The sequence below is a fragment of the Lemur catta genome, chromosome 3 (assembly GCF_020740605.2).
Source record: "Lemur catta isolate mLemCat1 chromosome 3, mLemCat1.pri, whole genome shotgun sequence".
In the NCBI taxonomy this organism is placed as follows: Eukaryota; Metazoa; Chordata; class Mammalia; order Primates; family Lemuridae; genus Lemur; species Lemur catta.
The window spans coordinates 120,638,953-120,770,608 of NC_059130.1; the positions used below are offsets into that span (position 1 = coordinate 120,638,953).

The window sequence follows — 131,656 nt, forward strand, 5'->3', positions numbered from 1 at the left end:
GTTGAACTTGGATGTGGAGGAAGTCCAGCTTCCCCTGCAGAGGGAAACCAAGCCAGCAAATGTGGGTGGGGTCCCAGAGCTGCTGGCCTGCCTGGGTTATGTGATGGGCTTCGGTGGCAGAAGCCTAGGACCTGGGGACAGAGAGGGCAGCCCCAGGGGGTCCAGACGGCACCTTCTGCCCAGAATAGCAGCCTCTGGTGCAAGTCTTTATTTATGCCAGCTGCATGAAAATGCTGCCCAACTAGTCCCCAGGGACTCTTTCTTGGCCAAAGCCCCAACTCCCAGCATGATGGGAAGTGATGTCACACTGCACACACGAGCTTGCTCCTCTGGGGTTGCTCACAGTTGTGAGACAGTTTGGAGACAGATACCTCTCACTGTCCTGGACCCCAAACTTCCGCTGGAAGGACCTCTGTCCTGTCCCCATGCTTAGGCTGAGTGTCTGTACCTTGGAGGCTGCCCTTGGAGACTGCATTGCACTGGGAGGGGAGAGAGGTTGGAGACGGGGAGGAGGAGGAGATGGCAGAGGCAGTGGGGCCTGCAGACCCTGCTCCCTGCTGACATCATCAGTTCTGGGGGCCTGTGCAGGTCTGTGGCTGCTCCAGAACTGACACCAAGGCCCCTTGCTCAGTTTGGGACAGGCACAGCACTGCGGCTGCCAGTTTCCCTGCCAAGGACGCGGGGAGAGGCGGCTCTCCAGGAGACGGCCTGCACCCTCCAGGCAGAGCCAACTGCGTCTCCTCCAGGGACTGGGGCATAAAGAAGAGGTGAGGGCTACTAGAACTGGCCATGGATGCTGGTGGTGCTCAGCTGGCAAGGTGGGAGCATCCAGATGCCGGAAGAGAGGGAGTAGAAGGGAGACAGGTGGGGGACTGCAGAGAAAGGCTCCAAGGTGCTGGCAGGATCCTGGAGCTCCAGCAGCAGGTCCTAACCCGTGGCACTTTGCTTTTCACCTAATGCAGAGTCAGCAGTCTCCTCTGCTCTTCTCCGTCTGTGCAGATCTGATGAAGAATCAGATCCTATTTTTCTTTTAATGCATTTAAACTTTCACCCCGGCCACCCAAGACAGATGCTCCAGTCAAAAGCAGAAGATCCTTAGAAATCATCTGGTCCAAGCTCCCCAGCTCAGAGGGGAGGACGGTGAGACCCAAGAGTAACCGACTTTCCCAAGGACACAGGAGGCCCAGGGCAGACCTGGGATTCCCTGGGACATGTGGGACGAGGATGAGATCATCACGCTGGACCCACCAGGAGTCCTGACTCAAGTGAAATGGGACAAGGTAAGGAAATTGGGGACCAGGAGGCGACACAGACCTGGGGTCCTAAGAACCATAGGCAAATCTAACCAGACGTCAGGCAGTGCCGCTCCGGGAACTGAACGCTGCCTTTGAGCTGGTTGACAGCACCTCTGATTTACAACTCTCACTGGGCAAAGTGCCAGGGGGAGAAAACGTTAGGCTTCTTTTGTTGTTCGTCCTCTTTCCTGTTCTGGAAAATCAAGGGGGCGCTTGAGCCTGGCGGCGCCCCGCCAGGTTATCCATGCAGTAATTCAGGCTCTGTCCAGCAGAGGGCTCCCGAGGACACGGGAAGGAAACCCAGCGGCTCGCTACTGGGCAAGGTGGTTTGCGGGATGGGGTTTTTAGTTTAATTTGGTCTCATGCGTTCGTTCGTGTAGGAAAGTTTTTCAGGATTTTGTTTCAACCAACAGAAACAAAGTTTACTTAGAAATTCCTCTGCCCTTCAGCATCTGAGTCATCTCCTAGGTCATCCCAAATCCATTTTGCAATACAGAGATGTGTGCTGAGAATTTTGTTGTTGGTTCTCATCGTTCCGCGTAGGTCTGATTAGCCATTTGTACATCTCTTATCTGAGAAGATGTAGCAGTATTCCCAGGGAGGGCTGACCGTCTTTAAATAGGGTGGCAAAGGACAGGTGGGGACAGCCTCCCAGCAATGATGAACTCAGCATTCCGGTCCAGTCTCAAGGTCTTTCTTTCGGCCATCCTTGCGTTTCAGGTCAGCCCTCGTGCCCACCTCTTGCCTGGGGATTGCTGTGGGATGACAGTGCAAACCCAGACAGGAGTCCCCGTGAGTCAGCCTCTGTGTTTGATCTCATCCTTTCCCTGCCAGCCTCTCCCGTGATGATCCATCTTTCTGTCCTTGCTTGCGGGTTTCTGTTTAGAGTCTGCACGCACTTGGGCGATGAGGTCCCTCTTTCCTTGCCAGTGGATCCACTTGTTCAGTGTATACTAATGACCTTCAGCTACTCAGAGATGAATTACTGTGATTAGGCAGAAGACAGCTCATTTTCTTATATCAGGAGATTACCTCTCTTCTGTGTGATAAAATATAGATCGCACCGGATCATACACAGCGGTAACGTCTTAGTTCTCCCGTGTAAGGCGATATAAGAGTGTTCTGTAAGTGTCCGTGTGCAGCACGTGCTGGCCAGTATAGATGCTCAGCACAGGAGAGTCACCAGAAACCTCGTGAAGATTTAGGTGGTGGTTCGGTTAACTTGACAGGGTTGGAGAAAGACAGCCAAGAAATTTGACCAGGGCCATCTCAAATAGAACCAAGAGGCAAACATAGGTTTTTTCTTTTTTTTCTTTTTTTTGATCCTTTTAAGTTATATCTCCCAAAGAATTCTTGATAGTAACTTCTTAATAATTCAGTTCAATACAGCAAGAATGTATTGAGAATGCCCTTAAGAATTAGAGCTGAAAGTATGTACAAAAAGTATAAGGTATACCTGCCTTTAAAAATCAACAGCGTTTCACTATAGGGTGGCAAACACTGAATTATAGGGGCCACTTCTCAGTGACAGAGTTGATGGTTCAGCTGCTGTCTTTTCCTCCTTCCTCTTTGATCCAAGCTCTGGTCAAGAATGAAACTCAGACCTTTTGCCAGTATGTTTGATCACTGGAGTTTAGAAGCACTGCCAGCCGTCCCGCCCAATCCTGATGCTCAGATTCCTTTTTCAGGTCTTGTGTCAATACCTGTCACTTGCTTTCTGGGGGCATCTTGCTTCAGGGTCTGTCTGCTGGAGGTGCGGCATTTGATTGACCTTGGCTTTGTGTTCAAAAAGGCTTTCAGATTTTTTTATATCCTTACTAGTAAACAGCACAATTTTATTGTATTTGGGATGTGTGTGTGTGTGTGTGTGTGTGTGAGAGAGAGAGAGAGCATTCTGTTTTTAAATTTTAAATGTTTCAGTCATGCATTTTTCTAACCCTGTTTTGACATGTCTTTCTTTCATAAAATCCCAGGTCCCCTAAAACATGGTGGTAGCCTTGATATCTCATGTCCTCAAAAAGACGCTGCCTTGCCACACGCAAGGCATCGCCCCTCTGTGGCCTGAAGGTCACCTTGCCCTGCAGCACAAATGTTGCAAATAGTCCATTCAAGGTCTCAGAGATACCAGGCTTCCTTTTGTGTAATAAATGTGTTTATTTCACAACAGGGAGAGGATCAGGCATAAGTAGTGGTTTTTTGGGTTTTTGTTGTTTTTTTAAAGTAGAATGCAAACTTGGCTCTTCCTCAGAACAGGAGGGCTGAGACAGGGCTGGCTCGGGATGAGACTGTGAGACGGGCTCAGCTTGTCTTTGATGCTCCCCTGCTGCCCTCGCCCTCCCGCCTCCCAGGCTACCCCGCAGGCTCAGAGGGGCCCCAGGTCTCAGCCTGGTGTCCCGAGAGCCATGTGTGGGTTGTGTCTGATCATCTCTCTCCCCTACCTTACACGAGCGCAAAGCCTGCTGAGGATCTCAGCACACATGTGCCTCCGCAAAGACTCACGGTCTCGAGGGCCTTCTCTGGGACTGTTTCTACCAGGGAGAGAAGGCTGGGGGGCACCTTGAGCAGCCCCCCCCCCCAGGTGCCCCGCAAGCTGCCCTGCCATGCACTTGGCCCTGGAATCGGTTTAGTTTTCATGATCACTTGGCCTCTTTGCCTGTTTAGGTCCCCGGAGGCCAGAAGTGGCTGCTCTCGCAAGACTTTCCTTCAAGGCAAGTGGGAGAGACGCAGCTCCAGCCAGGAAGCCCTGTGAGTGCCTTTTATCTCTCACAGCCAGGAATCCGGGTGCTTTCAACACGCAGTTCTGAGGGCCCTGCTAGCGTTCTCCCTATTTATAGCCAGGCAAGGGTGATGCTGAGCGCACGGCTTACTACAATGAAAGGGGCGAAGTCTGCAGACACACAGCTTTGCAGCATCCATCAGAAGGACGGGGGACTCGGTGCCAGTGAGGCTGGGTGGAGAAGGGGTTCCGCTAAGGACGATAACCGACATCACGCATGAGTCACCCCCACGGTCCCAGTGTTGGAAGTATTTATTTATTCTAGGATCCGAGCGCCTTTCTTTCTGGTTCTTTCTTTTGATCTCTGCTATCCTCTAAAGTAGGTTTACTTGACTTGGGCAGCCCCTCCTGTCCAGTACCGTGTTTCTTTGACACGAGCTCTGTTTGGCGAGGGCCCCACCGGTCCCCAGAGTTTCCACAGCATTCTCCACCCCAGGTGTGGAGCCCAGGTCTGGAATTCTACTCCACACACCCTTCGGTGAATGACCCTCTCTTCTGTAGAACAATCGAGGCTTCCTACTGGCATGGAATTCCTTTTCTTTTTTCCCCCCTGATTAATCAATAGAATAATATAGTTATCTGCATGAGCAATAAAGTGCTTATGTTAGTATTTTCTGAATTAGGAGAGAATTGTTACTTTTCCCCATGGCCCTTTGGCTATAAGAAAGGAGCACCTCCATAGTTAGTACCACCCCTTCTGACGCCCCAGGGGACCAGGCCGGAAACTCGCTCCTTACAGCCTCCTGGATCCCTTCCTGTTGCTGCTGATGGTGGTGGTGACTAATGATGGGGGACGGGATGCTGGCCCCTGGTGCCCTAATCTGTTTGGTTCCTGTGGCCTCAGGGAGGGGGAGAGGAACTTCTCGGAAAGAGCCAGATGTGCGGGAACCAGAAGCCAAGATCGTAGCCACAGAGGGAGGAGGGCCAGGCTTCTGAACCCATGGGGGCTCTGCAGGCCTGCATGGCTGTGTCTTTTCTGAGTGTCACACGTTTGTTCTGCTATCGTCAGGGCTCGGCTTCCCCTGTGTGGCTGCTCTTCGGGTCCACTTTTTTGTCTCTTTACAGTGTGGCTCTGCCCGGCAGACGCTGCCTGCACCCACCTGTGCTCGGCCCCTACCTGTGGCCTGGCTCAGACGCACTGCAGCCCATCGGGACCCGCACAGCTACGGCCCCACAGCTGATGGCTTCGTTCCCTCAGTATGTCACATCAGCTCAGATCCTTTTGTGCCAGGTCACATCACAGATCCCTGGCAAGCCTACGCAATGGCTGTTTCTGGACAGGCACAGGTACCTCCAGACAGGTGCCAATGCTGGCCCGATAAGATGGGATGGGGGAAGATCACATGCCACACAAGTAGAGGTCCCCTTTCAATAGGAAAAAGCGAGTTTCCTTAGAAGGAACCAGGGGCTTGGCAGGCACTGAAACTATCACACAAAGCCTACGCTCGCTTTGAGCTTATGATATGGACGGAACATTTGTTGGGTGCTGACTCAAGCTGGGGATTCGGCTCAGTGCAGAGAACCCTTCAGGTGGAAGGAGCAGATGAGCAAAGGCACGAGGTTGGTCAGCCAATGCCCATTTGTCCCTTTCAACAAATGTTTCTGCAGCACTTACTGGGTGCTGGACTATTGCAGATTCTGAGACACAGCAGTGAACAAAACTAAGTCCTGTCTGCCGGAGGTTTGCGTTGTAGTGGTTGTTGGAGACAGACCATAAAGCAACACCCAGAAAGATAGAATGTCGAATGGTAAATACGTGGACAGACAATAAAGCAAGTAAGGGGGGTGGGAGTGATCTGGGAAGGCCTTGTCAGTCAGGAGGTATTCGGACAGAGAACAGGAGGAAAGAAGGAACAGCAAGTGCAAAGGCCCTGAGTTAGAACCACAAGTAGTAAGAAGTGAAGTCAAGAATTAGTTGGAGGCCAGTTCATTTGAGCTTTTTAGACCACAGAAGGGACTTTGGCTTTGGCTTTGAGTGAGATAAGGAGCCACTGGAGGGTTTTGAGCAAAGGACTCATGTGATCTGACTTCATTCTAAATACGTTACTCCTGGATGCTGTGTTGAGAATGGACTTTGGGGAGCAAGTGAAACCAGTTAGGAGGCTATGACAGTCATCAAAGCAGGAGAACATAGTGGCTTGGACAAGAACAGGAGCAATGAATGTGATGAGAAAAAGCAGAGAAGCATTTGAATCCCAAGTATATTTTGCAGAGGGAGCCAGCAGGCTTTGCTGATGGATTGGACTTGGGGGAAGTCAGGAGTCAAGGATGGCTGCAAGGTTTTTGGCCAGAGCACTAGAAGGACGGAGCTGCCATCTATGGAGATGGGGAAGACTTCAGGGGAGCAGTCCGGGTAGGCAGGGTGCAATCAAGGCTTTAGTTTGGACATTCCCATGACACATCCGTGAGACTTGGAACTGGCAGTTAGCTCTTGGGACAGTCATGGCTGCAATATTCACTGGGGAGTCGTCAGTGTACAGATGTTACTGAAAGCCATGAGGCTGGATGAAATAACCAGGGAGGGTGTGTAGGTAGAGAAGGGGCCCACGGACCAAGCCCTGGGGTCCCCCAACATAAAGGGGGTGCTAGGAGAAGGAAGCAGCAGAGGAGACTGAAAGGGAGTGGCTGGTGAAGTAGGGAGAACCAAGACGGAGCAGTATCATACTGAAGGAAGAGTAAAAAGAGTTGCGGAGATCCGGGGGGGGCCAACCATGTCCCTTCTATTAATACCATAAATTCATCAGCCTCAGGGTCCAGGAACCTGTCGTCTGTCTCTAATGTCGTCTGTCTCTCTCTCAGAGAGAGGCCTCCAGGCCCCTGGACCATGGGGCCAGGCCAGCCTAGTTCTGGTCTCTTGTGAGCTGCCAGCCTTCAGCACTGGCTGCCCGGCACAAGTGACCCAGCAGTCCTTTGGAATAGTTTGCTAAGACTCAGTCACTCTATTGCTTTTCAAACTTCATCCTTGTGCTCATATTCAGACCGCCGCATTATAATCAGAGCATACTGGCTAGCTTTCTTTTGAAAGGCCTTCAGCCTTCAGCTTGTTCAATTCGGTGACCAAAGAAAAGTCTCCATGCCATGTTGCATTTGTTTGGGGTTCCCAGACCCCTAGAGTGGATTGTCATGGAGACTCCTACCTATACCTGCTATGCTTCATGGAATGAACAGTGTCTCCACAAGATCCTTACAGTAAGCAGAGCAGGTGGGGACTGGTGACCTGGGGCTCTTTCTCGTGAGGCCCCTCAATGTAACCAGTGACAGAGAGCCCACGTGGGATGCAGCCCAGGTTTGAAACTTTCTGAGGCTCTCGCTTAATTCAGGGAAATCTTTAAAGCTGTGTTGTCCAATACAGTAGCCACTAGCCATGTGGGCTAATACAGCAAGGAACTGAATTTTAAAATGTTCATTCATTCAGATAGTCACATGTGGCTAGTGCCTACCCTATCGAACAGCAACTGGCAGCCCTGCGGTGTTGGTGCTTTCAGAGTTCTTTGTGGGGTGGGAGCCTTGGAAAGGGAAAATGTCCTTTCCACAATCCTTAGGACTGGAGCTTGGAGTCACGGTCAGTTTGGACATTAAGAAAGGAAACTAGCCTATTTCCACTTTAGGCCGGAGAAATGGGATGGACCAGCCATATGTGTTTATGGAAGCATGCAGGCAGCACACAGACCCGGGCACATCTCACTTCTCTGGGCTTGAGGTCAGGAAGTTTTCGTCCATTATGATATAAATGGAGGAGTTTCCCCCTGCACCTGCTGCCTTTGTCAAATGGTGCCCTGCACGAGTGGAGGGGTTAACCGCCCTGTCTTTGGGGCCCAGCCAAGGTCCAAATCCCAGGTCTATTGCTTACAAGCTGTATGACCTTAGACAAGGACATGGGGCTCAGTTTATCATCTGTGTAATGGGCATGATACTGGGGATTTTAGAGAGATGTGGGGGGATCAAATGAGAAAGTTTGTAACACACTTAACAGTGCATGACATATACAATAAGGACTTGATAAATGGTGGCTAAATAATATATATGTATATGTACTAAATATCTATCCCTGTCTATTGACTGATCAATAGATATCTCCTAAGAATAAGTTGATCTCTCTCTTTTCTCAGTGAGGAAAAAGGTTGATTGGATGCATAAGCCAAAGTGCAATTTAGGACCTGGAAAATAAACATAACCTTAAAGCCACATTTAGTTAAAGTGTCCAGTCAGCAAAGCAATGAGTAAACTCTTAAAAATAATTCTCCACTTTGTATGGTATTTTGACTTCTTATATTTATTTGCTGCCCGTAATCTGATAGCAATTTCTTTACCAACCTGACAAGTCAAGTCGGGCTTCCTTACTCAGAGATGGGGCCTTGAAAATCATGCTTGCTGACTGCAAGGGCCCTGTGACTACCAGGTGGGCTCTCTGGAGCATGCCCCACATGACGTGTGTACACACACACAATGCACGCACACACGTGTGTGGACACACACACGCTGGCCTGTCCATCACCCCACCGAGCAATTCTCTAGTGTTAGGGAGCAATGAAGAAATCTTTTCCCTGAAGACCCCTTTCTTCTGCACGGTCCTGTCTGCAGGGGCCTCTTGACTATGTGTCCCTGTGGCTGCCACAGCCCCTAGCAGAGATCGACTGTAACCGTAGGACACCTGACTTTCTTGTGTACCCACTACTGAGACTAGAGCTTCTAAGTTAGGGGAATTAGTGACTTTGGGGCAACCAGCCAGGTTCGTGTATGTCTGGCCAGTGAGGAAGAATGAATGGCGGCTCACTGTGTTGTGTTCCTCACTGACAAGTGCATAGAGCAATCACTTTTCTTTTAACAGACAAAAAACTTGCAGACCATCAATGTTGCCATTTTAAAGTGTACAATTCAGTAGGTTTTAGCATATTCACAAAGTTGTACAATCATCACTATTATCTAATTCCAAAATATTTTCATCCTTCTTTTAAAATTCTCATTTTGGACAAGACAGATCCATAGGCCCCCTGGAGATCAGGACTGCCTGGGTTCCTTGCCCGGCTCTCCTGTTGGCTGGAGCTGGATCCTTCCCAAGAACTTATTTATTTATGAGACAGAGTCTCGCTCTGTTGCCCTGGCTGGAGTGCAGTGGTATCATCATAGCTCACAACAGCCTCAAACTCCTGGGCTCCAGTGATCCTCCTGCCTGAGCCTCCCCAGTAGCTGGGACTATAGGCGTGTACCATGTCACCTGGCTAATTTTTCTATTTTTAGTAGAGATGAGGTCTTGCTCTTTCTCAGGCTGGTCTCAAACTCCTGAGCTCAAGCGATCCTCCCTCCTCAGCCTCCCAGAGTGCTGGGATCAGAGGCCTGTGTCACTGCAGCTCAACCCCAAAGCACTTTATTGAGCTCATTTTTTCTCATTGGAGGCAAAAAGATAATCTCAGACAGGGAGGCTGAGCAGGCAGCCACCACCAACCCTGCACCTCTGTGGTTAAACTCAAGACTCAAAGGCTTCCTGGGGGACTGTTTTTCAGCAGTGTCTGGGGATGTGGTGTGCTGCTCCGGGGGCCATAGTTGGAGCTTGTCTGTGTTCTCTCTGAGGTCAGCTTTCTCCAAAGCCCTCGTTTGCCCTGGCTTGTAAGTTAGAGGTGTCAGCTGGAGGTGTGCGCACCTCGGGTGCTGGGTGGATTCTAGAGGAAATACAGATGGGCTCGGTGTCCTCACACCTGGGGCTGCTGGGGAAGGTGAGACAGAGTTTGGCAGATAGACCGGCCTTTGTGAAACAGTCCTTGTTTACACAAAAACACTTAAAGAAAAAAAAAAAAGGCCTAGACTTGGTGTGGCCTCTCTGGATGGAAAAGCGGACAAGAATTGGTTACTTTAGTTCCCTAGTTGGCAGAGTGTGTTGTCTCCGAAACATATTCATTCCACTGTCAGCTGCCTGGGTCAAGGCATTTTGATGGCTCTGACAGGAAAGCAAGAGAAAAAAAAAAGCCAATGAGGGCAGGGGCACTGGACAGGAATGCTCCCAGGCCTCTGCCCACATGGAGCAGAGAACCATGTGGGCCTCCTCCAGGCCTGGGACCCAGTGGGTGCTCCACAGAGATTCTTTAGGTCAGCAGCTGAATGAATGTCAGGGCCTGCCGTGTGCAAGCACCCTGTCTAATACAGTCCTTATAATCACCCCGGGGGTGTTGGTACTTTGACTCGTTCCACAATATTTATTGCATCCATACTACAAGCCTGATGCCGTCTGTATATATAAGGCATAAGGACACAAGCTCAGAGTGGCTAAGCAAGTGCTAAGTTGTGACAAGACGGCAGGTGCTTAAGGAGTGAGGGCTTGGAGGTCCTGGTTCCACCCCACTCTCCTCCCCGTGGTGGTGGCCCAGTTTTGCCTCTCAGGTCCTTGACTTCCTCACTGTAAAAGGGGCAGCACTAGCACCTACCTAAAGGACAGGGGGAGGGTAGGACATGCCTAGCACACGTCAGCTGTGGTGACGATTGCTGCCTGGGACCATATTTGTCTGACCACAAAAGCTGGCCCTTCCCTGCCAGGTACGGCCTCCAGGCCCATCAGCCTGAGGCTTTGAGGACCTAGGGAGGCTTCTTCACCCCACTGCTGCGTGGTGATGGCCACCCTGGGGTGAGGGTGGGCCTGACCTGCAGCCCCCACCTGCACCTGGGCGTTCTCATCTGCTGGCCGGCTCACTCCTTGTCTAGGACTGTTCTAGAATCCTGGAGGAGTCTAGGAAACATGGGCTCCACACAGACTCATCCCCGTGAGCCTGAGCTTCCTCATCTGTGGAATGGGGCAGCACCGGCTTCCCTGTGTCTCCCTGAAGAACCGTTTCTCCCGGTGCAGGAGGAAGGAGCCTCCTGCTGTCACCCCAGGGAGCTGTTGCCTCCGGAGGCCAAGGAGACCGTCACCCTGCAGTTTTGTGCTTACGGAGATCTCTGCACTGCGTGGAGCCCTGCAAACTGTGCGTGTGAGTCTGCGAGGAGGGCGCTTCTGATGAAGTCGTTTCTGTCCTGTGACAACCTCAAGGGCAGAAACACTTGCAAAAGGAGGCACACGAGTGACCTCTTCATACCTGGGCACAGTGGGCTCAGGGGATGGCTGGTCCCGGGTCCTGTCTGGGTCGCGCTTGGTGGGACCTATAATGGTTGAGGACAGGGTGATGGGCAAGAGGGTCCCGGGTGGGGAGCCCCTTGCCCATAGCGGAGGGGGTGTCTTTGGGGCTGCCCTGCACGTGCCAGCCCCTCAGCCTGTCTCTCCGCAAGCACAGGGCCACAGTGGAAACGGTGACGAATGGGACTCGCGCGCCTGGAGGGCCCTGCGGGCCCGCATCCGAGTTTGCATCTCCAAGACCTTTAAGGTGGGTGCGGGGTCTGCAACTCGGCCCCTGCGCTGAGCCAAGCCCTGCTCTGCGCTTGGTCCCCCGCCCGCCGCACCCGACTCCCGAGCGCCTTGCGCGGGCCGTGTCCCAACCCCACTCCCCCTCCAGCCCCTCCGCCCCCCACCCGGGACCCGCTTGCCGAGCAGAGCTGAGCCCCGCGCCCCGGACGCGCCGAGCCCTGTCACCCCTGCGGCCCGCGGCGCCGGAACTTGGGGGCGCGGTGAGTGGGGGCGGGGCGCCCGGCCGGCGGGCGGTGGCCGCGGCCCGGTGCCCGTTCCTGGCTCTAGAAGTCGTTTCCTATCTTCTTGCATTCGGGGCTGGGTGGGATCTCGGAGCTCTCCGGGCTGGCAATGTCGCAGAGACGACAGGTCCAAGCCAGGAACGTCCCCCACATGCGCGCCCGGGACGTGGGTTTCTCCTTCCCTCTTCCCCGGGAGAGGCCCGCGGGCTGCCATCGCGGCGAGCGTCCCGTGGTTTCTGTTTGCTTTTTTACAGGCCCCCGCGGCCCCACCCGGGCTTCGGTCCCACCTCGAAGGGCCAAGGAGTCCCCGGAAGGGCAGCGATGGCCGGGGAGCCCGGACGTTGGCTCCGAGAGGCGCGCCCCGGACGCGGCGGCGGCGTAGGCGAGGGGCGCTGCGCGAAGTCCGCGCTCTCCTTGGGAAGCGCCGACCGAGGAGGGCGGCGGCGGTGGAGGGGCTCCGGCCCGGACCCCGCGCCCGGTGGGACTGGCCCCCGGGCTGACCGCACCCCGCCTTCCCACGGTGCGCCCCGCCGCAGCGCCGCAGGCCGCGGCCGGCTCGGGGACCCCGGCCACCGACGGACCGCGCGCCCGCAGCGCTCCGCCCGGATCCCGCGCAGGCTGGCGCGGCCCTCACCCGCCCGCCTTTTCCCACCTGGTCCCCCCGCCTTTTTTTCCCCAGGTGGAGCAGATGCCGCCGCCCCGTCGGCCTGGGGCGAGCCCAGCTTCCCGGATTCCGGGCTGGAGAGTCGCGCCTGCGGCCCCGGGGCCGGGCGGTGCGGGCAGGAGGAGCACCCGGCAGTGGGCTCTGCCTGGGCTTGCCTGGGCTTGTTCAGAGCCGGCTGCTTGCCTCGGTGACCGCGCAGATCCGGGGCATTTGCAGATTTTGCGGGACTCTTGCAGCCAAGCCCCGGGGCAGGAGGGGCCTGGAAGCCGGCGCGACCTGCTCGCCCCGTCCAAGGGTGAGCTCAGGTAAACTCTCCTGTTTCTCAGTCTGGGTGAAAGTTTCTGAAGGAGGAGGCGGGGTCTAGACTAGCCATGATACTTTAATAATAATGACAATAATAATGAAAACCCTGTTCAATTGTGTAGCCTACATGTCACAAGGGGAAGAATTTCCAAGAAGCAACAAAATGCTCTTTGATTTCATAATCTCTAGAGAGAAAGGATTCCTTCTTTTTGGGTTGTGCTCGCCCAGTGCTTGCTTTCTTCCCTGCTGTCCGTCGTGGGCCCGGGGAGGGCCCGCTGGGCTAAGAGTGGAAGGTGGGGACTCTGGCTTTGCTGCGCTGCGTGCCAAGGTGCGATGGGAGCAAATGCCCAAGCTCCCAGGTGCCTGTCCTCACCTGGAGAGCGGTGGCATGGATACTAGGCACCCAAGGTGGTGGCAAAGGCTCTCATGAGATGTGAAAAGTGCTTCAGTCACTAAAGTGGTGTTATATGGGGTCAAGTTTTCTGTAGACTTTTGTTCTAAAAGAGAGGAACGGGAGAGGGGGGTTCAGTCTTCCTGTCGCCAAGGTGACCATGGGCGTCCCCTGGTGGCCAGTCAGGAAGGAGACTGCCAGGGCCGTGGTCCTTGGAGTTCCCAGGTCCTGTCCTAGAGCAGGCGGCAATGCCAGGAGGCCCCCTCTCCCACCCATGTTAGATGCACATGGTTGGTATCACAGATAGACACGTGCTCCAGCGCCCTCCCTATTTCTGTGTCAGGTGGGGCACGGGAGCAAGGCTCTGGAGAAAGACCCAGGGCCTGCACCCTCCTGATACATCCCGGCTGGGTTCCAAATCCCTGTGGAACTCTTTAGCAGATGCCAAAAGTCACGTCACGGGGGCAAGATGGCCCACTGTACGTTGTGTGGGGCCAGTTCCGCCTCTGCCCCTAATTCTGAGAAAACTTTGGGACAAATGGCCACTCCCCTGAGCCTCTGTGTCCTGTGTGAGCCACAGTGTGTGCTGTGCAGTGATGGCCAGGGTGGGTGGGCTGAAGAAGAGGGGAGGCGTCTGCACTTGCCAACACTCCCCTTGAAGGTCTGTCCAGGAGCAGAGAGAGCTGCTGTGGGCAGCGTCATTGGTACTTTGGTCTTGAGGACCCCCTGACTGTCAGGCTTGGCAGCCACAGGACTACACTTTTGCTCCCCACCTAAGCCCTGGACGAATGTTGAAAATCAATAATGCTAAACCTAGACAGGCCCCCTGGTCCTTCTCACCGTGGCATCCAGGCGGAGATTCCCATTGATCCTGTGACCTGATTGCCCTGGACTAGCGGGTGTGGGAGGACGCAGGGATGAACAGCATGCTGCCCCTAGCTATAGGACACACACCTCTGGCTGGAGGAGGTCAGATACATGCATGAGAAAATAACCAGCAGGACTCATTCACTCACTCACCAAATGTTTACTGAGTCCTTGCCGTGTGCAGTGACTCACTGAGGAGAAACCTGAATGAGGATGCGGGGGAGGCTTTTCAGGCTGTAGGGTCAGTAAGTGCAAAGGCCCTGTGTGTGGTGCACTTGAGAAATCAGCAGAAAGCCGGTGGGACTGGAGGTGAACTTACATGACATGCAGTAACGATATCAGATGAAAACAAGGAAGTTTTCTTGTCTAGCCCTGAAGTTTGCCCCTTTTTTGGCAGAACCTTTTTTCCCATAGAGCACAAATCAGTACTGCAGCTACAACTGTCTCAGTGTTTGACATATTTGTGAGAACCGACTGTTCAGTGCAGGTTCTGGGAGGTAGTGCCAAGCAGGTGGTTGATGTACCTGGTACAGATAATTTTTCTCCCTTCATAAGGCACCTCAGGACCCCACCTGGGCCCCAGCATTCCAGTGGGGACATGGATTTCAAGTTAAGGACCTGCCTTCCAGCTCCACCTCTGACTAGTTGTGTGTATTTGGAAACAGGACTTAACTTCCTGGCCTTGGGCTTATGTTAGGACATACTTCATGGAGTCATGGTATAAAATAATTAGATAATGTGCATTACTGCAGAGCCAAATGCTGTGGCAGTTATTAGGTAACATCAGTGATAAAGCACTTTGCTTTCACAGATATCTTTTTCCTCTGGAAAAAAAAAAAAGAATGCTTTCATAGATATTTAATACTTTCAATAAATCAGAAGAGCCTTCCTCTACACTGATATAATCTAGTGAGGTTTGGGGAGGTTTCTGTTGTTTGATTTTTGCATTGCAAATATTCCTCTCTTTCCCCTTCCTAAAAATTGGTACTTTCGTTTTTTTTTTTTTAATTAACTCATATTGCAAATGTTTAAGTGGAGTTGATGCAAAAAGGAAAAACAAGGGTCTACAAAGGGGTCTGTTTTGACTGAAGCATGACATTGTCTGAGTATACACCCCGCTGTGGGTTGCGGCACCTGGGGCGGGGAGATGGTGCCTGGGGAGTGCTTGGGGGAAGCTCCCACTCCCAGAGCCCTCAGCCCTCCAGGCTCACCCTCAGGCCCCACCCTGACCTCTGTGGCACCCAGGTGGCTCTTACTCGGCACTGTCATTTGACACTGGTCTCCTCCCTTCCTGGGAATGGCGCTAACTCACCCCGCCCAACCTTCCCTCCTCTCTCGGCCCGGATTCCCAAAGCCGCCTCTGGACAGAGGGAGGAGGGCTCCTCTTCTCGCCAGATCAGCCGCAGTGGGTGCACTCAGCTCCTTCTGAGGAGAGGGCTCAGTGGATGGGACAGGGGCAGAGGCAAGGGGGTCTACCGGAGGAGAAGGCACTGGCCTGATGGTCCAGGAGGGTCCGTATTAGAGGAGGGGCGTCAGTTGTCTTGTTGAACCGAAGTGATTCCTACTCTGGCGTTAGACATCCTCTGAGGCTGTCACATCATCTCAAAGTGAAATTAATTACAATGGACTTGGAAATGGATAGGACTACTGTGGCTATCACCCCCTGTTATTATGAAACCCACCAGTGAGGGGGTGAAGCAAGTTTAAGATTCTGGGCCACGTGGTTGACCACTGATCAGATAGTCCCTCCTGCAGGATCACAAGGAGGGGGTGGCGAGCTATCAACCCAAACCCCAAAGCGAATATAGAGCCCTCACCTCCTATCTTGAGAGACAGAGATGGTTCTTGATGATTTGCTGAGATGCAGCTGCTTGGGGGCTGTGGAGAATTTATCGCACCTGGGTACCACCCCCCTCTCCCTGCCCTGGACGCCCACCTCTGTAGTCCAGGGAGGGATGTAGAGGCACCCTGCCAGGGTTGGGGGACAGTTGGGGTAGCCTGTTAGGGAGAAGATGGGATAGGCCCAAAATAATACATTCGGCCCTCCATATCCTTAGGTTTCCCATCTACAGATTTAACCAACTGCAGGTGGAAAATATTCAAGGAAAAAAAAAAGAAATAGCAATATGACAATAAAAAATAATCCAAATAAAAAACCAATACAGCGTAACAACTATTTACATAGCGTTTACGTTGTATTGGGTTTTATAAGTAATCTAGAGGAGATTTAAAGATACAGGAGGATGTGCGTAGGTTATATGCAAACGCTCCACCGCTGTATTAAAGGGACTTGAGCATCCTCTGGTTTTGGTTTCTATGGGGGGTCCTGGAACCAGTCCCCCTTGGATGCCGGGAGATGACTGTATTGCACACCAGGTATAATCTGTGTTTGGTCCCTTCCCTTTTGGTCTTGGGCATAGCACCCCTGCCCACTGCCCAGCAGCTCTGAGCCTGCACTGTGGGGGCTCACAGCTCTCCAGAAACCCCTACTTTGACACCCACCAAGGGCTGTCCTATCCTCTCAAAAGCCATTTAACCCCAAAATACTTCTGAACTTCTGTTCCCTTAAAGCCACTCATAAGCCACGTCATTCTACACTGAATTTTTTAAAAATTAAATTAAATTTTTTTTTAGAGACAGTCTCACTCTGTCGCCCAGGCTGGAGTGCAGTGGCACAATCGTAGCTCACTATAACGTTGAACTCCTGGGCTCAAGCGATCCTCCTGCCTCGGCCTCCCACAGTGCTGGGATGACGGGAGTCCACCACCACACCTGGCCTCCATGCTGAATTTTTAAAAAAATAGCAAACACTTCCCCTGCCTCTCTCATTCTCTCCCCTTCACCAAAGATCACACCTCTTCCAAATGCTTCCAGAAAAGCGTGCTTTGACTGTGTGTACTTAGTGGTAATTATGTTCATTTATGTGAATTATTTCCATTTAAGCCTAATTACTATACTTGAGGCTAACACTTGTGCTTGTCCTTAAATATGTGTCAAATTAACTTTGTTAGAAATTGTATTTAAGGCAGTGGAGAAATATAAAGGACATTGTCTGGAAGTGAGACTGTCCTTGTTTTACCCCTCATTTCCTCAGTGACGCACAGCCAGAATTTAACATCTCCAAACCTGTTTTCTTATCTGAGAATAAGTCATTTCTGTCCTGCCTACCTCCCAGACTCACTAGGCAGATCCCACGAGACAGTTCACTTATTCCCAAATACTCCCTGATCCGCCCATCTCATGTTCCGGGCTCTGTGCTCCAGGTAGGATAGTGAGGCAGCCTGTCGCCACCCTCATGGTCTCTACGGTCTGGTCAGGGCACAGAGGTAAATAAGTGATGCGTAAATGGCCAACGTTCGTTGAGCTCTGGCAGTGTGCCAGGCACCATGCTAAGCACTTTACAAATGGTCCCTTATTTAATCCTTATAACAATGCTCGAAGGGGGCTGCTATTGTTCCCATCTTTGCATATGAGGAAACTGAGGCTGGGCGGGGTTACGTTGTTCTGCACAAGTGTGGTCATGGCAGAGCCCAGCTTGAATGCGTGGTATTATGACTGGAGCCTGCCTGCAGTCATGATCCTTCTGCCACTGTCAAGATGCAGGGTGACAGGCACTGGGGAGGGGAACTGAAATGGGTGTGACAGTACCTTGAGAACCACAGACCACGTAATTGTCAGAAGCCGTCGTTGTCGTCTTCATCATCGTCATCATCATTCCGTTAGCTATCTACTGCTACATAAGAGATGACCATAAACTCTGTGGCTTAGAAAACACACATTTACGAGCTCACAGTTTCTGTGAGTCAGGAGTCTGGGCACAGCTTAGCTGGGTCCTGTGCATGGCTGTCATCAGGGTCTCAGCCAGGGCCAAGGTCTCATCTGGTGGCTTAACTGGAGGAGGGTCCTATTCCAAGCTCACTCCATTGTTGGTGGAATTCATCTCTTTGCGGTTGGATGACTGAGGTCCGTGCCTTCTTACTGGCCACTGGCTGGGAGCTGCTCTTGGCTCCTAGAGGCCATCCACAGACCTTTGCCATGTAGTCCCCTCCCTGGGCTCTCTCAGGGCATGGCAGCTTCTTCAAAGCCAGCCATGGAGAACATCTCCAGCATGAGTCTTCCAGCAAGAGAGGGAGTCTTTTATAAGGTCACATGATTGTGGAGTGACACCTGCCACCTGTGCCGTATTCTGTTGGCTAGAAGCCAATCACGTGTACTCAAGGAGGGGCTCACACAAGAAGGTTTCTTGTCCTGTTAAAAGCTTACAAGAAAATTAGGCCACCAGCAGCATTTCTGACATTTTCCCTGAAAACCCCCAACCCCCGCCAGATGGCAAGGACTTGCCTTCCAGGGAGTTAATATAGTCATGGTTGTCTCTGTGGCCAAATGGTCCCAGGGAGTTTACAAAGGAGAAACTGAGCCTGGGAGAGACAGCGTCAGCAGTGAAGGAACCGAGAGCTCAGTGAAGAATTTAGGCATTTAATCAAAACTTTAAAATTCATCCGTTTATTTATTTATTCCTGGGTTCATTTATTCATGTGTTCACATGTCCGGCACACTTTGGCAAGCTCCTTCTGTCTTGTGTGCTCAACACTGTGATGGGTGTTGACACAAACATAGCCACGTCCCCGCCACGTCCAGGGCAGAGTTAACAGAGAGGAGAGGGCGGGACACCCTCTGCCTGGGACGTCATGGGTGGCTTCACTCCCTATGGACAGGGGGACCACCCTGGAGTTCACTGCGGGGACAAGCAGGCAAAGGGAACAGTGTGTAGGAGTGCAGAGGCGGGAGGGGCAGGCATGGGAGGCAGCCCCAAGGGGCTGAAGAGTGCCGTGGGGTCGGGTGGGGTCAGAGGTTCCCCACCGCAGTAGGAAAATCGAAGGGAGCAGAGTGTCGCCTCTTGTGGGTGGTTTGTCTTTTGGGCACAGGATCCCTCTGGATGGGACCCTCTTAAAGCCAGGCGGACAGATTCCTGGGAAACCCTGGGTGTTTTAGACAGCTGAAGATTCATCCCTGTGTGCACCAGAACTTTTCAGTTGTGTCCTTTTGGTTGGAAATCTTTCTAGAGTGTAACTCATGCTTCCCTTGCTTCTTAAAACAAAATAAACACACTTTTACCTTTTCCTGCTGAGCTAGGCAATCGCGTTGAACATGCCTTGCATGGCTGTATGGAGTAACAGCCAGAAGGCCCTGGCCTCAGAACACAGGGCTTTTTCTAAGTGTTGGCAAGTATGCTTTATAGTATTTCTACTTCTTCCCTTGTTCTCTACCTCTCACTTGTCTCTTTTTGGTCTTGTCAGTGAATCTGATTTCAGGAAACCTGAAATTACTATGGGATTAGAAACCCCCATTCCTGTTAGCATTGTGTGCAAAGTACGAGTTAATACAGTGGATTTCTAGGGCAAGCTTGCCCCCACCCAGTGTCAGAAGAAGGGAGGAGTGTCATTTGCAAACAAAGCATTGCTTTGACTCATTGCTTTCATTTAATGTTAGTTGTGTTATTTCCTTGATATTGAACTTCAGCTAACTGTAAAATTGGTAGGAGGGGAGTGTGTTTATCCAAGGAGAGTACTGATTAACAGAGTATGAGAATATTAACAGGACACTGCATCGAGGGTATCGATATGTTCTAAGGAAGGGCAGGAACTTGGGCACAGGAGTTTCGGCTGCTCAGGGGCCTTTTTCTTACCCAGATTCCTGGTCCCCCCACCCAATCCCTGTTGCAGTGGTTTAATGAGTTCATTCATGACTCTGGGAGTGTAATAGTTTCCTGTGGCTGCTATAACAAATGACCACAAACTGGGTGGCTTAAAACAACAGGAATTTGTTCTCTCACTGTTCAGAAGTCTGAACTCCAGCAGGGCACTATTCCTTCTGGAGGCTGCAGGGAAGAATCCTTCCTGGTCTCTTTTTAGCGTCTGTGGCTATCCCGGCGTTCCTGGCAGCATCGCTCCAGTCTCTGCTCCGTCTTCTGGTGGCTTCTCAGTGCATCTGTGCCTTCTCTTCTCTCTGTCTCAAATCTCCTTCTGACAAATCTCCACTTGTCACTGGATTTAGGGACCACCCAGATAATCCAAGATGATCTCATTTCAAGATCTTAATCAGCTCTTCAAAGACCCACATTCAAATGTTGCATTCAAATATCTGTCGGGTCTTTTTCAGCTTAATGCAGTGAGTATGACACAGCTAAAGGGTTAGGAACTGTGCCTGACGCGTAGTGGGGCCACAGCGGATGTTGCTGCTGTTGCTGTTGCTGTGTTACTACTCACACTTTCATTCATTCGCCAAGTATCCAGGTATCTTCCCTGGCCCACTGTCATCCTGGGCGCCACAGGGCCCTCCTCCACAAGAGGGCAATGCCCCGTGTTTCTGGATGTCTGAGGTCTGCCCCAAGCCCTGGCACTCAGTTAAGTGAACTCCCTGGCTGTGAGGCTGCAAACCTGCCCACACTTACTGTATTGTTACTTTGGGGTGCGGCATTCCTAGTCCAAGCAACCAACTTGCAGATCAACTTATGAAAAGTCCAAATCACTGTTAACTTACAAATTAGGTGTATTCAAAGACAGTGTAAAATGGAAGCATGATTTCTTACCTTTACAGTGTTTAAAACACTTTCCATCTGCTGCCTCACCTGTGCTGTCCACCCTGATGTCCACCATGTACCTGAGGCAGGTCGTTCAGCTAAGGAGGGATTTGAACTTGGAGTCCACTGGCTCTGAGTAGAGGCTAGCCAGCAGGCCTGCCTGCCTCCTTTCCCCCTCCTCTCCTGCCGCTCGCCCAGCAGCCCTTGATTGGCATCTGCTGTGTCCTGTGCACCACGCCAGGTGTTAGGAGTAGAAGCAGGAAGCTTACACTCAGTTCCTGAGGACGGGCACCTGTGTGATGCTTGGGGCAGCGTGGGGTGTAAGGAGCCTCCCCCAGGAGAGGAGGGCAGACTGAGGCCCGAGGACGGGTAAGAGCTGGCTGGTGAAGCTGGAGGGAGGGTGCTCAGGGCAGAGAGACTGGTCCGCGGAAGATGCAGGGGACAGAAGTCGGCATCATCAGTGTGAGCAGAGGGCCCTGGGCTGTGAGCTCAGGGACAGCTCCCTTCTGCTGCCCCCTCCACCCAGTCTCCCTCAATGAGCTGGTTTGTGCTGAAATTTAAAAATTAGAGCTTTATTCTTTTGGCTTAGGCCAGACAGAAGATTTATTCCACACGCAAATGCGAAATCCTCCCAAAGGGGATGAGTCTCCCACTATGTTTCAGGGTATCTGGCATTCACCTGGGGACAGGTTTCACTCAGTGAACCAGGGGTCAGGCAAGGTCTGAGGACACTGAATACTTGGAAGCATAGGTGGGAAGTGAGTCACCAGTGTGTGGGGACAGGAACAGGAGGGACAACACTTGGTGGTGCACAAACGTCCCTCGGGCCAGCCTGGGGCTGTCCCACCGCAGTGGGATGTTGGGTGCTGAGCTCTCCCCTTTGGGTGGCAGAGCAGGTTTCCCCCAGGGACTTCCTGCCCGCGAATCCGTGTCTGCAGGGCTCCTGTGTCTCCTCCCTTCTCTTCCCTCCTGCATCCAGATCACCTGTCAACCCCCAGATCTGGCCACCTTTGCAGAGCGCCGGGGACCCCAAACGCGGGCTCCAGGGAGCTGCTGTCCTCTCCTGTGACCCAGAGGGGCAGCATTTCCCTGGCAGCAAAGTGACTTCTCTGTCCTGCTAGCCCACTGGGAATATTGCTTTCGTTTGCCTTTGTACCCGTATGTTCTTAAGCTAAAGACACACACAGCTGAGATTATTATCTTGAATATTATCAACCTACCCATCTTCCTTTACAGCATTATTTACAATGCATACTGTATCGCTAAAATGTCATGTTCAAACGCTGCATTTCGTGCTTTACCATGGTGTCATCGGGAAGTGGACGCCCTTGAGAACGAGAGAGCGTGGGAGTCGCCCCAGGGCTGCCCAACTCCAGCACTGGCTCTGGGTGTCAGAGTCCCTCTTGCAGGACAGGGGGACCTGGGAAGGTGGAAGATCTTGGGGACGCCTGTGTGAGGGACTCATGCTGCTGTGGACAGAGCCAGAGGAGGGGAGTCCCACACTGTCAGGATGAGAGGGGTGAGGAGCTGAAGCAGCACCTGAGGCCGGAGGTGGAGGTGGCGGTTCCAAGTGGCGGTTCTGAAGGTCGGAGCGGGCCGTGATGGAGCTGGGCGCGGGCAGCTGGCGGAGGCTGTGCTGGGGGAACTGAGGGCAGGCTGGACGGCGAGAGGGCTGCAAGCGGAAAGGTGCCAGGTGGGCACAGCATTTTAGCCGTGTGTGACTTTCCACCTCGCCACCCACCTCAGAGGCAGGTGATGGATCCAGAACCTTGTGTTGATCTTAACAGCTTTGTGTGTGCCGGTGCGACAGCATCTGAGCTGCTGGGAGCAGTTTCTGTTCCGTCCTGGAGTGGCTCAGCTCCTGCCTGCCTGGCGGTTCACGTCCTGCCTTTCTTTGCCTGAGCTTCACAGGGGGCTCCAGGTCCCGCTTTCCCGGGGTTTGCTGGATGCGCCTCTCTCCTGCTGAAAGGTCTTAGGCTGTGGGGGCGGCAGTGGTGGCGATGTCAGGTGGGCAGCTGCCCCCAACCCGGGCCTGGGCCATGGGCTCACTGTTCTCATTTCCTAGCTGAGCTGGAGGCGGGTGCCCACCTAGCGCAGGGAACTGTCTCTTGTCACCTCTGTCCTCTGGCCCTTTCAGAGTCTTATCTGGGGGCAGCTTTCTGGGGTCTGTGGCCAGGAACAGCAGCAGGTAGATTCTCAGCCCAGACTCCAGCGGGGGCTCCCCAGGCAGGTGAGGCTCTATTTCCCAGCAAAGTGGGTGTGGCTACGAGATATTCTGCCCTTAGTCCCACTTTTTTCTAATGTTCTTTTAGGATTATAAAATAAGTAATAATATTCATAAAAAGTCAAACAATTCAGATGTCGGTGAAGTTAATGAGCTGAGCCTATTTCTGTCCTGCCTCTCTCCTGCCTCCCAAGTCCCCAGAGAAGTGGCTGTCGGCCCCAGTGGCGTGTCCCTCCCGTCCACCCACCTCTTAGGGATGGTTTCCGTTGACTGCTTGCTGAGCTTTGTGGCAGCCCAGAAAAAACACCAGGGACTGTGATATGCTGCCTCTATTTCTGGAGCCTCAGTCTCTGAGGGACACGTTGATGCCGTTCCAGTCCAGACCCTCCACTGCAGGGGCCTGCCACGGAGCAGCCGGAGCGGCTCACCCCAGGTTCCCCAGGCAGGCTGCCGCCAGCTCTGCCCAGCTCTGGCTCTGCGGCTCGCCAGGCTGGAGTGGCTCCAAGGGTCCTGTTCCTCACCACGCCCCCCGGCTTGTCTCCGCAGGTCCGGGGAATGGGGGGTCCAGCTCGGGGATCTCGGTCAGTCTCCACTTCCCTCCGTGCACTGCCTGCATCTAAAGTGAAGGTGGACACGTGGCTCTCCCTCCTCCCCTACCCCTGCATCGAGGACGGGTGGCTTCTGAGTGTTCCTCTGGTCTGGCAAGTCGGGAAAGCAGAAAGATTGCCTTAAACAGCATTGCCTTATTTATTCAGGTGAGAGAAAGAGTGTGAAAGTTCACGGTCACCTGTAAAGCACCTGCCACATGTGAGGTCGTCTGTTACGATGATTGTGAGGACTGTCGTTGCTCTCTTTCCTGTAGCTTCATAGCTTTGCTGTGGGATCTTCAGAGCTGCAACAGCAGGGGGAGGTTCTGAGGCTCTAGAACCCTCGGCAAGGGGCCAGTGGGGCGGCCAGGCAGCTCGCCCAAGCTGGGGTCTGTGCCTGGAGGCCCCTCCGAGCTGCCGACACTGTCAAGCCTGGTTGCCGCAGGGAGGAGCTGCCACCACCGGCGGCCCTCCAGGCTGAGGGTCATGTCGGTGACTAAAGGGGACTATTTGCCCAGGACTTGCAAAGAAGAGAGAGACACTTTTCAGTGCATTAGAGGAGTTGCTGAATCACAGTGCTACCGACATTTGGGGCCAGATAATTATTTGCTGTGGGGGCTGCCCAGGGCACAGCAGGGTGTGTAGCAGCATCCCTGGCTTCTGCCCTCGAGATGCCAGTAGCACTCCCTGCCCCCCAATTGGTGACAACTGAAAATGTTCCCAGACATTGCCAGATGTTGCTTGGGGGACAAAATTGTCCCCCGTCGAGAAGTGCAGGGTTAGAGGCTTCAGACATGGAGTTTCTGTGACCACGGCTGTGTCCTCGTCACTGCCTCTCACTTGGGTGCGTTTCCTTTGTTCCTTGTCCAAGAGGCTGACTTCACCGGGCTCATTTGTTTGTTGACTCATCCAGTCTAACCGCAGGCAGCCTTCCTACTTTGGGGGATCCCAAATGACTTATCATGGGACTTGGTATGTAAATTTCAAAGACTTTTTTCTTTTTACTAAATTGGAGGCAGAAATCCTCAACTTCGTTTTTAGCACCGCTTTGGTAAATACATCCCTGAAGTGTTTAAGGGCATGCTGAGCTCCCGCTGACAGTCTGATGGTGAACACCTTTGCCGTTCAGTTCTCCGAAATTGCCAAACATTTCCCTCTTACTCACTTGGGTCCCAGCCCAGTGACGAGCAGATGATCTAAGGGCCAGGGTGGTCTGAGTTGGCCAGTGCTTGGGGGATTTTCTTAAGGCCTTTGACCCGGGAGACTGGCGGGGGAGGAAGGCAAAGGCTGGGCTGTTTGTGCACAAGGAGTCAGGTCCCAGAATGTTCCCGCCAGGTCCCTGCCCTGGGTCCCACGCCTCTGCTGTGCATCAGGACCCTGGAGCAAGGCCTGCGTGTTTGCCAGTGACTCTTAGGGCAACAGAGCAAGTGTGGCTTTGACAGGGGGCTTCGCAAAGCCCAATGTTGTGCTCAGGGACAGACACAGCCCTGAGGTCCCAGGTGAAGACCTGCATGGCCACACCCGGCAGCAGGCAGCCTTCTCCTCCCCCCACCTTGGTGAGCAGGGCTCTCACCTGGGAGGCAGGGCTCTGCCTGAATTCCATCTCAGGTCCTCTCTTGGGCTCCTTGCCCTGCCTCTCTGCCTCCTTAGGAAAATGGGTTCTGGTTTCCTAGCAAGCACTTTGTATCTTAGCATCCCCCTTGCACTGGAAAACCGGGGTTATCAAAAGACCTGTGTGCCCCAGCTCTCGTCTTGGGCCCTCACTGTTTCTGTTCTGCAGTTAAGGCTTGGCTCAACTGGCCAGCTCAGAAGCACATGATTGAACTTGAGCAGTGGTTGGGACTTGTGCATTGGACACCCAGCCTGCCCCATCCCAGGCCCGGAGTCTGTGACCTCACACCCAGGCAGTGCTGTGGGCTCAGTTGCTTGGTATTGACTTGTGCCTGACAAGCACTGGGAGCCGGCAGTGAAAGGCAAGAGAAGCTAAATCTGGCTGCTAAGGGCCTTTGTTCCTGGGTGGCAGGAAAATAGCCAGCGATGCTGTTAGACCCGATGCCACCAGCCCCACCAGCTGTGCCCTCAGCACCCTGGTTAATACATCAAGCCAAGTCCTCCTCTTCCAAACCAGACAGTACCCCAAGTGCTTGGTGACCCTTATTGGCAGGTAGGGACACGAGGGATGGGTGGGCCTGCGTGTGCTCAGAGCAGAGTTCGGGAGGCGCCTGCAGCAGCTGGAACTGTCTCTTTCCTCTCCGGGTCTGTTCTCCCTGCATTTACCTGCCCCGGGCCTTGGCAGAGCTCCGAGTCTTCCGGATTCCAGCGTCCGTGGTAGCCAGTCTATCGACTGCAGGAGTAAAGCCGTTTTCCTGAAATAGCAACCCAGGAGAAAGAGCAACCCTGGAATTTGACCCGACGATCACTGTGCACAGCCTGGCCCAGGCTCCGGGCCCCACCCAGCCTCACCTCTGTGGCCATCACGGAAGGACTGTCAGTTGGGTGTGGGGGCCGGGATTTTTCCTCTCCCTACTCCCTACTCCCTCTTCCCTTTGTTCTTTCTCTCCACCAGCTTTAGGGTTAGAATTCAAATGACAGAGGAGAGACGTTCCAGTGCCTGGTCAGCTGGGCACAGGTCTCACGTGGGAGGGGAGAAGGGGAACCGTGCCAGGCCCAGAGGCAGCGCGAACCCAACAGGCCAGACAGGTGGAGCCAGCCCCCGCGGCTGACAGCCAGTCAGCCCAGGGTCCTCCTCCAACCCACAAAGCAAGTAACCTGCCCTTCTCTTTTTTCTGCTGGTTTAGTTCACTGACAACTTTAGGAAACATTTACAACTTGAGACAGAGAGGCCTTTGGGATGGGTGGGTTCAAGAATTTGTCTGGAGAGGGATTTGTTGTGTTTGTGTGTAGGAGATTTGGCCTTGGCATTAGAAAAGCATTTCTGGTTTTCAAGTCCTCGATGCTGGAAAGCAGGTTTCGTATGGAGCTTGGATGCTTGACGGCAAACTGGGGAGGCAAAGCCCAGAAACCACGAGCGTTGGTGTAACTGCACGTGGAAGGCTTCGCCGTGGCTGAGTGGGCTGTTTTCCTTTCCTTCTTAAGGAGGGTTGGGGTGGAAAGGGGTGGGCTGGGGGCTGCCTCTGCTCAACAGCAGGACTTGACCCTGTCGGGGAAACTCCCCCAGTTCCTATCCAGAGAAAACGGCAGGTGCTGCGCTCCCTCCAAAAATCAAATTCATGCTGCAGCCCCTCACTGGGGCTGGCTCTGACTTTGAATTGTTGGAAGTTTTGAAATCGCCTCTCCTATTAAGAAGACTAGACTTGGGAAACTTAGTCTCCTGCTTTCTCACCCCGACTGTGTCTTGGCCAGGGACTCTTACTTTAGGCAGATTTTTGGGGAGATTTGTGGCCTGAGGGCAGGAGGGGAAGGAGCACAGGTCTGTTTCAATGAAGAACAAGCCCAGGACACCCCACCTGGTTTTGTCCTGCTTGGCATCTCTGCAGACATATCTACCGTCTCTGCCAGTGCACCCTGTCCCGCCTGCTGCCGTCCTGGGGCACTGCCCAGATGCTTTAGTGGGGAGGGGCCCCGGTGATGTGAAAGGCTCAGAGCAGATGTACGATTGTCTGAAACTCCCCTTGTGTGTCACGCTCTGCAGGGAGAGGACAGGGAAACAGTTTCTGCTGTTAGCGAACGCTTTGTAACAGTTGTTGTTTATTAAGTGATTTGCTTTTTTATGTATTCCAAGGTAATCATTGATGTCACAATTGCTGAGATTATGGGATATATCAGTTACGATTCCTTCAGCTGCAAATAAGAGAAATTCTCACTCAAAGTGACTTAATCAGCACATTAAAGATTTTATAAAAGGAGTCCAGAGGTTGGGTAGCTTTGGCTAGGTTACTACTTCCTGTGGCTCAGTAATGCCATGGAGTTTGGTTCTGTTTCTGCTCTGCCGTCCTCATCCTCCTCACCCCAGGGCTTCGTCTCCTGCCAGCTCCCCTCCCATCCGGCTCTTCCTGGGGTCTCTGGTTATGAGCAGGGAAACCCTTCCCAAAGGCCCCGGCTGACTTTCCCGTGCTCCTCATTGGCCAGAATTGTGTCTCATGCCTGGCCCCAAGCCAATCAGTGGCGAGGGAAGGGGTTACCATGATGGGCTGTGGGAGGCACGTGGCTGGGGAGGGAGGGCACCTGAACCAAATCAGGGTCTGTGAGCAGGAAGAAAGGGGGTGTGGATTTGGAGCAGGTGACCCACAGCATCTGCTATATTGGAAAATTTAAATTTATTCCGATTTCTAACTGACTTGAAGGTAATACAGTAACTCTTGCTCCTCAAATACATGGGGCTTTTTTGTTTGTTGTTGTTTATTTTTTTATAAAACCCCCAATGCAAGGGTAGTTTTAGGCTCTGAACCTTTCACTGCCCAGGGAGACCCCTCTTCCCAGTAAGCATCTGGGCTACTGGTTTTCGGGCATTTGAGCTTTTCTTCTTTTTTTGATGAACCTGCTGCCTCTCAGAGTTGGCTGCTTGAGGCTCCATCCCTAAGAACTAGAAAAGAAGAAATAGAGTCCTAAATATCAATATTAATAATAGGAGGTGTGATATTGAACGAGTCTCTAGCTGCAGCCCCAAAGTTCACCCAGGGACTCTGCGGGTACTGGCTGGGGACAGGTGCTCGCACACGTCACCTACTAGCGACTGCTGGAGTTTTCTCTTTTCTCCTGGGCAGGCACCACGGGCTCCTACAACGGGGGAAACGAGGGTGGTCCCCCTCCCTCCAATGGGGAAAGCTCTTCCAGCGGACACAGACCTGTCCGTCATTTTTGAGACTCAAAACTTCCAAGTCTGTCTTTTTGGGTCCCGTCCCCGAGATGGCCACTCCTCTCTCCGCCCTGGCTCCAACCCAGAGTCAGCTGCAGAGGCCCCTCAGCCACCGTCACCTTCCTGCCGCCAGGCCAGGCTTTCTGGGTGGGACCCACGCAGGGGCAGAAAAATTCCTTCAGGCTTTCGATGTCATCGTGAGGCACAAGAGGACTCGTGGCTGGTGTTAAACATCTGCAGATTCCTTCCAAAGCCTGGCAGGGGAGTGTGAGGCAAAACTGTGACTTGTCCTTGGTACTGTCCTTCGTCCCCCAGGCCCCATACTTCGGTAGGGCTTGTTCTCGTGGTTCCGAGGGGATTAGATGAAACGGCTGAATTTCCCGGCAGACAGCGGAGGGCTTTGGTGTCTGGATACTTTTAAATGAAGGGATTACAGCCCAGCCTTACCCAGCTTCTTTCATGAGGTTGGCTTTTCTTCCCAAGCCCATCAACGGTGGCCCTACCTTAGCTGTGCCGGCCTTTGACCTATTAGAGGACATTAAAGCAATCTCCTGATTCGCACGTAGGCTTGTTGTGTTTGGATCAGGGGGACGTCCGAGTTTTGGTTTTCTCATGCAGACTGCCACAGGCTGTACCTTTCAGGAGCTCTGGCCTTTTCCACAGCTTCTGCGAGTGCAGCACAAGCTCGGCCTGACAATTAGACCAAAGGCCTTTCTGGGAAGGGGACACATATTTAAACCGCTGTCCTCGGGTTGTGACTTTCCAGGAAAGTCTGACTTGGCTAAAGACTGCTGAGTTGGAGTATTTTGTATTTTGTGGAACACAGTCAAATTTCATGCATTGACTATTCGCCCTGGACTAAAATCCTAGCCGTCCCTCTCTTAACTGAGAAGCTTGTCCCCAGAGTCCAAACCTGTAATCTCTGGCTAGAAAAATTGTCCCCAGAGTCTAGGCCTCCTCTCTCTGGCTAGAAAGATTGTCCCCAGAGTCCAGGCCTCCTCTCTCTGACTGAGAAGATTGTCCCCAGAGTCCAGGCCTCCTCTCTCTGACTGGGAAGATTGTCCCTGAAGTCCAGGCCTGTGGTCTCTAATCAGGAAGACTGTCCCCACGGTTGGCACCTCCTCTTTCTGACTGGGAGGATTTTCTTCATCTGAGGGCCTTGGACTCAGGAGGAGGAGGAAGGACCCCTTCCTGACCACAGTGCCCAGGAGGCAGCCTTCGTGGGCAGACACCTTCACCCAAATGGTTGCCTTGATTCAGAAAACGGGGATCTGTTTGGGAATCCGGCTGCTTGGCTGTAGAAGGTGCATGTGGTTTCCCCAGGCTCCCATCTTACTCTCCAGAACTGTCTTTCCCTCTAACCCTGCCTTCGAGCCTGAGGACTTGGCAGCCACCCTTCACTGCGTTGTGTTTGCTTAAGGCCTCGCTGGGGCTTAGAAGGTGCCTGTCCCTGAGAGACACCCGACCTCTCCAGCAGCGGGGCCACATTCCTGCCTCCCACACCCCAATCCCTGGCTGGGCTGATTCTGTGCTCACAAAGTCCAAGTGGCCACGGTCACTTTATTTGCACTTAGCTATCTGTTTCTGGGAGTCTGGGGTCCCCCACCCCATCCAGTCTTGGCTGGGAGTCGAGGGAGGGCAACTTTATTTGAGCTCCTGCTTATTCTTGTGCTTGTTTGAGGCCACAGTTACTGCAGAATGTGCCTTTGGGCCTGTCCCAGACCTGCCGCATCAGAACCTCTCGGTGTGGAGTTGGGAATCTGCATTGTCAACACACTGCCCAGGTGATTCTCACCTACGGTAAAGCTGAGAACCGCTGCTCTGAGCTCATAAACCTGCTCTGTTGCCCCTCTCTGCTGGGGTGAGCTCACCCGATCAGCTGACCTATGCGCAAAGCCCAGGTTTCCCTGCGGAAGAGGAAATGCCCCTCTGGACCACACCATCGGCTCTGCCGAGAGTTCCTGGCCTGCCCTGTAGCTGTCACGCCGGCCTGGCCGGCCCCACAGTCACGTCAGCCAGTCCGTGAAATAAGGGTCTTGATCTCTGTCTCCTGGTCCCGATTCTCTGGCAGAACCGGGACTGATCCACTCTCTGAATGGTGCCAGGGACAGGGGAAGAGTCGGTGCTAATTTATGGCTTCCCTTTCATGGGGACATGTTGACTTTTAAACTACTGTCCTTTTCTAACTTTTTCTCTTGCAGGGAAGTGCTTTTTTTAATTTTCTCCTCCTTGTCAGCTAGTGGCGGCCAGCCCTGTTGGGTTCTGCTGCTGGTCTCAGCTTTCCCCTCCGTCCTTTCTTCCCTCCCCCAATTTCCTTCTCATCAGCAGGTCCTAGGGAGGGCAGGAGAGGCCTGCCCGCTGTGTGCCCTCCGATGCCATCGACAGGCCGGCTGTGAGTGTTTCTTTGGCAGTGTCTTAGCTGGTTGTTGTGAGAAATGTCAAGGAAGCAATCAGCAAGTATACTGCCCTAGAAGTGCTGCACGCTGTGGGGCCCGCCGGGAAGAAGAGGCCAGAGATGCCCGGACTGGTGAGAGAGGGCAAGACGCCGGAAGCTCTTCTGCGCCGGGGAGGGTGAGGGCGGCTGGGAAGTGAGCTCTGGGCTCCTGGAGCAGCCTGCCCATGGGCGTGGGCGGCAGACGCACCGGGGCTGCCGTGTGGGCAGTGCTGGTGGGGGAAGTTTGCTTGTCAGGAGAATAGCAGCCCGCATTACGCATACACGAAGGCCTGGCCTAAGCATTCTACATGTATTCTGTCATGAGCAAGCCTCTGCTTTTATTACTGTCTAACAGAGAAGGAAGCAGAAGTACAAAGAGAAAAAGTAGCTCAGGATGCAGAAAGGCAGCCAGGTTTTGAACCCAAGCAGTCGGGCTCAAGAATCTGTGTTCCTGAGAGGTGGGCCTAGGGCTGCCTGCAGACCTGCTTTGCGGAGTGACTTGAAAATGAACACACTCCCCCTCTCCCCGTGAGATAGATTTCAAATGCAGCCGTACAAAGTGCCTGCATGGGCTTTGAGAGATGTGTCTGCCTTGGGGAGACTTTTCCTTTTCAGCTGAAGCCAGACCCAGGATGTTGTCGTCAGTGAGATGTCAGTGGCATTTTCTGCTCCAGTGGCTGATGAGAAAGGTGGCTCCAAGGGAGCTCAGCTGAGAAGAGTTAAGTTCTGCAGGTCTCACCAGCTCTACCTACAGATGCCGACTCTGGGTCCAGTGAACTGGGAGGCCAGCTGGACTGGTTGCCATGGCAACTGGAGCTGGACCCAAGCCACCAGAGGTTGTAGAGGGACCATGAGGCACAGCCCTGGCCTCCAGTAAGTCTGAGATAGCCTGTAGGTGGGCCCTGTGTTGGACAGAGCACTAAACCAGCCGCTGGTCCGTGCCTTTGCCCTGCTGGTGTGCGCATGCCCTCTGACACCGAGCAGTGGGCCTTCCAGTCTCTCTTCCGCTGATTCTGCCCATTATTCTCCAGTCTAAAGCACTTACAGAAATTTGTCCAAGCCTAAGAAGTGAAGCAGAATGTCAGTGGCTTACTCCTCGGACCCCATTGACTAAGATGAGCCTCCAGGGTCCATGTGGCACCAAAGGTGGGGGCCTCGGGAACCTCTGACACAGGCCAAGGACAGCACCTGCTGTGACTCCCAGCCTCAGTATGCCCCGTTCCCTCCCAGCCACTGCCCAGGGCACCTCCCTTGCTCCTGCCCACCTGGCAGGACCCACCTTCTGCCCCGTCTTGCCTATCACGGTGCTTCCTGTTCCCATTCTGACCACTCTGAAAGTTAGAGGCCCTGTGGGGAGGTTTTCTGGGATTCGGAGTCTAACCTGGGCCTTGATACACTCCAGGTGATGGGTCCCTCCTTGGATCTAAGCCAGTCCTCCTTTTTTTTTTTTTTTTTTTTTTTTTAAGGACAGAGTCTCACTCCATCGCAGGTAGAATGCAGTGACATCATCATAGCTCACAGCCTCAAACTCCTGGACTAAAGCAATCCTCCTGTCTCAGCCTCCCGAGTAGCTGGAACTACAGGTGTGAGCCACCATGCCCAGCTAATTTTTCTATTTTTGGTAGAGACAGGTCTCACTCTTGCTCAGGATGGCCTTGAATTCCTGGGCTCAAGCGATGCTCCCGCCTCAGCCTCCCAGAGTGCTAGGATTACAGGCGTGGGCCACCGCGCCTCTTCCTCCCTTTCTCTTAATGCTGGAGAATAAAGCGGACAGCCCCAGGCTCTCCAGCAAATCCCACCCTGTGGGAATTTCCTCAGATAGATTTGCTTCAGAGAGGGTCCCTTTGTAATGCACATTGGCTTGGCAGTGCCCAGTGCCCACTTGGCCACACACTCCCCTCAGCTGCCCAGCCCCATGGAGCCAGGCGTGGGCTGAAGTGGGGCCGGTGAAATGCCAGGAATGCCAGCCGCAGCAGCAGGCCGACACTGAGATTCCTCTCGGGAGTTTTGACCGAGGCAGCACTAAGGATTGCTCCGAGCTGAAGTCTTTACATTTTTGCCAGTTTTAGGCAAAGTAAAGAATGTCTCTGTCTTCCCCCAACCAGCAATTGATTCAGGATCCTGAACTTTGTGCTCTTACTAGCCTATTAATTTGAGTTCAGGTAAATCCTTTACAAGTAACCTCTTATCATCTAGCTTTGCTTTTATTTTTTATTTATTTATTTATTTGTTTGTTTGTTTGTTTGTTTTGAGGCAGAGTCTCACCCTGTTGCCCAGGCTAGAGTGCCGTGGCATCAGCCTAGCTCACAGCAACCTCAAACTCCTGGGCTCAAGTTATCTTCCTGCCTCAGCCTCCTGAGTAGCTGGGACTACAGGCATGCACCACCATGCCCGGCTAATATTTTCTATATATATTTTCAGTTGTCCATATAATTTCTTTCTATTTTTTTAGTAGAGATGGGGTCTCACTCTTGCTCAGGCTGGTCTCAAACTCCTGAGCTCAAACAATCCACCCGCCTCGGCCTCCCAGAGTGCTAGGATTACAGGCGTGGGCCACCGTGCCCGGCCTAGCTTTGCTTTTAATTATGCCAACATAAAAACTAGAAAAATTGTCCTTCTCAGAGAGAGTTCACCTGTAGAAGTTCCAGGATAATAAGGAAGGAAACAGAGATAGCAGACAGCCTTTGCCTTAGATAAAACTGATGTCTTCGTGGTCATTTAATTTACTTCTACAGTCTTCAGAGCAGCTGGGCTCTATTCTGTCATCCTTATTTCTGACAGTAGAAGAAGAAATGTACTTGGATATATATCTAGCTCTTTATCTTTCTAAAAATTCTAGAAGACATGGGCAGTGGTGGCTCCAAGGGAGTGATTTTAGAATGAATTGGGACCAAGAGGGGCTGTTTCACACACACACACACACACACACACACACACACGACATGAATTTGGGAGGCGTTCAACGTACAGTAAGTTGAGGGTATGCAGACCTATGGCTGAATGCATTTCTGCTTTGGGGTATGTACCGGTAGATTCTAGTCAGTAGTTGGAGGATTGTAAAGAGAGGTTGAGAATTTCATGGTTGGACTCGAGTTTGGAGGCAGGTGGAATTAGATGCAAATTTTATGTTTTGGGGAAAAGTATTTGATCTTGGCTTTGAGACAAAATGAGGTTTAAAAATATAATTGATTAAAATATGTATGCATATATATTTAATATGCTCTGTGGATTGTACCAATATCAGTTTCATGGTTTTGATGTTGTTGTGTAGTTATACAAGGTGTTACCACTGGGGAGAATGGGGCAAAGGGGACACAGAATCTCTGTACATTTTGTTTTGCCATTTCCTGTAAATCTATGATTATTTTAAAATAAAAAATTAAAGCATACATATTTACATTTGATTAAATGCAGTGTGATATCCTGGATTGGATCCTGGAACAAAAAAAGGACATGAGTAGAAAAACTGGTACAATCCAAAGAAGTCTTCAGTTAGAAGTAATATCCCAATGTTAATTGCTTAGTTCTGACAAATGTATGGGGTTATGTAAGATGTGAACATCAGAGGAAACCGGGTGAAGGGTATGAGAGAACTCCCTGTACTATCCTTTGCAGCTTTTCTGTAAATCTAAAATTATTCCAAAATAAAAATTCTATTAAAACATAAGTATATATATACACACACATATACGTATGTATTTATATTTGAACACATCTAGGCACCCAGTACCCTTAAAGAGTACACTTTCTTCAAAGGATGCCTCTGGGATGGGTGAATAATTAAGGGCCCTTTTGACAAATGAGCTGCAGGATCAGGTTGCTCCCTAATTTGGCCGTGGGGTCAGAGAGGATCCTACAGGACTCTTATAACCCAACAGGAGCCTTGATCACACATCAGGGAGAGTTAATTGCATTAAAATACAGTCCCATTTCCCAGGTCAGAAACTGAGGCACAGATGAGAACTGATATAATTATATTTTGATTTCCTAGAATATTTAAAACCAAATACTTTTGTTTCCTAAGCATGTGCTTACAAATGTACGAAATAATCTATAAACTGTAGCTGTTATACATTTAAAAAAGGGAAATGACCTTTGCCCTTCTTTTCTGGGCTCTCTTCAGGATCAGTGGTTAAAATTGGTGGGTGGTGTGGGGAATCCAGTCAAAATGAAACTATATTAATTCTGCCCCTACTCTGTGCGTTGCACTGGCATGGTGCTACCAGGGACACCCAAGGACTAATGAGCATTGGGTATTTTTGCTGCCCAGCATCCATTCCGTTCCTACTAGTACCTGCCTGGTATTTGGGGGGAACCAGTTCCCCCTGCCAGATATGGTCCAGCACTTCCCACCAAGATGCCTGCCCTCCCCTGGTCAAGACCAGCTGTGACCCCAACTTCCTGATGCAACGTGAGGCATCATGAGCTCGGGGCACAGCGGAAACATGCTCACAGCTCACTAGCCCCATCAAGAGTCTTAAAAGTGGGATCCTGTCCCTCTGACCACATGAGTCCCCCAGGGTCCCTCGTCTCTGTCCTTGTCTTAGCATCCTCCAGTATCCTAAGAGCTGCCTTATCTTTCCATTAGACATCTTTTGCTTGGGTTCTCCAGAGTCCATTCTGTTGTGTGAAATTCACAATATCTAACTGATGATACACCTCCTGTGTAGAGGAGGAGGAGGAGGAGGAGGAATGGACTCCCACTCTTCATCCCATGTGTCCCTCCATCATCCCCCAAGGCTGGACATTACCTGGGGCCCCTTTGACAAGCCCATTCCTCCTCCTTTGTTGGAACTGAAAATGTCAAAGTAAATGACCAAATATGAAGGCCCTTGTACTCTTTAGCCAAGAAGTGCTTTGTGTACCTGAAGTATTTCTGTAGCGGTTGTTCAGGCTGGAACCTCTCCCCTCCCCAGGATTCTTGATGTCACATCATTGCAAAATGAAGCATCCTGTCCTAGTCTAATTTCATAACTAAAATTGAAATCACAGATGATCCTGTCTCGAAATTAGTAACTTTGAGGAGTTGTCTTCCCTATTTGAAGTCACTCTTGCAACATGGACTCCAATTATGAGGAGATGAGAGGAAGCTGTTAACACAGGAACCGCATAGAAAGAATCTCACTGTGTCATGATCTAGAAGTTTCCACAAGGCTCAGGTCAGACGGGCCAGGCAGCTGATTAGAGGCCCCTGTGATGACTGAGTGGCTCCTGGTGGCGTCACTGGATACCCGCTGGCCTGCCTGCTCCTCTCTGCAGTTCCCCAACAGAGGAGCCAGCCTCATGGGTGTGACCTAAACAGTCACACGGGCCCAGTGCTTAGAAGGGTCCACATCTGGGCAGTCGCTGAGTTGAAATGTGTAAGGATTTTTGGACAAGAGCCCCGTGAACTGTGTAGGCATCTCCGCCTAGCCGCGTTCCACAGGGCTTCAGGCTGCAGGAGGCACAGGACTCTGCCGTTGCATCAAAACTCATAACCCGCCATGGGATCAGGACGCGGTGCCCACTCCCCAAGAGGGTCAGGTGGGTGGGCTGGGTGAGATCAGAATCTTTCCCTGAACCAAACTCAGGGCTGCCCGGGGACACACACAGATAGAGAACCCCAGGTCTTATGTGTGGGCTGCCCCTGGCACCGGTCAGAAACTGTTACCGGCAGGTCTGCACGATCCAGGAAGGAACTTTTTTGATCTGTTAGGAACCAGGCCACCCACACATCACCACCTGAGCTCCACCTCCACCCCCTGCCCCCCAACCCTGCCCTCTGTCCGTGGAAAAATTGTCTTCCATGAAATTTAGGAAAGGGGGGAAGGTGCACACAGCAGGAGGTGAGCCGCAAGGGACCAAAGCTCCATCTGTATTTACAGCCGCTCCCCATCACTCACGTCACTGCCTGAGCTCCGCCTCCCCCCTTCCATCCATGGAAAAATTGTCTTCCATGAGACCTGTACCTGGTGCCAGAAAGGTTGGGGACCGGTGGTAAACAGCAGAAACGTTCTGTCTCACAGTTCTGGAGGCTTGAAGTCCAAGATCAAGGTGTCAGCAGAGTTGGTTCCTTCTGAGGGCTGTGGGGAGAATGTGTTCCAGGACTCTGTCCTCGGCTGGGACATGCGTCCTCTTCTCCCCATACCCTGTGTGGCCGTCCCTCTGTTCTTAGCTGTGTCCAAGTTTCCTCTTCCTGCAAGGACACCAGTCCTGTTGGATTAGGGCATACCCCAGTGACCTCATTTTAACTTAGTTGCCTCTTAAAGACCCTATCTGCAAATACAGTCACATCCTGGGGTACTGTGCGTTAGGGTCTCAACATATGACTTAGGGCGGGAGATACAATTCAGCTCCTAACAGGGGCTTTTCTGGACCCTTCAAAACCAAGTTTTAATAGCTTAGCAACGTCACTCCAGTCTGAAACGCAAAGTCGTCAACCCCAGGGCCCACCCTCCATCCACAGGAAGAGGTCACGTTGTGAGTCTGGGCCGCCAGCAGAGCGTGGCTGTGGGTGGTTGCTCAAGGGCGTGAGGCGGCCGGAGTTGCCTAACACTGGCCTTCAGATGGCCACCGGAAGCGACAGCCCGGAGGACGGGAGTCAGCTGTTTCCCGGCTCCCGCGGGGCCTGCGCGGGAGGAAATGAGCTCGAGCCGGATTCTGGTCTGACTCAGGCTGGTGGCCCGCGCTAGCGCCAGGTGTCCGGGAGGCAGGGGCCAGGCCGCGACAGGGGCTCCCAAACGGCCGGGGGTCTGCGAGCCTTACCACTCCGACTCCCGTCTGGGGCAGGGCCCGGGCACCTGCGCCTTAGCGCCCCAGGCAGGGTGGACGTGAAACAAGATTGGTCATGGGGCCATCGTCCCTGCAGCCAGCTGATGGCTCCCTGGGGGTTCGTGTACTTTTGTACGTGTTTGAAATTTTTCATAACAAAAAGTTAAAAAAAGAAAGAAGGAAGGAAACGAAAGGAAGAGAAAAGCTCCCGGGAGATTCTGATGCCAGCTTCAGCTGGGACAGACGGGAGGAGGCGGCCCGACCCCGCCCCGGGTCCGCGGACGTGGGGGGAGCAGCGCCTCCTAGTGGCGAGGCGGCGGCACTGCCGGCATGAACCGGCAGTCGCCCGCAGTCGGTGCGACTCTGGGGCCAGGACTGTGTGTGTCCCCGGGTTGACCGGGTTGACCGTGCAGCGGGAGCCACGCGAGCCCTCCGAGCAGGCTCTTAAGCTTGGTCATGCCACCGCCCCCTCTGCCGTCTAGCGAAGCTCTCGGGATAAAGGCATTAATTAAAGTACACGGGATTACAAAGCTAACCAACGATAATGAAATGCAGTTATCGAAATACTTGATAAAACTGCATTTGGTGTAGAGTACTGCGTTGCCTCTTGCTAGCACATTAAATAAGCTCCAGTAGCAGCTGGTCTTCCCAACAACTGTAATTTAAAAAGTAGTGATGAGAACATTTGCAGAACTCCGCAACAACTCCAATGTAATATAAAAATATCTGTGATTTCTGTTGTTAACAGGATCACAGGTACTGCTAAAATAAAAAACAAAAACTTCTCGTGATGTGTTGCCTCCATTCATAAATAAAGGAAATGCTTGATTCCTATGAGAAGTCAGTGAAAACAAAGATGTGCCTGGTGGCCTTCCCGGTGGCTGGGCCATAGGCTAAGAAGCTGCCTTTGAAAGGCATGGAGGCCTTTCTCTGCTGTCTGGCTGCTCTGAATTCCATTAGCCATTCCTCAAGTATTTATTGAGGGCCTACTGTGTGCAGCAGACACCAAGCAAAACATAGACCAGGTCCCTGCCCTTATCAAGCACACACTTTACGGAGACAGATGACAGAGGAACAGTACACAGAAGAGATTCTATAAGCTCAACACTTAGGTAAGAGGTTTCTATTAAATATATTATGTAATATGTAACAATGTTTTGTGCATAATTGATATATAATTCTTATTGAAATTTTTATATTAATCCCATTTACTTTTTTTTTTTTGAGACAAGGTCTCACTCTGTGAGTTCTCACTCTAGAGTTCAGTGGGGTCATCAGAGCTCACTGCAACCTCAAATTCCTGGGCTCAAGCGATCCTCCTGCCTCAGCCTCCCAAGTAGCTGGAACTACAGGCATCCACCACCACGCCCAAATAATTCTTGTATTTTTTTGTAGAGATGGGGGCAAGGGTTTTGCTATATTATTCAGGCTGCTCTTGAACTCCTGGCCTCAAGCTGTCCTCCTCCCTCAGACTCCAAAGTGCTGTGATTACATGGCTGGACGCGGTGGCTCACGCCTGTAATCCTAGCACTCTGGGAGGCCGAGGGTGGAAGATCGCTTGAGGTCAGGAGTTGGAGACGAGAACAAAGTGCTGTGGTTACAGGCATGAGCCACCACACCTGGTCCCATTTACTTTAAAGCCAGGGTTTTCAGCCTAATTTAACCCACATTTGCTCCCCTTTATAAAGCAAAAGAAATCTTACATCCTCTGGAAGATTCTGAAGGGCTTCTGGGGAGGAGTGTTATGTATGACTTTCATTTCATCCCTCAACCCATATTAAGAGTCACTGCTATAATCCCAGCACTTTGGGAGGCCAAGGCAGGAGGATCCCTTGAGCCCAGGAGTTTGAGACCAGCCTGGGTAACATAGTGAGAGCCCCCTTCTCCACCAGAAAAAAAAAAAAAAAGTTACTGGGCATTGTGGCACATGCCTGTAGTCCCAGCTACTCAGGAGGCTGAGGCAGAAGGATGGCTTGAGCCTGGGAGTTAAGAGGTTGCTGTGAGCAGCGATCATGCACTCCAGCCTGGGCAACAGAGTGAGACCCTGACTTTAAAAAAAAAAGTCACTGCTTATTCATAGCAGCTTTGTCCACCGTACCCAAGAGGTAGAAACAACCCAGGTGTCCCTCAACAGGTGAATGGATAAACAAAATGTAGGGTATCCATACAGAGAAATATTACTTGGCCATAAAAAGGAATGAAATTCTGACATATACTACAAGGATGAACCTTGGAGACATTATGCTGAGTGAAATATGCCAGACACGAAAGGACAAATATTGTAGGATTCCACTGACGTGAAATATGCAGAATAGGCAAATTCATAGAGAAAGAAAGTAGATGAGAGGTTCCCAGGGGCTGGGAAGAGGAGGCCACGGGGGGGTTATTGCTTAAGGGGTATGGAGTTTCTGTTGGAAGCGATGAAAAAGTTTTGAAAGTAGATAATGGCGATGGTTGCACAATATTGAGAATGTCACTAACACCACTGAATTGTTTACTTAAAAATGGTTAAAATGGCAATTTTTATGTTATATATATTTTACTACAATAATAATAATTTTAAGAGTCACTGCTTAAAGTCATTTTTCTGATTACACTGACTCATCCTCATCCCTGGTCATGGGGGAGTCCAGGCTCCCCCCTCTCACCACACTCCGTCCCTGGGAGCCTTCATCAAGTCTCGTGGCTCACACACCATGTTTAAACAGCCTCCAAATTTCTTTTTTTTTTTTTTTTTTGAGACAGAGTCTCACTTTGTTGCCCGGGCTAGAGTGAGTGCCGTGGCGTCAGCCTAGCTCACAGCAACCTCAAACTCCTGGGCTTAAGCGATCCTACTGCCTCAGCCTCCCGAGTAGCTGGGACTACAGGCATGAGCCACCATGCCCGGCTAATTTTTTTTGTATATATATTTTTAGTTGGCCAGATAATTTCTTTCTATTTTTAGTAGAGACGGGGTCTCACTCTTGCTCAGGCTGGTCTCGAACTCCTGACCTCGAGCGATCCACCCGCCTCGGCCTCCCAGAGCTAGGATTACAGGCGTGAGCCACCGCGCCCGGCCCGCCAGCCTCCAAATTTCTATCTCAAGAGACCCTTACCCCCCTGAATTCCATATGCTCCCCCCTGCACTTGGCTTGTCTCATAAGAATCTGATGGGTCCTGAACCAAGCTCAGGCAATCGCCTCCCCAGAAACCTGGCCCCTCCAGTGACGACTCTGCCCTTTAGTCTCAGGGGTCTAGAATCTTCCCCGACTCCTCTTTTGCTCATACTCACATCTGACCCTTTGGTAAACCCTATCAACTCTGCCTCCAGAACGTACCCACCATCCCTCGCCCAGATGATGCAGTAGCCCCTGCGCCAGGCCATATTCCTCGCCCTCCGGTGTAATCACAAGTCACCTCACAGTGCATCTCCTCAAGGTCTGGCCCTCCCCTGGCTCCCACGTCACGCAGCTCATCCTATTAACGCCAAAGTCCTCACATTGACGCGGGTCCTACATGATCGCAGCTGGCAGCAAGACCCTCGGGCCACATCCCCTTCCTATGGAATCTCCCTCACTCTTCAAATCTCTCTGACTTCCTTTTCTGCTACTAGCCAAAGAAAACTGTGCTTTTAAAAGGGTTTACCCAATCGGACCAGGACAACCTGGGCAATCTTTATATTTTAAGGTCCACTGGCATGGGACTTTAATTATATCTTCCAAATGCCCTCACATCAGTACCCAGGTTAGTGTTGGATTGAATAACCAGGGGACAGGAATCTTGGTGGGGGGCCAGGGATCTTTGGAATTCTGCCCACCAAACTTGGCCAGGACAGAGGTTCAGGGCTAGACCTGGGTTTCCCACTAAGCCATAAAACCTCTCTTTAGGCCAGTCCTACCTGCAAAATGAGCCCCTGAGTAGAGGTGTGGAGGAAGATAACTTTTCCCTTTAGTGGCTTAGCTGTTCTCGACAGGCAACCAAGAGCTGCTGCCATGGAAGAGCCAGGACCAGGGTCTTTTCAGGGTGTGTGCAGGCTGGAGGGCTAGGGGCACAGCAAGCTGGGAGCAACAGCCTTCAGAGTTTGGGGTGCCAAGGGGCAAGGCTCAGGTGACAGGGGAGAGTTTAAACACACCCCACTGAGTCCAGAGGGCACCTATAGGAAAATACACCCGCCAGATGGTGCCCTTGAAGAGCAGGGCCCCTGACTCCAGAAATGTGGCTTGTCCTGCTCTTGCATCTGTGAGCCCCGGTGGCCGTATGAACATTCCTGGGGTCACACAGCCTCCTGTGGGGATGCCGGAGGTGAGGGGAGGGAGGATGGAGAGGGGCCCCCGTGGGCCAGGTTCCTCTTCCACAGCCATCACTTGCATGTTATCTGCGTAGGAAGGGGCAAGACAAATTCCCTCACGTGACGATTTGGGCAGTGACCAGAGGCAGAGCCTGGACCATACTCACCTTCAAACAGGGAAATGAGAAAGGTGGCCGGCCTACATTTTCCCCAAAAGCACAAGGAAAGTCCCTCCACTGTTCTAGTTTTAAAAACCACAATTTGTGGCTTGTAAATTACGTTGGAGTTGACCTTAGAAAGTCATTCAGGGCTCCTCCAAATTAGAGACACCAAACTGTCACCCCTTTTGCAGTTGCCAGAGGAGGAGAATCTTGTGCCAGTTCCCAGACTGAGAGGAAGAGGAGAAAACCAACCAAAGCCAACCTCATCCTGGGGCCACTAGCCACATTTATGAGGTCTTTCTGGGTTTGGGCCCCTAGTTCTGCAGCTAGATAACTGGGGTGCAAGGGAGGCTATGACGATGTGTTAGGACATTGGACATGGCCCCTTTGGACGCTGGACACGGAGCAGCAGACATCTGCCAGCTGGCTTGGCACAGCCACTAGATACATGACTCAGGGTCAAATGAAGAATCCATTTGGGTTTCTTACAAATTCCCCCAGACAAGGAGGGAGAGGGAGGACTGAAAGACCAGAAATTTAAGATGCTGCTAATGGGACAGCACATGCCTAGTGGGGTGAGGACCATCACAGACAGCTCACAGGCTGGGGATTCTCTTGTTCAGGCCTCCCCAGAGGACCAGCAGTCCCTGGAATAGGAGAAGCAAAGCCCCAGGAACTCCGTTGAGCCGCCTCGGGTTGGGAATCCCCGGCTCCCTTTGGTGGAGGCCATGCCAGGCGGCTCGAGATCGTCCAGCAGCTTGGGAGTCACGAGTCTCACCTCCTGATTGATAATATCTGGGCCCATCTGGGCAACATCAGTGAGCCCAGATGGTGGAAAATTAGGTTCAAGCTTAAGTCTTAGCAATTTGAGGCTATATCATTGCATGGCTTTCACATTTTTTTCCTGGTTGTAGGAAGTAGGAAAGTTCTTTGAATTTTTCCAAGCAATTTCCTGATCAAAATTGTCTATAAAATAGCCCACTGCTCACCTGGAGAGGCAAAACACTTTAGTCTCAATAGAGCAGGAAAGATGTAGTTGAGCTTGATCTGCCGACAGAGCAGGTTGCCACAAGACCTCTCCTGTCCCTTCCTCTCTCCCTCCGCCCAAATACCCGAAGGATTAAATGACCATGAAATGGGGAGGGAGTCCAATCCACGCTCTTGCCCCACCATGTGCCAAAGCCCAGGGCTGGTTGCAAAATCCAAGCTTAAAACTATTCACACCCATAAAAAGCTGAGAGGCTTCACTGACAGAACTCTCAGCCAGGGTCTGTTTATGGTCTGGGGTCCTCTCAGAAGGAGGTCAGGGGACTTTTGAATGATCAGAAGTGACTTGAAAAGAAAGCAGCTGCTCTTCAGCTCCTTGCAGAACAAACTCTACAAATATGTTTGCTCATGCTGCTGAGAATTGTTTTTAGTAACTTTTTTTTTCTGGTTAAAAAAGAATCTATGTTCACATCAGCATTGCTTATAACAGCCAAAACCTGGACAGCACCCAAATGTCCAAAACAACAGAATGGATAAATATATTATTTATGCAATGGAATACTACACAGCAATGAAAATGAACTGCAGCTAAGGGTGAGAATGTGGATGAATCTCACAAAAATGATGTTGAACAGAAAAATAGAAAACACAAAAGGGAACAGAGGGAATGACTCCACTTACGTAAAGCTCACAGGCGAACTACACTCCTTTGTTTAGGGAGTGCATATGTGCATGGTTAAAAAAAAAACAAGGAAATGAATGAAGTGGAGGAAAGGGGCTTGTGGGAGGCTTCTGGTGTGCTGGTCATGATACATTTCTTGCTCTGGAGGGGTGTTTGCTTTAGTTATTAAATTGTACATTCATCTTTTAGGGACTTTTTCATATGCATGTTTCATAAAAAATATTTTTAAAAGTTAAGAGACACAAAGATAATCATTGCCTTCTATGAATCAAATGTAAAATCAAACCTGATGTATGCTGGAAACTACAAAACATCACTGAAAGAAATTAAAGAAGACCTAAGTAAATGGAAAGATATCCTAGGTCCATGGATGAAGAAATTTAATATTATTAAGGTAGCATTATTCCCCAAATTTATCTACAGATTCAAAGCAATCCCTAACAAATTCCCAGCTGGCTTTTTGGAAGAAATACAAAAACTGATTCTCAAATTGATAGGGAATTACAAGGGGCTCCAAATAGCCAAAACAATATTATATTAAAAAAGGAAAACAACATTGAATGACTCACTCCCCAATTTCAAACTTACTGTAAAGCTACAGTAACCCAAAGAGTGTGGTACTGGCAAGAAAGAAAACATTGGTGCAAATCCTCATGAGCTTGGATTAGGCAATAGTTTCTTAGGTATGACACCAAAAGGACAGCAACCAAACAAAAATATAGATAAACTGGACATCCTCAAAAAAACCACTTTTGTTCTTTGAAGTAGACTATCAAGAAAGTGAAAAGACGACCCACAGAATGGGAGAAAATATTTGCAAAACCTATATCTGATAAGGGTCTAGTACCCAGAATATATAAAGAATTCTTCCAACTCAACAATCAAAAGACAACCAATTTAAAGATAAGCAAGAAAACTAAATAGACATTTCTCCAAAGAAGATATGCAAATATCTAATAAGTACATGAAAAGATGCTCAACATCATTATTCATTAGAGAAATTAGAGTCAAAATCACAGGAGATACCACTTCACACCCTCTAGGATGGCTATAATCACAAAGATAGATAATAAAATGTTGGAAGAATGTGGAGAAACTGGAACCTTCTTACGCTGTTGGTAATGTAAAACGGTACAGTCATTTTGGAAAACAGTGTGGCAATTCCTCACAAGGTTGAATATCAAGTTACCTTATGACCCAGTTCCACCCCTAGGTACATACTAAGAGAACTGAGGCTGGGCACAGTGGCTCATGCCTGTAATTACAGCACTTTAGGAGGCCAAAGTGGGAGGATCACTTGAGGCCAGGAGTTCAAGACCAGCTTGGGCAACATAACAAAAGCCTTTCTCTACAAGAAATTTAAAAATTAACTGGGTGTGGTGGTGCACACCTGTAGTCAAACCTACTTGGGAGGCTGAGGCAGGAGAGTTGCTTGAGCCCAGCAGTTTGAGGTTGCAGTGAGCTATGATCATGCCACTTCACTCCAGCCTGGGGAACAGAGTGAGATAGGCTCAAAAAAAAAAAAAAAAGAGAGAGAGAGAGAGAATTGAAAACATATGTCCACACAAAAACTTGTATGCAGATTTTCATAGTAGCATTATTTGCAATAATCAAAGTGTTAACAACCCAGATGTCTATCAGCTGATGAATGGACAAGTAAAATGTGATACATCCATATAATGGAATGTTGACCATAAAAGGAAATGAAGTACTTATATATGCTACAACTTGGATGAAACTTGAAAACATTATGCTAAGGGAAAGAAGACACTAAGGGCCATATATTACATGATTCCATTTATATGAAATGTCCAGAATACACAAATCCATGGACACAGAAGGTGGATTGTGGTTGCCAGGGCTGAGGGGAAGGGAAAACTGGGTGCTAATAGCTCAGGAATTAGAGTTTCTTTTTGGGGTGATGCAGATATTGTAGAATTAGATAATAGTGATGGATGCACAAATTTGTGAATATACTAAAAAACACTGAATTGTACAGTTATAAAGGCCAATTTTACAGTATATAATTTACATTCTCAAAAGTATAAAATTTTCAAACAAGAAGAAAATCCTGCAAATTCAGAATTATGTTCCATTTTTTAAAAAATCACACCTAGGCCAGGCGCGGTGGCTCATGCCTGTAATCCTAGCACTCTGGGAGGCCGAGGCAGGAGGATCGCTCAAGGTCAGGAGTTCGAGACCAGCCTGAGCAAGAGCGAGACTCCCCTCCCCATCTCTATTTAAAACAAAATCACAACTAATTAGCTATTTTTTTAAAAAAATTGTATGCTCATTATAAGAAAAATTGGAAACACTCGCTCACCCCAAGTCACCACCACCACCAACCTGTGCACACTTCGGTATCATACTCCGGAGTTGCTGTCATGTTACCAGTGGAAAGGACGCCTCCAACCCCCCCGCACACACATGAGCTGGCTGAAAGGAAGGAAAGTAATATTAGCTCTAAAAATGCCAGGCCCTCACCCCACAGGACGGGATGTTCTAGCCACCTGGCAAGAGCAGGGGTAGCGGGGGTCAAGCGGGGGTACACGGGCAGGACGTGGGGGCCACAGGGGTAGGGTGTAGGAAGCGCAGAGGCGTGGTGAGAGGGCGCGGTCGGGGCTCAGAGGCCTGGGTACAGAGACGGGGCTCATGGCGGGGCGGGGGGGGGGGGCGCAGGGGCGTGGCGTGGCGGATGGGCGTGGCGCAGGGCACAGGGGCGGGGCTCGGGGCTCACAAGCATGGGTACAGGGGCAGGGCTTGCGGGCGGGGCGTGGGGCAAGAGGCGGGGTGTGGCGCGGGGGCGGGGGCGAGGCGCAGGGCCCAGGGCACAGGGGCGGGGCTCGGGGCTCACAAGCATGGGTACAGGGGCAGGGCTTGCGGGCGGGGCGTGGGGCAAGAGGCGGGGTGTGGCGCGGGGGCGGGGGCGAGGCGCAGGGCCCAGGGCACAGGGGCGGGGCTCGGGGCTCACAAGCATGGGTACAGGGGCGGGGCTTGTGGGCGGGGCGGGGGCAGGGGCGGGGCGCAGGGCCCGGGGCACAGGGGCGGGGCGGGGCGCGTGGGCGGGGGCGGAGCGCGGGGCCGCTGGCCTGGCGGGGCCCGCACGCGGGCGGGGCGGGCGCCGGGACGCGAGCCACGGGCGCGTTGGTGCCCAGACGGCGGCAGTGGCCGCTTGCTCGGCCCGGCGTCTGTCCTCGCGGCGACCCCGCGCCCCGGCCTCCTGGCCCCGGGCCGGCCATGCCGCCGCCCGCGCCGCCCACCGTGCTGGTGCCGTCGGAGCGCGCAGTGGTGCTGCTGTCGTGCGCCCTCTCCGCGCTGGGCTCGGGCCTGCTGGTGGCCACGCACGCCCTGTGGCCTGACCTGCGCAGCCGGGCGCGGCGCCTGCTGCTCTTCCTGTCGCTGGCAGACCTGCTTTCGGCCGCCTCCTACTTCTACGGGGTGCTGCAGGACTTCGCAGGCCCCTCGTGGGACTGCGTGCTGCAGGGCGCGCTCTCCACCTTCGCCAACACCAGCTCCTTCTTCTGGACCGTGGCCATCGCCCTCTACCTGTACCTCAGCATCGTCCACGCCGCGCGCGGGCCCCGCACCGACCGCCTGCTCTGGGTCTTCCACGTCGTCAGGTGGGTGGCGCGGCGCGTCTTCCCCTCGAGCGCTGACCCAGGCCGACCCCCTGCCCCCGCCCCTGGGCCCTGCCTGCTGCCCCTGTGGCCTCGCTCCCCCTCTGGCAGCCGCGTCTTCGGGGCACCCCAGCCCTGGGCCGGCGGGAGGATGCCAGGCTGAGCCTCCTGCGAGCTGGGCGCCTCAGCCCTCACAGCTGGGCCCTGGTCACTTCGAAGGGACTAGGGGGACACTGTGTCCTCTGTCTCCTGCTTCACTGTGTTCGGGCCATCTCTGCTGCCCGCGGGGAGACGGGCTGGGAGAGGAGGTAGGCGGTTGCCCAGGGCTGGGGAGCAGGACACCTCCCAATCCTATGCCCCCACCCGCCCCGTGCCACAGTGGGCGTGGTGCACTCTGCCCCTCCCAGGCTGCGGTGCCTCCCGTGTAAAATTCATGGAGGACTGTCAATTTTATTTTGTCTTTGGTTGTTTCTAGCCTTCCGGCCCCAGTCACTTGTATTTTTGTTCTGGGTGATCTTGACTTTCTAGGGTTGAGCAGCTCTAAGACTGAGGTCAGTGGCAGAGCAGAGCACTGGTCTGGAAGTCTGGGAGTCCACCTGGGGTCTCTGAGGGTGGGGAAAACCGGGGCCTTGCCCTGCCCTGAGGTTCAAGCACCTCTCAAGTAAGCCCTCACCCACAGAAGCTCGGTGCTTCCCTGTGTAATTTCAGGATTTGAAACTCTCAGGGCGACCTGTGCTGAACTGCAGGCAAGAATCCCTGAAATGTTTTCCTCTTCTCCTTTCTCCCGATCAGAGCACCAAAGACTGCACTAATTATAGGTCCTTTCTATTAAAAACTTAAGTGCTTTCCAAGAACTGAGAGGACAGTCAGCACTTTGGTAGAGACAGGTCACCTGGGTGTCACACGGTGAGGCCATGAGGCCTCTCGATCTTGCAGCTGCTGAACAGAGGCCAGCCAGTCCCTGAGAAGCTAAGTGACCTGCTTCTCAGCTGTTCAAGTCACAATCTTTGCAACATGTCATTCAAACTGTGGCTCAGTTGCTGCAGGGACCCATGGAAAAAGGGGCTGCTTTTCCTCCCCGGCAGCATCCTGCCCGACCCTGTCGGAGACCCAGCAGTCCTCCGTGGCTGATTGGGTGTGGGCAACGTGTACACGGAGTTCACAGGTACTTGCAAAGGAGCCCAGAATGGACCTTTCTTTGCAAGAACCTCTTCTTTTTCCCCTGCTTCTTTTTAAAAGTATTGACTACAATCTATTTTTAAAATGCTAAATAGAACCTGGTACAGCTCCTATGGAAAAGACGATTGCCCAGCAACCTGAGATGGGGGTTCCTTCTGTTCACTTCTCATCAGGGACCTTCTAGCAGAGTTTTCTGTGATGCTTAGGCAAGGCTTCCTTCTAGGGAAGTCTGTGTGTCCCCTTCTGGCATGAAAAAGAGGCAAATTACTCATCTTGTCTGTTGAATGTGGTCCACCTGCTTCTTAAAAGAAAAGAAAATTAATTACCTGTATCAAAGCTGGAAAGAGAGTGTGACAGTTTATTCCCTGGAGTTCTCTATCAGAAGTTAGCACTCAGACTTTGCTAGTCTCAGGAAATTCTAAAACCTGTCTAACAGGTTCATTTATTGACCCAGATCCTCCCAGACTACATTGCTATGACCTTGCTAAGGAATCTACAATGTATTTCTTCGGAGTATTAGTTTATTGTTGCAGGATCTGTTGATGTGGGAAATATTAATATCATCTTCAGACATAGACTAAAAGATCATCCACTTTTTAACCATTTCAGACTACTGAAAATCTGTCTTCTTCAAACCTTACAGTCTTGGAAGGTATTTTAAAATATGACAACAGAAAAGATTAATATCTCTATTCTGGTTTTTGGGGGGTTTTTTTGTTTTGTTTTTTTTTTTTGAGATAGGGTCTTGTTCTGTCCCTTAGGCTGGAATGCAGTGGCGCCATCATAGCTCACTGCAGCCTGAAACTCCTGGCCTCAAGGGATCTTCCTGCCTCAGCCTCCCAAAGTGCTGGGACTATAGGCATGAGCCACCAGGCCCAGATGATATCTCTATTCTATAAACAGTTTTTAGTAATTGATTTTTTTTAAAAACCTGTACTACTCAGCCATAAAAAGGAAATGAATTAATGTCTTTTACAGCAATTTGGATGGAACGAGAGACCATTAACCTAAGTGAAGTATCCCAGGAATGGAAAAACAAATACCACATGTATTCTCTAATAATTTGGAACTAATCGATGGGCATACATGGGCACAGAAAGAAGTAAAAGTCATTGGAAATCAAGAAGGAGGGAGGTGGGGGGGAGGTAAAAACCTACCTAAGAGGTACAGTGAACACTATTTGGGTTAGGGGAACACTAGTAGCCCTGACTTAAGCATTATAAAAGCTATCCATGTGATAAAAACATCTGTACTCCCTTAATGTTTGGAAATTTTTAAAAAACCTGCAAATATTCTGAAAAATGGACAAAATAGTAAAAGCAGTTGATAAATATGTCTGGAAAAAAGTATAGCTCCATTAATACTCAAAACAATACAAGTTATAACAGTGAGGTACCATTTTCTCATTAAATTAGAAATAAAGTAGTAAGGCAGAATACTAACCTTATAAATGCCAGTGAAACGGGTATTTTCCTGCATTTTTATTGACAGTGTACATTGAAATAATCCTTGTAGAAAGTGTTTGGTTCATACTCCTTGATCCAGTAACCCTATTTACCAAGACCTAGTCTAAGGAGATAATCTAAAATGTGTACAAAGCTATATGTACAAAGGAGTTTGTGAGGCACCGTTATAGTGAGAATTTGGAAGCAACCTTAATGTCCAACAATAGGGGGACAGTAAGTTAAAGTCTGCCCTCCCCTCCTGAAATGTTATATTAAATACTACTTGCGTGGCTGGCCACTGTGACTTACGCCTGCAATTCTAGCATCACTTGAGGCCAGGAGTTCAAGACCAGCCTAGACAATAGTGAGACTCCCATCTCTACAAAAAAGAAAAAATTAGTCGGTGTGGCGGTGCACATCTGTAGTCCCAGCTACTCAGGAGGCTGAGGCAGGAGGATTGCTTGAGCCCAGGAGTTTGAGGCTGCAGTGAGCTATGATGACACCACTGCACTCTGGCCTAGGCGACAGAGCGAGACCCTGTCTCAAAAAAAGAGTAAGTGACAGACAGGATGCCCACTAAGCCCTAAATACTTCAGTGTGTATTTCCAGAAGATAAGCACAGCCTCTTACAGAACCGCATGCACCTGCTGAAAGCAGGAAGTTAACACAGTACCGTTACCTGAGTGGTGGACTTCATTGAGCTTTTTGTTCATTGTCTAACAATGTCCCTGATATCAAAGGAAAATCCTGGCTTATATGTTGACTTAGTTTTCATGTGTCTTTATTCTTCTTCAATCCAAAACAGTTCTTCCATCTTTCTTGGTGTTTTGTGACATTTTTGAAGAGTACAGGCCTGTTATTTTGTAGAATGGCTCTTAATCTGGGTTTGTCCAGTGCTTCCTCATGAGTGGTTTCAGGTTCTGTGTTTCTGCCAGGACATCCCGGAAGCATGTCCTTCTTGTTATTGCGTCCTCCCAGGTGCCTGGTGACTTCGGTTTATTCCCTGACTGGTGGTGTTAACTCTGATCACTTGGCTAAGCTGATGTCTGTCAAGTTCTTGCACTACAAAGTTACTGTTTTTCTTTTTGTAATTAATAAATATCTTGAGAGACATTTCAGGCTCTATAAATAGCTTGTTACCCCTCAAGCTTTCACCCAAGGGTTTAGCATCCGTTGTTTCTGACTTTTTTTTTTTTGAGACATTCTCACTCTGTCACCCCTGACTAGAGTGCAGTGGTGTCAGCCTACCTCACAGCAACCTCAAACTCCTGGGCTCAAGTGATCCTCTTGCTTCAGTCCCCCGAGTAGCTGGGACTACAGGCGTGAGCCACCATGCCCGATTAATTTTTCTATTTTTTGTAGAGATAAGGTGTCGCTCTTGCTCAGGCTCCTCTTGAACTCCTGGCCTGAAGGCATCCTCTCGCCTCCCAGAGTGCTAGGATTACAGGCGTGAGCCACTATGCCTGGCCTGATTCTGACAATATTTTGAAATGAGTTTTTTGGTTGTCATTGCCTTTTTAAGGTTGTATGAGAATATTCAACATTCAAGGGAAATCCCCATGTTTAAGACGTCCCTTTCGACTCTGTCTTAGCTGTGGAGGTAGCTACAGGTGCCCCATATTTTTCTTTCCTGTTGATTTGCATCAGTGGCCGCCTGTGTACGATACCCACAGAAGGGAGGGCCAGAGCTGCCAGGGTTGGGGTCATTTCCCACCCTCCCGCAGAAGGTGACCTGCCTTTCCTAGCGCTGTCGGCAGCCCGTCCTCTCCATGAGGTGGTGGGCTCCTGAATGATGCCAGAACAGGATTGATGGGTGAGTTAACACCCTCTCTGGACCTCGAGGGTGCCAGGCATCAGCCCATGTGGCCTGTGGGTATAGGGGAGCCCAAGGGGGCAGCTCATCTGGGAGCCAGAAACAAGGGTCCTGCCAGTGGGCCCGCCTCACACAGGCTCTGAGCTTTGAATACCCCTTGATACAGCAGTCCTGTTTCTGGCTCCACTAAGGTGGGAGTGGGTGGGGCATGACTCCGGCAGGGAGGGGCTCGTGCCCCTCACCCACGTGCCCACCCACCGTCTGGAGTTTGCTTGGTTTTACAGAGGAAGAAAGAGTCTGTGGCACTGTAGGTTTACCATTAAAACCCTGCTCTCGAGGGCATGGGAAGTCCCAGCACAGCAAAAAGGGGAAACGTGTGCCCAGAGAGCTCTCTGATTTGAAACGAGCTCACTTTGGGGCTGGAGGGATGAGGCCACAGGCAGAGTCAGGCTGTTCTGGACATGCTTCCCAGGCACACAGTGTCTGAAGGAAGGAAAGATGGGCGCAGAGGCCTGGTGAACAGGACCCCATGTTGGTCAGTGGTCCCCAAATAACAAGAGTTTAACTGGCTTTTGTTTGTTCCTCCCAAAAAGTTTTCAGAGGTCCCTGCTGTGCAGTAAGGTTGCAGCACTGAATTCACGTGTGCAGCAGGAAGTCCCCCCTGAACACTAGCACCAGGGGGCCGTGACAGCAGAGGCTGCCCCTTGACCCCTTGGCTAAGGCAGCCAGGACCCAGGTGGGCAGGGAAGCATCTCTGAGTTTGGGGCTGCAGACAGCGGCAGGGCGTGAGTGTGCATTTGAAAGTGCCTTTGGACATTCGTCCCCCTTCAGCCAAAGCTGCAGAGTGACCTCATGGTGGCCTGGCCCAGTGGCTGATCTCTGGACTTCTCCCACGTCCTAGCCCTCTGCCTCATGAGCTGGACAATAAGTGTCCATTGTTCTTGAGGAAGAAACCTCCAGGCAGCCTCTCAGCAGGCCTCACTCCCTGCAGCCAGCTTTCCCAGCCCTGCTCTCCCCTGCTCCCAGGAGTTTTCTCAATTGGCACATTGTTGCACAAGAGTTTTGTTCTCAAAGCAGTTTTTGAGTTGTGTTAACATTCATGGCTCCCCATGGGCCACACAGTACCTAAACCAGGCACTGTGTTTGGCTCACAGAAGGGGGAGGAGACCCCTTTGTTTTCTCCCCAGTGGGTACCAACCCCCAAAGATAGGTATGTAGGAAGGGTGGGGTTTGGGTGAGGAAAAGGTGCAGGAATCCAAGGGTGGGAGCAGAGAATCGAGCAGACCCTGCCTGAGCCCCTCAAAGTCTAACCACTAACCCCTTCATGGAGGTGGGGAAGGGCATTCAAAGCATCTTTGAAAACCAGTGGAATTCTCCCTGTTCTTGTGTGCAGTGGAGGTGTGTCTCCCTCACTGCAGGTGTGCCCCACCCTGACTCTAGGTTCCAGGGACCACGTGGCAGCAGGTCCCCCATTGGGCAGGGCTGGGAACTCTGAGGGACCCAGCTCTGCTGGGGAGGTGTCAGGAAACTCAGTTCTGGGGACAGGCCACCTGCTGTGATCATCTGACGAGTGCCCCGGAACTCAGGTATTGGAGATGATTTCCTCACGGCGTGGCTAATCCTGTGTGGTGCTGCTAGTTCCAGTTCTCTGGAGGAGATTAAAAACCAGAAGGACACCGAGTTCCAGGAGGGGCTAGATGGCTCGTTCCCAGTTTCCCTCCCTGGGCTGGCTGAGGGTCCCGCCCACCTCTGCCAGTGGGCATGGCGGGGTGGGGGGTTTCCAGTTCATCCGTCACCTGTGGGGTCAGGGCCCCCAGGAGCTGGGATAGCGTCCCCTGCCCAGAGCACGTGTCTCTTCCCCCATAGTTTGTAGAAGCCTCTTAGTCTGCTCAGATTGTGTCATGAGGTACCAGAGACAGGGGGGCTTAAACAGCAAGTTCATTCTCTCATGTTCTGGACACTGGAAGTCCAAGATCAAAGTTTGGCAGAGTCGGTTCCTTCCGAGGCCTCTCTCCTTGGCTTATAGACGGCCTATGCCTTCTCCCTGTGTCTTCACGTGATCTTCCCCGTGTGTGTCTATGTCCTGATCTCTGCTTATAAGGACACCAGTCATACTGGGTTAGGGCCCATCTAATGACCCCATTTTAACTTAATTACCTCTTGAAAGACCCTGTCCCCAAATACAGTCATGTTCCAGAAGTTAGGACTTCAACAGATGGATGTGGGGGGCACATGGTTCAGCCCATAACAGCCTCCGAGCGGGGCGGACGCTGACTTGTGTTTTTAGGCAAACACCGAGCAGAGCTGGGGCTCTGGGAGATGCTCTTGGTGCCCCTCCAGGTGGGGGCCTCTGCTTGGAGCGTGGTGTTCTGGGCTTCCTCCTTCCAGGCAGACCCAGCCAGCCTGCCCCCAGCCTCAGAGCCACAGGTTTGGCGAGGAGGGGCCTTACCAGTCACCTGCTTTAACCCACGTCTATCCCCTCCCACCCACCCCACTCCACACCTTTATGGCATCCCCCCAAACACGGACTCTTGGCCTCCCTTGGTGGAAGCTGCCCGTTCAGCCCTCAGTTTTAGGACTGAGTGGGACTCACCTCCCTTTCCTCCGGCCATCTAGCCCCTTCTCCACTAGCAGGTCGTCTTGGGGACTGTTTAAACACCCGAGGGTAGCTCAAGCCCAGCATGTCTTCACATGCTCCCCAGGTGACCCGGCTCTGGTGCCAGCTTGCCAGGCTCAGACTTAGAACGTGGGTCGCAGGTATCCACACAGAGGCAGACAGGACCTCGCAGCAGCTGCTCTGAACCACCATACCTGGCATCGGGGCAACCCCTCAGACCACGTGAGTTCCGAGGTTGTAATCAACGCAATCCCTTGGTCTCTGTCGCATGTGCTGTCGTTAAGCCATACCTTATTTGTTATGACTTTATTTTTTTGAAGGGGAAAACTGTTAAGTGGTGCATGTCAGAATTGGAAATATGCGTTTCTGTAAAGCAGGAATTATACCACATGTTTGTGGGACAGCTATTAGACTCAGACTACCTGCAGCTCAGGGGGGCCACCTGGCCAGAGAGTGACTTAGCCTGCTCTTCTGAGGTTCCTGAAGGCACCGACTTCCTCCTCACCCTGTAGGTCAAGAACCTGGGGTACCTTCAGCTCCCGGCCTTCCATCCTCCATGCAGTGGTGTCCTGGAGCCATCTTGAGGGACGTGATGGGTACATTTTAGGGAATTCTGTGAGCTGTTAGCTACAACCATTATTAAAGGTTAAATTGTATTAAAAACAAAAGTAACAAATACTCAAAGCTTATCATGTCCTAATTATTTTACTCATATCTGCACGCTTGAGGCTATTTGCATCCGTCACATCTGTGTGGCGGAAATACTGCGTGACGGTGCCACTGCGCATCTGCCCCCAGCTGCACGTGTCAGTGGCTTCCAGTTGGCCACGGTGGGAGTATCAACACCATGGAAACGGGCAGCTGCTACAAATCAGGACTTGATGTATTGCTTTGTTGATTTTATAGAGCAGAGGTCAACAAACTTCTCCTGTAAAGGACAAAATAGTAAGTATTTTCAGCTCCATAGTCTCAGTTGTAACTGCTCAACTCTATCAGAAAGCAGCCACAGACAGTTTGTAAATGAGTGGCTATGAATGTGTTGCAATAAAACTTTATTTTAAAAAGCAGATCATGGGGCCAGGTGCAGTGGCTCACACCTGTAATCCTAGCACTCTGGGAGGACAAGGCGGGAGGATCGCTTGAGCTCAGGAGTTCGAGACCAGCCTGAGCAAGAGTGAGACCCCCGTCTCTATTAAAAGTAGAAAAATTAGCACCTGTAGTCCCAGCTACTCAGGAGGCTGAGGTAGGAGGATCACTTGAGCCCAGGAGTTTGAGGTTGCTGTGAGCTAGGCTGAAGCCACGGCACTCTAGCCTGGGCAACAGAGTGAGACTCTGTCTCAAAAAAATAAAAAAACTTTAAAAATAAAATAAAAAACAGATCACGGGCTGGATTTGGCCTCGAGGGCCGTAGTTTGTTGGAGCCCTGATCGAGACTTTGAGAAAGTGATGGAGAAAATGTTAACAGTACAGATTAAACTTAAAAGCGTTACTTATCTCTGAGCTTCAGCAGAGACGGCAGCTATGTCATGGCAGGAGAAAGCCCAGCATTTAGCAGGGAGGAGATGAGAAGAGGCAGCATCATAGAGCAGGAAAAAATGCTCTCCTAGTATGAGAAAACTCTGACCTGATTCAGCAACGAAGTTGCCTATGTCACCAACCAGTGGCATTCTGACATAAGTCTTGCTTTCTGTGTCTTCCTCTTTTCACTTTCATCTTAACTTGTTCAGGGAAATGAAAGCATCAGCCAACTTCAGAACTGCTTTCATTTGCCAGTTGCATCCCTAGGCTGGCAAAATCCAGGGTGTGGCTGAAATTAACAGAAACATTCAGTGAGAACCAGTTGGCTGTATGGATTTGGCAATAAGGAAGGAGTATTGTGTATTTTATTATTATTTGTAAATTGTGGTGTGCTTCCCATCCTCTGTATCAGTGAAATTTGTAATGAAGTTATATGTGCTTGTATACGTGCATACATACACACATGCAAACATCTGCATTTTTCTGGAGAGCCAGTTGTGAAGCTACCAGGACACCACCGTCCATGACCATAGTTAATGAGTCCGGTCCAGCCTGCTTTGCGGGGTTATTAGACCATTCCTCCTGCTCCATTCCCACCGGCTCCCTGATGTTAAATATTTATTGCCTCTTCCCACCTCCCACTTACATACCTCCCCAACAGCTTCTGGTCCCAGTGTAGCTGCTACTCCCTGTGCTCAAGTTCAGACAGCTACTGCGTTGGTCAAGCCCACATTATTCAAACCCCTTTGTAAACCCTCTGCCTGTTGGACCTTCTCTCTGGCCATTTCCCAGCGCAAACTCAGCTCCAGGAATTTCCCCGTAATACAGACTACATCTATGACTTTGCAGCGTTAGTACTACAAGCCTGAAGTTAGAGTGTGGGTCTGTCACCGTGCGGTCTCCCGGCTTCCTGTGAGGCCCGCCAGGATGTGGGGGACGCCTGAGGGCGGACTGCGCTGGTCTGAGCCGGCCCATCCCGGAGGGGACTCCTCTGCTTGGGTGAGACCCAGCTCGAGTGCAGCCTCCTCCAGGGTGACTGTTCCCGCACACGGTGGTTTAACGTGTCCAGGATTCCTGCAAACGATGAGGTGCTGAGGAACGGCACATTATAACCTTAGGATTGGCGTTTAGCACTCTGAAATCCTGTCACCTCCTGTTCGATGATGTCCCGGCAGTGAGTATTTAAGGAGTGACCTGGGGAATGCTGTCTCAGTCACTTGGCTCCAACTTCATCCATCCATTCATGCATTCATGCATTCATTCAGCAAGCCCTTCCTTTGTCCCTCCCCATGCCGGGCACTGTTCTCGGTGCTGGAGATTAGAACACTGAGCCGACTCAGCCTGGGCCTCATGGAGCTCAGAGCCAGACTTATGTCGTCCGAAATCCTGGGACGTCATGAGTTTTAAAACGACAGCCCTTTCTTAGAGCAAAATGGTTTGACATTAATACGTATTAACTTACCAGATAAATAGCTTTGTATAGAACAAGTATTTAAAATGGACAGACTCCAGGCCCGGCGTGGTGGCTCACGCCTGTAATCCTAGCAGTCCAAGCCAAGGCGGGAGGATTGCTTGAGGCCAGGAGTTGGAGATCAGCCTAAGCAAGAGTGAGACCCTGTCTCCACAAAAAATGGAAAAATTGGCCGGGTGTGGTGGCGTGTGTCTGTAGTCCCAGCTACTTGGGAGGCTGAGGCAGGAGGATTGTTTGAGCCCAGGAGTTTGAGGCTGCAGAGAGCTATGATGACACCACTGCACTCCAGACTGGGTGACAGAGTGAGACCTTGTCTCAAAAAAAAAAAAAAAAAAGGAAAATGGACAGACTCCTGATGTAACTTGGTGGCTTTCTCATAACCCTTTAACTTTTTTCCTCTTCTGTGGCTTTGGGACTTCAAAGAGAACATGCTGCTTTCCCACCACTGAGGCTGCTGAGGGTGATGGTGACTCTGCCCTCAGTGCTCCTGCCTACCCTCGCAGGGAGGGCCGAGAGGGGATGGTTGGCCAGGGCACCTCTGTTGTGAAAACGTCCTGCTCCAAGGCTTCCCCGTCCCCGGGAGCTGTCTTTCTCCTTCCTACCCCCACCCCACCCCACCTCCTCAGCCAGTGCTGCAGCATTTGGGGGAATCTTCTCGAAGCATGGTACTTCTCCTTGCTCCGTTTCGGTATCAGATTCACGTGGAACTTTGATTTCATCTTGGGTCTGTGACTTGCTTTTAGGAAGAGCCCATATTCCTGACCCAGAGCTCTCAAAATGTAGCCAATTCCTGAGCTAAACCATTTCCTGGAGACACTGACAGTATCATTCCTGTTTATATACTGCTTTGCTACGCAGGTGACTGACCTAGGACAGGGGCACTTGTGTCCTATTCCTGGGGACAGAAACCACACGGGCCTCATGCAGTGCTGCCATCTGCACCACAGGCCGAGCCCTGGGACAGTCGGACATGACTCACTAACAACGCTGCGCCGCCTGCCTGGTCCTGGGCACCGCACGTATGCACGCTTGTTCACTCCCCTAACGACCCTGGCATGACACCCTGCAGGCACTGTCGTCATTCCCACTGTGCAGAGAAAACTGGCGTGTTGAGGCTAAATAACTCACCCCAGCCGGAGCAGAGCCGGGACTTGGACCCAGCCCATTGCACCAGAGTCCAAGCTCTTAACTGCCCCCTTGTGCCACCTCTCCCAGGAGCCACACGTAGCTTTTGTGTATCCCCTTGACCGATTTAAGCTGCTTTGTAAGGAACAGACTGGTACGGGGAGCTTGGAGAAGTGCCCTGGGGCTCGGGCCTAATCCCAGCTGTGTGGCTGTGGGGGGGAGCTCTAGAAAACTGAGCCCGGCACTGCCCTTAGAGGGGTCCTGCCTGTGCTCTGTGCTGCGGAGGCCCCCTTTGACCCCTGCCAGGCCATGCTCCCTCCCCTCTGAATGAGGAATTCTCCGGGCCAAGGGGCTGTGCCCGCCCAGAGCCCATGTACCCCCTCCTAGATCCCGCTGGGGGAACATGGGACCCTGGAATTCCCTGCCCAGGCAACCCCAAGCCACCCGTGTATGCACCCCAAGACCCAAGGGCTGGCCGGGGGCACCAACTGCTCATGGCATGTGTGCGTGAGCACGGACAGGTGGGCCACTGTTCCACGCTGGTGCCCAAGACCGCTCTGGGTGCAGGAAGGAGCTGGAGTGTGTGCTGGAGCCCGAGCTCCCACCTCATACCGTGCTAGGGCCAGTGTCCTAGGAGCCCAGGCGACACCTGCCCACCGGATTTTCCAGGGACACTGTCCCCCTTCTTTGTCATTTTTGCCCATGCTGGCGTTGCTGGGAGCCGTGGCCTGACCTCAGTGCCTCCCTCTTGTCATTCCTCAGCTGGGGGGTTCCACTGGCCATCACCATGGCAGCTGTCGCTCTAAAGAAGATCGGCTATGACGCCTCGGACGTGTCTGTGGGCTGGTGCTGGATCGACCTGCAGGCCGAGGACCGCGTCCTGTGGATGCTGCTGACGGGGAAGCTGTGGGAGATGCTGGCGTACGTCACCCTGCCGCTGCTGTACCTCCTGGTCAGGAAGCACATCAACAGAGCGGTAGGTGTCCCGCCTCACTGCCTTCGGAGCTCGGCACTCCCCACGTGGCCTCTGTGCCCAGGTGTGAGGCCCAGCAGCCCCAAGTCCTGGTGCTGAGATCAACCACCTTAGGGGACAGTCTGCATCTCTGGGGACAGAACCAGTGACAGGACAGAGGGACCGAGCACCTGCTATGTGCCAGGCACCGGGCAGGACGCTGTATCACAGAGTCGGGAGCCCCAGCCTGTTCCTCTTCCTTGGACGGACTTAAGGGCTCCTGCCGCCTGAGCGCCGTGTTCTCGGCCACAGCTCTCTCCTGCCCCCTGGCGGAAAGGCCGTGGCGGCTGCTTGAACTTGAGTTTGGCTGAAAGGTGAGGATGTAGCCAATTGAGAGCTGGGCTGGGATACCCCTGGGAAGGGAGGACATGGAATTTCATAATCAGTGTTACAAATAACCCACCTAATTAGCCTTAGGGATTACAATTGTTTCATGAATGGTAAGATTTTGAGGAATTCGGCTGGGCGTGGTGGCTCACGCCTGTAATCCTAGCGCTCTGGGTGCCGCTCGACGTCAGGAGTTCGAGCCCAGCCTGAGCAAGAACAAGACCCCGTCTCTACTAAAAATAGAAACAAATTAGCTGGACAACTAAAAATATACAGAAAAAATTAGCTGGGCCTGGTGGCGCATGCCTCTAGTCCCAGCTACTTGAGAGGCTGAGGCAGGAGGATCACTTGAGCCCAGGAGTTTGAGGTTGCTGTGAGCCAGGCTGATGCCACTGTATTCTAGCCCAGGCAACAGAGTGAGACCGTGTCTCAAGAAAAAAAAAAATTAGGAATTCATAATAGGCTGGGCTGGCCATAAAGTGTAGGAAAGAACGATTTTCCTCCATACCTTGGCCAAGCTGTTCCTTGCTCCTGATGAGCAGTTCTGCACCCTGAGGTAGGGGCCCCACCGTCCCCACAGCAAACTGCCACAAAAAGGCCTCAGATCAACCCGTCCATTGAGCCACTCGGCCACTCACTCAATGCATTTTTATTGAGCATGTACTAGCACGAAAGCACTGTAAACCGTGGGCTAGGCAGCATGTGTATGTGCAGCATAGATCCTGCCCTCCTAGGGAAAGGCAGAAGTGTCCATAATTATGGTCAAAGATGACATGTGACAAGGGGCTGGAGCAGTGAGAGGCTCAGAGGAGGTGCTCTGAATTTCTGAGACTCCCAAGCTCAGGCTGCAGGGTGCTGGCGATTCCGTGTCTCCTGGGCTCTCCGACTTTTCAAGGCTGAAGCTGTAGGAGGGTCGTACTGGTCTTTTGGGCCAGCCTGGTGACTCCGAGGCCATTTCTGAGTTAGGATGCTCCTTGCAGCCGTCTGTGACCTCCGGGATACCCAATCCCCGCCCAACTCCATCTGTGTCTTCTCAAGGCTTCTGGGTCCTTGTTTCACGTGGAAATCGCTGGCTGTCACCTGCCCTGGAGCGCTCTGCTGGCTGAGCCAGTCCTAGCTGGAGGCGGCCTCAGGACGTCCCAGTTGCTCTGGAATCCTCTTTTGTCTTGTAGTTGGTCTCCTGCCTGGGTGGTGAATGCCCTTCTCACCTCTTCCTCTTTCCCACTGCCCTTGGAAGGTTCCAGGAGCTGTGCCAGGCCCTCCCTCTGGAAGTGTCATTTTGTGTGCCTTTCTTCTTGCCCTTCCTGTGGTGGGTCAGGGAGCCCGTGGGGCTGTGCCTGCAAGGCTGACCCCTACGTGTGACAATGGGTCCTCTCTTACAGTTGGGCAAGGGTTTCCAGAGAAGAGGAATAACAGGGGGAGGGAGGTGGGAATGTGCGAGTTGCTCGCTGCCTCTAGCTAGGAAGGAGAGCCGGGAGCAAGCCTTGCTCTGAAGAGGAGCCAGCAGCGGCTGAGCTGACACCCCCCCCCACCATCCACCCCACCCATGGGCCCTGCTGGTTCTGGAGGGCTGGGGTGGGGCGCCAGCTCTCCAGGCTGCTGCTAAAGGCCCTGAGAGGAGGAGGCAGCAGGTGCTCTGAGCAGGCCAGTTGCAGAAGCTTGGGTGCTCAGAGATGTCAAGGTGGGTGACTCCACAGGACGCCAGGGGCCGGCTGACACCTCAGGCTCCTCCCCCACCTGGGCCTCCAGTGTCCCAGACACAGGACCAGCCAAGCTCAAAAACATGCTCTGTGAGTCGTTTCGTTTATTTTGACAAATTCAGTTTTGATCTGAAAGTGCCTCCTCCTGCCTCTCCTGAAAGACAGTCCCCAGGAGCAGGGATGCCAAGGGGCGTTGGAGCTCACCTCTTTCTGCTCCTGGGGACGCAGCAGTCCTGTGTCGGGGGGGGGCTTGCATTCCGGAGGGGGTGGAGGGGGATGGTGACCAGTTTATGAAAAACAAGGTAAACAACATCATAGGATCGAGGGTGAGAAGAGTGATGGAAAACAGAAAAGTAAATAGCGGACGTGGGGTTGGGACTATCTGGGAAATGCCTGTGCCGGTTATTTATTTATTTTTTCAGCACTCCTGTTTTAAAGAATTTATTTTACACCTCTTGTACCGCACAGCGTGTTTTAAACACTGCCATAGAACTCCCTAATACGATAAAGCAAAGACAAAAAAAAAGTTTATCTTACTAGAAATGAGATGCACCCTCACTTATAGTCTTCAAACATCACTGCACTCTAACTTCACAATTCGACAAAGCGTTCATGAAACAATCTGGAGACTAGTTTTAACAGATAAAGAACACCTTTAATCAGACATGTCCATCCTAAGTTGTTTATTAGGTGTGAACTTTACAAACATGCCTTATATTAGCCGTGGTGGAGCTGGAGGTTTCTTTGCCTTCTCCAAGCTGCAGGGTGAGAACCACCAAGTGTGGTGGAATTTACAGTCCTTTCCAAGGCCGCGGCTCCTGCTGCCTGCAGATGTCAGCCCACACATGTCCCTGTGCTTGTGGACCATTTTGGTGACCCACTGTGTGTTGGGATTCCTTCTTATAGCTTTATGGAAGGGATCAATGAGGATAACCTCAAAAAAATTTGCACGTGGAATCTTCGCCAACCCAGTAAGAATTCGGGGCTCTTAGAGCCCCGCAGTGGCATCCAGCTCGCTCCTCGGCAACAGGCTGAAGGCTTGGAGCAAACGTAGCCGGTTAACACTGTGATGGACAGGCTTGCCACAGGTTGCACCCTGAGGAACTGGGCGTTTGCGGCCACCATGGCGCACACGAATCCCATATGTGACATAACTTTGTATCCTGTGTGATTTACCTGAGAGCTGGCGGTACTGCCAGCAGCGGACCTCAGATGAAAGCGCATTGCATCAGACCGCTGCTTCCTCCATAGCTCCGGGGGTACTGTATGCACCGCTCGTGGCTTACCCAGTGGCTGCCGCCAGATGCAAAAGTGCCCATGCAGTTTCAGTAGGGCTGTCAGGCCTCATCCAGAAGGTGACACTTGAGCAAAGACTTGAAGAGAGTGAGGAAGTGAACCACATAGACTAAACAGGGAAGAATGTTCCAGAGAGAGGGAACAGCTAGTGCAAAGGCCCTGGGGTGGGCTGTGCCTGCACATTCGGGGAATAACAGGGGCCTGTGTGGCTGGAATAGCGGGAACATGGGGCAGAGCAGTGGGCATGCGGTCAGACTGGACCAGGGTCAGCCCTGCTGGGACGTCGCAAGGACCATGTGAAATGGGAACTGCTGAAGAGCTTTGAGCGGAGGCCTCACTTGGGCTGACCCAGGTTTGCAGCCCTCCTGCCATGTCTGTGCTGAGAGTGGCCTGCCGCGGGGAGCGGGGAGTGGGATGTGGGATGCGGGTGAGGGCGGTGGAGACAGCCCCCTCAGGAAGCAGGTGCCACTACCCAGAGAGGCCATGCTGATGCCCAGACCAGGCTGGGCAGAAGGGTCCAGAGTTTGGACTGTTTTGAAAGCAGGGCCCACAGGACTTGCCTGGTGGGGATTGGATGTGGGATGTGGGAACAAGGAGGAGTCAAAGCCGACTCCCAAGTTTTTGGCCTGGGCAGCTGGGAGGACGGAGTATCTATTAGCTGAGACAGGGAAGTGTGAGGCTCGGGGCTCAAGATCACATGAGCCGTCTAGGACAGCCTGGAGACATCCCCTCAGGGATAGGGAGTCCGAGGAGAGCCTGGGAGCCGGGGTTCAGGAGAAGGATCCGGGAGAAGGTTCAGTACACACCTGGGGCTCTTCAGCGCACGCATGGAAGAGGCGCTGGGCGTCTCCCCCTACCCTCCCAGCTAGTGTCGGCCCCTGGGAAAACCCGGGCAGCCTGGGCGGACGTGGCAGGACGGTGCCCATCGGCTCAAGGCTGCCCTGGCTGTCCCCACAGCACGAGGCGCTCTCAGAGTACCGGCCCATCCTCTCGGAGGCGCACCGCCTGCCGCACCACTCCTCCGCGGCCGATAAGAAGCTGGTCCTCATCCCGCTCATCTTCATCTGCCTCCGGGTCTGGAGCACCGTGCGCTTCGTGCTGACCCTCTGCGGCTCCCCCGCGGTGCGGGCACCGGTGCTGGTCGTTCTGCACGTAGGTCTGCCCTCCCCGGCCCTGGCTGCCCATCGCGGAGGCACGGCCAGACCCCTTCCCCCTGCAGAGGGAGCTGGGCTCACTGCCTTCCTCCCTGCTCAGATGGGGCCTTGGAAAGAGAAGGTGGAGGGATCAGGGCGGCCTGGTGGGTGGAAGCTGCTCTCCGCCAGCCTAGCCTAGGGGTATCCCCGGGAGAGCCCACTGATCCTGGGTCCTGCCCAGCCCGGAAGACCTGGGGCAGTTCTGCCGGCTCAGGCTGGCCTGGAGCTCTGCCCAAGGCCCACAGGGCCAAGGTCGTCCCAGACCAGCCCGGAGGGAGGGCGGCGGAAAAGTTTCTGGCTCCGCAGCACCTCCCAGCCTCCTCCCCTGTGTGTCTAAGACCGACTCCAGCCTGGCCTCACGCCTCTTCTTCCTCCCTGACAGGGTGTCGGGAACACGTTTCAGGGCGGTGCCAACTGCATCATGTTTGTCCTCTGCACGCGCGCCGTGCGAACCCGGCTCTTCTCCCTCTGCTGCTGCTGCTGCTGCTCTTCCCAGCCTCCCGCCGACTGCCAGGCTGGCCCTTGCGAGGCCCCTGCACCCTCCAAGCTGGGAGAATCACAGGAATCCAGCCGGACCCCAGAGGGACTTCCAAGCACCTGAGCTGCTGCCCTTCCTAGTTCTGTGCACAGGGGCTGCCCTCGTGCGGACAGGTGCTTCTGTGAGTCCCTTGCGCAGGGCGGGGGAGTGGGTGTCTGCTGCCCTGGAAGCCCCTGCTAGTGAAGCCCCCCACCCCGGTGGGGACCAGCTGCCAACTCAGCTTCTACCTCCTAGACTCTCAGGCGTCGTGTGCCAGTCGCACTGTGTCCTGGCACACTGGGGGTCGTTCATCTGCACGAGGGTAGCAATGAGAGTCAGGGAGACCAGGGGTCCATGGTCACTGCCAAGGTGCCTCTCGTCCAGCTGCCCTCAGTGTCCTGAGGACCTCACAGCACTGTTTACAATTTGAGGGACCCACATCTGTACACCCATCTGTGTATGATTAAATAAAATGACAGCGATGTGTCCCCCACCCAGACATCATGAAGCAGATTCCCTGGAGAGTCCGGCTTTTCCTGGACAGCTTTGCTGGTCAACAGAGAAGCCAGTTACCTTTAAGCAGGTTGAAGTTTCCCTTGAGGTTGTGTGGTGACCACCACGTATGAGCACAACCCAGCACAGCTGCTCAGGGACAGCCAGTCCTCTTGGGGCGTCCTAGATCCCGTCAGTGGGTCAACAACCCTCGACGCAGATCGAGTGCGAGTTTCAAGCACAGCCAGAATCCAGACCCCTGTCCCCACTGTCAGCCTCCGAACATACAGGTTCCTCTTCCCACTGCAAGGCTGGACCGAGGAGCATCTCAGGGACCCCCCGAGGACACCTCGCTTCTCTCCAGGTCCTTCCTTATAATCCTCCTGTTCTCAGGGAGACTGAAATCGGGGTGAGATGGGAGGGGATCTGGTTTATTCACTTCCTAGGTCTGTTTTTTATGGAAAAGGTGACCAGAGTTGGTGAATGATCCAGATACCAATTCCTCCCTGAAGGTGACAGTTCAAGATTCCGCTGTTTGGTATTCGGTTGAGGGAAGTAGCAACATGGATTATGTACGTTTAAAAGGAAAAGGATTTAAAATAAGCAACTGCATCTCTATTTATTAGTATATCCTACGATCTTCCACCAACACTTTCCTCTGTCTTTCGAAAGCAATTTCTCCCTTAAGCCGCAGAAGCCATCGGCTACGAATGGCAAGTGTAGGTCTTCCCCGGGGGGTGTGGGGGGGGCGAGCCAGGGAAAGGACTCCCCTGGATTCGTCAGAACTCTTCAAGACGGAAATGGTTTTCTGAGCCTGGTAACGTGGATCTGGATTAAAGCTAAGTCATGCTATGCTGTCGGTTCTTGTTTTATTCTCCAAAACAACATCTGTATCAGGAACGGAAGGGTTGTGTTGAAGACTAAGTCCAAACTGTCATTTTTGGTTTCATTTGAAAACAGATTTTTTGATGAAGATCGGCAAGAGGAGAACATCTCCTCAGGGTTCAAAGTCCTTACAGACACCCTGAAGACAGTACAGCAGGAGTCGGGCACATAGCGGGCAAAGACCTCGCTCACGTTGGCTCCTAGAGTGGAGCGTCCTTCGGGAATGTGCTTGCTGCAAGGGGAAGATGCTGCACGGTGACTCAGCAGCAGGCCCAGAGGAACAGCTTAGAATAAACCCGGCTCGGCGAGGCCCCAGCACTCGCTGTCTGCAGAGAGCCCAGTCCGGGCGAGGCGTGGCCTTCCTCCGAGCGGCCGTGCTCAGGAAGGGCCTGCAGAGGGAGGCAGAGGCTCACAAAACACCTACAATTTGCTGCCCCGGGCGCACTCGTGTCTTCATTCCAGTTGTTTGATGCCACTGGCTGCACTGTCTGTTTTGGTGAAAACCTCCAAGAAGTCACGCCTTGGGTATTTCCGCATCAGCGTCCTCTGCCACCCACCCTGGCACTGCAGACAAATGGTTGCCGTGAATGGTGGTGACAGTGCGGGCAGGGGAGGAGCTTGTCTGGGTGCCTGGGCCTCTGCCTGGCCAACCCCGAAAAAAGCATTGCCTCTTTCTTAGACCCAGTAGGGAACCAGTCTGGCCGGGTGGGCAGAGCTCAGGGCCAAAGCGTGGATGGGAAGGCAGGCGCACCTAAACGTCCAAGAGGGGCTGTTGCTTCTGATCTGGGCATCACACGACCAGGCTCCTTCTACACTTTGCCCAGCCCTGGCGGGTTCCTTTCTCCTCTGTGGGTGTCGTTAATGTTTATCTGCCCACATCCCTCGGTGACCCCAGCGTAACCTCGGCCGCAGCGGGTGCTGCAGTGATAGCAGTGTTCTCAGCCTGGCGTCCCTGTTTTCACGCACTGTCTGAACCTCGGTCTTTCCGTCATGTTTACCAGCCACTTTCTGCCTCTTTGTGTTTCTGAGAGTTGTTTGGGTTTATTTGTTCAGTTTTGGTTTTTAATAAAGATTATTATTTGGCCCAAGCTGAGGGTGCACACGGAACTCTTCCCATGTCCATGACAAGAAAAACTGTCTTTACAAACTTCCTGTCGTGGCACAGTAGCGGTGTGAGTTTTTGCACATGCAGAATTGTAATGAAAACCCTGACCGTGTGGATGGAAGCTGGAGTCTTGCTATTTTAAATTAAATAAATTAATTATTTTTCTCCTGCGTGGTTGGTAAACTGATTGCCCCCTGACGTGGGGAAGGCTAGAGGGGTGGGCGGGTGGCTCACACTGGCGGAGGTGGCCACCCCACTGACATGGCCAGCCTCTCCCACATGTGCCTGATGAAGATCTCAGGGTGAAGGAGGGGAGGGTGCATTAGAATACAGATTCCTGGGCCCTGTCCACATTCCAAGAAGGGAGACATTCCAGGGCTGAGCTGCCAACCCCATGCCCGCCATGCAGTTTCATCACGGCACGTGGTGACCCACTGCGTCTGCATCTGCAGGGTTCCTGGTGGTCAGGGACTGCTGGAATACCAGGGCTCTTCTCTGCACGGAGCAGCCTTCTGGAGTCAGCCCCTGGACCTGGCCGCCTGGCTTTGTGACTTGCAGGCCTGCACGGGCCATGCAGCCCCGCCTTCGGGTCACAGTTTTCTTTAACTGCTCCATCTTGGGAACTTTGCTCCCCAAAGCTCCCAAACTTTGTTTCTTTGTTCCACTCTCTAGATTGTGTGCAATTTAAAACTACATAATTAGCCGGGCGAGGTGGCTCACACCTGTAATCCTAGCACTCTGGGAGGCCGAGGCAGGAGGATTGCTTGAGGTCAGGAGTTTGAGACCAGCCTGAGCAAGAGCAAGACCCCCATCTCGACTAAAAATAGAAAACTTAGCCAGGTGTGGTGGTGCATGCCTGTAGTCCCAATTACTTGGGAGGCTGAGGCAGGAGGATCGCTTGAGCCCAGGAGTCTGAGGTTGCAGTGAGCTATGATCACACCATTGCACTCTAGCCCCGGTGACAGAGTGAGACCCTGTCTCAAAAAAAAAAAACAAAAAACCTACATAACTTAGCCCTAGAAGTAGCCTCTTTTTATGCTAATTTTGTTATTAAGGTGCAACATGTACAAACTTAAGTAGTAACTAAAGTGCCCTGTCCTGCTGCTTTGAGGTGACCACTTTGACTTTTCTAGCTATTCTCTCCTGTATTTGTCTTTGTATCTCTAAACTCGATGCCTTGTGCTTATCTGGGAGAAAAAGGAAGAAACCCCCCCCAACCCATCTGCCACACACCTCTCCTTCCCATCTGCCTCCCCTCGGTGACCCTTCACCACCTCTTCCCTGACCTGGTGCCTGTCCTCCTCTCCAGCGTTCTCACCACCCTCCTCACCCCAGTGAGCAAGACATGCTGTTCCAGGCTGCTCCACACCGTTCCCTCTTGCCTGGCCTCCTGCTTCTGCCCCTCTGCAGCCAATAGCCCACAGGGTCACCTCCTTCTCCCAATGCCTTCTAAACGGACCTCTGGGATGCCAGTCTCTGTGGAAACCATAAGTCCCAGGGACCACTCTACAGAATATGTTCCCCCAGAGCCTGCCCGGTCCCTGGCACAGAGTCAAACTCTATCGGCGGGTCAGCCCATCACGCACCCGAGGCTTAGGCCTTGCTCATCGGGAAAGCTACGGAAGGAGAAAGCTACAGCGGGGAAAGATGGACCACTTTCTGAATGAAGCACCTGGGTCCAAAAGCAATTACTCAGAACTACACCAGGAGAGTGCAGAATCCATGCCCCACGAGCAAAAAGGTTTGCCTGATGTAGTGGGGTCAGGACATTGGGAATAGCTGACAGCTGACACTGACTGAGCTCCTACTCTGGGCCAGGCCAGACGGGTAGCCCGTCTGTGCACAGGGTCCTAGGTACCACCCAGGTCACAGGCCCAAAAGCCAGCCCTGCTTGTTGACAACAAAGCTGAGTTTGCAGCTCAACAGGGGAAAGAAGAACGTTCCTATGACAGGGCCTGAGTAGGTTCTCAGAGTAGGAGAGAGTGACATTGGGATATGTATTGATATTTTTGAATTTCAAAATGTGCGATTTAAGATGAGATTTTCAATGTACGTGGGATTGGACAAGGATCGTGATATAATCCTCCCAGGTCTGTGGGCACAGCGTGGTGAGGATTTGGAGGTGAAGAGGTGAGCAACTTTGGGGTAGAAGCCGTCATTTGATGCTTTCTACTGAACAGCTGATGAATCTTTCCAGGAAGTTCCTGGAGTGAACCATAAAGTTATTTGTAGCGTTTCTCTTCCTGGGAGTAGTGCAGTGATGTTGACACAGGCCGCCAAGTCCTCAAGCCGAGCGAGGAAGGGAGAAGCCGGTGAGTCCCAGCAACAGGCCTGTGACCGAGAGGCTCTGGGTAGGAGAGGCTGGGTTCCAGCCACAGCGCCACAGTTTACAATCCCATCATCTGGGCAAGTGATATTGTCCTCACTTAGTCTCAGGCTCTTCTGAAATGGGATAACAGGCTAAAATGCGACCCAGTGCTTCGGGCAAGGGCTGAGCTGGAGAAAGCTGTCATTATCACTGCTTGCTGGCCCTTCCTGCATTTTCTAAGTGATCCTGAAGATTCTACTCCCTGCCCCACCTCCCACACCTTTGCGCCTAGTGCCCCAGGCCCAGTCTCAGCAGTCAATGGTGGCCCAGGGAGGGAAGACCCCTCCTTGTTGGGCCGCCCCTGTTCCTGACAAAAGCGTTTCCAGCAATTTCTCACGACCATGATGCCAGAGATGGGATCAGGCCCCCCCTCCCTCTGATCCTTTCTGTAGCTTTTCTTCTGGCAGAGAAGGGCAGAGCCCTGGGCTTGCCTGAGCCCATTGCATCAGGGGAAACTTCTCAAATACCGGCAGGAAAAACTTCTCCGCAGCCAGTATCTGTGTAGGCCTGGAGGGGAGCAAACCTGCCCCTTCCTGCCCATCTGTGGCTTCATCAGCCACCATCCCTGGAGGAAGGGCAGACGGGAGAGAGAATTGGAGGGCAGGCACTGAGTGCTGCCGAAGTTAGTTGACCAGCGCCACAATGAGCACAGACGAGGAGAGCCCTGGGGGCCCCGTGCATGCCTGGGGGGTAAGTCTGCCCCGCCGGGCACAGATCTGGGAAGCCTCGGGAATGGGGGGAATCATGGATGGGCTACATTCAGGAAAAGCATAGAACCGTGCTTCTAGAACTTTAATGTGAGCTTGAACCACTTGGGGATCTGGTTAAAATGCAGGTTCTGATTCAGTAGGTCTGGAGTGGAGCCTGATTCTGTGTTTCTAAGCCGCTCCTAGGTGACTCACAGACCAACGAGAGCTGGACACTCTGGCTCCAGGCTCTTCCAGTGCTTATCTGGTTTGGCTACGAGGGGAACTTGCGAGGCTGGGCAGCCCCTCTAGGGCTGCTGCTTCTGTAACATGTTCCTCCAGATCCCAGGCTGGAAATGTAAGATGCATTGTGAGATATATAAGATGCAGACTGGTGCCTCATGTGGTGCTAGATTCCATGTGTGCTGGTAAATGTTCAACAAGCTGGGGTGCAGGTGGGGGTGGGTGTTGCTGTTTATAGCGTGCGCTGATTTGTGTAATGTTTCCACCGTGGCCGATTTCAAACTGCCCAGGAGAAAAACTTGCGCTTCAGCGAAAAACCGCATTGCTTAAAACATTCTCATCCGGACGGGGCTCTGCCCTCCTTGCATTGCCTTTGAGCTTGTGGTTCTGTAAGCTGTAGATAAATGATGTCCCAGCAGAACAATTCTTGTCTATGAACATGCAAATAAATTCTGTCTGGAGAGGTTAGGTTGTCTTCCCTCTCTCCACTTCAAGAAGCCAGTTTGCATCTGTTTACAAACTCATTTCAATATTTCTGATCTGTGCATGTATCTGTGCTTTGGATTCTCTTTTGAATCAGTTATAACATCTGCCTGTTGGCCATTTGTGTATCTTCTTTGGAGAAAATATCTATTCAAGTGCTTTGCTCATTTTGAATTGGGTTGTCATTTTCTTGTTGAGTTCTAAGAGTTCTTTATATTTTCTGGACACTAGACTCTTATCAGATATATGATTTGCAAAAATCTTTCTCCTATTCTCCTGTCTTTTTACTTTTTTGTTTTTTAAGAGACAGTCTTGTTGTGTTGCCCCAGCTGGATTCAAACTCTTGGCCTCAAGCAATCCTCCGGCCTCAGCCACCTGAGTAGCCGGTACTACAGGCTCACTCCACCTTGCCTAGCTTGTCTTTTCACTTTCTTGATAATGTTCTTTGATGCACAAAAGCTTTTCTTTTTATTTAATTTTTTTTTTTTTTTTTGAGACAGAGTCTTGCTCTGTTGCCTGGGCTAGAGTGCCGTGGTGTCAGGCTAGCTCACAAACTCCTGGGCTCAAGCAATCCTTCTGCCTCAGCCTCCCGAGTAGCTGGGACTACAGGCATGTGTCACCATGCCCAGCTAATTTTTTCTATATATTTTTAGTTGTCCAGATAATTTCTTTCTATTTTTAGTAGACAGGTTCTCAGTCTTGTTCAGGCTGGTCTTGAACTCCTGACCTTGAGCCATCTTCCCGCCTCTGCCTCCCAGAGTGCTAGGATTACAGGTGTGAGCCACCACGCCTGGCCAGGTTTTTCATTTTGATGACATTACTGTCAACCTGAAATAATTGAAAGGATCAGAATCCAGTTTAAAAAAGTTTATTCAAATGCAGAGCTGAGGATAGCCATCTGGAAAACACAGACTCCAAAGAAACAAGGTCGATGCTTCAAAGTGGGAAAGTTAAAGGCTTACTTATATAGGCAGAAAACAAAAAAATTTAGCAGAATTACAACATTTCCCATACAAGGTTGGTTTATGAGTTACAGCAATTTGATTAGTAACAGATAGTTTGTTTTCTTTTTCCAATTTAAAAGAATATATCTAACATTCCATCTTAGACAATGTGATAGTCAGGAGGTCTTTGTGTAAGAAAAGAAAGAGGGAAGTTAATCTATAATGAAGATCAACAAGAAAGAGGGAAGGGGTCTTCTCTGGTGCCCTTTTACAACATTTTACAAAGCAATGTAGGTAGGCGGAAAAAATCTATAATCAGAACACAGCGTTACAGCTGCCTGTTAGTGACTTCGGTCCCATAATCACATTCCTTTGAGGCTCAAAATAATTTAAAGCTCTAACAGCTTTGATTTTGAATTATTTATTTTCACATTATATGCCGGCTGGCTCCTGCACACCACTAGATATTGTTTTTGGCCTGCCTAGTGTCATTTTCTGTGATCAAAGAGAGTTGTCTAATGGGGAAAAGACTTGAATAAACATTTCTTCAAAGATAGACAAATGGCCAACAAGAATATGAAAAGAATGCTCAACATTACTAATCACTAGGGAAATGCAAATCAAAACCACAATGAGATACGATCTCATCCCTGTTAGGATGGCTACTATCAAAAAAAAAAAAAAACAGAAAATAAGTGTTGGTGAGGATGTGGCAAAACTGGAACCCTTGTGCACTGTTGATGAGACTGTAAAATGGTGTAGCTGCTGTGGAAAACAGTCTGGTGATTCCTAAAAAAATTAAAAATAGAAATACCATATGATTCAGCAATCCCACTTCTGGGTGTATATCCAAAAGAATTGAAAGCAAGGTCTCAGTGAGGTGCTTGTACACCCATGTTCATTGCAGTGTTAGTCACAATCAGACAAAAGGTAGAAGCAACCCAAGTGTCCATCAACAGATGAATAGATAAACAAATGTATATACACACAGTGGACTACTATTCCGTCTTACAAAGGAAGGATATCTTGCCATGTGTTATAATTTGAATGAACCCTGAAGACATTATGCTATAAGTCCTAAGTAAGTCACAAAAAGACAGATACTACATGATTCCACTTATACAAGGCATCTGAAGTGATCAAACTCATAGAAACAAAGTAGAATGGTGGTTGCTTGGCGCTGCAGAGAGGAGAAAGGGGAAGTTGTTTAATGGGGAGTTTCAGTTTTGCAAGATGAAAATTTCTGGAGATCCATTTCATAACAATGTGAATACATTTATCACTATTGAATTGGACATTTTTAAATGGTTAAAATGGTAAGTTTTTATGTTATGTTTGGGGTTTTTTAGTTGCAATTTTTAAAACTAATAATGAAGTTTTAAAAAAGACAGGTATCCACCCGGGGTAATGTGTAACTAACAAACTGCTTGGGTCCCAAGAATCTACGTGATGCCCTTGCTCTCACGCCTTCTGTCCGTGCTCACCCAGGAACACGCCCTTCTGTGAACATGCACTGTCTGATAGATGAGGTCAAATTCTCTTCTTGGTAAGAAAACGTAGGAACCTTGTCGTGTCTTGGAGGTTTACCCATCAGGTGTGTCAGAGCGTGATCGGCAGCCTCCCTGCCTTGGGGACATCTGATAGAGGATTGGACGGGAGCTCAAGTGAGGACAGAGTGTGGGATGGACTGATTGGGAAGGGGCACAAGTCCTCCCTCCTCTCTGCTCATGTGGGCCAGGTGGCATGCCTGGGTGGGAGAAGGCTTCTCACAGAGGGCTTGGGGGAGGGAGACAGTGTGTGTGGACATTGGGTGTGGGAGGTCTTGTGTCAACCGACTGGACACCCCTTTTCCCTTCCCCAGACAAGGAGCCCTGCCCGTGTGAAGGGTACAGTTGGATAGCTGGATCCACTCTGGAACCTGTTAATTATTCCTTCCTTATCTAAACCTGGAATGTGAGAAGAGAAAAAACAGCCCAGAGCAGCCCAGCTATGTGAGGCACGCAAAGTTTATTAAGCCCAGGGACACGAGAGTGTTGGACTTAGGTCGCGACCCTCCACCCAGACAATTGTTTGAAGGCATTTTGATCCTAACCAGCTACCTCACCCATCACGTTCCTGGGATTTGTGATACAAAGAACAATGTATAGCCAATCAATAACTGAGGTTGTTTTAATGCAGATTCTTGGCAAACAACTTAGAAACTGGTCTCCTGGTTTTTCCTATTAAAGCCCACTTAGAGCCGCAGCTAATCAGAGCATATATTCCGGGCAGCTTGAATCTGTGCTCCTGGGTTACAGTCCTCAAACTTGGCCTAAGTAAACTGTATACTTATATTAACTTTGCCTCAGTTTCTTCCTTTGGGTCGACAAATGGGGCTGACAGAGAGCTATTTCCTCCCTTCCTGCCCCCTCCAATCAAGTAGGCCGTATATGCACCGCAACTTGTTAACAACCTCTTTGTGCCCTCAGAGGCACATACAGGCATCTCTGCTATAATGTGATGTACGTGTTCCTAAAGAACCTCACGTTCTGCCACGTGGCACATAAAAATAACAGGGTTTAAGGGAAAATAGGGTTGACAGACCATTTGCGTACTATGCAATTTTTTAATCTGAATGCAAACACAACCAACTGCAGTCCTGATCAACACAGCAGCAGAGCTCAATCTCACCAGCATTCGTGCCGGCAGCCCAGCAGCACAGGGGTCATGCTCTCTCTTTTAAGACATCAAAATTTAAAATCTGATTCAGGTTATAATCAACTAAAGCAAACCATACATATGAAAATATCTTCAACTCTCCTAACTCCACCAGTTACTTTAAGATTATGGAAAGTTTGGAAACCTCTAAGCCAGCCCTGGAGTCTTTCTGCAGAATTTGTAGCATTTTCTCTGGAAGGTCTTCATATGTTGCTAATACTCGCTCTTTCATTGAATCATTGACTGAATGCTCACCCCTGACCACCTCACACTGTTAAGCACACAAACACACTTTCTGCATTATTCAGACAACACAGCATGCCCTGTTCAACTGCGAAGGAGCTAATTCAGGGCACAGAAGCTCATACCAAGGCATTTGCACAACCAGAGGCTTTGACAGCGTATCTTCCTGTTTTCTGTCCAGACTTTTGGGCATGTGTTTAATGGTTTTATCGGTGAGAATTAGGTTCAGCCACAAGCAATAGAAAACAAACGGAGGATTATTTTTCTTTCCTACTAAGTCCAGGCAGGAGATCTGGAGCTGGTAGGTGCTCCACAGGGTAAGGGACCCATGCTCCTTCTATCTTGTTGCTCTGTCCTGTGTGGCTTAAATCTCGTGACCCAAGCTGATGGCATCCACATTCCAGGCAGCAGGATGGAGAAAGGGACAAAGAAGAAAGGTTTCTGGAAGCCACTATATGGCATTTTTGCATGCATTGCATTAGACAGAACTTTGTCATATCTCTGTACCAAGTGCAAGGGTGATGGGGAAGTGCCTTTATTTTGGGCAGCCCAGGCCTGTCCACAATTCTATCACTGTGGAAGGGGGGCTGATCAATTGGATTTGTGGATGGGGACAGGGAGACACTGGCAGTCTATACAGTAGAGGCTGGAGGCAAAACTTTAAAATTCCAGAACATTCCTAGCAGAGGTGAGATCAGCACTGACTGAAGTCCTGGCATCACTGTGTGCTCTCAGAACAGCCCAGCGGTTTGCCAGCCTGCTTTGTGGTGCGGTGCTAATCCAACATTTTATGTCCCAGTGAAATTTCTCTTATATAAAACATTTATTTTTAATTCTGAAAAGCTTTACTTTTATTTATTTATTTATTTATTTATTTTGAGACAAGAGTCTCACTCTGTTGCCCAGGCTAGAGTGCTGTGGTGTCAGCCTAGCTCACAGCAACCTCAAACTCCTGGGCTCAAGCGATCCTCCTGCCTCAGCCTCCCGAGTAGCTGGGACTACAGGCATGTGCCACCATGCCTGGCTAATTTTTTCTATATATTTTTAGTTGTCCAGCTAATCTCTTTCTATTTTTAGTAGAGATGGGGTCTCGCTCTTGCTCAGGCTGGTCTCCAACTCCTGACCTTGAGCGATCCTCCCTCCTTGGCTTCCCAGAGTGCTAGAATTACAGGCGTGAACCACCGTGCCCGGCAGAAAAGCTTTACTTTTAGAAAGATAGTTTTTATTTCCTGTTTTGTTATTACAACAGTAACAGAAACGCTATTTCCCCTCCCCTATCCCCTGTCGATCACCAAGTTTTGTCAATTTTACATCCTAAAAACTCCCAAATGTATCTACTTCTCTCATCCTTACCACCACGCTGGTCCATGTTGCCCTGGTCTCTCACCTGGTCTACAGCAAAAAACTTCCACCTCTCTCACCCCATTGCCAAATCCAGTGGTCTCTTGTCCCCTCATCAGTCCCCCCCTGGGCAGCCAGAGTGAACTTTAAAAACACAAACATGATCTCTCCCAAACTCTTAAAGCTTTCTCTACGCTCCTAGAACAAAAAGCAAGCTCCTCCACATGGTCTGCAAGTGCTAAATATAGTCTGGCCCTGCCCACCTTCCTAGCATCCTTCTCCCACCTCTTCCACTCTTTGTGCCCTTTGGCCACACTCTTCTACCACAGGGCCTTGGCACGTACTGTCCCCTATCTGGAAGCTCTCTGCCACCCATCCCCACCCTCCCTTGCCTTGTTAAGCTCTGTTCATCCTTCCTCCCAATCTCACCTCAAGGTCACTTTTGCAGGGAAGGCTTCCCTGAGCAGCTCCAGCCTCTCCTTCCCCACCACACCTCTAGAGCCCTTTTATAGTAAAAAATTCATCATTGTACTTAAGTCAATGGGAAAAAAAGCCAAACTCTGTAAAATAATTTTAAAGAGATTTACTCTGAGCCATATTTGAGGACCATGACCCGGAGCCACTCCCAAGAGACCTTGAGCATGTGGACTCAGTGTGGCTGGGTTACAGTTCGGTTTTATACATTTCAGGGAGACCGGGGTTACAGGTAAAGGCATAAATCAACACGTGGGAGGCTTACATTGGCTTGGCCCAAAAAGGTGGGCCATCTGGAAGCCGGTGCTTCAGGTTATAGGTGGGTTTAAAGATTCTTTGACTTGTAATTGGTTAAAGACTTGAAGCTTTGTCTAAAGGCTTGGAATGTTTAACATAGGAGCTGTTTATTAGAGATAAGCCACAGGACATATATTTGTTGTGTAAATTGAGGACCTGCAGGTTTGTCTTGCATCCCGTTAGGCCTGTTAATGGGTTACAAAGAACGTCCCCAAGAAGGGAGGGGGCCTGATAAGGCATGTCTGACCTCCCTTCTCCTGGCAGGCAATTTAGTTTTAGGGTATTCCTTTGGCCATGAGGGGGTCCATTCAGTCAGCTGGTGGGGGGTGAGCCTTAACATTTTTAGTTCACACTTATTTGACTAAATTCTGTTTCCCCAGCTAGAGTCTAAGTCCTCTGTTTCCCCAACTAGAGTCTAAGTCCCACAAGGCCAAGACTATTTTTGCACCCTATTGTATCTCCCCTCGTACAGCAGGAGGCTCAGTAAATGGAAATATAAATATATGCTAAAATTAATTATCCATAATCTCACGTTCCAGAATAACCACTGTTTCCAGATTCTGATAAGCGTTCTAAGATTGTGTGCTGACACTAATGTTTACATTTTGTGTTAGTGGTAATGATCTTAGAATTGGGATCTCTTGGCCAAGCACTTTCCACATTCAAACACAATCTAATGTGAGAGGTTAAGAGGACCAAAGCCGTTGCCCTCAGAGGAGGAGGAGGAGAATTGGCTCTCTTCCAGTCCTTTTTGCCGTCAATGACAAAATCCTAATGTCATTTCCCCATGACGAATCAAACTGTAGGATGGGGAAGGGCCTGTCAGCACCCAGTGATGGCCCTGTAACTGCTTTTCCTTTTAAAGCGACTTTTTGGCTTTCATCAGAAGTGGTTTCAAAACATCAGTTTCTTGGAAATGTACGTGCTCCTAAGACACACCCCAGCCTGCTATCTTTAATTAGCCAAAAAGTGCTTGGGTTAATCAGTTTATTATTGTCATGTAAGACTCCACAGGGAAAATAGGCTTCAATGGGCAGGTTCCCTTCCTAGTCCAGAGGCTGCAGAAATAGGGCAGGACAGGGCAGGGCTGTGAGGCTCAGCGCCAGAATCTGCCATTGCTGTTGACACCGGTGGTCAGCTCTGGTGGGTGGCACATAAACACGGAAGCCCTGAAAACCAAAACAAAGGTCACCTGCAGTGGGCGAGCCTGGGCCACACACCTCGGGTCGGCTTGTGGGGAGGAACCCGGAGGCTCAGGGATCCAAGCCAGGAAGGACCCCGGCAGGGATGGTGGCTGCCCCCAACACTGGGCGGCTCCCCACCGTCCAACGAGCCCCCAGGTCCGTGTGGAGCCCAAAGGACCCGGACCGGCCCAAGGGCGGCCTGAGAGGGGAAGCCCGGGCGGAGGACACAGAGGCCCCAGGTGGGAGCTGTTCCAGGCCCGCCGGGACCCCCAGGTCCCCCGGAGCAGCAGACCCGCTAGGCAGAGGGCCCCGCACCAGGGCCGCCTCCTCGCCACGCGCTCTGCGGCCCCCAGGGCTGAGGCCCCGAAAACTGGGTGAGCCTTGGTGACGCCATGGCTGTGCTCATGACGCTCGTGACGTACTGCAACCCCCACCTGCGCGAGGGTCCCCACCTCCAGGCCTGTGGACCCGACCACTCTCCCCGAGACCTGCATCCGGGAAGTCGAGGCAGGGGCTGGGAGGGGGCGTCCGCTACGGACCCCGCAGTTTTCATCACCCAAAGGCAGGGAGAAGTAGGGGATCTGGGCCAAGAAGTGGGTCTCTTGATTTCTCTGCACTTGGCAAGGCTGATTGCAAACTGTGGACATTACTTTTTGATTGATTGCACAACCTGTACCCTTTCTTCACCCCCAATAGTTGACCTACACCCCCCCCCCATTAAAGTGCATTTTCTTTGGAGACTTTTTCAAAGTCTTTGAAATAGTTGGAAACTTCTGGTCTTGCTACACCTGGTTTGCAAATCATTGTGTTAGGGCAGTGACACAAGAAACATGACAGTAAGTGAAGCTGGGGAAAGGAAATGCTCAGTCCCCCCTTGTGAATGCGGACGACCCCCGCCCCCTGGCACACACACAGAGGCTGGTGCACTCCCATCCTCACTGTCTCCCACACTGAGGAGCCCCGGTCATGATTCTGGAGTTTGCTGCCATTGCCAAGAACAGTGCCCGACACGTAGTGAGCTCCCAGGAACTGTTTAAAGATGAATGAGACGACTGAATCACTAAATTAACTGGACTGGTGCCACAGCAAATAAAACAGGGAGTGTGTCCTATAAAGATGAAAACGTGTGGAACTTGTGTGATGTTGCTCTGGATTTTGGCCACTTGACCTCGTGTGCCCCGGGGCAGCTGAACATGTGCCGAGATCAGGCGGCTGGCAGTGGCTTGGCCCTGAGCCGGCGGGACCCAGACCAGCAGCTGTGACTCACTTTCTCCAAGGAGCTCGAGGTAGTATTTACTGACTTCCCAGCAGTGATGAATAGACACAGAAAATAGCATCTCTAGCCACCCCGAGTTCCTTAAAAAGGAAAGTAAGAAACTCTCCCAGTTACACAGTTATTTGGGCAAAAGCTGAGTCCCCACTAGAGAGATCTGACTGCAGCCCTCCTGGCAGGGACAGCCTCTGAGAAGTCTCTGGTGACCCCGTCTGTTGCCCTGGTGTTACCTAGTGTGGTGGGGTCAGTGACAGCTGTTGCTTTCCACGTGTTGCTGTCAGAAATAACCCTTCCACTCACTCACCACGAGCCTGTCGGGTGGAGACTTCAGCAATGAGGAAATGCCGCAGACTGTTCCAATCAGGACGGGGCCGTGCCTGCAGTCTCCAGGGGGCACCCACTTGCTTAGCCAAACCCCAGACTTTTAATTTAAAAGCAGAAGTGAAAGGAAGACGAGGTTCCTGAAAGGGTTATTCTGACTTGGACTGGCTATAAAAATGCGATTGGCTGTTATTCTGCGTGGCCAAAGTGCACCCAGAATGTCTTCTCTCTCCATCCAGTGCGTTTGTTACTTTGGCTAGAAGGAGGCAAGCAGCACTCTGCTCTTCCAGAGCAAAGATGGAGCAGCAGGATCAGTTCAAGAAGGAAGGGGTGAGTGTGTTGCCCAGTGAAGGAGCCAAGAGCAGCCCCAACTGCCAGGGCCTGTGCAGCCTTCCTGGAGAGTCCCTGGGGGCTCCTGGTGTTGCAGAGGGAGCTCTGTGCTGGGGGGATCGTTTTGGGGGACCTGCCCCTCAGTCCACCTAGCAGCTGGGCTTGTACAGAGAGGAGAGGAGAGGTTTAGAGACAAGTGCTCTTTGGGAATCATTCTACTGGAACATCCTTTAAAAGCAGTGCCTGTAACCGAACTGAAGAGACTCAAATTGTTAATTTGTCCCAACTTCAACCAAATGTGTTTGGTTACAAAATCCTTAGACATTTGGACAGATTTGCTTTGTTTTGTTTTGGTTTTGGCTTCAGAGCATTAAACTTTTCAGCAAGTAACATAGCTGAGTTGCATGAAAACAAGATAAACTCAGAAAAGGGGTTGCTAGGTTTTAATTCAGTTTGAATCTGTCACAGAGGTTCCCTACCTTTTAGATGATGAGGCTACCCTTTTTTAGAGACCAAAGATTTCTGTGACTTTCCCACCATATAATTGCAGTTTACTTTTTAGATGCTCTAGGTTGAGGAAAATGCATAATGACAGAAAAGTAACATGGATTTATGGACGCTTTAAAAGGTTTATTAACACTTTATGCATCCTGATAGCATTGGCTCATATTTGGAATGGGGGAAGAGTAGTACACATTTGTGCAAAACAGTCCTTATTCAGGCATGGACGTGAGACCCAGGCCACAGGCAGATTGGAAACATGCTCCATAGGGCACAGGTTAAGAGCGGGTCTGGGAGGTAGAAGCCCCTAGGATTCATTCCTGCTCCGTCCTATTCTAGCTACAGAACTTGGACAACTTCTTTAACTCTTCTGTGCCTCAGTTTTCTCGTCTGCAGAGTGGGAATAATAGCCATAACACCTCACTGAGTGCTGGCACAATTAAATGGAATAATGCCTGCGGAGTGCCTAGCGCATGGTGAATTCTCCTGTGAATCTTGCTTCACCATCACCCTTTAGAGCCGGATTTCTCCACCTCGACACTGTTGACGACATTTGGCGCTGGATAATTCTCGGCTGGGGGGGCTGTCCTGCACATTGTAGATGTTTAGCAGCATCCCTGGCCTCTACCCACTAGATGCCAGTAGCACCTTCCCCAGGTGTGACCGCCAAATGTCCCCTAGAGGGCGGAATCCACTGCCTTAGGACTTACTGAGCACCTTCACTTGGATTATCTTGTTTGAGTCTCACAACTAAGAAAGTGTTAGATTAAGTGTTATCAGCTCTACTTCAGAGAAAAGAAACTGAGATGCTGACACTTAGGTGTTTTGGAGGTCCCGGTCTGGCCTGTGCCAGAGAGAAAGGCACTGACCACCATGCCCCCCGGTGCAGCTGCAGAAAGGAAAGGAAATGCCCACGTGTGGCGAGCCCTGAAAATGAGCGATTCTGTTATGAAAGGAAATGATTCAAATGGCCATCTGCAAGGATGCGGCTGATCCAAGCCGCCTGCCCCTCGGCTCTCGGGGAGGGGCGCCTTCTCCCGGGCCAGGCCGGGTGAAACCGGAGATGAGCTTCCCCTTCCCGAAGGCAGCCTGCCCCTTGGGAAGGCAGCCAGGGCACACGAGGACTTCTCAGGAGACTTCAAAACAAAACTGTCCGGTGGCTTGTGGGAATCTGGGGAATCATTAAGTGAAGCTGATGGGATTTAGGAGCCGGGGAGAAAGGAGGGGCGTGCGGAGGCTGCTAAGGCTGCACGGTCTGGTGAGGAGGGTGCCGGGCAGTGGGGAGGGCCCAGCCCCTTATCCCTCTGTCCCTTGATGGCTGCGTGACCGTGGCCTCACTGGCCTTTGCTTTTCTCATATAGAGAGAAAAAAACAGTATCTGTCAGATGCGCATCAGGGACTTTCTAACAGGAAAAGAGACTTTTGGCCTGAAAGAAAAAAAAGTGGGTTGGGAAAAAATAAAAAGACAACAAAGCATTCTACAACCACATAAAAGGTGTTGAATAAAGCCTCTCCCCCCACCCCTGCCCACAAAAAAGATGCCAAAGTGCTTTGGAAAATGAAAATACATGCTTTTGTGGAGTGTCTCCATCACCAACAGCTTAGTGTCCAGGAGCAAGTAACTTCCCCTCTGTGCTTTCTGGGTCCTCACTGATATGCCTTCGTATTAATTGATTGATTAATTAGCCCGTGTGAAGCATTTACTACAGCCCTAGTGTGGCTCTGGGTGTTCTGCATGTATGAATTCATTCATTCCTCACATCGGTCCTATGAGGAAGGACGTATCATTATCCCCCTTTTAAAAAGCGAAGGAACTGAAGCACAGAGAAGTCCAGTAAGTTGCACAAGGCCACACAGCCCTGGGCTCCAGAGCTGTGCTCTAAACCACCCCAGCGACAAGACAAGGGCCTACCGCTGGCCTCTAAGACACCTCTAGCTCTAAAATGTTGTGATGTTTATCTCTCCTCTCTGCCCTCACTGCCTGTTTGTGAAACTTTGAGTTCAGTCGTGTGATAAAGTGACTTAAAGTGTTACAAATTCGTAAGAGCTCATCTTTCCAGGGATACTGGCATTCTGACCCGAGATCCCTGATGAGGAAAAGTCTGGAACAGAATGTCTCTCTGAGGGCAGAAACTGAGAGGCAGGTTCCCAAGGGGCATGGCCGGGTGGGGCTTCCTGTCCCGGTTCCTTGCGTTACACCTGCCGGAAGCTCAGCACTGAGGGTCGCCAAGCTAAAGAAAGGAGCGAAGGCCAAATCAGTGCAGAGTTTATCTGGGCCGAAGTTGAGGATTGAAGCCTGGGAAACACTGGGAAGGAGAGGCTCAAGTTTTTTAAGAAAAAGACAAATCAGGAGAGGGGGCGATGACTAAAGTAGTCCGTCAGGCATTCGCACTGGTTCACGGGAGTAACACTGATCCGTGATTGGCTCTGTGTTGTCGAACTGCAGGGTGTGAGTTACGGGGTCCAGTGTGGCTCTGGAAGGTGAGCGTATGGCTACTTGGCGGTGACACTCAGTCCAGAGCCCACAGAGCAGGTGGGTTTCTGAGCTCGAGGGGGGAGTGGGACGTGACTGCTGTCACATTTCAGCGCTTCTCCAGGCCTGATCATTTAAAGGGGCTTGCGTTCCTCCGATAAAAGGTTTCTTTTCTTTCTCAAGGTGGTTGAGTTACTAAAGTCTCAAAACATTCTCTGCATTATGAGTAGGAAGCCGGTTTACTGAGGGCAGGAGGGTGAGGTTCCTGGTTTCTCCCCAAAGCACAGCTCAGGGTCAGGACCACTCCCCTTGGCCTGAGAGGAGCCCCTGCGGCTCAGGTCTGGGGAAGCGCGAGGGCGTCTCATTTTAGCAAACTGGCCAGAGACCTGCGCATCCTCCTCAGCCCCGTCCTCCCCCTCATGCACTGACCCAGCCCAGCACCAAATTCTCCTTTTCCCCATCCTGGGAAGTTAAAACAACAAACGAGAATACTGAGAGAGTGGTCAGGAGTTGCACTTGGCTGTATGAACAAAACCTGTTCCATTTTCGTCTTACTGGGAGGAGAATTAGAGAACTTTCTAATCAACATTTTCTATCTTTCTCTCTCTCTCTTACTTTTGTTTGTTCTGTCTTTCTCACAAAATCAAGCCATAAAACAGCTGTAGGGGAGGGTTTTTGTCTGTTTTGTTCACCTCTGTATCCCCAGCACTTAGAACAATGCGTGGCTCACACTGGGTGCTCAATTATGTTGAATGAATGGAGAGTGAATGAATGAATACCCAGAGCAAATCAGTGGGAGGGGAGCCAAGTCTACCATGTCCTACATCATGGGGGAGTGTGGAACCTGCCTTCCCCACTGTGCACTGTCACCTGCTCCCCTGCGGCCCCGAGAGAGAGACCAAAGCCGGAGTACGCTGCCCCTCCGCGGGCTGCCTCTGAGGCCATCATCTTCCTCACCAGGAACATCCTGCTGAATCAGCCACCTGCTCATTCATTAATAAGTTAATTAATGAATTGTTAACGAATTAACCATTTGCTAATTCATTTGATGGAAGGAGAAGAATGTCGCAGTCAAAGAAGGGTTAAGCTTCACTTGTGTTTTTGCTCTTTTTTTAGCAGCTTTTTTGAGATATCATTGACATATAAAAACTGTATATGTACACAAAGTGTGTACAACATGATGTTTTGATATGCATATACATTGTGAAATGATAGTCACAGTCCAGCTGGTTGAACATATCCATCCCCGCTACATGGCTACCGTCGTGTCGGGGGGCTGCTCTCACCTGGGGCTCCGTGCAGGGGCCACTCTGCTGAGGTCACCTCCATCCTCCCGAGTGCCACAGGGCAGGAAGGACCACTGTTTCTCTCCTGTCCTGCCTCCTCACTTGCCTCTCTCAAGAGACCCTCTTAGCTGCGGTGGGACAGTGCCCAGAGGAAGACGTGAAGACCCCAGCTTGGCACTGGAGGCGCCCGGAAGGGTTGAGCGTGAGGACTTGGCCCATGTGAAAGGAGGTCTCGGTCAGAGGGGTGAACGAAGGGGCTTCGACGGAAGACTCGGCGAGCAGCTCCCCAAGCTCTCCCCCTGCAGCAGATCCAGCTCGACGGCTGGACGTGTTCATAGTTCATACTCAATCCTTCAATAACTCTGTGACCAAGTGTGACTGTCCACTTTGGAGATGAAGGAACTGAAGAGCGTAGCAGTTAAGCTAGAAAGCGGCAGTGGGCAAATCCCAAATGAGATGTGCAGATTCTAAGGGCAAAGCCCTTTCTGGGCCTATTTTTCTCCCTCTTTTCATTACTTTACTAACAAATTCCCTCTTGTTCAAGGAGGATATTACTAATGTCACAGATTGTTTAAGAGTCCCCAGAGATCTATATTCAAATATTTTTTCAGTGTGTCTTCTACCTCTCATAGCAAAGGTGCAGGGGCTAGAGGAGATTTGTCAGTGGCTCTAAATAATTAAAATTTTTAAGATTTTTTTTCTCTTTGACTTGTTGGGGAGTGTACCATTGAGACCGTGCCTGAGTCCATTTGCCACAGTTAGCGAATACAGCCATGTAGCAGGATGTCACGGAAGCACTTAAAGCATTATATGGAGTACTGGAGTGGTCGGTTTCCATTATTTTCTGACCCTGTGTTTCTCAACTGAGGGCAATTCCCCACAAGGGGACATTAGCAAAATCCAGAGACATTTGGGTTGTCACAAGTGGGGAGAGGGATGCTAGTGGCATCCAGTGAGTAGCCGCCAGGGGTGCTGCAAACATCCTGCAAGGCGCAGGATGGCTGCCCACAACAAGGAGTTGTCAGATCCCAAATGTCAAACTTGCCATGGTTGAAGAACCCAAGATGGGTAGGGAGTCCCTGAAAGACTACAGATCTTCCTACAAGACTTTGAAGTAAAGTGGGAGGTCCCTGGACCCCTGGGGCTGCTTCCTGACCAAAGCCATAATCTCTCTGCAGAGGCTGACACTTGTGCTTGCCCTGGCAACCCTGATAGCTGCCTTTGGGTCGTCCTTCCAGTATGGGTACAACGTGGCCGCTGTCAACTCCCCAGCAGAGGTAGGTTACTATGGTGAGTGAGATTCAGCTCCTGAATAAACAGGGAGGGAGGTTTGGAGCAGCCTGTGGCCAGGTGTGGCCGGCCAGCACGGGGCTGTGTACACAGTGAGTGCACATGGTGGATGTTGGGGTGAAGGGAGAGGGAGACACGTTCATTGCAGGCACAGGGCCCTTGGGATAAACCAGGTCCCCAGACTTCAGCTTCTGCTGCAGAGCACCCAGGACACGTCCGGCTGGACACATGGTGAGCAAGACTCCAGGAGAGGGCTCTGACCTTCTGTGGCCTTGAAGTTGCTGTAAGAGTCAGGAGGGAGCAGGGACCACCCAGCCAACAGGAAGATTGGAGTCATTCTTCTCCGGTTGAGAAACGCGCTGGGCGGTTTGCCAATCTGAGGCCTCCCAGCCCTCCCCGTGGGTGCTATGGCCAACCTGCTGCTCCCAAAGCTTCATCCTGACTCCTATTCCCCTACTTAGCAACGCTGATCTTTATGTGCCCAGGTCATCCCATTGGGTGGCCTGACAGCTTGCATTGCTCTTTCTGCAAAGCGAGATCAAGTTATCTTAGCGTCCTGTTTTGCTTTGTTCCCTAGTACATGAAACAGTTTTACAATGACACCTACTATGACAGAACCGGTGGATACATGGAAAGCTACTCCTTGACGTTGCTGTGGTCTGTAACTGTGTCCATGTTTCCCTTTGGAGGCTTCGTCGGATCCCTCCTGGTTGGCCCCCTGGTGAATAAACTTGGCAGGTGAGGGAAAGTGAAATTTTTAACTCCCTGAAACTCATCAGAGATTTAAATGTAGACCTAAAATTGAAATCTTCATTGTGATGCTAGCGTAATAACCAACAACTGTGGTCATATTTATTATCTAACGGGGTCATAAAAAGAAGACCAGACATTGACAAAGTGTTTGGGGACTGAGGGAAAGTCTCAGGGGTTAGAAGCCGGGGCGGCCGCAGATCCCCTGGCTCTCAGGCAGATGCGGAAAGAGCCACACGTGCCTTACCAAGACCCAGGACTCACTTCGGCACTCACTGCTGTTTCTCCTTGAAGATATTTTCCTTACCAAAACCAGAAATGAGTTCCTTCCTTGACTTTTCTGCCTTTACAAATTAATTCTCAGACACTGAAAGGTTTGGCCAAGGTGTTGGTCACAGCATAGATCATGATCTAGAGTGTTCTTTTTTTTTTCTTTTTGTAGTCCTACTATTTGTCAATAGAGTGTTCTTGAACTCTTGACAAAAACTAACACAATGATCTTCTTTCCTGCTCTCTTTAACCTTGGGACCAGGTAATATGCAAAGTTGAGCCTAAAGTTTAGAAATACGAGAAATTCTGTATTTTATTCCAAAAATTTTCTTAAGGTATGACACTTCCTAGTGTAAATTCTGTGGACATTACAGAGCAACTTGCTCATAAGCAGAATTGTAAACGTTACTTGCACATGCTTAGAAGTGAAATTTGCTTCTAAGCATGTGCAAGTAAACTCTATACTGTACTTCTGTTATTTTGGGGCAAATACCTTCACAATATATTGCTTTATTTTTTAATCATACATATAATATATTTTTATGCAAAAATTTTAATATTTCAAGTGGTCAAATTTATGGTTTTTGCTTTTTGTGTTTTAAGACAACTTTCCTTACCTGGAGTCTTAAGGATATGCTTCTATACTTTTAAAGTTAATTTTACAATTTTGTTTTTCCCAGATTTGGAATTTTATTGTATATACTGAATGATGAGAGAGAGCTAATTTAATTTTTTCCAAGTGGAAAGTCCATTGCCTTCAAATATGTTAGTTATTCCTGTTCCTTTACTCTTCCATTTAAATTTTTATTGAATGAATTTTTAAATCAGTTTCTCAAAATCCCTGAAAAGGGGATTCTGATTGGAATTGCTCTGAATTTATAAATTGACTTGAGGAAAACTGAAGTCCTCACCATGTTGAGTTTTCCCGTTTGTGAACAAGCTGGAGCTTTCTTTCCACTTTTTGGAGGACTTGCTGTGTGTCCGTGCCTGGGTGCAGCCAGCCAGGGAGGGGCCACACTGTTTTCCAAAGTGGGTGTGTCATTTTGCATTTCCATCAGCAGTGCATGAGAATTCCTGTTGCTCCAGCATTTGGTATTGTCAGTATTCTGGGTTTCAGCTATTCTGATAGGTGGCATCCCCTTGTTTTAATTTGCATTTCCCTGTTGACATATCTTGGGGTGCATCTTTTCCTATGCCTATTTCCCATCTGTAGACCTTGGTGAAGTGTCTATCGGGTTTTTTTCTTACTGAGTTTTAAGAGTTTTTTCTATATTTTATTTTATTTTTCTATAGACAGGCTCTCGTTCTGTTGTCCAGGCTGGAGCGCACTGGTGCAGTCGTAGCTCCCTGTGACCTCCAACTTCTGGGCTCAAGCGATCCTCCCACCTCAGCCTCCTGAGTAGCTGGGACTACAGGAACACGCACCACCACACACAGCTAATTTTTTTTTTTAAATTTTTTGTAGAGAAAAGGTCTTACTATGTTGCCAAGGCTGATCTTGAACTCCTGGCCTCAAACTGTCCTCCCACCCCAGCCTCCCAAAGTGCCAGGATTATAGGCATGAGCCACTATGTCCAGCTTTGTATATTTTAGATAAAATATGTCTCTTGCAAATATTTTCTCCCAGTCTGTGGCTGTCTTTTCATTCTCTTAACAGTGTCTTTCACAGAGCAGATATTTTTGATTTTAATGAAGACCAGCTTATCAATTCTTTCCCTTTTTGGTAATAAAATTGACTTTTAATACATTCATTTGATACTATATATATTTTGAGGCTATGTTGGAACCCTCTATGTTTATGATGATATATCTTTGTTACTGTTTCTTTTACCTCTTTATAATGCATATAAAACCTTTGTGTTCTACATTTTTGTCCCAGATTATATTTTGTCAGTTATTAAGACTGTTACCCAACTTCCCTTTCTCTGTCACTCAGGCTAGAGTGCAGTGGAATCGTCATAGCTCACTGCAGCCTTAAACTCCTGGGCTTTTTTTTTTTTTTTTGTATAAGAATTTTCAGAGTCCAAAACTACTGGGCTTAATCAATCCTCCCGCCTCAGTCTCCCGAGTAGCTAGGACTACAGGCGTGACCCACCTAACGCAGCCTTATTTTTATATTTTCAAATATTCTATATTATTTTCATCTTAAGTATCAATTCTTTCTTTCATGAATTGTGCCTTTGGTGTTGTACCTAAAAAAGTCATCGCCAGATGCACAGCCATCTAGATTTTTTCCTATGCTATCTTTTAAGATTTTTATAGTTTTGCATTTTGTGTTTAGATCTGTGATCCATTTTGAGTTAATATCTGTGAAGGGTATAATGTCTGTGTCTAGATTCATTTTTCTGCATGTGGATGTCCAGTTTTTCCAGCCCCATTTGTTGAAAAGTTTATCTTTTCTCCATTGTATTTCCTTTGCTCCTTTGTCAAAGACCAGTTAGCTACATTTCTGTGGGTCCGTTGTTGGGCTGTCTGTTCTGTTCCACTGTCTGTCCATTCACCAGACTGTCCTGATTATTGTAGCTTTATAGTAAGTCTTGAAATCAGATAGTGTCGGTTTTCCAATATAGCACCACTTTGATTCCTTGTTTTATGACAGTAATCATTTTAACCATGTTATAGTCTCCAATTCTATTCTCAGAAGCAGTGCTGTTTGCATATGGGGTTTTTTCATGCGTTTTGCTTGGTAGGGCAGCGTTTGGGGATCCCTCCAGAGAAGTTGCCTGGCTGTGATGGGATCTCCAGGGCCCAAGTCCACCTCTGGGCTTGTTTCTGACTTAAATGGGAGTGCTTTTTAAGTTTTAAGTGTGATGTTTGTCATAGGTTTTTAATAGATTCCCTTTATCAGCTTAAAGAAGTTCCTCTATTTGTAGTTTGTTAAGGCTGCTTTTTAAAAAAAATCATAGTAGTATTAAATTTTATTGACTTCTTTTGCTACTTCCATTGAGCTAATCCTGCATTTTTCCCCAGTATGATCTTTAATATGGTGAAATACATTGAAAGATTTTTGTATGTACTGTTGAATTCAATCTGCTAATATTTCATTTAGGATTTTTGCATCTGTGTTGCCATAAGTGAGACTGGCCCATGCTTTTTTTCTTCTTCTAATGTCTTTACCCAGGACAATTTTGGGTTTGGGTTTCAAGATTACATTAAAATTATGAATTAGCTTATGATTTAAAAAACCTTGTAGTGACAATCGCTTCTCAGCCTTTTGGCTGAGCCAAGTAAAAAACTCTTTTAACTATATTTGAATGTGGATCCCTTCCCCTCCATCCTCACCACAATTGCCCTCTGGACTGTGGTCATTTTAACTTGCTCCCACGCAAGAAATATTCCCACTTCATTTGACCTGTATCAGTCTCAGGTCCCAGAGTACTAAACGCACAGCACTGAAGCCCACTGCTGTGACTGGTGGGGCCTGCACAGAGTAAACACTCCGCGAACCTCTGTTGAATGAATGAGTGAATCCTTAAGCCGAACTAACTGATATTTTGTCCTCTGCAGAAAAGGGACCTTACTGTTCAACAACATATTTTCCATCGTGCCTGCCATCTTAATGGGATGCAGCAAAGTCGCGAAGTCATTTGAGCTTATAATTGTTTCCAGACTTCTGGTGGGAATATGTGCAGGTAAACAGTGTCCCGCTGTACTGCCATTCTGTTAGGATCACCCAGGAGGAGCGGCCGCCCGGGGCCTGAGCCAGTCTGGGTCTCTGGAGCACCTAGATTCCAGCTGCTCCTATACCTCTGCTGGGAAAAGGGTGTTTGAGCCCCTACGTTAATCCACATGGCAGCCAGTAGGCAGATCTTTAGTGTGAGGTTTTCTGCAAAGAAAGCTGTTCTTTGAAAGACTGAAATACAAAATCTTAAATTGGGAAGGGTCCTTCCAATCCAATCCTTTATCTCAGTATTTTCTAAAGTGCAAGACTTCAGACGGCAGGTCGAGACCAGTTAGTGGGTGGCAGCATCTGTTAGCGAGCAGCGTTTTCTTTTTAAAAATAGAATAATAGACTGTGTCATATGTATTGTCTTTTGAAACTTTTATTTCAGTTATTATCTGTATATGTATGGGACAACTAGGTTGCAATGTAAAACGCATTTCTGTTTTTTACTGTGGGTCGTGGTTAAAAAAGCTTGAGAAACAATCTAATACATGAATCCCTCTACCACAAAGGTGTTAACAATAGCAACTGCTCAAATGTTGTAGGACAATTTAAAGTTTGCAGAGGGCTTTCAAGAGAACACCCATTCCTTAAATGCCCACCTGCTGAGGAGGGTAACCACTTGCCTGATGTCTCACCCAACGCTCTGTGGAGCTGGCTTCCAAACCTACCGCCCAGGCTGCACTGCGGTGGTTTTAGAAAACTCTCCCATGATCAATTTAAACTGAAGAGAGAGGAGGTTAAAGCCACACTCGTGGCTTTCCCCAGAGTTGGTGTCAGTAGACAGTGTTTCCCAGGGCCAGACACAGAGGCATCTAGGGTGCAAACCCTCAGGGCCCACAAGTGCAGGCTGGGCACCCGGGAGTGAGCACCTGCTGAAATTGGCACCTGGGGCACCTCACCTGCCTCCCTCCAGCCAAGGTTTCCCAGCATTGCCAAGGAACCCTCATGTGCTCCTTCCAAATGCAGGGATTGGGGGGACAAACAGATGTCTGCAAACCCCTCAGCTGGCGTTAATTGGCAGCAATGGAGAAGTGAGAACAAGAAGAGAACGTGTTTCCTGAATGGAGACCCAGTCATTGCAAGGGGAGCTGGTGGGCCCCAAACTGCACGTAGTGCTGGGCTTTCCCACAGAGGGGCTCTGCCTTCCAATTTTCCCTGCAGGGGGCTCAGGTTTTTGAAAAATGGATGATGCCTAAAAGTTGTCAGCGGTGAGCAGGTCCAGGCACTTCTACTGACCACCAACAATTCAGAATTAGTTGCCACAGAGGAATCTCAGGCTCCAGGAGATAACAAATCACAGTTAGAAACCCTAACCTTTGCTCTTAGGTAAGTGTGCCTTCCAGTTCTCAGAATTTCGCACACTGAAAATGATGTGGGCTCCAAAGAGCCGCACACGTGGGTTACATCAATCAACAGGTACCACATTAGAAGTGGCAACCGAGAGATGTAGTAATTCATTTTACAAAATAAGCCCATTACATTTTTGCAAATCTCTTTAATGTCTAACTTGATGGAAGGCAGCTGGATCCGCAGACCAGCTTCTGTGTTCAGTCAGTTGTGACATCACCTGGCAGGTGGCTTCTGGAAAACTCCACCGTAAGCTTGTAAGAGAACACAAATGAAAAGGGTGAAAAACATCTCAGGTATATTTGGAAATAGTTTTGATCTCACAGACCCCTTAAAACTCCTCAGGAGCCCCCAGGTTCTCAGATTGTGCTTTGAGAACACGAGCCATTGGGTGCAAAGTCCACTGGGCGGTCAGTCCTGAAAGTCACTAGGGCGGATCACCAAGCCCCACGACGTAGACGCTCCTGTTAAAACCGCCCACACTAACGTGGGCCATGCAGGCCACCCTCCCACTGAAGCGAGCAGCTGCTCTGACGGGGGCACAAAGATGACTTGGACGGATGTCTAGGGTTCACAGTTCACTGGTCTGTTATTAGTCAACTTCTTGGCCAGAAAACTGAGGGTATTCACTGGCTCGAAGGAATTTAAACTTGAAAAGCCACTGTGCTGTGACTCTAGCGTCAGAACCAGCTGGCTGGGGAGCTCGGTAGTCATCTTTAAGTCGAAGTAGAGATTGCTTTCCACCAACATAAAGGCAATCCCGCCTCTTCACAAACCTCCCGAGGTTTGCCTCTTTACTTATGTCCTTGATCAAGGTAAGGCGCACATGCCATGAAGAAGCGACGTTACGTGCCTAGGACTAAGCTGGCACCCCAGGGTCTCAGCTTCCAGAAGACATTGCCCTTCCCCTGCAGCCCCTCGGGCACAGGCCTCCCACCCGCCAGACATACTAAGGGCTGCTTTAGACACTGCCCCTCTTTGCTCTGAAAATAGGGAAAAAATTGGTATTAAGGAACTGTGCTGTCTCTTTTAATACTAAGCAGAGACGTCCTTGGGCAGAATTGCCAAGCCAGAAAACCCGGCCTTTGGTACCTCCTATCTCAGTGTTGTCAAACCCCCACCCCCAGCCTGCACTCTGTCCCCTGCAGTCTCCCTGTGTGGCTGGAGCCTCCCTCTCGGGCCCCCACGTCTTTCTGAACCTCAGCTTGGCCTGAGACTAGGTGTACTGCCGTGTATCTGGTAACAACCCCTCTGCGCTTGCTCGGAGACCCCCAGGTTCTCCGTGTGCTTTTTGGAGAACTGAATGGGACAATATACATGCAAATACTTCGGAGTCTGTAAAATTAAATTCCACCTATTCTTAAGGGGGTCAGATTCCAGTATGATGGGAAAATTTACAAGTTGTTCAGAAGTAGTCCAGGTATTATAAAAATCCCAGAAATGCAGATATGCCACAATAAATGTTGAAATTTTTAATGTTTATTGATAAACATAGCTTGTCCTTCAATGCGTACAAAGGCATCTCTGCATTAGCTTGTCGTACCGTGTACTATTCCTACGAGGTATGGCTGTGGACAGGCTCCTTGGCCTTTTATTAACAGATTTCCCCAGGGAGCAAGAAAGGAGCGAGTGTGTGGACCACAGTTGGGCTTCTCCTGAGACACAGGCCAGGCGGGAGGGAGGACCTGAGGTCTGGCTGGCCTGTGCCCCGGGGGGCCCCGGTGTGGCCCCAAGGACCCCTGTTAATGGGCTTCTTTGGTCCGTTTTCTCTTCCCTGGAGGCATGAAGGGGTAAGAATTAAAAGAGGCATTTGCAGTCTTGAGAGAGTTCTGGCCCAAATAATGTGATTGCTAAGGAAGAATAAATACATTTGAAGACACAACTTGTTCCTGCCAGACTAATTTGTCCCGATGGTGTTTTTCTTTCGACCCTCCCAGGTTTGTCTTCCAATGTTGTCCCCATGTACCTGGGAGAGCTGGCCCCTAAAAACCTGCGGGGGGCTCTCGGGGTGGTGCCGCAGCTCTTCATCACCGTCGGCATCCTCGTGGCCCAGATCTTTGGTCTCCGGAATCTCCTTGCAAGTGAAGAAGGTGGGTTCAGGACCCTCGGGCCTCCTCTTGGTCCAAAGCCACTGCCGCGGGGCGGGACGTTCCTCCGGGCTGGTCTCTTCTCTCTGATAGGCTGGCTGTCCTTGGGGGCCCCACACTGCCCTGAGCCCACAGTGGCACAAGGCAGGGACAGCTTGGCCAGTGTTCTCTAATCCCTCTCAGGAGAGGGATGAGGTGGCCTTAAGTGATTCAGCTTCTCTTGGCCTGCTCAGTGGCTGCACAGAAGTCCATGGCATAGTAGTGACAGCCCCCAGTGTGCCAGGCTCTGAGCTTGGGGCATCCCTGGCACAGTTCATAGGAACCTCCAGCAACACTGCTGCCCCGGGCTGCGACTGTCCCACTGCACAGACCAGAAAGGGAAGCACCAGGAGTCAGGGCAAGCTGCCCCCGTGGGTGAGGCGGTCAGTACAGCCCAGACTCTGCCTGCACCCTTCCCAGGAGAGCCCGGGGCCCGGCACATAGTAGGCTCACAGGAACTCGTACCTGGCATTGTTTTATGTGACCTCACCTTTCTTTGTCTTGGGTCTCAAACCTCTGACGGGGAAACCATCACACCAGCCATGACAGATAAAGTGCTTACCACGAGCCAGGTGCCAGGACTTTATTGATTCGTGCTGTCATGGCACCCACTTCACAGATGCAAGCCCTGGGTCACAGAGGGACTGGGGAACATGTCCAAGGTCTCATTAGGATACAAGCCCCGCAGCTCAGGCCTGGGTCCGTGTTTTTCCATCATGCTTGCACACATTCAGGGCACCTGCACTGAAGTGCCACACCCTCGTTAGATGCAGGGACCAGAAGTGAATAAGCTAGATTCCCGACGGGGTCGCAGGGAGCGTCCCCAGCGGGACTCAGAGCCCTGTGCGTGTGCAGCTCTGTGCTGTGAGTCATTTCCTTGCTTTTGCCTCCAGTCTCACCTTTGGCAGTGATGGGGTTAATTTTACCCATTGCTGAACTCTGTGTAATGGAATCTCGCTGTAGATTAGCACATGCCACATGACGTGCGTGAGATGCGTCCGTGTAGTGGCTGGCTTGGCTTTCGCTGCAGTGTCGAATTCCCTTTTGTGAGCACCCCACGACCTCCGTACCACTCTGCTGCGTGGAGTGCTGTGCTCGTCTGCGTTGTCTCTGGTGTTCGTTTCTATAATCAGTGCTGCTGTGACCATTCCACTCAGGTGTCCTGGTGGCCCAAACACAAGCATCTCTGGGCATAGCAGGGAGTGTGCCCAGCTCCTCAGCCCCTGCCAGACTGTCCTCTAATGCAGCGGTCCCCAACCTTTTTGGCACCAGGGACCAGTTTCATGGAAGACAGTTTTTCCACAGACAGGGGTGCAGGGTGGGGTGGGGATGGTTTTGGGATGATTCAAGCGCATCACATTTATTGTGCAGTCAGACCTCTCTGCTAACGATGATCTGTATTTGCAGCCGCTCCCCAGCACTAGCATCACCGCCTCAGCTCCACTCAGACCATCAGGCATTGGATTCCCATAAGGAGCCACAGCCTAGATCCCTGCGTGTGCAGTTTACAGCAGGGTTCACGCTCCTGTGAGAATCTAATGCCGCTGCTGTTCTGACAGGAGGCGGAGCTTATGCTGTGATGCCAGCGATGGGGAGCGGCTGTAAATGCAGATGAAGCGTCTCTTGCTGCTCACCTCCTGCTGTGAGGCCTGGTTCCTAACAAGCCACAGACCAGTACTGGTCTGCTCCTGGGGGTTGTGGTTCATAGCTCTAAAGGACACCACCTGCCTGCTCAGTGACATGTGGAGACTTCCCCTTTGCCCACGTTGCTAGTGTCGGACTTCTCCATGTTGTCCACCTGGTGGGTGTGCGGTGGTCATTCACCACTCAGCCGTGCTGTGTTCCTGAGTGTCCGTTATGCGTCAGGCGCTGCTCTAGGTGCCGGGGTCCAGGGTGAGAAAGACAAGTCTCTGCCCTCACGGAGGCTGTGTCGGGACAGGGGTCACGGGGCAGAGAGTGGCTGGCAGGGCACAGAGGGACAGAGGGGGCACACACATGGCTGGCTGGGTGGGAGGCCTGTCGTGCCAGCGGCTGCTTTCCTCCTAGGCTGGCCCATCCTCCTGGGGCTGACCGGGGTGCCCGCGGCGCTGCAGGTGCTCCTGCTGCCCTTCTTCCCCGAGAGCCCCAGGTACCTGCTGATCCAGAAGAAAGACGAAGAGGGTGCCAAAAATGGTAATGTCGGCCTGGGCGGGCGGGCTCGGGGCTGTGCCCAGAGGCTCTGACCTGACTCCCTGCGTTGCCACCCTTAGCTCTGAAGAGGCTGCGCGGCTGGGACGCCGTGGACTGGGAGGTGGAGGAGATCCGGCAGGAGGACGAGGCGGAGAAGGCCGCGGGCTTCATCTCGGTGGTGAAGCTGTTCCAGATGCGGTCCCTGCGCTGGCAGCTGCTGTCCATCATCGCCCTCATGGCCGGCCAGCAGCTGTCCGGGGTGAACGCGGTACGGGGGCGGCCGCGGGCCCTGAGGCAGGGGCGGTGTCCAGGTGCAGGTGGCAGCGCCTTCCCGCGGCGCCCCCTCCCCAGCCCCTGCCTTGTCCTTCCAGATCTACTACTACGCAGACCAGATCTACGTGAGCGCCGGCGTGGAGGAGAATCAGGTCCAATACGTGACGGCCGGCACCGGGGCTGTCAACGTGGTGATGACCTTCTGCGCTGTGAGTGTCCCGGGGAGCTGAGGGCCCATCAGTGACCAAGGATGGAGGGACATCTCTGACGGTGGGGGGGTGGGTTGGAACAAGGAAGGAGCTGGATGGAAGGCCCTGCCTCCAAGCTCTCCTTTGGGACCGCCCGTGGCCCCACTCCAGATGTTCCCACCCAGCAAGGTGACTCTGCTGCAGCAGCTCACACTTGGGGCTGCCCAGCTGTGCAGGGCCAGAGCTACCCGAGTGTGACAGGAGTGTCGGGGGCCCTGGCAATGGGTGCAGAGCCCAGACATGACCTGGAGTGAGGCTTAGCCATCTCCGATAGAGCCAGGCCTCCGGCAGGCTGGACTCTTAAGTGCATCCAGTGTGTGGCTTCTGGGTGTTGTGGGGACCCTAAGATTTGGTGCTGGAGGCGTTAGGAGACCCTAGGGGTGGGGTCTCATTCAGGTGTGGGCAGCTGGGCCCAGAGGCACAGCTAGATGCCCCGCTGGCCACCAGGGGCACATTCTGGCAGGTGCATGTGGCCACCCGGCTCTCCTCTCAGCGGCCCTGTCAGAAGGACCAGGTGAGGGGCTTCCCCTGAGCAGGTGTCTCCGCAGGTGTTCGTGGTGGAGCTGCTGGGCCGGAGGCTGCTGCTGCTCCTGGGCTTCTCCGTGTGCTTCCTGGCCTGCTGCGTGCTCACGGTGGCGCTGTCGCTGCAGGTGAGGGGGCTGCCCGCAGGCCCGGGAGCTGCTCCCACTCTGGTAAAGGAAGAGGAATCAGAATAGGTTTGTTGTAGCAAATACCACCAGTCAGACGTCTGGGAATCCAGTGTCCACCCGCCAGTGGCCCAGGGCCCACTTCCCCGCAGATTTCCCCGTGGCTGCTGGAGGTGGCACTGCTGAGTAGGGGTCAGGCGCTGTCCTCCCCGGGCAGGGCAGGTCGGGTGCCCCTGAGGGCCGAGGTTCCTGAGGTCCCGTCCCAGCTCGCCCTCGCAGGGCCATTGTAAACAGGTGTAAACCGACTGTTCCCTCCCCCAGGACACGATATCCTGGATGCCTTACATCAGCATCGTCTGCGTCATTGTCTACGTCGTAGGACATGCCCTCGGGCCCAGTACGTACCAGAGCTGCCCTCCGCACGGGTCAGTCCCCGTAGCTGCGGGCTGAGCTCCTGCGAGAGGCCGCAGGAAGCCCCAGTGCAGCCCGGAACTGGCTTCTCTCCCCTCCTGGTGCAGGGGGCTGGTGCAGCACAATTAGGGGAAACAGAAGGGGGAACATGGCAGCCGGTGCCCTGGCAGAGTGGGCCTCGCAGGGGTCACTGGCCACATCCAGGGCCGAGGGGGGTGTCGTCTGTGGTGCCGCCGTCGCACACGCTGATTGCCGCCCACGCCGCTCTCCCCAGGCCCGATCCCCGCGCTGCTCATCACCGAGATCTTCCTGCAGTCCTCCCGGCCGTCCGCCTTCATGGTGGGCGGCAGCGTCCACTGGCTCTCCAACTTCGTGGTGGGCCTGGTCTTCCCGTTCATCCAGGTGAGTGGGCCCCAGGCCCCAGGTTCCCAACCCCGGCTCGGTGGAGCGAGGACCGGTCACCAAGCCCGGTCCCCCGCCGGACTCTCTTCCCGCAGGAGGGGCTGGGCTCGTACAGCTTCATCATCTTCGCGGTGATCTGCCTCCTCACCACCATCTACATCTTCATGATCGTCCCCGAGACCAAGGGCAAGTCCTTCATAGAGATCAACCAGATTTTCGTCAAGATGAACAAGGTGTCAGACGTCCACCCTGAAAAGGAGGAACTGAAGAACCTTCCGCCCGTGAGCTCGGAGCAGTAACTCGGGGGAGAAGCGGCCCGTGTAGCGGGCCTGCGTGGGGCTTCCCTCTTCCGCCTTTTCTTCTGACTTCTAGTTGTCTGCGAAAGTCCAGAAATGAGCCGAGCCTGGCATGGACCGCAGGCCTCAGCCCCGGCCGCCGCCCCGCTGGGACTGCCCGGGGCGTCCGTGGTGTTCTGGAAGCCGGGCCCTCTCGCTCCACACTGGCCTGTCGCCCACCTGGAGTCAGGCCGACAGCTCTTGCGCCGCCTGGCTGGGTTAGCCGTCATGTGGGTCCCGATAACACAGCTTTTATAACAGAAATAGGATTGAATTTTGCCAGAGTAACTCTTCTCTGTGGCCCCCATGGGCCTCCTGGGGCCACAGGCATTTGTTTAGAGCCAAATTCATCCTCTTATCACATCTTTCTCCGGAAACACCTGTTTTGGAAAGTGGGAGGTCGGAAATAATGATGTCTAGAAATCTGGGGAGCAGGTCCCTGTGGAGATATTAACTGAGTCAGAATTATTCTAAATTATGTTGTCAGTGGGAAATGGAATTGCTTCTGTACAGCCAATAAAGGAAATCTGATCCCTTTTCACTCAGGTGTGCTTCTTTCTGGGAGCAGGTGGAAGGCAAGAGTGGGTCTCCTGCTCCCGCAGGCGTCTGACTGCACTGGGTGCCAGCTTCTTGGGGGCAGGGGCTTGGCCCATTTTGTTCATCCCTGAACCCCAGTGTCTGGAAGGGGCCCGGCCTGGCGGACTCTCAGACATATCCACTGCCAGAGGGGTAGAGTGAGAGCTGAGGTGGTGGCAAAGCTGAGAGTTTCTGAGTTTAAGATTGGGGAAGTGGATGCATGTCCTCAGGTGTGTAGTGAGTACTGAGGGTCCTGAAGGTGAGACTTGGGGAGTGGGAGGGGAGAAAGTGCAGGTGCCCCTCCCCTACCACAAATATGACAGAGCTGGAGGCTTTTCTTAGAGATGTAAATAAAGGGGGTGGTGTGAGAGAGAGAGAAAAGGATGTGTACAAAAATATAGAGAAAACCTTGAAAGTGCCAAATGGCCTGTGGCAGGAAGTGACATCTCCTAGAGTTGGGAGGCAGAAACTGGGGGCTGGGCAGGACAGCAGTGGGACTTAGGAGCACCTGTCGTGGATGTGGAATGGGGATTCCACCAGCAGCAGGTTAAATAAGTCGCAAGAGCAGTGCAGGCCCAGAGGACATAAATGGTATAACCCCGTGGTTGAACCATCCTTGACCTTCTGTGGCAGGGGTCTGCCACACGGAAGGGGCACAGAAACAGCCAGAGATGTGGCCGCTGAGGAGCAGCCAGGTCAGGATATCAGAAGTCCAGGGACTGCAGCACCTCTAACACAGGGAGGCTGTGGAGTTGGTGATTCTGGGCAAACCTTGGTTCTGCCACATAGTACTTGTGCAACTTGGGCAAGTTACTTAGCTTTTCTGTACCTCAGTTTTCTCTTCTATTAAACGGATCTAATAATAAATGTCTCATATGGCTGTTGTGAGAATTAAATGACTTTATATGTTTATAGTGTTGATCAATGGCATGTATTAAGTGCTCTTAGGTATTTATAAGTGCTTGGGAATGCACATTTAACTGAAGACCAATAACCCTGCAAGTGAGATGTGGTGAGAGGCCGTGTGCAGGCATCCTGGGATAGAACAGTCAAGTAGGTGGGTGGCAGATGGCAGCAGCCACCTCACTGTTGCAGTGGGAGATTACAAGCAATGAGAAGGAGTCTAGAATGGTCCATGTGGTAACAGATTAGACTTGGAGACTTTGATATGAAGTCGTGCAGCTTAATGTAGATTCAGAGGGCTACAGAAATGTTTATAGATAAGCGTCTATACCTGGGTTAGTAAAATACAGCAGGAGGCAAGAGGTATGGGAATATAGAAGGGAGGTGAGGAATTCAGAAAGACAAGATTTTCCCAGTTGGAGAAGGTGCAGTAGGAAGATGAAGCATGAATGTTCTGGATGAGAGCACAGAAATGGGGAGAGCTTTGGGGGTGCTCTAAGCAGTTTGGTCTGAAAATGAAGTCAGAAAGATGGGGTGCTGTCTAGATCCTGCAGGTCCTTGTGGACCAAGCTGAATTAGACTCGACTGACAAGATAGTCCTGGTGTCTGGGGAGTGCCTGGCAGTGGCGTGGAGGGCGGGACCTGGCCGGGAGACCTGTCGTAAGAAACAGTGAGGGCCCAGTAAAGCCAGTGGTGGTCAGGACCAAACGTGAGGGGCACTCAGAGATGGACTCAGCAGGATTTGGGGATCACTCAGCCCTAGAGGTGAGGAGTCTGGGGACCCTGCCAGGTTTCTAACGTGGGCCCATGAGCAGTGGTTTGGGGAGCTGGGTGGCAGGTTTTGGGAGAAGTTCATGTAATTTTTGGACATGTTGAGATAGAGGAGCTTGTGGGACACACAAAAGATGTCCACAAGGAAGTTGGCGTGTGGCTCTGGAGCTCAAGAGAGCAGGGATGTAGGTTTGGGGGGAAACCATAAATTCGTTAGCACGTCCTGTGTGCCAGGCACTGCTCCAGGCTGCGGCAATGAAGAAAACCATGACTCCTGAGAGGCGCAGTAAGGAAAACTGGATTAGCCTCGGGTGGCAGGTGGGGGAACTGCCTGGATGGAGGGCAGGAGCCACCCCAGAGGCAGCAGAAGGAAAGCAGGTGGAACGTCTTGGGGTGGGGGAGGGCTGGCCACGGTTCAGGGGATGACAGGAGGTAAGTGGCTGGAGCAGAAAGGGGAGGTGATGGAGGATGGCAGTGGTGTTCAGACACTTAGGGTGGCCTGGTAAGTGGCGGATTCTGTTGCAAGTGTGACAGAAAGCCACTGGCTGATTTGAGCCAGAGTGTCCTGATCTGATCTCCAATTTAAAGAGTCATTCCAGCTTCCCTGGAGAAGAGTCTGGGGGAGCCCAGGAGGGAGCAAGAAAAATCAGATCCTTCCCAGAGGATCTGAGACGAGGTTAAAGCCCCACATTTGCATACGGACCAGGAGGATGACAGGTGGGAGGTGGCACACCATCTAACAAGGGGCACAGGGAGGCTGGTGGTGAGGACGGAGCCACCAGCCCTACCATTTGCTGGGACGAGAAAGGAGCAACCCTTCAATGACTCGGTGGCCCCAGGGAGAGCGGTGTGAGGGGCGAGGCAGGGCGGACTTCCAGGGCGGGAGCGCAGCAGAAGCAGGAAGATGGATTAGAAGCTCCAGTTGTTTAGCACTCTCTCTCTCCCTCCCTCCCGGTGCTATTCCTGTTTGAGCTGGTGTTGTACATGTATGTTACATATAAAAAAAAAGTATACGTGTAATGGAGGTTTGTAGTGAAAATTCTCTGACCGATGAGGAGGCACGATTGAAAAAGTTTGGAGACCACAGGGGGCCAAGCAGGCTGCAAAGATAAGCGAAGGCGGAGGAGAAATGACACTTTGGGAGACCTAGACAACGTCAGGAGGTGGGAAGTCCCTCGCATCCGCCGGAATCAAGATCAAGGAAGGCGTTGGCTGGCGAGAGGGATGGGGCTGCGCAGGGTTACAGACCCGTGGCTCACCGCTGTATCCACGGCGCCTGAACAGCGGCTGGTGCATAGTAGCGGCTCATTAAATGGTTTTTGAATGAAGAGTCTCAGCTGGGAGGATTTTAAAGGTTCACAGCAGAGCAGGAAAGAACAGAACTGGGGAGAACGTGCCCAGCCGTGAGGCGACATGCTCATAACCCAATCAGGCAGTCGGAAGGTAGGTCTGACCAGCGGTTTCCACACTTTTGGATTTCACAGACAGAAATGTGGTAGACTAACCTAGGGATGCCTACTTTTTATTTTGCAAAGAAGAACATTAAAAGCAAATTGACTCCCATTAACGATCAAAATGAGAAAAAAACATTGAAAAAGAAAGAGCATTTTCCTGCCTAGGAAGGATATAATCATAGAATACATTTCAGTCCTTTAGAGTGAACCGATTTTTCTTTGTGAAAACCTTACTCCATTGCCTGCATCCTAGTGTTGCTTAACCCACCGGGACAGAGACATCAGGAGCAGGGGTGGCAAGTGCATGGGCTGTTTTCATTATGGAAGGAATAGAGAGTTGACGCTCTAATCTGGAACGTCAGTGAGACAGAATCTTGTCACCTTCAGTCTGTTTTCTCCAGGGCTGTCCCGGAGTTCCCAGAGGAAGAATGAGGAAGCAGGAAGCTGGTGTCCTGACACCCACATTTGCATGACTTTCGTGGTAAAAATAGGTGAGGTTTGGTTCTCTTACCCGTGAACCTTTCCTCTTTCCCCTCCTACTGGTCCTCAGCCAGTGTGGGTTGAGTGCTTGTTGAAGGGCGGCTCTTGTCATCCCTCATTCTGCCTTGCCCTGGAGCACGGAAGTGATACCTCATGGCACCTGTGTCTTCGGGAATTTGCAGTTTAGCCAGGGAGAGAAGCCTCGCACGTGCCTTTTGCATCCTTGTGTTACCACTGAAAGTTCAGCACTCATCCTTGAGGCTGCATCAGAAAAACAAGAACAAGTGGTTTGAGGAGAAGGAAAGGAAAGTTTTATTAATTTGCCAGCAAATGAGGAGGATGGAGACTCTTGTCTGAAATGCATGCCATCGTTCTAATAACAAGCAGAAATACCGAGCTTTTAAAGGGTGGGTTCTCAGCTTTGGGTAACTGCTGTTCAACTGCAGTTAATGATACCAATCGTCCCATCTCCCATCTCGGTCCCGTCTCACTGAAGACAAACCTGTGACCTGTACCCAGGAACTCCCTCACCAGGTCTGGGCTGCGCCATGTCCTGTAGCACAAAGAACAAGACATTCCCCTGCCCCTCCCAACCCCTGGCCTGAGGCAGGGGTGCAGGTTTTATTTCTCAAAAAGGACTGGAGGATGTTTTAAAGAGACAGAAAATATCTTTGCCTTTTTTTTCAGGCCATTCCCTCAGTTCTGTATTCCCCACTGTCAATATTTCCCTTCCATATCTATGGGAGGACGGGTGACCACTCTGTTACACTGGCACCCCTGAAAGTAGACGGGTCACCAGAGCCGTGTGTGACAATTTGGCCAGGGTTCCTGCTCTTGCCAGGTGTCTTAGTCCGTGTTGTGCTGCTATAACAGAACACCGCAGCCTGGGTAATTGATTCGCACTGGAAGTTTATTTGGCTCACAGTTCTGGAGGCAGGGAAGTCCCAGCTCCAGGGCCCGTGTCTGGTGAGGGCCTTCCTGCTGCATCCTAATATGGCAGAGGGCACTACACGGGCGACACAGTGGGAGAGGGCGCCAGACTCCTTTATAAGGACCCCACTCTCAGGATAGTGGACCCACTCCTGCAATGACAGCATTAATCCACTCAAGAGGGCACAGCCCTTGTGACCTAATCACCCCTTAAAGGCTCAACCTCTCAACAGTGTCACACTGGGGATTGATTTTCCAGCACATGAACTTTGGGGGACACATTCAAACCCTAGCACCAGTTCTGCTCAAACCTGGCAAGATCGGATCTGGAAATACAGCCTCCATACGCGCTGCCAGTGTTCCAGTCAGTACCCGAAGGACACAGGCTTCTGCAAGCCGCACTGAGTAATGTTCCTTGAATGGATATCCAAGAGATCTGCCCAATGACATCTACTGTTTGTACATTTAAAAAAAAAAAAAAGCCACATGCAAAAAGAAACCACAGGGCAATAAGAATCGACTGAACATCGTGTGCAGTCTGGGGGACTGCTGTGAACATTTTAATCATCTGAGCAGCTCCGGTGCCTGGCAGGGAGCCTGGCCCTTGTCGGCACTTAACACATGTTGAGTGAATGAATGTGAACTGGAAGGGTCTTCAAGGAAAAGGTGCACTGTGAGCTGAGCCTTCAGGAATGGGTGGGATCTGCACAGCGGTGGAGGGAAGGTGTTCTGGAGGGCAGCGGAGGAGGGAGCATCGTGAAGTAAGAACATGCATCTATTCAACAAATATTTATCTGGCACCTACTGTGTGCCAGGCAGTGGATCTAATGGTCCAAAAGACAAGCAAACCAATACTTAAGACCATTTCAGATAACTGTCAGGGACAGTGTTAGCGTGCGGGCCAGACGGGAGGGTGGCTTTAGAAAGGGTGGTCCTAGGCAGGTCCTCCCCAGGGAGGTGACATTTGACCTGAGCCCTGGGGGAAGAGTGTTCTAAGCAGAAGGAGCAGCGGGAAGGAGCTTGGTTTTGCCAGGAGCCTGACTGCACTGCGGCAGCAGACTCAGAAAGGAGGAGGCTCACTGAGCCTGATCGGGGTTGTTAGAACAGCGCATGCTGCGCGGAAAGCACGCGGAAGAATCAAGAATTGGCTGATAAAGCTGAAAGATCTGCTGGACTGGCATTCAGTGTCTTTAGAAACAAACTGGAAGACAATTGTGGTTGGTAGAACAATGATGTCCCCAATGCATCCCTGCCCTCATTCCCAGAACCTGTGAAAATGCGGAGTCACGTGGCAGAGGGGAGTGAAATGTGCAGATGGAATCAAGCTTGCTGACGAGCTGGCCCTGGGGGGAGATTATCTGGATTATCCAGGGCCCCAGTGTTATCACAGGGAGGAGAACCAGGGCCAGGGCAGCATGAGAAAGACCCGTCTGCTGCTGCCGGCTTTGATGGGCCCTGGCCGCCAGCCAAGAAACTCAGGCGCCTCTGGACGCTGGGAAAGGCAAGAACGGATTCTCCCCCCAGAGCCTCCAGAATGGGATGCAGCCCTGCGGACCCCTTTTTTTGTTTGTTTTTATTGAGACAGAGTCTTGCTCTGTCACCTGGGCTAGAGTGCCGTGGTGTCAGCCTAGCTCACAGCAACTTCAAACCCCTGAACTCAAGCGATCCTCCTGCCTCAGCCTCCCGAGTAGCTGGGACTACAGGGAGCGCCACCGCGCCCAGCCCCAACACCTTGAGAGGCCATGTCAGATTTATGACCTGCAATACCCTGAGAGAGTAAATTTGTGTTGTTTTAAGCCACTAGCTTTGTGATAATTTGTTACGGCAGAAAACTGATGGAGATGTTGCTACTGGGTGTTGGGGTGGGTGCTGCTGAAACACCAAAATAAATACCTCAGAACAGGGCAATGGCGTGAGCACTGGGCAAGCGGAAGAGCCTGGAAGAATTTCGAGAAATGGGCATGAAAAGCCTCGATTGGGGTCAGTGGAAACAGGAGGGTTGATGACCTTGCTGCGGAGGACTCAGGAGGAAGTCGGGGGGCAAAACTCGGATCCTGTCAGAGAACACCCGAGAGGTCCGGGGTGCGCAGGAGAAATAAGAACCTCCTGTCATCCCCGCCCTGCGATGGCCCTCCGGCCACCATCCGTGGCACTGAGTGTGCTCTGCTTAGGTCACTTCACATAAAGTCCCTGTTAACGAAAGACACGTAGTGTTTCCAGGTTCCCACACGGTTTTCATGATTCTCCTTGGACACAGCAGCCTGGTGTTCCAATCAGCCCACTTGTCATGATTTATTCGCTCACTCCCTTCTTTTTTAATGCTTGTAGAGATGATTCTGAAGTGAGCACCTTTTTTCTAAAATTTTATGGACTTATTTAATACTATTAAGTGTAATTAGAAATAAGAAAATTGAGTTTCTTTAAAAGCATCTAGTTTTCTCTTTCCCCCCAAAGGATAATTCATCCCAAGGCATGAGAGGAGGCGGATATGGAGAAATGGCAGAGCAGAAGACGCCCAGATCCAGGCCACGGCCCGACCTGGTTTCCAAAACTCCTGATCTCTAGGGACCAATGTCGGACGATGTTTATTCCTCCTTGGTGCAACTGGGGAGCTTCTGGTGTGGGGCTTGGCGGAGGCAAAGATGAAATCCACGCTGTGTGTGACTTGTGCACTGGCAAAACACCAACCTGTTTCTTATCAACATGTTTAAGGAGATTTGCTCCTGGGAAACGTTGGCAGGTCCAGAGGGCAGAAGGGTCATAAAGCCAGGAGGGCTCGGGGGAGAAACAGCAGGTCCTGCAGGTGCCCAGCCCACAGCAGGACTAAGGTGTCACTTGGCAGGCAGAGCGCACCTGTTCTCCCACCTGAGCAAGGATGGAGAACAAAGAGGCCGGAACCCCTCTGCCCACCCCACCCAGGGAGGGGGTAAGTGCCAAGTCTAGGAAACTGTCACTATCCCTGTCCCTTTCCCACCAGGTATGGGGACCTGTGGAGGGAGGTGAAGGCCCTGGAGATGCTTCTAGCAAGGAGACAGCAGTGCGCCCTGGGAGAGCAGTGTAGGCGAGCAGCTATCCCCAAACCCCACGGCTCAGGGGACGTGGGAGGCTGGATGGCACTGCCGACGCACCTCCCTCTGCCCTCCCCCAGCTCCCCCACCCTTAAGGGCCCAGGGGACTCGGCCTCTGAACGATGCCCGAATCCTTCTCTGTCTGGCTGGGACAGAGAGTGCCGAGCTTGGGGCTGTGGGCAGTCAGGCAGCTGATGGCGTGGGGTGTGCAGTTAGAGGGCTGGGTGGTGGTCCAGGCTGCAGCTGTTCACCAACTGCTTTCTCTGCTGTGGGAGGCAGCCACAGAGCCCACCCAGCCCCCTCCTCACACTTTAGCCCTTGGGCTCGGCCCCTCTGAGCTGCCCGGGCTGAGCTGCCCGGGGTGTCGTGGTAGCCATGAAAGCCCCTGTCCCTGAGCTCAGCCTTGTTTCTCTAGAGCCAAAGGCAGGCGGTGGGTCCTCGGGTCCCTGTGCATTGCTCCCCGTCTAGAATGCTCTCCCCGCAGACGCCCGCACAGCTGCTAATCTCACCGCCCGGGGCTCAGTTCCAGGACACCCTCTCAGAGAGGCCTCCCTGCCCACCCCACTGAACACAGCCCCCAGCCCCCACTGGCTTTGGCCCCACCTGTCACCCTGTTTCATTGTCCTCATAGCCTCTCACTGTTTGGCATCATTGTATTTGTCTTTTTTTTTTTGGCCTCCCCTCACTAGAAAATCAGCTTCCCAAGGGCAGCGCCCTGCTGGGCCTGTCCCCTAGAGCACCCCCCACGCCACCCGTCACCTCCCTCTAGGGCCCAGCCCAGGCACACGGAGGTGCTCAGATAACCCTCAAGGAGGCAGAGGAGACAATGCCGTCCGTGCCCCAGCCGCCTCCTCCTCCTTCCCTGGGTGTGGCCAGGGCTCCCCACCCACTTCCAGGCCACGGTGGACCCCACATGTGCTGACCTTGGCCCTCGCCTCCCGCAGCGGCTCCAGCCCACGCTGGTGCTGGCCACCCTGAGCGCGGCCTTCGGCTCGGCCTTCCAGTACGGCTACAACATCGCGGTGATCAACACGCCACACATGGTGGGCACAAGGCGGGTCGCTGGGCAGCTGGGCAGGGCCCGCGGGGTGGGAGGCGGCTGCTGTCTTCCTCTGTGGAGGCCACCATCTTCCCCTGGCCTCCTGGATGCCATCTCTGGGGACCAGGGCGTGACTGGAGGTGCTGCTCCCAGGAGTGTTGTCCTCTCCTGGCACACTGGGATGCCAGGGGGACCTTGAGTCCCTGCCCAGCATCTTTGGTCCTTAGCCCCATTACTCTCACCCTGGGAAGGCCCCTCATAGATGACAAAGAGAATGGGGTCAAAGGTTGAACTCTGTGGGTTTAGGGATTGAGATTGGGGCTGGGGGAGCGAAGGGAAAGAGAAGAGACCTTTGGCAGGTAGGGGGGCCCGAGGGCAGAGCTTCCACAGCCTACTAAAGTGTGGTGGGGGAGGGCAGCTGTGCTGATGAGTCCAGGCCAGGACCAAGGACTGACCATGGCTTTGACCTCGTGCAGGGTGTGAGTGATCCTGACAAGGTCAGCCGAGGGGAGAACAGGGGACAGAAGCTCAACTGGAGGGGGTTCAAGAGAGAACAGGAGGGAGGAGCAGAGATGAACAGGTAGCCTTTCCAATGAGTTCCACTGCATGGAGAGACAAACAGCACTTAGGCCGGGCATAGGAGGCTGAGGCAGGAGGATTGCTTGAGGCCAGGAGTTCGAGACCAGCCTGAACAATAGCAAGACCCTGTCTCTACAAAACAAATTTTTAATTAGCCAGGCGCAGTGGAGCACTGTAGTCCCAGCTACTCAGGACACTGAGGCAGAAGGGTTGCTGGAGCCCAGGAGTTCGAGGTTGCAGTGAGCTCTGATCACACCACTGCACTCCAGCCCGGGCAACAGAGTAAGACCCTGTCTCAAAAACAAAACGAAAAAAAAGAATGACTCTTAGTGGAGGGAGATGGGGGGGGGTCACGTTAGGTCTTTTAAGGCAGGAGTCAGGTTGTGCACTCATGGGAGGGGAGCAGCAGAGAGGGGAAGGCCAGGGATGCAGGATGGATGGGGACAACCACGGGGAGATTGTCTCTGAAGGGGCAGAGGGGATGGGACCCAGCCTCCAGGCAGGGCAGGTAGAGTGGTCGTTCATGTGGGTAAGTGAGTCCTGCTGTATTTTTAAGTATTTTTAAAAATCAATGTCATTAACTTACAGTTACGGCTTTATAGAAGGTACTGCACTAGTTGCTCATGGCACATACTAATATATACAGGTATTAACATGTATACATACATATATGTGTATATTACATATATACATAAATTAGTGTACTCATAATTATTACCACTGAGGGAACATCTTTTCTGAGTCAAGCAATGTACCACCCCTTTATCACAGTTAATGCTCACAAATTCCCTATGAGATATATTTCTATAACTGATGAGGAAATTAAGGCTTTAGAGGTCGTATAACTTGCCTGAAGTCATACAATTAGTAAGAATATTTCCTATGTTGCCTCTGGCAGAGTAGGGCTCTAAGAAGTGAATTTTCTAACAGTGAATTTTTTAACAATATTTTTGTGCAGTGTGGTTCATCATCTCAACCCATCACACAGTAGATTTGTTTACTCTCAGGTAACAGCAGGAAATTAACGGATTCGATCGTGTCCCAGAGGTGTTGGCAGAAATATCCCCCTGTGCAATGGCAAGTGGCCAGTGAGAACACTCATGTCATCGTTTCTCATGAGTCGCACAGTATTCTTGGCTGTGGGTGGGGCAATGTTTTCCAGGTCTTGAAGTCATTCTACAACGAAACCTACTTCGAGCGACACGCCACCTTCATGGACCAGGAGGTCATGCTGCTCCTGTGGTCTTGCACGGTGTCCGTGTTTCCTCTGGGCGGCTTGCTGGGATCCCTGGTCGTCAGCCTGCTGGCTGATAGGTGTGGCAGGTAAACAGAAGGTTCGCCGCTCTCACTTGAAATTCACGTTAGGAAGCCGCACTGTCTCGTGGCCATTGTGCACCTGGTGGGGAGATGATGGGACCCCCAAAGCCAGGGGGTCTGAAATCTAGTCTCCACTTTGGCGCAGGCATTGTGACCTTAAAGCCAGTCCCCAGCTGTCTCTGGGATTTCCTTCCTAGGCAGTGGCAGGGGAGAGCACTCCCTCCATCACCACAGCAGAGGCGGGGCAGCCTTTGAGACCAAAGTTCCTGACAGTCCCCAGCTTAGTGCCTTGTAAGCACTTCCAGCAGGTGTTTGATACATGCTTGTTGATGGGGTTCCATTCAGGGTCCGGTGATCTCATGGCTCCAAGTTCCAGTAGCTGCAGCCCCTCCCTGCACAAACTCATCAGACTTTGTTGCCAAGGTTTGGGGTCACACTGAGTCACTCTGCTGGCCACCAGCTCATACCTAGCTTGGAAATGAAGGCTAGGTAGGTCTTTGTACTTTGCTTGCCTTACTCAGATTCACTAATCTTTCTGCCTAAGCTCAGGTGCTACAAAAACGTGACTGTGGAGATAAGGAAAGATGAACAGGCCAAGGTCCCCAGGAAAGAAGAGCCTGGGCCAAGGTCTCAGGGTGAGGCACGGTGGCATTCCGTTGGGTCAGCCCCCACTCATTCACAATTCGTGGTGACACTTGGACTTGACGTGCCCAGTGGGTGGTTCACAGGATGAGCGGAAAGCCCTCTAAGGAAACTGAGTCGAGAAACCACCGCATTTCAGTCTGCAGGCTTGAAAGAAAATAGTGTAGATGTGAAAATTAATTATGTATTTATTAATGCAGGACTCAGGACCTCTTCTTGTGAATAGTTAACAATTAATTTGTCATATGTTGTGCCCTTGAATGAAGAAAACATTCAATGTATTGTAATTATGCCATAATTCAGGCTTTTTTTTGTCATCCAGACTGTGGTGTTCTCGGCTAGACTGAGAGTGATTGGACTGTTCTAGAAGTCTAGATTTGGCTTCCACATTTCGTGGTCTGAACCCCACAGTCACAGAACTTTGGTGGTGGAGGGACCACAGGGACATCCCATTTTGCAGATGAGAAGGCTGAGCCCAGGAATGTGGTGGAGCCGGCCTTGACCAGGGGGTCCCAGCCCCAGCCCCGCCGAGGCTGACAGGCCTCCTGGTTGTCAGGAGGGGTTGGGGGTCCAGAGGAGGGCAGGGACGCGTGGGGGCTGATTCTCCGCTCTCCATGTGGGGCCTCTGGCCACTGCTCTCTGGGGTGTGGCAGCCCCAGGAGACAAAAGTGGCCTGAGGACACCAGTCTGCATGTCTGTGGACTCCCTGGTGAGTCCTCAGTGTGGCTGAGCCAGGGATATTTTCATGGAGTCCCCACCACTCCCTCCCTGCTCTTGGCACCAGAGCCCTGCCCTCCCTGTTGGCTCACTCGGGGCACCTGCATCAGTCAGGGTCCCGGGGTCCTCAGTGGTGTGGGGGAATCACAAAGGTGGTGCCTGGGGCTGCTGGCAGCTTCAGCACCTCCTGACCTGAAGGGGTGAGGGGAGGAGCAGTCACCTTGGCCTGATGGTGAAGAGAGGAAAAGATGGAAGGAAGGAGGGAGGGAGAAAATACCAGGCCCGCCAGCCAGCAACCCCACAGCCGGGGAGCCCTCTTCCCTCCCAGCCCACTCCCTTCTGCTCCATGGGCAAAGGCAAAGCCGAAGGCAAGGCAGCAGGGGCAAGGGAGCCCTTGGTGCCACCCACATCAGGATAGGGCACAGAGTCAGGAAGACAGGAAGACGGGATGGGTCACGAGGCTGTCAGGTGCACCCCACGTAGTTCTATTTTCCAGGAACTCCCTCCCTCCCTTCTAGAGGCCAGTGGTTTTTAAGCCTTGGACAGGATCTTGCAAATGACCTAGTCCAGCTCTGCATCCCACCAGCTGTGGAAACCCCAGTTTAACATTCCTGCCAATCATCGTGTCTGGTATAGACACCACCAGCGATGACTTGACTACCCCCAGTGACAGGAGGCTCTCTACCTCCTGAGGCAGCCCATTCCTCTTTCCTTCCCTACCGTTTCTAGGCAGTTCCGATTGTTAGGAAGATCCCCTACACCAGCCCTACTCCCAGCGACCCCAAATCTTCCTTCCTTTTGTCCTCGCTTCCCGGTTCCCGGTTCACACTTCCCATCTATCCTAATCAGCTCAGGCTGCCATAACAAAACACCACAGGTAGGTGGCTTAAACAGCAGACCTGTATTTCTCCTAGTTCTGGAGGCCAGAAATCCAAGATCAAGGTGCCACAGATTTCGTTCCTGGTGAGGGTCCACTTCCTGGCTTAGGGACTGCCTTCCTCTTGCTGTGTCCTCATGGGGCAGAAAAGGAGAGAGATTTCTCGCATGTCTCTTCGTACAAGCACACCAATCCCATCACGAGGACGTCCCCCCACGACCTAATCAATCCCCTCCTGATGCCATCACAAACAGGGCTTCCACGGATGAATCCAGGACACAATCCAGTCCACAGCCCCGTCTGCCAGCCCTTGCGCTGACACACCCCCAGCCCCGCTGAGGACAGGTCTGGAGAGTGTGAGCCGGTGTCGGGCCTGCTGTCTTTGCAGGAAGGGGGCCCTGCTGGTCAACAACGTCTTCGCCATCGTCCCTGCCGTCCTGATGGGGGCCAGCAAGGCGGCCAAGGCTTTTGAGCTGATCATCTGTTCCCGAGTGGTGCTGGGCGTCTGTGCAGGTGGCTGGGCCCCGGCGCAGGCTCACCCTCGGGGGAGGGGGCTCCTTGGCCCGACAGAGTCCGGCTGGCATTACCTGCCTCTGCCCCCTTTCGGGGCAGCCTCCTGTCTCCCTTCCCAGGCCCTTCCCATATGCTTTCTAGCCCTTCTCTTTCCTTAACAAAATCTTCTGTCGGGGAAGGATCTTTAAAAACACACTTGTACCTTGAAGTACACACAGCCAATAAGGTCTTACAAGGTATCTTCCAAGGATGTACAGCTTAAACTGAGGATAAGGGGCTTCAAGTGAAAGGAATACAGAATTTGGGGTCTCAGGCAGCAGGTGAGCCAGCTTTCTTAACTATAGCAGTTTCTCTTATTTAAAAAAAAAAGTAATACAAGTAATCTGTGCTTTAGAAAAATCAGACAATAAACAGAAGCAAAAAAGTTACCTTCGTGTCCCGCTACCCAGGGACGCCTGGAAGCTCAGTGTCCTCCCCGGTGGAAGTGGCCCAGCCCGGCAGCTAGAAAGGAAAAGGTGTCCTCCTGTCACCCTGGTGATGTCCCCCTGGGGGCTGAGGATTCTGGAGGGATTTTGCTACTGAACAGTCAAGATGGGCCCATTTCCGTCTCCACAGAGGGGCGGACAGTGCGGAGAAGCTCCGGGGTTAGGACACGGGGTGAATGAACCCTGGGCCTGTGTCATGGGAGGCCGGGTCTGCTCCTCGCCTCCCCTGATTTCTGCTTTGCCCAAACCAGGCATCTCCTACAGCGCCCTCCCCATGTACCTGGGAGAACTGGCCCCCAAGAACCTGAGGGGCATGTTGGGAACCATGACCGAGGTTTTCGTCATCCTTGGCGTCTTCCTAGCGCAGATCTTCAGCCTCCATGCCATCCTGGGCAACCCTACAGGTGACCAGCAGCACACGGGGGTCACGGGGGGTGGTGGATAGCTGGGGCCACGGCACACGGGGTCTAGGCCTTGACTCGGCTGTGCCCGATGTTACCGAGAGGTGACCTTTGGGTTGGGCAATGTGCAGCGAGGTGGGTGACCTTGATCGGGGCTGTTTTGGTGAGTGGTGGGGACACATCACGCTCAGGAATGGGAGGCAAGGACTTGGAGACGAGCAGCGTAGACCACTCTTAGGAGTTTTGCAACACAGGGAAGGAGAGAAGGTGGGTGGTAGCTGGAAAGGGACATGGGGCCAAGGGAAGAGGGGTTTTTTCAAGCCGGGAAAAGTATCGGCACATTTGGCTGCTGTAGGAACAGTCCATAGGGAATGAGGTCAATGGGCTGAGCCACCATCACCATTACCTGGGTGGGTGTGGCTCCTGCACACCCGCAGATGTTTTGTTCTGGTGCCTTCTATTTTCTCAGGGGAACAGGAGGTGGGGTGGTTGCCTGAGAATGAGGGTGGGGGACAGGGTGGAGGTTTAAGAGAGAGGAGAGAGTGTGACACAGTCACGCAGGGCTGAGTAAGAGGCGGGTGCAGCACACAGGGCTTGGACTTGGCCGTGAACACAGCGGGGGCGTTTATCACACTCATTTTCAAATGACCCACATTCCACGGATGCCTCAGTGGGTGGGTCTGTGTCCTCGCATTCCCCACAGTACCCTAAAGGGACTCAGGCACTCCGAGCCCGGTGGGCGCTGGGTGGAAACTCATTAGGAATAATGACTCCCAAACCGCCGCGCTGCAGCTGAATATTAAACACTCTAATTAGACAGGCATCAACAGGGAAAAGCCACCTTGCACTGATGCTCAGCGCGTAGCACCTCTTTGACCCTCGCCAAGCCATGCCTGGTACTTTATTTGTAGTGTTATTAGTATTATTATCTTTATTTTACTGATGAGAAAACTGAGGCCCAGAGAGTCTGAGCAGCTTGTCCAGGTCCCACTACCAGCAGGGGTGAGAGGTGGCGGGTGCAGATCCTGCTCTCTTCGTGGGATCTCAGGGTCCCCCCTCACCCCAGCCTTCCAGGAGGAGCTCACACAGGCGCATGCCTGGGTCCACCCCACTCCCCAACCACAGCCCCCAGTGGGGCAGAGGTTATGCCCATTCCAGCCATAAAGTTAGGAACAAGACGTAACTGCATTTTCTCTAGGGCTCAAACTTTGAAAGCATATCCTATCCGTAAGAAAAACAGTGCTCTTCCTGCAAAATAATTAATAACATGTACTTTTAAAATTATAATTATTTTCTCCATTTTTCATGTGGAACCCCTTTGTATGTGGGTCCTGGGTTCTCCCCAAGGGTAGGAACACCAGGGGCCAGAGACCCTCCCAGAGAAGGGAGTCAGGCCGTGGCGGGGGCCAGCCAGGGGGCGCCCGGAGCCCCCCAGGGATCCCTCAGCCCTTGGCCTGGCTCCTTGCAGGTTGGCCGGTGCTCTTGGCGCTCACGGGGGTGCCCGCCCTAATTCAGCTGCTCTCCCTGCCCTTCTTCCCTGAGAGCCCCCGCTACACCCTGATTCAGAAGGGAGATGAAGCCACCGCGCGGCAAGGTATGAATGCGCAGCCGCTTCGCCAACCCCTCCACCCTGGGGCACCCCGGAAGCCGTGCCTGCGGTCAGAGTAGGAGCCACCGTGGGTTGGGGCTGAGAAAGTGGCATCTGGGTGGGTGGATAGAGTGGGGGTGGAGATCGGGTCACAACCACGGTGTTGGGGCCCTGGCTGGGGTCAGGTGGAGGGGAATGGTGAGGAAAGCCTGCGGTCAGAGCGGGCCACGTGGTGGGGTCCAGAGGTCCAGCCCGCAGCGAGATGAACGGGCTGCTGGGGACGGCGCTCTGCTCCTGGCAGCCCTGCAGAGGCTGCGAGGCCACGCAGATGTCGAGGCTGAGCTGGAGGACATGAGAGCAGAGGCCCAGGCTGAGCGTGCCGAGGGCCGCCTGTCCGTGCTCAACCTCTGCACCTTCCGGCCACTGCGCTGGCAGCTGGTGTCCATCGTGGTGCTCATGGCCGGCCAGCAGCTGTCGGGCATCAACGCGGTACGCCGGACCTGGCTAGGAGGGGGTGGCAGGGAGGGGGAAGCAGATTGAGCAGAATGAACAGGATTTGATTTATAAACGGATGGCTCCCGCAGCGCAAGGCCAGGGGTCAGTGGACCCAGCCTGGGTCAGGAGCTTCCACCTGCCATGACGCAGGTGAACATAGTCCTTTAACTGTAACCGTGTCTGTGGATAGTGCAGCGGGAAGGGTGGGGATCTGAGAAAAACAGAGGGAAACGTCAGAGGTTGGGTGGGTAACCCAGTTGGTGCCCCCGGGAAGTGCCCGAGAGGTGGCTTTGGGCCTTTAGGGATCCGCGGATGTTTAACAAGTGACCTTGGGAGGGCTGGACAGCCCAGGTGGGGGCCACCAAATGGGGAGCAGCATGACATGGCTATCGGAAGTGCTGTTTGTGCCAACGTCCTTAGCGCTTGACCAGAAGACAAGCTGAATCGGGGTTGACTTGACCCAAAGTAAGAGGTGAGAAATCATTTTGTGGGGTCTGAGCTCAAAGAACAGCAAAGTGACAGAGGGAAAAGTGCTGTTAAATGTCGTGTGGTCCAGTTCTCATTTCATAGATCAGAACCTGAGGCTCAGAGGGGGGCAGGGCCGGGCTCTGTCCCTGGTGTCCTGACCCCCCGTCATGGCTCTTGCCCATCAGCTGCTGCCTCCTTCCTGTCCAGGGGTCCCCAGCCCAGGCTTTCGTACTGTTCGCTGCTTGAGTCAAGAACGTTAAGCCAGTGGCCCAGGTCTTTGGGCCTCTCTGCACAGCCCTGTGTTTTCGTTTAGATCAACTACTACGCAGACATCATCTATGTGTCTGCGGGTGTGGAGCCCTCTCAGTCCCAGTACGTAACCGTGGGTGCCGGTGTGATCAACATAGTGATGACCGTCATCTCGGTGAGTGACCGGGCGGCATCCTGCCTGCTGGAGCGTCTCTGAGCAGGTGTCCCCAGATAGACAGGAGCCCCACAGAGTCAGCTGAGTGTGGTGACCCTGACCCTGGGGTCACTTGCAGGACATGGACTTTTGGATGTGCTCCTACTTACCGCCTGTGTGACCGTGACCAGGCGACTCAAAATACTTTCAAATCCAAGTTTCTTCCTGTGTAGAATTGTGATGGTGATTGCAAAACTCGGCATCCTGATGGAGGTGTTATTTTTTGTTAATACAATACTATTTTTTCAGAGTTTAATGTTTAAAATCTGAGCCACTTTTGCTTTGTCACACACGTTGCATCAGGGTGACTCCGCAAAGCTGCGCTCACGCACAGAGCTGAGGATCACGCTGTTCCTTCCCCGGAACATTTTCAAGTTAGCGTCTGATTATTTTGATTCCTATTTCCTGAGTTGCCAGGGAGAGTCAATGTTTTTTTTTTGAAATTATTTATTACTTATTTATATTTTCCCTGGAGCTAGTTTAAGTCCCAGTCGGGAGGGAGACATGAAGGAAAACAGCAGAGGAGGATGACAGGAGAATTAGGGGAGGAGGCAGGAGGCTCCCAGGGCCCAATTCTTAACCCCTTCCTCCTGCTGTCCCTGGGCCCCTCCCTTTTGTTCCTCTGGGGCAGGATCCACCCTGTATCCTCAGAGCCCTCCTCCTCTAGGATAAATGATCACCACAGGACCTTCTTCCCCGTCTGCCTACCCGGAGAAACCCGGGCCAGAAGGACAGACGTTCCCTCTCCCTGGAGGGGCAGCATCTGGGCGCCAGGCAGAGTCTCACTGACACTTTTTGTACAATGCTAGGATTGCCGTTGTGCTCCTGGCTGGCCGTCCTCAATGGCAGTGACAATCCCTGTCCGTAGGGTTGCTAGGAGAATTGGAAGTAACATGAGTCAAGTGACTGTGCAGGACCTGGCCTTGGGTCGGACAGTAGGGACGGAGTAGACACAGAAATGGCATTATCATAGAGGCAGAGGAAAGGAAGGAGTGCTTGCTAGTCAGAAGGAGCGTGGCCGAGCTTGGAGCACCAGGGAATGGGGGAGTCTATTTTTAAAAGTAGGTTTTATTATTACTCAGGTATGGCGAGGCCAACAGATGAGGAGACAGTTGCTGCTGAAAAGATAGTTTGCGACTCACAGTTCCCAGAAGGAGGGGGCAGGGCACTCCGCACAGGCCACACAGGAAGCTCTGGGCGCAGAGGAACTGAGGGGAAAATGCGAGCAAGAGCCTTTATTGCGGTTCCTGCAGAAAGGAAGGGGCGAGGCAGGGCAGGCAGGTTTAGTGTTAGCTCGGTAAACAGCAAATAGTTTCAGCAGGCTCTGGGGCATACGTGGCCCTGGCTGATCAGCAGGTGCACAGCGGCCAGAGTGTGCGAGCCCCACCCAGGAGGTGGAGGGAGTGGGCCTGGGCTGGCTTGCACAGGAAAGAGGCACTCTCGGGGACCCCTGTTTGCTACCTCTGGGAACTGGCTAACTGTGGGAGGGGCAGTCCCTCCAGGGCCAGCAAGGTCCCAAGATGTCAAAGCATCTCAGAAACCAGAGAATGTGGTTGTTCCAGTTGGAGGAGGGGGTTGCGGGGAGCCGAGATCCCTGAGGTCCGTAAATGACTGGAACCAGGAAGGGTCTTGGTGTAGGGCGTGAGCGTCAAACACGTGTCAAAGCAGGCAGGCTGCATCCCACGCACAGGCAGGGAGGTGAGAAAGGGGCACCCGTAGGAGGGAGTGGAGGCTCGGCCAAGAATTCCGGGTGCCAGGTGGCCTTGAGGCTCCTCACCGCCCGCACTTTCCCCCCAGGCTTTCCTGGTGGAGCGGCTGGGGCGGCGGCGCCTCCTGCTGGTCGGCTACGGCATCTGCGGCTCCTCCTGCCTGGTGCTGACACTGGCGCTCCTCTTCCAGGTCTGAACTCACTCCCTGTCCCCTGGGTGGGGGATGCGGGCAGGGGGTGGAGGTGAGACATGCGGACAGGTACTTTGCAACGCCACCATCCTGGAGTTCGTGGAGGTCAGGGATGGTTTGGCTCACCTACACCCGGGCCTGCAAACAAATAAATAAACACGGCCGGCCCAGCTGTTACCTAAAGGAGAAACTGAGAGAACAGTTTGCAAAAAAATACATATGTGCATACGTAAATAGGAGGGCACAACTGTGCTAGAAAACACCTACTGATAACGAACAGGTGTGGATTTAAGAGCACACCTGTTCTTAAAGAGGCATCCCGTTCAAGAAGTAGAAGGATATGAGAACAGAGGTTGGCGTGGACTACAGAATAAACATTCGGAGAAAATAACTACTGACCCAACGCTCTTGTCTGTGACAAGAGGAAGGAAAACAGTCTCGATTGAAATAGGAACAACACACAAGACGAATGAGAGGGTCAGGCTGCAGGGAAGGAGGAAGGCACAGGATGTTCTGGCCCATGAGCTCGGGCTGATTTGTAACTGTGTCCTTAAAATGACTCCCCAGGTAGTAAGTGCGGCAGAGCTCTCTTCAGTGGGCCCTGCCCGTGACAAGGTGTGCCTCAGTCTGTAGTGTTAAAAGTATCTTGGAGACAAGATCAGGGCAAACTGGGAAAAGAAATAATAAAGGGACAGGCTAAAAAGAAATTGGGGATCGTATCACAGTAAGATTGAAAAACACATCAGGCCACCCAAACAGGAAATACACCATTTTAATGTGTAACTTTTTTCAGCCTATATTTATTATCCACATCCTCCAGAAGTTACAAAAATACATAGGATGGCCATGATGTGAAAATTTTAAATTTATTTTTATTTTGTTTCATTTGTACAAATGTATGGGGTACATGTGAAATTTTGTTACATATATATAATGCAAAGTGATCATCAAGTCAGGGAGTCGAGGGTGTCCATCTCCCGAGTACTATACACTTTTGCTTAACTATAGTCATCCTGCTCTGCTGTCAAACACTGAATTTATTCCTTCTCTCTAACTGTATGTTTGTACCCTTTAACCCACTTCTCTTCATCTCCCCCTCCCGAGCACCCTTTCCAGTCTGGTTTCTCCATGTGATCAAATTCTGTAGCTCCCACATAGAAGTGAGAACATGGGATATTTGTCTTTCTGTGCCTGGCTTATTTCACTTAAGATAATGACCTCCAGTCCCATCATGCTCCTGTAAATGACATGATTTCATTCTTTTTATGGCCAAATAGTATTCCATTGTGTATAGATACCACATTTCCTTTATCCATGTATCCACCGATGGACACTGGCTGATTCCGTATCTTTGCTGTTGTGCATAGTGCTGCAATGAACATGACACATGGGGGTGCAGGTGTCCCTTTGATATACTGGTTTCCTTTCCTTTGGGTGGATACCCAGAAGTGGGATTGCTGGATTGAATGGTAATTCTAGTTTTAGTTTTTTGAGAAATGTCAACACTGTTTTCCATAGTAGCTGTGCTAGTTTACATTCCCACCGACAGCGGTTAAGAGTAATATGAAATATTTTTAAAACAATGGGCATTTTGTGTCTCCTCGGATACCTCTTGGCTGTTGTTGCTTTTGCAGTAACTGCGCCACTGTACTGAAACCCTTTCAAATTAAAAATATGTAATTGCGAACACAATCATACATGTACATACATGAGTACAAGAGTTTGTGAAGAGTTTACTCTGTAATTTAGAGACAAGGTCTTTGTTCTTTTCCTTCTCTTCCAAGCTGGCCTCTCCCTAATGACTTTCTTTCTTTTTTTTTTTTTTTGTCTTTATATGTCTTTATTTATTTTTAACTCAGGATATTATGGGGGCACATCACCCTAATGACTTTCTCCTTAAGAGCCTGGAGAGTGCAGAGACCATTCTGTGGGAGGAAGCTGTTGGAGTCCAAGGACTCTGGAGGGACAAGAGAGGCAGAGGGGGCAGGGGAGAGGCGAGGAATAGGATTAGTGACTGTAGGGGGAGGCAGAGAGATAAGAGGAAGAGGTTTATTCACCCTGTGCACGAGGAGAATCGCAGAGTGATTACCCAATATCCCCAGGGGATCCAGATATTTTTATACCCTCTTTTTAGCAGGGAGGGGGAGATGAGGAGTAATAGGTAATTCTGTTCAGGGGCAACAAACGGTTGCTGAAGAGGATAAATAGATACTTGACAGAATGAATGGATGGGGAGAAACAGATTGACCTGCAAACTTAAACAGCTATCATGTTTAAAATGATTGGGCCCGGTCTGGCTGCATTCTTGATTTTCTTTCCTGCAGTGCAGTGAGATAGGGGGAAGGGAAAGGAGTCCACTGTGCCTTTGGCGGGTCAGTCTGGTTTATGGGGCCAGAGGCACAGCCACTTCCAGTCCCTTTTGATCTCGAAGGGCCTTTAATTCGAAATACCAAGGAATCATATTTTGGGGCGAAATTTCCTGAACTCCTTCATGACGTTCATGATTCTATTTAATTAAACCTTACTGTTGAAAGAACTTTCTTTTCTAATTTTAAAACAAATACAAGTTTTCAGTAGAAACTTTAGGGACTATGGGCAAGAGGGAAAGGGGTGAACAAAACCGAGCATCGTCTGCAGAGGGCACTGCCAGTGCGTTTCAGAAACCTTGGCAGCGTCCTCGGTGACTTCTCTCATTCACTTCTCTGTCCGACCCAGGGCTCTGCCTGAAAACGTGCCAGCGGCTGGCCCCTCACACCAGCTCCAGGGCGGCCCCCTAGCCTAGGCAGCTCCGCTTTTGCTCCAAGTGTAGAAATGCCCCCGAACCCACCCGCCTGCTTCCCCCAGCACCTTCTGTTGAAATGGATCGGGTCTTGCCACGCCTTCACTCAAAAGCCTCCAGTGTCCCTTCGCCCTCCATGTTTTCCAGCCCCGCCGCCAACTTCTCCCTCGGAGCATTCATCGTCGCTGTCATTAGAACGTCACCTGGGGAGCTCATCTGGGGGTGCCCCGTTTAGTCTAGCTGGGGTCCGTAGACCCGGTTTTGCTCCAGCCCTTCCACTGGCCGTGGGGGCAGAGAGGGTGGTCTGCCGGCTCCCCTGGCCCGGAGCTCCTACAACGATTCCCCACAGAAAGTGCTAGAGTCCGGATCCTAAGCCCATCACCTGTTGATTGGCTGACTTAGGCCATTGCTTGATCCCTGAGGGACTGGGGGGCCTCGTGGTCTGTGCCGGGGCTCTCTGACTGCACGTGTGCAGGACTGAAACAGTAATATGCACCTGCAGAGGCGTGTCAGGAAGATTAGACGGGTAAATATGTGTGAAGTGCAGAAAATGGCACCTGGCATGAAAATAAATAGAAGTTAGATATTCCTCCTCCTCCGTCACTCAGGATTAGGTGAGGTTGGAGGGAGCCCTCTGTGAACTTGAACGTTAGAAGGCAGTCCTCGTTGTCATCTTCCTCTCTTACCCACAGAGCCCTTGAGGCCCATGTAGGTGTCAGAAATCCAGGTGGGCCCTGCAGGTGGACCTATCTGCATGTGGGGCCCCCAGCCCCAGGGTCGCAGAGGTCCCAGGCCAGGCCCTCTCAGCCCAGACAGCCCTGCCTCTGCCCACAGAGCACGGTCCCTGAGCTGTCTTACCTCAGCGTCCTCTGCGTCTTCGCCTACATCTCGGGACATTCCATCGGGCCCAGTGAGTACTGCACCCCTCCCCACCCCCGTCCTTCCTGGACCTGACACATCTGCTGTGCTCAGTGAATATTTGTGGAATGAGTGGGTGTCCTCAATCCTCCGCCCCCACTGGAACAAGCCACCTGCTTCTGCAGGCCTCAGGCTCCTCCGGGAAGAACTCGGTGCGGGCAGATGAGAGGTGATCAGTCAGGTCCTAAGGGACGCTTAGTTGCATTGTCCTGGTGGAGAAGAGGGAGGCAGGACAGTTGGCTTCCCGCAGCTCCCACTCCGGGAGCAGAGCCCTGAGGAAGGTGCCCTCCTCTTCTGCAGCTGACAGCCCCAGGGCGGCTTCAGTCTGGGGCTCTGAATTCCCCTCCGCGTGCCTCCCCAAGGCTGCGCATTTTGCACGTGACCATATCAGCCAAGGGCGGGAGACTGGTTGGGGGAGGGGCTGACTCTTACACTTTTTGTGCATAAAGCCACAGATAGATATACAGGACAAAAACAGATACACGGTATGAATTTTCATGGGATGGCGGTTAGGGAAAAAATGGCTTTAGACATTTTAGACAATCTCCTTAAGGGGGCGATAAAGAGAAACGGTTGAGAAAAGGACTCTGCCCCAAAGAAAGGCGGGGCGGCAGGCGCTGCGGGTCCCAGACCCCCCACGGGGGGCAGCACCCCCGGCTCGGCCGAGCCCCGGGGCCCTGACCGTCGGGGAAGGTCAAAGCCACGCCGTGCAGAGAAGGGCTGGGAGAGCTCCGTGCCTGTGAGGGGCGGGCGCGTTCCTCCCGCGACTCACCCCCGCTGCTCCCAAGTTTTCCATTCGCTTCATTGCTACAGACCTTCGCTGGCCTTGAGGAAACTTGGCAGGGGAACCCAAATCCCAGGGGACCTTTCCCGCTCCTGCCCTCTCCGTGCCCTGGCCTTGTGGGCGTGGGTGGGCTTCCTTTCCCGTCCCTGTCGCAGCAGGGCAGCCCGTACGGGTCCCTGAGGCGCTCCGGGGTCTCGGTCTGACGCTGGAACAGGCCGCGTCCTGCCAGCCCTTGGGGACCCCCGGGCCCTTCTCCACTGCACTGGTCCCGGCCCTCTGCCCGCAGGCCCAGTCCCCGCCGTGGTGAGGACGGAGATCTTCCTGCAGTCCTCCAGGCCTGCCGCGCTCCTGGTGGATGGGGCGGTGCACTGGTTCACCAACTTCATCGTGGGCTTCGTGTTCCCGTCCGTCCAGGTGAGCCAAGGGGCCCCGTCCCCACCCTGTCCCAGCCGGCCCCAGCCCTGCAGCAGGAGGGGCCCCAGGGAACCAGCAGTCGCTCCCCTCATGCCAAGAACCTCTGAGAAGTCAATGAGGGTGCGTGGCTCTCCCAGGCTTTCAAGGGCAGATGAGGCCGCTGCAGCCAAACCCTCTGAGCAGGCCACTTTCCCACCGCTGAAGGGAGCTCCCCACTCCACTGTGAGGGGCCGATTACTCAGGGGCTCTGATCCCGGAAGGTCAGAGGCAACGGAAAGCAAGCTAGAGCAAGAAAGGGAGCAAATCCCCTGCTTCCTGTTGCTGAGATGTGCACATGACCTTGACCTTGACCTCTGCATCCTTAGCACCTTCAGGGCCCAGAGGCCATAAACCTCTATTGTCAACAGGCTAAGGATTCCTTTTTTATATTAGGGGATCCAATTTTCTAGCTGTTTTACTCCTCCAAGCCACCAAGAAACTCTTTTATGACTCACAAAAGCCTCACCCAGAACTGTCCTGTTGTGCCTTTCTGTCTCCCTCCTGCTGTCTTCGTCTCTCTGTCTAGGTGGCCATTGGCGCCTACAGCTTCATCATCTTTGCGGGAATCTGCCTCCTCACTGCTGTGTACATCTACGTGGTCATTCCTGAGACTAAGGGCCGAACGTTTGTGGAGATAAACCGCATTTTCGCCAAGAGAAATGGGGTGGAGATTCCAGAGGAGAAGAAAGAAGACAACATCCATGTTGGGCCTCACGTACTCTCTATGGCCACCATGAAAACTTCCTTTTAGTGGCTCTGCGTGGCGTCCGTGTTCCCATGGTCAAAGCTTCCTACCATGACAAAGGGGATTCCCTGCCCCAGGCCCTGGGGAAGGGTAACAGCTCTGAGACTTTTGTGCCCCCAGTGGCAACTGGAAGGCGGTGGAAAGTTTAGTCCCTGATTTAGTTGAGAAGTGATCAGCTGGGAGGGTGACAGACAGGGCGAGGCAGGTACACAAGCATTGATTGGTCAGACTCGATTCTCTGATTCTGCACTGGCACCACAACTTGAATGATGTACAGATGCACTTTTTAAAGTAAAACTTTTCAAGTTCAGCAATTGATATGGATACCAGTATGCTAACTAAAGAATCAAAGGCTCTAGATCCCACTGCCTTCCTGGTGAGGTGGCTTCCTCTCTCCACGCCATGGAGATTGCACAGCTAGTCCTGGTCAGCGTTCACAGCTGTTGATCCCATGGGCAACTGGGCAAAAGAGTATGACTTGTTTCCAGTTTCAGCAAAACAGTCCCAGTCAATTCCCTCCCTAGGCTGGGGCAGTTGACATCTTACTTGAACACAAGGCGAGCATGTTCAGCACCTGCATTCTGCCCGATCATGTCACTTTCCTGCTGCAATCCTTGGTTGATTCTCTGTCACCCAAGATGGTAACCTTGGCATTGCATGGTTTCCTGCCACCACCCCATGTACTTTCAAACGTCTGTGCCTTTCTTCCTGGGCGCTTTCAAACACCCCTCATCCAAATGACCAAAACCCTACCCAGCCCTCAAAACTCAGCGTGAATGTGCCTTTAGAACCTCTCCTGTCCTACCCAGGGGGAGGTCCCCTCACCTCTGGGCTCCGGAATCACTGTGTGCCTTCTTCCATTGGAGTATTTGTCACTTTGCATATTAGTTATTGGTCTGCCAGTTGCCCTGTAACAAATAACCTCCAAATGTAGTGGTTCAAACAGCAATAGTCATGTGTCTCTTGGTTTTTGTGGGTCAGGAATTCAGGTAGGACTCAGTAGGGACAGCCTGTCTCTGCTCCTTGACATCTGGGACTTCAGCTGGAAGACTCGAATCATCCAAAGGCTCGTTCAGTTTCTGATGGTCGTTGCTGGGGCTCAGCTGAAAATGACACATGACCTGGGCCCCTGCATACCTTGGGAGCTGGATTGGATTCCTGGGGGTGAGGAGAAGGAGAGACAGGCAGACAGAAACTCTCTCTCTCTCTCTTCCCGCCCCCCCCCCCACTTGCCCCAGCTTTGAAAGCCATATAGCATCAGTTCTGCCACATTCTGTTCACCAGAAGCTGGTCACTAACTCCAGCCCATGCTGGAAGAGGGCCGGGGATAGGGGCTACACTGCAGCTTTTGAACAGAAGGGTGTCGAAGAGTTTGCAGAAGTAGTTTTAAACCACCACAAGATCTTTCTTTGGATCCCAGCTTTTTCACCTGTTCTGGTCCTTAGGCGAGTAAGTTACCTAATCTCTTTTAGCTTCATTGTCTACATTTATAACATTTGCCTCGTAGAAGCCAAGTGGAAATGCTTGGTTGGTTATGAAGCATTTTACAAACGCCACGGGTCATTTTCCTGATTACTATTGGGATAGATGTGACAGCGGAGGACCCTGCGTGCTCATCCCAGGGACCCCACCAGGCCTCTGGATCTGTTTGGAGCCCTGGGCCGATGACTGAGTCTTCGGGAGGTCCAAGGTGTGGCTCCAGCTGGTCACGTGGCTGAACCAGCTCAGGTATCTCATTCAGGAATTCCAGGAGTCCATGTGATCCCTCCCCACAGGTCACACACCTGGCTAGAGGCCGTCTCCTGCAGCCCACTCAGAGTACTGCACCCACTCAGTGGTTTGAGAGCAAAACAGTGCAGCAGCCACCAACCAGAGCACAGCCGAGTGACTCAGTGTCATTCAAATACGTTTGCTTCTTTCTGGAGTGAAACAGAAGATGATCTGGTGGCCTGTGTGGTTGGCGAGAGTGGAGAAGCATGTTCTGGGCCTAAACAAGTCTGACCTGCTTCGCCTGATACAATACAGCCGGGGACGGATAACAAGGGGGTGCTATGAATAATTTTATGCCAATAAATCTGACAACTTAAATGAACAGACACCTTGAGAAAAACAAAGTAGCAAAGCTTACCCAGTAAGAAGTAGAAAACCTGAATAGTCCTAAATCAATTAAAGAAATTGAATTTTTGTTTAAAACCCTGCCCAAAATGGAAGAAAACTCCAGGTCCCTATGGCTTTACTGGTGAATTCTACCGACATTTAAGGAAGAAATAATGCCAATTTGACACAAATTCTCCCAGAAAGTTGAAGAGGAAGGAATATTTCTCAACTCATTCCATGAAGCCAAAAGCACACTAAAGACACTACAAGAAAACTGCAAGTCAATCTCTCTCATAAACATACATACAAAAATTATTAACCATATTTTAGCAAGTAGAATTCAATAATATATTATGAGGTTTATACATCCTGACCAAGTAGGGCTTATCCCAGGAATGCAACATTGGCTTATTCCTCCCCAGATTGATCTATTCCAATCAAAACCATTTCCAATCAAAATCCCAACAGGCTTTTGTGGGGGGTGTAGAAATTGACAAGCTGATTCTATTATTTATGTGCAAATGCAAAAAACCTAGAATAACCAAAACTTTGAGAAAGATGAAGTTGGAGGGATAATATTACCTGATGTCAACACTTATTATAAAGCTAGAGTAATCAAAATAGTGTGGCATTACTGCAACAATAGCAAACGGATCAATGGAACACAACAAAGAATCCAGAAGTAGACCCATGCATACACAGACAGCTGATTTTCAACAAGAGCAACTGGGCAGTGAAAGGACAGTGTGTCCAACAAATGTGCTGGGGCAATTACACACGTATACAAAACAGTAAACTCTTATCCATACCTCACATCATATATAAAAATGAATTCAGATCAGATCACAGACCCAAATTAAAACCTTAAATTATAAGACTTCTAGGTTGGAACATAGGAGATAAATCTGTGAGCTTAGGTTATACAAAACACCAAAAGCATGATCCATAAAAGAAAATATTGATAAGTTGGATTTTGAGAGAAGTAATAAATTCCACTATTTGAAAGGCAATGTTATGAGAATGAAAAGACAAGCCACAGACTAGCACAAAATATTTGTAAATCATATATCTGAGAAAGGACTTGCAGCTACATGTATAAATGTATAATGTGTAAGAAACTCTCAAAAATCAATAAGAAAACAACCCGATTACTAAAAAGGGCAAAAGATATGAATAGGCACTTCACCAAAGAAGACACATTATGGTAAATAAGCACATGAAAAAATGTTCAACATAATTAGTAATTAGGGAAATGCAAATTAAAACCACAGTGAGATACCACAGCACACCTATTAGAATGCCTGAAATTAAAAAGACTGACTACACCAAGTGTTGGCAAGGATGTGGAGCAACTGGAATACTCCTACACTGCTGGTAGGAATGTAAATTGGTACAACCGTTTTCCAGAACGGTTTGCCAATCTCTTAAACAGTTGAGCATACACCTATCATGTGATCCAGCCATTCCAATTCCAGGTATTTACCCAAAGAAGTTAAAGTATATGTCTAAACAAAGGAGTGCACACAAATCTTCATAGCAGCTTCACTTGTAATAGCCAGAAACTTGGAAACAACACAAAAGTGCATCAAAGTGAGTGGATAAACAAATAGCAGTTTATCCATGTGATAGAATTGTACTTACTGATAAAAAGACATGAACTTTTGACACACACTGCAATATAGATGAATCTTAAAGTAATTACACTGAGCGAAAGGAGACAGGCCAAAAAAAAAGCGCATGCTGTATTATTTCAACTATATAAAATTCTAGAAAATGCAAACTAATCTGCCGTGATGGAAAACAAATCAGTGGTTTCCCAGGAGAACTTTTATGGGTAATGGAAATGTTTATTATCTTGATTGTGGAGATAATTTCATGGATGTATACATATCTAAAAACATCAAATTGTACATTTTAAATAAGAAGTGACTAATAAAAACTTTTAAAAAAGTCATGTTAGGAAGCCACACTGTCTCCTGGCCATTGTGCACCTGGTGGGGAGATGATGGGACCCCCAAAGCCAGGGGGTCTGAAATCTAGTCTCCACTTTGGCACAGGCATTGTGACCTTAAAGCCAGTCCCCAGCTGTCTCTGGGATTTCCTTCCTAGGCAGTGGCAGGGGAGAGCACTCCCTCCATCACCACAGCAGAGGCGGGGCAGCCTTTGAGACCAAAGTTCCTGACAGTCCCCAGCTTAGTGCCTTGTAAGCACTTCCAGCAGGTGTTTGATACATGCTTGTTGATGGGGTTCCATTCAGGGTCCGGTGATCTCATGGCTCCAAGTTCCAGTAGCTGCAGCCCCTCCCTGCACAAACTCATCAGACTTTGTTGCCAAGGTTTGGGGTCACACTGAGTCACTCTGCTGGCCACCAGCTCATATCTAGCTTGGAAATGAAGGCTAGGTAGGTCTTTGTACTTTGCTTGCCTTACTCAGATTCACTAATCTTTCTGCCTAAGCTCAGGTGCTACAAAAACGTGACTGCACAGATAAGGAAAGATGAACAGGGCAAGGTCCCCAGGAAAGAAGAGCCTGGGCCAAGGTCTCAGGGTGAGGCACGGTGGCATTCCGTTGGGTCAGCCCCCACTTATTCGCAATTCGCCGTGACACTTGGACTTGACGTGCCCAGTGGGTGGTTCGCAGGATGAGTGGAAAGCCCTCTAAGGAAACTGAGTCGAGAAACCACCGCATTTCAGTCTTCAGGCTTGAAAGAAAATAGTGCAGAAGTGAAAATTAATTATGTATTTATTAATGCAGGACTCAGGACCTCTTCTTGTGAATAACTAACAATTAATTTGTCATATGTTGTGCCCTTGAATGAAGAAAACAAACATTCAATGTATTGTAATTATGCCATAATTCAGGTGTTTGTTTTTTTTTTGTCATCCAGACTGTGGTGTTCTCGGCTAGACTGAGAGTGATTGGACTGTTTTAGAAACCTGGGCTTGGCCTCCACTTCCTTGTCTGAACCCCACAGTCACAGAACTTTGGTGGTGGAGGGACAATAGGGACGATCCCATTTTGCAGATGAGAAGGCTGAGCCCAGGAATGCAGCGGAGCTGGCCTTGACTCGGGGGTCCCAGCACCAGTCCCCTGAGGCTGACAGGCCTCCTGGTCATCAGGAGTGGGTGCAGGGCAGGGGCCTGGGGGTGGCTGATCCTGCTGCTAGCAAGGTTTCAGCTCTGACAGGCAGCACACTCGAGTGTGGACACAGTGGCCTCTGAGGGAGAGTGTGGGGCGTGGTCGGTACGCATGTCGGCTAATGACCCGGGGAGGGCTCCGTGGATCTCAGGGAGAGTCGTGCCCCTGGATCTCATAGAGCCCCATCAGTAGAGGTTTCTTTTAGGGGAACCCCTGTCTTCTGGCATCAGAGCCTCCAGGTAGGCCGCCTGGATCAATTTTTCAGATACTCCCCACAGCCTCTTCATAAAATCCTGGATTTCAACCTTGGAGGGGAACTTACCTGTCTTGTAGTCCCTGCCTCTGGTGGGAATCCCTCTTTCAACATTCTCACGGTTTTTATCAGGCCTCGGCTTGAATGCCTCCATTGACAGGCAGTTCATCACCTCCAATTCCAGTCTGACTCTGGAGCCAAATTGCCCGGCTTTGAAACCTGGCTCTGCCACTTGGGCAAGTTACTTAACTTCTCTGTCTTACTTTCCAATCTGAAGACTGTGGATGATAATAATAACACTAGTACTTGCTTCTTAGGGTTCTTGAGAAGATACCACGTTTCCATGGGTGTGGGGCCGGCAGCAGGTGCCTGGCCCGATCCTTCCGGTCTGATCCTCTCAGCATGTTCTGGCTTCTGTGCACGTCACCTCTGCCCTCCCATCTTACCTGAGGCGTCCGGAGCCGCCAGAGGCCACCCAGCTGGAGCCTGGGACAAGCCGGACGTGTGGAGAGTGGACGCCCTGAAACAGCCTGCACCACCCACCTGTGAGGGTTGGTTATCAAAGCCCCCCAAGTGGGCTCAATCTGAGTGTGTCCCATGCTATCCTCGGGGGCCTTTTGGGGATAAAGCTCCCAGTGCCCAGGTGGCACCTGTTGGTGGCTGGCCTGAGAGCACACCTTTACTGGCTCCTGCGTCCTTCTCCACTCTGACTAGTGTTTCCTTCCACTGCTTGCCCTCGAGTCCTTGACTCAGGTCTGTTTCTGGGGAACCCAAAGCAAGCACGGCGTGCAGGGCTTCGCCCAGTGTCTGCTCTAACACCCGAGTGCGACAGTGAGTGAGCAATTGATAAACCATCTTCCTGGACTGACCCCAAACCTCCCTTCGGAGAACCCCACCCTTTGGTGCTCACTCTGTATTCGTCCCGTTCCCTCACCCGGTCTCAGACGTCCTCCCTGCGCCTCCGTGAGGAGAGACTCAGACGTGGTGCTCCCCGTTGTTATTCAGTTTGTCTGTTTGTTGATGTCCAAAGTGATACTGCCATCTCAGCCACCTTCTGTCCCCAGCGGCTGCAGAAAAGGAACCCCCACTGGTCAATAACTTCTTCACCGTCATCCCGTCATCCTGGTGGGGTCCAGGCGTGTGAGCCCAACATCCTTTCTTGGGCGATGGGACAGTCTGCAGCTGCTCAGGCTGATGTCTGGTGGGGCTGAGGCCCCGGCCCTGCGCTCAGGGTCTCTGGGAGGGACAAGTCCCACAGGGGAGAGGACGGGAGTCAGGGCTCCTGTGAGTCCTCCCAGCTTCACAGTTAGCCTCATTGCTTCCGTATGTGGGGACAGAAGTGACCAATAATGACGGTCCCAGACCCCATTTCTTGTTCCCCTTTTCTACCTGCTGCCGGCCCCTGCTCCCCTCTCAGGCCCTGAGGGGCCCTCGTCTCCTCAAACTCTTAGACACATCCCTTTAACAAAAACCTGCTCTCAGCAACGGTTCCTTAAAAAACAAAAACAAACCTTATGAACATTTTGCCGTATTTCCTCTCCTCCTCCTCCTTTGCTGAAATATTTTAAAATAAATTATAGACATCATGATGTTTCACCCCTAAATATTACAGTATGGATCTTTAAAAACAATTATGTTTTTATATAATGCCTTTATTTCACACACCAAAATTTTACATAATTCCATTTCAGCCATAGGCCTGACTGAAAATAAAATATTTCCTTAATATCATCTAATATCCCTGCCAGATTCAAACACCTACGATGCGTTTGCGATCGCCCCTGCCAGGCAGCCTGAAATGCCATTGAGGGTTTGCTTTAGGTTCTTGTTTGTGTGGGTTTTTCATGTAGCTTTTGTTTGTGTGTCCTTTCAGCTTGCAGTCATGTGGACTTGAACCCTAAGGCCGGGGTGGGGGGTGTCAGGTGCTTTTGGATGCTTGAAGGCACCTTTTCTCCCCCCACACCCAGATGTACAGCCGGACTGTGCGGTTTCCTCACCCCCCCACCTTCCTGGGTGGACGTCTTTCCCACTGTCCCTCTTGCTGGAGGTATTCGTTTCTGGGTCCCACTCCAGATGGGGGTCTCTGTGCCGAGTCTCCTCCTCGATTGCTGAGATCCACGCAGGGCAGGGGTCACCCAAGGACAGGGCCAGCCTAGAGTGAGCTGAGAGGGGTGACCTCACTTCCAATGATGCAGTCCGAGCACTGGGGTCCCGCCATGCTTGAAGCCCGATGTCCCCTGGGGTTTTCTGGGAGGTGGACCCATGCATTCCCTGTGCTGCTAAAACCTATTTGATCTGGATTTTCTGCCTCTGAAAACAAAGCATCTTGAATAAAATAGTTTGTTAAAAAGCAAAGCGAGTCAGCAACATTTTATTGCCAGCTGGGGCTTAGAGCCCAGTGCAGGCGCCCAGCAAACCACAGTGAACCCACCAGCGGTTCTCGGGGCAGAAACACAATTTCCGCCCCCGCCCCAGGCCTGCTGATTCCGAAATTCTGCAGTGAAGCTTTAACAAGCCTGCCTGGTACGTGTAGTGCGCCCTGTAGTTTCAGGGCCACTCCTCTGCGTTAACGTTTTGGAACCTAAGACCAAAGGCCTCTGCCTGCTTGACCCAAAGGCCACACGCAAATCTCCTGCCGTGACCAGATTTCCATTTTTAAGAGATGCTTTGACTGCAGCTCAGATGATGGCTGGAATAGAACAAGTGCACAGAGAAGCAGGGGTGAAAGTGAGAAGACTAACCAGGCGGCCCCTTTCACAGCCGGGGAGAGATGCTGGAACTGGAGGGAGATCAGTGGAAATCGGAGGAGGCTGGAGGGAACCGAGCGACGTCTGGGGATGAGATGCAGTGGGACTGGATGGCGGGGAGAGGAGGGAGATGTTAAAACTGTTTGCTGTGTTTTACATCCTTCATTGGGCGGATGGTGGTACCACTTACTGAACTCAGGGTCACAAGAAAAGTACTAGGGTTTGGGGGAAAAACCATGAGTTTGGTTTTATGCATGTTGTGATTGAGTCCCTGCAAATTCTGGGGTTCAATCT

The 131,656-nt window shown here is 51.5% G+C and overlaps 3 protein-coding genes and 1 long non-coding RNA gene across 6 annotated transcripts; 3 read left to right on the plus strand and 1 right to left on the minus strand.

Annotated features, from left to right (window-relative positions):
- Positions 1-23,325: 23,325 nt before the first annotated feature.
- LOC123634514 lies at positions 23,326-25,914 on the minus strand. The gene is made up of 3 exons (XR_006733938.1): positions 25,759-25,914; positions 25,573-25,661; positions 23,326-23,600 (listed from the first exon to the last, which is right to left on the minus strand). It is a non-coding gene; the product is annotated as an uncharacterized LOC123634514 (long non-coding RNA).
- A 20,583-nt stretch (positions 25,915-46,497) lies between these two features.
- Positions 46,498-66,869, plus strand: GPR157 (G protein-coupled receptor 157). 2 transcript variants are annotated; one of them, XR_006733939.1, is made up of 5 exons: positions 46,530-47,012; positions 58,940-59,153; positions 63,470-63,664; positions 64,088-64,364; positions 65,675-66,869. XR_006733939.1 is itself a non-coding variant. In XM_045546212.1 (4 exons), exons 1-4 carry the CDS (start codon positions 46,630-46,632, stop codon positions 64,304-64,306), a joined length of 1,011 nt encoding a protein of 336 aa, XP_045402168.1. In that variant the 5' UTR covers positions 46,498-46,629; the 3' UTR covers positions 64,307-66,869. The 2 variants fall into 2 exon arrangements, 1 of the variants encoding a protein (XP_045402168.1); XM_045546212.1 differs by having other exon boundaries at positions 46,498-47,012; positions 64,088-66,869.
- A 2,709-nt stretch (positions 66,870-69,578) lies between these two features.
- SLC2A5 (solute carrier family 2 member 5) lies at positions 69,579-98,324 on the plus strand. 2 transcript variants are annotated; one of them, XM_045546213.1, is made up of 12 exons: positions 69,579-69,762; positions 85,027-85,125; positions 85,716-85,876; positions 89,666-89,790; positions 93,110-93,262; positions 95,345-95,470; positions 95,548-95,735; positions 95,839-95,949; positions 96,537-96,638; positions 96,957-97,032; positions 97,321-97,448; positions 97,544-98,324. In XM_045546213.1, the coding sequence occupies exons 1-12, from the start codon at positions 69,715-69,717 to the stop codon at positions 97,745-97,747; spliced, it is 1,521 nt and encodes a 506-aa protein (XP_045402169.1). In that variant the 5' UTR covers positions 69,579-69,714; the 3' UTR covers positions 97,748-98,324. The 2 variants fall into 2 exon arrangements, with proteins under 2 accessions (XP_045402169.1, XP_045402171.1); XM_045546215.1 differs by lacking the exon at positions 69,579-69,762 and adding an exon at positions 79,112-79,588.
- A 7,448-nt stretch (positions 98,325-105,772) lies between these two features.
- SLC2A7 (solute carrier family 2 member 7) lies at positions 105,773-123,133 on the plus strand. Its single transcript, XM_045546216.1, has 12 exons — positions 105,773-105,823; positions 106,910-107,008; positions 108,746-108,906; positions 111,525-111,649; positions 112,386-112,538; positions 114,004-114,129; positions 114,425-114,612; positions 115,400-115,510; positions 117,347-117,448; positions 121,062-121,137; positions 122,216-122,343; positions 122,909-123,133. Exons 1-12 carry the CDS (start codon positions 105,773-105,775, stop codon positions 123,131-123,133), a joined length of 1,545 nt encoding a protein of 514 aa, XP_045402172.1.
- Positions 123,134-131,656: the final 8,523 nt, after the last annotated feature.

What these genes read in the sequence shown, in the direction of transcription:
- SLC2A5 (XM_045546213.1), top strand. Translation starts at nt 69,715, where the DNA reads ATGAGCACAGACGAGGAGAGCCCTGGGGGCCCCGTGCATGCCTGGGGG. An exon ending in AGCTGTCCGGGGTGAACGCG is followed by an intron (nt 95,736 to 95,838) that starts GTACGGGGGCGG and finishes TTGTCCTTCCAG; the next exon opens with ATCTACTACTACGCAGACCA. An exon ending in TGGTCTTCCCGTTCATCCAG is followed by an intron (nt 97,449 to 97,543) that starts GTGAGTGGGCCC and finishes CTCTTCCCGCAG; the next exon opens with GAGGGGCTGGGCTCGTACAG.
- SLC2A7 (XM_045546216.1), top strand. Translation starts at nt 105,773, where the DNA reads ATGGAGAACAAAGAGGCCGGAACCCCTCTGCCCACCCCACCCAGGGAG. An exon ending in CCACCCCACCCAGGGAGGGG is followed by an intron (nt 105,824 to 106,909) that starts GTAAGTGCCAAG and finishes CGCCTCCCGCAG; the next exon opens with CGGCTCCAGCCCACGCTGGT. An exon ending in CACTGGCGCTCCTCTTCCAG is followed by an intron (nt 117,449 to 121,061) that starts GTCTGAACTCAC and finishes CTCTGCCCACAG; the next exon opens with AGCACGGTCCCTGAGCTGTC.
- GPR157 (XM_045546212.1), top strand. Translation starts at nt 46,630, where the DNA reads ATGCCGCCGCCCGCGCCGCCCACCGTGCTGGTGCCGTCGGAGCGCGCA. An exon ending in TGGGTCTTCCACGTCGTCAG is followed by an intron (nt 47,013 to 58,939) that starts GTGGGTGGCGCG and finishes GTCATTCCTCAG; the next exon opens with CTGGGGGGTTCCACTGGCCA. An exon ending in CGGTGCTGGTCGTTCTGCAC is followed by an intron (nt 63,665 to 64,087) that starts GTAGGTCTGCCC and finishes CCTCCCTGACAG; the next exon opens with GGTGTCGGGAACACGTTTCA.